The sequence below is a fragment of the Triticum urartu genome, chromosome 5A, assembly GCF_056163025.1.
Source record: "Triticum urartu cultivar PI428250 chromosome 5A, HENAU_Tu73, whole genome shotgun sequence".
Taxonomy (NCBI): domain Eukaryota; kingdom Viridiplantae; phylum Streptophyta; class Magnoliopsida; order Poales; family Poaceae; genus Triticum; species Triticum urartu.
Window position 1 is genome coordinate 497,078,210 of NC_141877.1, and position 144,179 is coordinate 497,222,388.

The 144,179-nt window shown below is 44.1% G+C and overlaps 4 protein-coding genes and 2 pseudogenes across 4 annotated transcripts; 3 read left to right on the forward strand and 3 right to left on the reverse strand.

Annotated features, from left to right (window-relative positions):
• Positions 1-7,791: 7,791 nt before the first annotated feature.
• On the forward strand, positions 7,792-10,188 carry LOC147972247 (putative ribosome-binding factor A, chloroplastic; annotated as a pseudogene).
• A 46,410-nt stretch (positions 10,189-56,598) lies between these two features.
• Positions 56,599-57,302, reverse strand: LOC125507207 (zinc finger protein CONSTANS-LIKE 6-like; annotated as a pseudogene).
• A 1,952-nt stretch (positions 57,303-59,254) lies between these two features.
• LOC147972248 (uncharacterized) lies at positions 59,255-60,880 on the reverse strand. Its single transcript, XM_087523005.1, has 4 exons — positions 60,758-60,880; positions 60,392-60,561; positions 59,701-59,814; positions 59,255-59,297 (listed from the first exon to the last, which is right to left on the reverse strand). Exons 1-4 carry the CDS (start codon positions 60,878-60,880, stop codon positions 59,255-59,257), a joined length of 450 nt encoding a protein of 149 aa, XP_087379131.1.
• Positions 60,881-75,741: 14,861 nt separating this feature from the next.
• LOC125556403 (putrescine hydroxycinnamoyltransferase 3) lies at positions 75,742-77,425 on the forward strand. Its single transcript, XM_048719145.2, has one exon. It carries the CDS (start codon positions 75,851-75,853, stop codon positions 77,150-77,152), a length of 1,302 nt encoding a protein of 433 aa, XP_048575102.1. The 5' UTR covers positions 75,742-75,850; the 3' UTR covers positions 77,153-77,425.
• A 2,898-nt stretch (positions 77,426-80,323) lies between these two features.
• On the reverse strand, positions 80,324-87,092 carry LOC125510034 (BAG-associated GRAM protein 1). The gene is made up of 18 exons (XM_048675123.2): positions 86,780-87,092; positions 86,598-86,630; positions 86,401-86,498; positions 85,433-85,508; positions 85,141-85,269; positions 85,010-85,056; positions 84,686-84,809; positions 84,465-84,581; positions 83,442-83,471; positions 83,250-83,349; positions 82,483-82,589; positions 82,111-82,254; positions 81,929-82,033; positions 81,711-81,857; positions 81,461-81,514; positions 81,285-81,348; positions 81,061-81,122; positions 80,324-80,699 (listed from the first exon to the last, which is right to left on the reverse strand). Exons 1-18 carry the CDS (start codon positions 86,963-86,965, stop codon positions 80,565-80,567), a joined length of 1,758 nt encoding a protein of 585 aa, XP_048531080.1. The 5' UTR covers positions 86,966-87,092; the 3' UTR covers positions 80,324-80,564.
• Positions 87,093-131,955: 44,863 nt separating this feature from the next.
• On the forward strand, positions 131,956-139,281 carry LOC125556404 (uncharacterized). The gene is made up of 15 exons (XM_048719146.2): positions 131,956-132,002; positions 132,113-132,172; positions 134,142-134,238; positions 134,332-134,377; positions 134,825-134,894; positions 134,967-135,008; positions 135,155-135,283; positions 135,364-135,459; positions 136,033-136,129; positions 136,222-136,290; positions 136,403-136,495; positions 136,608-136,731; positions 137,230-137,299; positions 137,570-137,674; positions 137,795-139,281. The coding sequence occupies exons 2-15, from the start codon at positions 132,119-132,121 to the stop codon at positions 138,611-138,613; spliced, it is 1,911 nt and encodes a 636-aa protein (XP_048575103.2). The 5' UTR covers positions 131,956-132,002; positions 132,113-132,118; the 3' UTR covers positions 138,614-139,281.
• The last annotated feature ends 4,898 nt before the right edge of the window (positions 139,282-144,179 follow it).

Here is a 144,179-nt window from a genome sequence, read left to right on the forward strand (position 1 = left end):
TCTAAACTATGACATCATGATTATATGAGGGGCCCCAGGTTATTACAGTAGTTAACTTCACTGCCTTCCATCAACTGAGATATGACTTCTCTTTGTTAATTTGGAATTGATATGAGGGGCGCCAGGTTATTACAGTTGTTTAGCCAAGTCATATCTCAGTTGATGCTTATTCCAAAGCTCTATTAGTTTGATTCACTGGAAATTGTGCTTATAAATCTGCTTGTTTCGCGAATTATAAAGCCATATTTCCTTAACTTCCACCTAGAGGCAATGATGTTACAAATAGGTTATGTTAGATACTACTGAAGTTTTTATATTATCACAGTTGGTTCAATTGCTCCTCAAATTTTTCAGTCTTGTGACCGAACCTTTTGCATGTGCTTCTTCTTAGTATTCATTCTATCAGATGTTCAGAACACAAGCTAAGCTATCAACCTTCTTATATTGCACCACTCCAAGAGATTAGTTGCTTGATGGTTCAAATATGTTGTGGTTCCTATTATTTGATTGAGCACATATTGATTCGATATGCTGCACATTAACCATACAGTGTTGTCAACCTGAATAGTCACCGCATTTTCTGATAACAAGTTGGCTAGAATTTGTTGCACATGTGCCTAGTGTTTTGCATATGGGACTTAGCAACAAACTTATTTAGCCACGTAAATTTCCGTAGCAACAGACTTAGTGTCACAGTTTACATGCCATCAGCACATGGATTTCCTAATTGGTAGTTATATTCAAACCTAAAACACCATGCTGCTTATTTGTTCAGCGAAGCTCTATTAATTTAGTTCACTGAAAATTGTGCTGATAAAGTCTACACGCCTTTCCCTTTGGTGTGTTCATTGTGTCACTGGGATTATTTAGCCACGCATTTTAGCCTAAGCTTGGGTCACGAACTTACATTTGTAGATCATACAGCTGAACATATTGTTACTGGATAATTACACGATCCTGTGTGCAGTACAATCAATGTTGCTGACATAGTGACATATAGCTGCCATACATATGCTCTTGATCTTGCTGCGGGTTTTAGTAACGTGTCAGTTTCATTGTTGTCCCCTCTGTAATTGTAAGCACCCTATATGTAACTTTGCTGATAATTCTTTTCTTATGATCCAGGGTGGCGGCTATTGACCGGTGACTTTGAGGGCACACTTTTCTGTTCAAAATCAGCTTGCAGGAAGCTTCTACATCCGTTCTTATGATACATTAGGCAATGAAAATAGAGTCTCTTCTGTCTGCTACGTTATGTAGGTGTAATTTTGGCAAACATGGATGGAGCCCTTAAGACAGCTTGTTGGGTGGTGATCCGATTCTCTTGTTGGTTTCACATGGATGATACTGTCACAAATTCATGGTACCCTGAGATTTGGTGAACCGTGGAGTAGAGGAACGCCGGCTTAGGCTTATTGTCCAGTGAGTAGCAAATATCCCATGAATGAAACTCTGATGTTGCTTCTTTCCTGGCATGGCAGCATGTTAATGTTTGTTCTTTGCGGTGGCGCATTTTGTTTGGGTTGGTATCCGGCGTCGTAGTTATGCACTGGATGGTTTGTTTGTTTAGGAGTCACGCAATACATCATGTTTCTGCTGTCATTTCTGTAGTGTGAAGCACAACACAAAGGGAACGAGATCCTCTGACGTACTTCGATCTACTGCTGAGGGACGTCGTTCGCTAGCCATCCGAGGGCAGCAGGTGGAAACCAGGGAAACAATTTTACTTAATTTACAGGGACCACAATCACAGATGATGTTTTTACTGGGTCTTGGTGATGTACTTTTGTTCTTGGAATTGGAAGTCATGTGCTCTAACTTGAGTGATCCTAAAAAAGCAAGCAACTGGAACAATTTCCATTATGGAATGTCAAGTATTTAGTTTGGGTCATAGTTCACTTCAGTCAAGTTTAGTTGATCTCTTGTCTGATTCACCATTTACAATGATTTTTAATTTAGTGTCATGGATCAGTTCACTATAGTTAATTTATTTAATTACTTTTCCCTCCTGCATTATATTACAATGGTCTTATTAATCTGCTGTCAAAATTCAATTTAGTCAGTTCAGTTTGATAGTTTAATTGATCTCCTTTGCCACATGCTTACAATGATTTCCAATTCACCAATATGCTCGCAAATGCACAACATCAATGATATGCTCTCAAATTTTTTTATCCATTTTTTCCAAAATATTGACAGGAGCAGTGCTCTTTCTGATAGTAGAAAAGAGAGTCTAAATACAAGTTCAGTACAGGGGCCAACCCCTAGCGGTAGACAACCCAGATCATCAACGAGCGTTGTGCTCACATTTTGACAAGCATCAGTGATCTGCTCTTAATTGAGAACATTACTATACAATCTCAGATCAACTTCAGTTGCAGATTCCTCACAAAATAAAAAATTAAATCAGTGACTAAAACTGAAACTCCACTTCAGGCTCTTGCTGCACAACTACTGCCTTGCAAATTCAGTTTCTAAAACTGAAACTTGGCTTCAGACTCTGGCTGGCTCCTGCTGCAGCAGTGCAGCTACTGCATGCCTACTCCGGCGCTGCACTGGAGGCCGCGTCGCACTCCAGGCTTGTGTTGGTCGGCCTTCATCTGCGGCTGCTTGCGCCACCCGCAGCGGCCGCAAGCTCGACGGCGTGGTGCAGCCATGAGGTGGTGGCGGCCATGGCATTGCCAGCCGCTCTCCCTGTTGCGGTGATGCGGACGGCGGCGGCGGCCGTGCTCCCGCATTGGTGCGGCAATGGCAGCGGCGGTCGCTCAGTCACCCGCAGCGGCGCTAGGGTTGGGAAGTCATGGCGATGGCGAGCGAACGACGGGGAGTAAATGGATGGCTGTTTTTTCTTTAACTGGGCCGCATCCCTTCTGGGCTGATGGTTGTTCGCTGCTTCTCGGCTCTCTATCCCTGGTTTCCACCTACTGTCGTCTGTGCTGCCGTACAACCTCTCCCCTCTCATTAGGGTTCTGACTCCTCTCGGCGGCGGCGATTCCATCACCCCATCGTTGAGATCCACCTCCCCCCCCCCCTAACCCTTCCCGCCGGCGTCAAACGGCGGCCCTAGGGGTCTCCACGTTCGACGTAGGGACAAGGGGGGCTGGGATCCAAACGCCTGCGGATCGAAGAAACCTCAGGCAAGAGAATTATGGGTGACACAACTTCTGGATCGGGCGGCTTCACATCGGACCTAGAGGCAATGATGGAGGAGCTTGGGTTGAAGGAGGCCGATCTCCAGGATGTAGTGATCGAGGATGAAGAGCTTTCGGAGGAGGCGACTCGTTGGATGGCGATAGCTAGGGTTCACACGGACCGAACTTACAGCCAATACTGGTTCTTCAGAAACATGCGGGCGGCCTGGGATCTGGCCAAGGAAGTGAAAATCAGGCCGCTTGAGGACAACATGTATATGCTGCAGTTTGCATGCTTGGGTGATTGGGAACGAGTGATGCAGGATGGGCCATGGTCGTTTAAGGGCAAGGCGGTGGTGCTGGAACCCTACGACGGCTCCACAAAACCATCGTCGATAGAGCTCAACAAGATAGATATCTGGATACAAATCCATGATTTCCTGAACGGTTTTTTCACAAAAATCAAGGCTCTTGCGTCTACTGTGGGAGAGTTCATATACGCCGAGCCAATGGCCCAGTATTTTGAAGGAAACTTTGCTAGGGTTCGGGTGATGATCGATGTAACCAAACCGCTCGAGAATGCCGTGTCTCTGGTGGTCAGAAAGAAAGACACAGTCCAGAGAGAGATCTTCAGGGTGAAGTATGAAAGACTCCCGGATTAGTGTGCTGTATGTGGATACCTTGGACACTTATACAAGGAGTGCGGAGATGGAGTTCATGCTCCAAAGGATCTAGTTTTCAAAGACCTGAAGGTATCTTGGTTCAAGGGTCCGGGCAAAGGTCCAGGAGATGGACGAGGCTCGAATGATGGCAACGGCTCACGGGGTGGACGAGGCACTGGCCGCTCGGGGAGAGGACGTGGATCAACACAAAATACCAATGCTTCACGAGAGCTCAGCAACGATATTAACCAAGGTCTGGATGTCACCATGGGGGAGGCAGAGAATAATAGAAAAAGGGGAGCCGTTGTGACAGACCCTTCAACTTTCGCTATCAAGCCGGCAACAACAGATTCGTCAGGAAAGCTGTTGATGTTGCCAGCCCCAGAGACACCAGTCAGCCCATCGACCAAGAAGGAAACAAAGAGGAACAAGACCGGCTTGATGATCAGCGACAAAAACAATGGGAAGAACACGACAATGCCCAAAAACTCCGATGCGCGTTCTGGCGGGCCCCCATAAGGGTCGCGCCAAGCGCAATGAGTCTACTATTGGGGAACGTAGTAATTTCAAAAAAAATCCTACGCACACGCAAGATTATGGTGATGCATAGCAACGAGAGGGGAGTGTGTGCACGTACCCTCGTAGACCGAAAGCGGAAGCGTGAGCACAACGCGGTTGATATAGTCGTACGTCTTCACTTTTTTTTCCGACCGATCAAATACCGAACGCACGGCACCTCCGAGTTTAGCACACGTTCAACTCGACAACGTCCCTCGAACTCCGATCCAGCCAAGTTTTGAGGGAGAGTTTCATCAGCACGATGGCGTGGTGACGATGTTGATGTTCTACTGTCGCATGGCTTCGCCTAAGCACCGCTACCACCACAAAAAATATATCAACTAGTGACCTTCTGTCAGTGACCCTGAGAGAATTGGTCATAGATCTATGACCATTTCAGACCAATTGGTCAAAAGCTGTTCGGGGGGCTCCAAACCCTAAACTATAACGATCATTTTGGTCAGAAAGGTCGTAATTTCCTTACACAAAATGGTCATAAAGCAGATAGCACTGGTCCGCTGCCTTATTTCTAGCTGATCACGACCAATATAGATGGTCATAACCTTGTAAATTATGGTGGGTTGCTATGACTAGGCGCCACCTTATCAGTTTTGCCTATGTGTCATGTTCATGTGGCAATTTTTGCCCCAGGTTGTGAAGCAACCTATATTTCTGTCATTCCTAAAATTCCCAAAAAAATCTCATAAATTCTTTGGGTCATATCTTCGTCAAATATGTAGAAAACCTTCCTTGCCTAGTTCAAAAATAATTCAAAAATATTCATTTTCCTATTATGTTCAAAAAAAACACTTTGTGAAGGAAGTATCACTTTGGCATGTCCAAATGGTATCCATTTTCCACAGTGCTTTCCTATGCCCAAATAACCATTCTCCACCAAATGCGAGCTCAATCCATTCATGATTTTGAGCCCAGCTTCAACATTCGTATTTATGTCCAGTGTGGTACGTTGCAAAGCAAGTACCACCTAGGCTCCTCCTTTTGAGCTGAAAATTTGTGAAAACGGTCTTCTTAGTAACTGATCATCCTCAGCGAAAACTCACACCCATTAGCCATGTGCATTTCCCGTACCGCTAATCAAACACTTGGCTGCTTATTCATGTTTGAGCATCGATCGGTCTCGTCGTGAGAATCTTATGTTGCGATTTTCTTCCTAGCACCTACCTGGGGAGTGCCCAACCCACTAGACATGCCTAGGCCGCCAGAACACATGGCAACGCCACGGTCACACGGTGACCACGCGGCGGGCATGCGAGTTTACGCGCTCTAGAGTTGGGGCCCTCGGCCACTGTCCAAACCTCGATGTATCGCCACTAAACCATGTATTTATGATTAAATAGGTACTTATGTAACTAGAAATGATTTTTGGAAAAAATAAAGAGCAAACTATGAGGCACCTACAGTTCAAATTTGACCTGCTTCCTACTGAATCGGTGGGAATTTGTCTTTTTCACCAGAGGTGGATAAAAACTTTTGACACCCAACCATTTTGTCAAATGTGCATTAAATATGGCCTAGTATTTTAGAAAATTGATTTGGTCCAATTTTGCAACAAATATATGGTAGGTCTTTCACACAAAGAACTCATTTCGGGCACTCAAAAAAATGGAAAATGAATTTTCCATGCAAAGAAAATGAAAACTCCCTTAGGCAACATTGTTTGGAATTCCAAGATGCACCCTTGTGCACAATATGAGATCATTTGAACACCGTATGCCATGAATGTGGCCGTAATATTGATCATTTGGCTTGAAAACCATGAATCTTCACGCATGATAGCTCATTTTTGAGAACACTTTTTTAAAATAATTGTCGTATTACAAGTTTATTATTTTTTCTGGAAACTTGGTCACATATGATGACACAATGCGAAGGTTTTCCAATTTTTTGATTTGTTTTTGATTTTTTATACCCGTTTCAAAATGCGGTCAAAACGGCGGGCTTGACCGTTCCTAGCTAGTGGTTAAATCTTGGAAATTTTTTGAAGTTTCTCTGATGAAATAGATACTTATGTACCTAGAAATAATTTTTAGAAAAAATAAAGAGCAAACTATGAGGCAGCTGCAGTTCAAATTTGACCCGCTTCCTACTGAATCGGCGGAAATTTGTGTTTTTCACCAGAGATGGATCAAAACTTTTGACACCTAACCATTTTGTCAATTTTGCATTAAATATGGCCTAATATTTTAGAAAATTGATTTGGTCCAATTTTGCAACAAATATATGGTAGGTCCATCACAAAAAAAACTCATTTCGGGCATTCGGAAAATGGAAAATAAATTTTCCGTGCAAAGAAAATGAAAACTCCCTTAGGAAACATTGTTTGGAATTTCAAGATTCACCCTTGTGCACAATATGAGATCATTTGAACAAAGTATGCCATGAATGTGGCCATAAGATTGATCATTTGGCTTGAAAGCCATGAATCTTCACGCATGATAGCTCATTTCTGAGAACATTTTTTTAAAATAATTGTCGTATTACAAGTTTATTATTTTTACTGGAAACTTGGTCACATATGATGAAACAATGCAAAGGTTTTCCAATTTTTTATTTTTTTTAATTTTTTATGCCCGTTTCAAAATACGGTCAAAACGGCGGGCTTGACCGTTCCTAACTAGTGATTGAATCTTGGAAAACTTTTGACATTTCTCTAATTAAATAGATACTTATGTATCTAGAATTGATTTTTGGAAAAATTAAAGAGAAAACTATGAGGCAGCTGCAGTTTAAATTTGACCCGCTTCCTACTAAATCGGCGGGAATTTGTCTTTTTCACCAGAGGTGGATCAAAACTTTTGACACCCAACTATTTTGTCAATTGTGCATTAAATATGGTCTAGTATTTTATAAAATTGATTTGGTCCAATTTTACAAAAATATATTTGGTAGGTTCTTCACAAAAAACCTTCTTTTGGGCACTCGAAAAATGGAAAATGGCTATTTTGTGGAATGAAAATGAAAACTTCCCAGATCAACATTGTTTGTCATCACAAGATACACACATGTGCACAATATTATTTCTTTTTAACAAACTATAAGTGGTTAATATGTTGAGTGTTTGCCCTAAATAAAAGGATAAAAACTACAAGAGAAACATAAGATGAATTCTGATGGTGGAATCCGTTGTGGCATGGATCGATGACGTGGCAAACATCCATCCACCCGTCCACCCATACATCCATCCATCCGTCCATCCAACCCACTGCAGCCTATCTCTCTCTCTCACACGCACGTGAACCCTAGCCGATCCAGATCCCTCCCCGCCCCCACTCCTCTCCCCTAATCCACACCCCTCCGGCGGAGCTCGTCACCATTCCCCACGCCCTCCTCCTCTCGCCCCTCCCCTTCCCACTCCCCACAGCGACGGCCGACGGCCTCACCGCGGCGCAAAATCCCCCACCACCACGAAGCCAGCAAGGATGTTCCCATGCCGGCCGTTGGTGTCCCCGCTGCTGCCGTGGGCCCACACCGCCGCGGCGCACGTCTCCATGCGGCGGCTGTTGTGGCCGTCGACGTCGCTGCGCGTGGTGCGGTGCATGGCCAAGGAGCGGCGGGTGCGGATGGTGGCGAAGCAGATCCAGCGGGAGCTGGCGGACAAGTTGACCCGCGACCCCGTCATGTAGCGCGCCGTCCTCCCCGAGGCCACCTTCGGCGCCGACCGCTACCTCTCCTCCGTCACCACCGTCGCCGACGTCGAGCTCTCCAACGACCTTCAGGTCATGCCCGGGCCCTCCCTCGAAACGATGTGGGTGCGCTGCAATCTGGGATGCTGAGTTGTCTCTGCTCCGGTCTGTGTCTGCAGGTGTGCAAGGTGTATGTGTCCGTGTTCGGGGACGAGAGGGGGAAGAAGGTGGCCATGGCCGGGCTCAAGGACAAGACCAAGTACGTCAGGAGCCATATTGGCAAGCGGATGAAGCTGCGCCTCACGCCCGAGATACGGTTCATCAGATACGGTTCATCGATGACGAGTCCATGCAGCGCGGAAGCAGGGTATGCTTGATTCTGTTTTTGTCAGACATTGGCGTGTTACGAAGTGCAATGTTTGTTCCTCTGTTGCCAAAAACATACTCATCTAGCTGCACCATCACCACGAGCTTTCACCCCTTTTTCATTTTTCACTAGTTCGTGGTCAGACCTTATTCAGTACTGCCTGCTAGTATTTGTTACTAGTACCATCGTTGCTGCTGCAGAGCAGAGTTATCGACACCATGTTTCTTTAAATTCATTTGCCTGGACATATATTTGATACATGATCCATAATACTGTCTTCTGCGCTTGTTGTAAAATACTTATCTTAACTGATCTTTTCTCTTCCCTTGCAATTCGCATGCTGTACTTGGCAGACACCTGCTTCTCTGTTTACATTTTGTACTGTATTTGCAGTTAACTATAATGTGAAAACTAGAATCATCATTTCCTTGTTATATGGATAAGAATCGATGTATATGTTTAGTCGATAATATATTACATCTGTACTTCTCTGTAGAATGGAAAGTAGCTCAAAAGCTGGAAATGCTTCAGGTTTCGTATAGCTCAGAGTCTGTAGAATGGACATTTTAATCTGCTGTAGGATCTATATTATTACCACAAAGAATCATCACATAGAACATTTTTCACAGTTTTCTCATATGTACCAGGAAGATCTTTGTCTAACCGATTCACCTCTGCAGATTCTTACTATACTGGACAAACTAAAGGAGCAAAGGGAGCAGAGAGAAGGATGTTCCCGTGCCGGCCGCTCGTGTCCCCGCCGCTGCCGCGCGCCCTCGCCGCCGCGGCACCCGTCTCCGTGCGGCGGCTGCCGTGGCCGTCGACGTCGCTGCGCGTGGTGCGGTGCATGGCCAAGGAGCGGCGGGTGCGGATGGTGGTGAAGCAGATCCAGTGGCGGGTGCGGGTGAGGACATGATTCAAATTCGGAAGCCTCTCGAGAATGCATGAAGAAGAGCAACGGCCAGATCCTCGCCTTCAACGAGGTGAGCTCTTCTTCCACGATCATTTGAGTTTACTCAGTGGTTGAATCGTAGTATTGAACAGTCGTTCGTTACTGCAGTCGATATTAAGAAGTGTAGTGCTCGTGTCATGGATAGCATAACCCCTCTGTGTCACACCAGATTGATTTCGATGGTTTAACATAACAAGTATAACAAGGAGATAGTTTTGTTTTCACTGTGCTAGTCCTAAACCTGACTGCAAAGCACTGTACGTAGGCACTGAAAGGCAGCTGGAAGTCTTTTATGGGAGTATATACTTCTTTTATCTATTATGGGAGTATATACTTAATAGACAGAATAAAGAGAAGAGAGTGTACTTAAACAACACTTCTTTTATGGGAGTATATACTTGTATCATACAATAGCATCAGCTCATGCATTTTCAATTCCTTGTCTAGGCGACACCGAATTGTTCTGTTCATATTTGTGGTGATTCTCGTACAGAGATGTATTTCTCTTGGATTTATGTCTACAGAAGCTGCATGTAGAATTGTGGTCTCTTACCTTTTTCATAGAAAGTAAAAGGGAAAAGGTTAATTTTATCTATTAATATGGCCATACTAGAAGGTTAATTTTTTTAAAATAGATATCAAGGGTAATTTGAGTTATTCGTCATCTCCAAAAGTTAAACTGCTGTAGTTCTGCTGACCAACCCGCGTGTTTCACTTCAGGTGTGAGGAGGAGCATGTGGCTGAGACTGCATCAGGACAGATGCTGCAACCCATCACAGCGAGTTCCTCGGCCTCTGTTAGGGCCGATGCAGCTGTTACTGAGGACACCATTCATGCCTCGCTTCCACTTCTACGTTTTCTTTCTTTGTTCTAGTTACTTATGTGATTTATTCATGTAGAATCTCTACTTTACGCCAATAGCTGCATGTACCATTGTTCTATTATCTGTGTGATGCTGAACAACATGCTCTTAATCTGTTGCTAAATTCTGTGTACTTATGACGTAGCTGACATGTAGAATCTCTACTTAATATGCCAATAGCTGACATGTATTATGTGCCAATATGCCAATTGTTGCTGCTGTATTCTGTGTACTTGTGATGTACTCCGTAGCTGACATGTGGAATCTCTACTTAATATGCCAATAGCTGACATGTAGAATCTCTACTTAATATGTTCTACCAGTATTATGTGCTTTCTATCCTGCAATGCTGTCGGGGTACTGCAATTGTTGCTGTTCTGATTACTTGTTGTGACTCGTATTGAGAGATTTTGGTGGGTGCTTTGAGTATATTTAACTTGGAGTTCTCCAGTACTCCTAGATTTGCTACTCAAACAAATTTTGAGTACTTTCACTGGAAAGGAGTGAAATACTCCTGGTACTTGCATAGGTTTAAAAATTACTTGCGTAGGTTTAAAAATACTCCTGGTACTTGTGATGTAACCAACAAGCAACTTGCTAACCTCTTTCAGTGTTCAATCATCTTTTCATTCTTAAATTTTAGTGTTCAATTTCATATTATACAAACTAGAAGTGTCTGTTGTTCTTTTTCTTTTTTTGAACTAAACTAGAAGTAGGAATTCATTTTATCGGGTTAGTGTTGTAAATTGTGGACGCTTCCTTTTTGTTATTGGTTTATTGCTTGCTTGATTTGGGACATCTACAACTGAAATTATTATGATGCCATATTTTTTATATTACTCCATGCTCACCAAGTTATTGAGTTGAAGTTGTCGTCGTTTGCTGTCAAGATTTGCTTAGCCTGAATACATGGTTATGTTTTGTGTACTGTTGTCCTGATGTTGAGCTATTCAATTTCATTGTTGTACTGTGCTACGTCTCGAGCTAGCGTTGGTTTTCCCCGAAGAGGAGGGGATGATGCAGCACAGTAACGTAAGTATTTCTCTCAGTTTTTGAGAACCAAGGTATCAATCCAGTAGGAGGTCACGCGCAAGTCCCTCGTACCTGCACAAAACGGTAGCAACTCGCAACCAACGCTTAGGGGTTGTCAATCCCTTCACGGTCACTTACGAGAGTGAGATCTGATAGAGATAATATTTTTGGTATTTTTGGTATCAAGATGCAAAGTAAAAAGTAAAAGCAAAACAAGTAAAATAAACTAATGGTGATTGATATGATGAGAATAGACCCGGGGGCCATAGGTTTCACTAGTGGCTTCTCTTAAGAGCATAGATATTCTACGGTGGGTGAACAAATTACTGTTGAGCAATTGATAGAATTTAGCATAGTTATGAGGTTATCTACGTATGATCATGTATATAGGCATCACGTCCGTGAAAAGTAGACCGACTCCTGCCTGCATCTACTACTATTACTCCACTCATCGACCGCTATCCAGCATGCATCTAGAGTATTAAGTTAAAAACAGAGTAACGCCTTAAGCAAGATGACATGATGTAGAGGAATAAATTCATGCAATATGATAAATACCCCATCTTGTTATCCTCGATGGCAACAATACAATACGTGCCTTGCAACTCTTTCTGTCACTGAGTAAGGACACCGCAAGATTGAACCCAAAGCTAAGCACTTCTCCCATTGCAAGAACTACCAATCTAGTTGGCCAAACCAAACGGATAATTCGAAGAGACTTGCAAAGATAACTCAATCATACATAAAAGAATTCAGAGAAGATTCAAATATTATTCATAGATAAGTTGGATCATAAACCCACAATTCATCGGTCTCAACAAACACACCGCAAAAAGAAGATTGCATCGAATAGATCTCCACGAGAGAGGGGGAGAACATTGTATTGAGATCCAAAAAGAGAGAAGAAGACATCTAGCTACTAGCTATGAACCTGAAGGTCTGAAGTAAACTACTCACACTTCATCGGAAAGGCTATGGTGTTGATGTAGAAGCCCTCCGTGATGGATGCCCTCTCCGGCGGAGCTCCGGAACAGGCCCCAAGATGGGATCTCGTGGATACAGGAAGTTGCGGCGGTGGAATTAGGTTTTTTTTGGCTCCCCCTTTGGTCTAATGGGGGTACGTAGGTATATATAGGAGGAAGGAGCACGTCGGTGGAGCTCCAAGGGGCCCACGAGGCAGGGGGCGCGCCCAGGGGGGCGCCCTCCACCCTAGTGACCTCCCCGGAAACTTCTTGGAGTAGGGTCCAAGTCTCCTGGATCACGTTCGGTGAGAAGATCACGTTCCTGAAGGTTTCATTCCGTTTGGACTCCGTTTGATATTCTGTTTCCTCGAAATACTAAAATAGGCAAAAAAACAGCAATTCTGGGTTGGGCCTCCGGTTAATAGGTTAGTCCCAAAAATAATATAAAAGTGGAAAATAAAGCCCAATATAGTCCAAAATAGTAGATAAAGTAGCATGGAGCAATCAAAAATTATAGATACGTTGGAGACGTATCAGGCATCCCCAAGCTTAATTTCTGCTCGTCCTCGAGTAGGTAAATGATAAAAAGAGAATTTTTGATGCGGAGTGATACTTTGGCATAATTTCAATGTAAATCTTCTTAATCATGGTATGAATATTCAGATCCGAAAGGTTCAAGACAAAAGTTCATATTGACATAAAAATGATAATACTTCAAGCATACTAATTAAACAATTATGTCATCTCAAAATAACATGGCCAAAGGAAGTTCATCCCTACAAAATCATATAGTTAGGCTATGCTTCATTTTCGTCACACAAAGATGTTCCCAACTTCTATACCCCCGATGACAAGCCAAGCAATTGTTTCATACTCAAATAATCTCAAACTTTTTCAACCTTCACGCAATACATGAGCGCGAGCCATGGACATAGCACTATGGGTGGTATAGAATATGATGATGGGGATTGTGTGGAGAAGACAAAAAAGGAGAAAGTCTCACATCAACGAGGCTAATCAATGAGCTATGGAGATGCCCATCAATTGATGTTAATGCAAGGAGTAGGGATTGCCATGCAACGGATGCACTAGAGCTAAGAATGCTCAACAAAAGAAAACTAGTGGGTGTGCATCCAACTTGCTTGCTCATGAAGACCTAGGGCATTTTGAGGAAGCCCATCGTTGGAATATACAAGCCAAGTTCTATAATGAAAAATTCCCACTAGTATGAACAAGACAACTTATGAGACTCACTATATGAAATCATGGTGCTACTTTGAAGCACAATATATGAGACTCACTACATGAAGAACAAGGTGCTACTTTGAAGCACAAGTGTGGAAAAAGAGATAGTAGCATTGCCCTTTTATTTTCTCTTTTTTTGGGCCTTTCTTTTTTTCTTTTTGGCCTTTCTCTCTCTTTTTTTGATTGGGAAATGCTCTAATAATGATGATCATCACACTTCTCTTGATTACAACATAATGATTACAACTCGATACTAGAACAAGATATGACTCTATATGAATGCCTCCGGCGGTGTACCGGGATGGTGCAATGAATCAAGAGTGACATGTATGAAAAATAATGCATGGTGGCTTTGCCACAAATACGATGTCAACTACAAGATCATGCAATGGCAATATGACAAAAGTAAAGCATGTCATGATGATGATGATGATTATGGTGGAAGTTGCATGGCAATATATCTCGGAATGGCTATGGAAATGCCATGATAGGTAGGTATGGTGGCTGTTTTGAGGAAGATATAGGGAGGTTTATGTGTGAAAGAGCGTATCATATCACGGGGTTTGGATGCACCGGCGAAGTTTGCACCAACTCTCAATGTGAGAAAGGGCAATGCATGGTACCGAAGAGGCTAGCAAATGGCGGAAAGGTAAAAGTGCGTATAATCCATGGACTCAACATTAGTCAAAAGAACTCATATACTTATTGCAAAAATTTAGAAGTCATCAAAAATCAAGTACTACGCGCATGCTCCTAGGGGGATAGATTGGTAGGAAAAGACCATCGCTCGTCCCCGACCGCCACTCATAAGGATGCACAAGCCAGGTACACTTCATGTTTCAAATTTGTTACACAACTTTAACCATACGTGCATGCTACGGGACTTGCTAACTTCAACACAAGTATTTCTCAAATTCACAACTACTCAACTAGCACAACTATGATATTATCACCTCCATATCTCAAAACAATTATCAATCATCAAACTTATCTTCGTATTCAACCCACTAAAAAGAAAGTTTCACATATCTTGAATACCAAGTATATTAACATTAAGCAAATTACCATGCTATTAACGACTCTCAAAATAATCTAAGTGAAGCATGAGAGATCAAGTTTCTTTAAAACAATCCACCACCGCGCTCTAAAAGATCTAAGTGAAGCACTAGAGCAAAAATTATCACGCTCAAAAAGATATAAGTGAAGCACATAGAGTAAACTATCAAGCTCAAAAGATATAAGTGAAGCACATAGAGTATTCTAACAAATTTCAATTCATGCATGGCTCTCTCAAAAGGTGTGTACAGCAAGGATGATTGTGGTAGACTAACAAGCAAAGACACAAATAATACAAGACGCTCCAAGCAAAACACATATCATGTGGTGAATAAAAATATAGCTCCAAGTAAATTACCGATGGAAGTGGACGAAAGAGGGGATGCCTTCCGGGGAATCCCCAAGCTTTGACTTTTTGGTGTCCTTGGATTATCTTGGGGGTGCCATGGGCATCCCCAAGCTTAGGCTCTTGCCACTCCTTGTTCCATAATCCATCAAAAGAATTCACCCAAAACTTGAAAACTTCACAACACAAAACTCAATAGAAATCTCGTGAGCTCCGTTAGAGAAAGAAAACAAAAGACTACTTTAAGGTAATGTAGTGAACTTGTTCTTTATTTGTATTGGTGTTAAACCTACTGTATTCCAACTTCTCTATGGTTTATAAACTATTTTACTAGCCATAGATTCATCAAAATAAGCAAACAACACACGCAAAACAGAATCTGTCAAAAACAGAACAGTCTGTAGTAATCTGTTACTAACGCAAACTTCTGGAACCCAAAAAATTCTACCAAAATTAGACGACCTAGGAAATTTGTTTATTGATCATCAGAAATTGGAATCACTATTTTATCACGTTCTGGTGATTTTTGACAATTCGGGCACTGAGCGCAAAGATTCTGGAAATTACAGCAAGATCAAATAACTATCTTCCAAGAAGATCTAATAGGTTTAACTTGGCACAAACACTAATTAAAAGATAAAATCACATCTAAACAGAATCTAGATGGATTATTTATTCCTAAACAGAACCAAAAACAAAAAAACACAAAATAAAATTGGGTTGCCTCCCAACAAGCGCTATCGTTTAACGCCCGTAGCTAGGCATAAAAGCAAGGATAGATATAGGTATTGCCATATTTAGTAGGCAATCCATAAGTGGCTCTCATGATAGATTCATATGGTAATTTTATTTTCTTTCTAGGAAAGTGTTCCATGCCCTTCTTTAAGGGAAATTGGAATTTAATATTCCCTTCCTTCATATCAATAATTGCACCAATCATTCTAAGGAAAGGTCTACCAAGAATAATAGGACATGAAGGATTGCAATCTATATCAAGAACGATAAAATCTACGGGCACATAATTCCTATTTGCAACAATAAGAACATCATTAATTCTTCCCATAGGCTTTTTAATAGTGGAATCCGCAAGATGCAAGTTTAGAGAGCAATCATCAAAGTCACGGAAATCTAGCAAATCACACAAAGCTTTGGGGATAGTAGAGACACTAGCACCCAAATCACACAAAGCATAAAACTCGTAATTTTTAATTTTAATCTTAATTGTAGGTTCCCACTCATCATGGAGTTTTCTAGGGATAGAAACTTTCAACTCAAGCTTTTCTTCATAAGATTGCATTAAGGCGTCAACAATGTGTTCGGTAAAGGCCTTATTTCGACTATAAGCATGAGGAGAATTTAACACGGATTGCAACAAGGAAATACAATCAATTAAAGAGCAATTTTCATAGTTAAATTCCTTGAGATCCAAAATAGTGGGTTTAGCAATATCTAGATTTTTATTTCTTTCAATCCCTTTTTTATCAATTTCATCATCAGGATCTAAAAACTCAGAATTCTTAGAACGCCTTCTAGGTAAGGGAAGATCATAATCAGATTCATCAAGATTCACATTGCAAAACAACGATTTAATAGGGGACACATCAATAACTTTCAGATCTTCATCTTGATTTTCATAGTTATTCGGTTTAGCGGCCATCTTATTGACTAAGGTGGCTTGCATATCCGAAATTTCAGCGGTCATTTTTTCAAGATGAGCAATTTGGGCTCTTACACCATCAAATTCTTTGGACATATCATCGAGCTCTTTATTCATATAACTCATAAAACTCTTTTTTTCCTTAAGCTCGTTTCTAAAGAAATTATTATGCTCAACTTGCAAGACCATAAACTTCCTGACATTGTTTTCGATATCTTCTAGCCTTTTAAGGTGAAGATCACCAAAATTAGGTAAGGCCATCGTGACGAACAAGCAAGCAAACTAACACACGAGCAAACAAAAGGCAAAGGGAAAGAGAGGGCGAATAAAACGACAAGGGTGAAGTGGGGGAGAGGAAAACGAGAGGCAAATGGCAAATAATGTAATGCGAGAGATAGAGATTGTGATGGGTACTTGGTATGTTGACTTTTGCGTAGGCTTCCCCGGCAACGGCGCCAGAAATGGCTCATTAATGGGAGAGTAAATCTTGACTTGACTTGGCGTAGGCCTCCCCGGCAACGGCGCCAGAAATGGCTCGTTGACGAGAGAGTAAATCTTGACTTGACTTGGCGTAGGCCTCCCCGGCAACGGCGCCAGAAATCCTTCTTGCTACGTCTCGAGCTAGCGTTGATTTTCCCCAAAGAGGAGGGGATGATGCAGCACAGTAGCGTAAGTATTTCCCTCAATTTTTGAGAACCAAGGTATCAATCCAGTAGGAGGTCACGCGCAAGTCCCTCGTACCCGCACAAAACGGTAGCAACTCGCAACCAACACTTAGGGGTTGTCAATCCCTTCACGGTAACTTACGAGAGTGAGATCTGATAGAGATAATATTTTTGGTATTTTTGGTATAAAGATGCAAAGTAAAAAGTAAAAGCAAAACAAGTAAAATAAAGTAATGGAGATTGATATGATGAGAATAGACCCGAGGGCCATAGGTTTCACTAGTGGCTTCTCTCAAGAGCATAGATATTCTACGGTGGGTGAACAAATTACTGTTGAGCAATTGATAGAATTTAGCATAGTTATGAGGTTATCTAGGTATGATCATGTATATAGGCATCATGTCCATGAAAAGTAGACCGACTCCTGCCTGCATCTACTACTATTACTCCACTCATCGACCGCTATCTAGCATGCATCTAGAGTATTAAGTTAAAAACAGAGTAACGCCTTAAGCAAGATGACATGATGTAGAGGAATAAATTCATGCAATATGATAAATACCCCATCTTGTTATCCTCGATGGCAACAATACAATACGTGCCTTGCAACTCTTTCTGTCACTGAGTAAGGACACCGCAAGATTGAACCCAAAGCTAAGCACTTCTCCCATTGCAAGAACTACCAATCTAGTTGGCCAAACCAAACGGATAATTCGAAGAGACTTGCAAAGATAACTCAATCATACATAAAAGAATTCGGAGAAGATTCAAATATTATTCATAGATAAGTTGGATCATAAACCCACAATTCATCGATCTCAACAAACACACCGCAAAAAGAAGATTACATCGAATAGATCTCCATGAGAGAGGGGGAGAACATTGTATTGAGATTCAAAAAGAGAGAAGAAGCCATCTAGCTACTAGCTATGGACCCGAAGGTCTGAAGTAAACTACTCACACTTCATCGGAAGGGCTATGGTGTTGATGTAGAAGCCCTCCGTGATGGATGCCCTCTCCGGCGGAGCTCCGGAACAGGCCCCAAGATGGGATCTCGTGGATACAGGAAGTTGCGGCGATGGAATTAGGTTTTTTTGGCTCCCCCTTTGGTCTAATGGGGGTACGTAGGTATATATAGGAGGAAGGAGCACGTCGGTGGAGCTCCAAGGGGCCCACGAGGCAGGGGGCGCCCTCCACCCTCGTGACCTCCCCGGAAACTTCTTGGAGTAGGGTTCAAGTCTCCTGGATCACGTTCGGTGAGAAGATCACGTTCCCGAAGGTTTCATTCCGTTTGGACTCCGTTTGATATTCTGTTTCCTCGAAATACTGAAATAGGCAAAAAAACAGCAATTTTGGGCTGGGCCTCCGGTTAATAGGTTAGTCCTAAAAAATAATATAAAAGTGAAAAATAAAGCCTAATATAGTCCAAAACAGTAGATAAAGTAGCATGGAGCAATCAAAAATTATAGATACGTTGGAGACGTATCATACTGCTGTCAAGATCCTGCTGTACTGCTGTTCAGTTTAAGTTAAATTTCAGTATTGTTGGAGTAAATTTCACTGATCGATGATTGTACTCCAGTGTTCAATGTTGCTGTTCAATGATTGTACTCCAGTGTTCAATGTCCTGATTGAGTAAATTTCAATGTTCGATTTCAGTGAAAACAGTACATGTACCAGCGGCAGCAGCTCTTGTGGCAGCGGCGGTAGCACCTGGGCAGGCGTGGAACAGCCTGGGCTTGGAATGGCCTGAGCGACGGCCAGGAGGAGCCCCTGCGTGTGGGCGGCAGCAGAGCACGCCTGGGCGGAGGCAGCGCCTACTCTACTTGCTTGGCTACTACAGTGATGCATGCACCTGTGAAACACGCACACATGCTTGCCTGGCCGCATGTATCTTCATTGCTGCGAACATGATCTAGATGTACGACAAATGTCCCACCTCTGTGTGTCGTTTTGTTCCTCTTCTTCTTGCATCCGAGAAAATTGGTGCTTAATATGCTATTGATTTACAATATATGTTCGTTATCACCAAGTCTAAACTGTGGCTTTGATTTTTCCTGATACTTAGGACAAGCTACAAGCTCCCAGCGCGTCTGATCCAGGGTGCGTTAGGGCCAACCTGTCACGGAAGATGGCCATGCTCACGAGCCCCTCTGGATCAAAATAGGTATTCCTTTCTGCCTCTTTGGATTCACTCATATTTTGCCTCCTGGATTGATGGATTTGTCCTATGGTACTGTAATTGTAAAGTCTGGTCGTAATTTACTTTCTATAATTTCGAGGCTTTATTAAGCCCTTGGTGTTGATTGAGTGTTTTCTCCTCTAATGTTCATGAAGTCCATTGTTATATACCTCTCATTGTAGGATGGCAAATTGTGGCAGCTGGAGCATGTTTCATACGAGAGAGCAATTAAATCCATTGTATTGTTCCGTCAAAAGAAAAGTACATTGTACTATTATGATAGTAGCAGATGTTTCATCATTTTCTTATTGTATATTCCCTTCGTTCCTGCTATATTCCTGTGTAAGGAAATGTATTCCTGAGATGATTTTTTGTGTTATGTAAACCTGGGAGATGTGTTATGTGATGTGATATGATGGTTGACTTGAATTTGACCTGGAGTTTTCCTAATTTGAATGAAATAATGTTGGGTGTATGTGTGTGATTGGGCTAAAGTCTGCTTGGGCCAAATTGGGCCAAAAAAGGCGACATCCCAACAAGCATCGAACAATTTCAAAAATGAAATCATAAGTCTTACAAGAAAAAGAAATGGACTGCAAAAAGGTCGAGCGCCAAAAAAATGCATGAATACCCAAAACTAAAAAGGCCAAATTATTGGGCTAGGCCCATGTAGCTAGCAAAAATTAACAGAAAAAATATATATTAAAAAGGCTGAATCAATGGGCTCGGCCCATCTAAAGCACCGAAATGGACCGGGCTGATTCTAAGTAACGACCTTTTCAATTGGTTGCAATTTTGCCACGTCGGATCTGACGTGGCCTGGGCAGACAGCCAGTGACCAAAACAAAAGGTCATGGGTTCAACGACCTTCTGTTTTGGTCGTAAACGTCTACGACCTTCTCACAGAGAAGGTCGCTAATTTCAGTTTACGACCGCCAGCTTTTGACCTTCTGTTTTTTGTCACAAAAAGGTCACAAATAAAAAACTATGACCTTCCAGCGGCCAATAGTGAGGGTCACAAGTTGACATATTTCTTGTAGTGTACAATACTATCGAGGTGGACTATGGTGGAGAGGGGCACCGCACACGGCTAAAAGATCCAAGAGATCAATTGTTGTGTCTATGGGGTGCCCCTCTCCTCCATATATAAAGGAGGGGACGAGAGGACCGGCCAAGGGGAGGAAGCGCGCCCAAGGGGGGAGTCCTACTCCCACAGGGAGTAGGACTCCTCCTTTTCCTCGGAGAGGGAGAGGGAAGGAAGAGGAAGGAGGGAGGAAGGAAAGGGGGGCGGCCCCCCTCCCAATTTGGATTGGGCTTGGGGGGCGCCCCCTCCCTTGCTCCTTTCCCCTCCTTTCCACTAAAGCCCATTAGGGCCCATATACCTCTCGGGGGGTTCCGATAACCTCCCGGTGCTTCGGTATTATTCCGATCTCACCCGGAACCATTTTGGTATCCAAATATAGTCGTCCAATATATCTATCTTTACGTCTTAAACATTTCAAGACTCCTCATCATGTCCATGATCACATCTAGGACTCCAAACTACCTTCGGTACATCAAAAACTATAAACTCATAATATAACCATCATCGAACTTTAAGCGTGCGGACCCTACGGGTTCGAGAACTATGCAGACATGACCGAGACATGTCTCCGGTCAATAACCAATAGCGGAACCTGGATGCTCATATTGGCTCCTACATATTCTACGAAGATCTTTATCGGTCAAACCGCATAACAACATACGTTTGTTCCCTTTGTCATCGGTATGTTACTTGCCCGAGATTCGATCATCGGTATCTCAATACCTAGTTCAATCTCGTTACTGGCAAGTCTCTTTACTCGTTTTGTAACACATCATCCCGCAACTAACTCATTAGTTGCAATTCTTGCAAGGCTTAAGTGATGTGTATTACCGAGTGGGCCCAGAGATACCTCTCCAACGATCAGAGTGACAAATCCTAATCTCGAAATACGCCAACCCTACAAGTACCTTTGGAGACACCTGTAGAGCACCTTTATAATCACCCAGTTACGTTGTGACGTTTGGTAGCACACAAAGTGTTCCTCCGGTAAACGGGAGTTGCATAATCTCATAGTCATAGGAACATGTATAAGTCATGAAGAAAGCAATAGCAACAAACTAAACGATCAAGTGCTAAGCTAATGGAATGGGTCAAGTCAATCACATCATTCTCCTAATGATGTGATCCCATTAATCAAATGACAACTCTTTGTCTATTTCTAGGAAACATAACCATCTTTGATCAACGAGCTAGTCAAGTAGAGGCATGCTAGTGACACTCTGTTTGTCTATGTATTCACACATGTATTATGTTTCCGGTTAATACAATTCTAGCATGAATAATAAACATTTATCATGATATAAAGAAATAAATAATAACTTTATTATTGCCTCTAGGGCATATTTCCTTCAGTCTCCCACTTGCACTAGAGTCAATAATCTAGATTACACAATAATGATTCTAACACCCATGGAGCCTTGGTGTTGATCATGTTTTGCTCGTGGAAGAGGCTTAGTCAACGGGTCTGCAACATTCAAATCTGTATGTATCTTGCAAATCTCTATGTCTCCCACCTAGACTTGATCCCGGATGGAGTTGAAGCGTCTCTTGATGTGCTTGGTTCTCTTGTGAAATCTGGATTCCTTTGCCAAAGCAATTGCACCAGTATTGTCACAAAAGATTTTCATTGGACCCGATGCACTAGGTATGACACCTAGATCGGATATGAACTCCTTCATCCAGACTCCTTCATTTGCTGCTTCCGAAGCAGCTATGTACTCCTCTTCACATGTAGATCCCGCTATGATGCTTTGTTTAGAACTGCACCAACTGGCAACTCCACCGTTTAATAAAAACACGTATCTAGTTTGTGATTTAGAATTGTCCGGATCAGTGTCAAAGCTTGCATCGACGTAACCATTTACTACGAGCTCTTTGTCACCTCCATAAACAAGAAACATATCCTTCATCCTTTTCAGGTATTTCAGGATGTTCTTGACCGTTGTCCAGTTATCCACTCATGGATTACTTTGGTACCTCCCTGCTAAACTAATAGCAAGGCACACATCAGGTCTGGTACACAGCATTGCATACATGATAGAGCCTATGGCTGAAGCATAGGGAACATCTTTCATTTTCTCTCTGTCTTCTGAAGTGGTCGGGCATTGAGTCTTACTCAACTTCACACCTTGTAACATAGGTAAGAACCCTTTCTTTGCTTGATCCATTTTGAACTTCTTCAAAACTTTGTCAAGGTATGTGCTTTGTGAAAGTCCAATTAAGCGTCTCGATCTATCTCTATAGATCTTGATGCCCAATATATAAGCAGCTTCACCGAGGTCTTTCATTAAAGAACTCTCATTCAAATATCCTTTTATGCTATTCTGAAATTATATATCATTTCCAATCAACAATATGTCATCCACATATAATATCAGAAATGCTACAGAGCTCCCACTCACTTTCTTGTAAATACAGGCTTCTCCAAAATTCTGTATAAAACCATATGCTTTTATCACACTTTCAAAACATTTATTCCAACTCCGAGAGGCTTGCACCAGTCCATAAATGGATCGCTGGAGCTTGCACACTTTGTTAGCTCCCTTTGGATCGACAAAACCTTCCGGTTGCATCATATACAACTCTTCTTCCAGAAATCCATTCAGGAATGCAGTTTTGACATCCATTTGCCAAATTTCACAATCATAAAATGCGGCAATTGCTAACATGATTCGGACAGACTTAAGCATCGCTACAGGTGAGAAGGTCTCATCGTAGTCAATCCCTTGAACTTGTCGAAAACCTTTTGCAACAAGTCGAGCTTTATAGACAGTAATATTACCATCAGCGTCAGCCTTCTTCTTGAAGATCCATTTATTCTCGATGGCTTGCCGTTCATCGGGCAAGTCAACCAAAGTCCACACTTTGTTCTCATACATGGATCTTACCTCAGATTTCATGGCTTCGAGCCATTTTGCGGAATCTGGGCTCATCACCGCTTCCTCATAGTTATGGTCTAGTAACATAACCTCCAAAACAGGATTACCGTACCACTCTGGTGCGGATCTTACTCTGGTTGACCTATGAGGTTCGGTAGTAACTTGATCTAAAGTTTCATGATCATCATCATTAGCTTCCTCACTAATTGGTGTAGATGTCACAGGAACCGGTTTCTGTGATGAACTACTTTCCAATAAGGGAGCAGGTACTGTTACCTCATCAAGTTCTACTTTCCTCCCACTCACTTTTTTCGAGAGAAACTCCTTCTCTAGAAAGGATCCATTCTTAGCAACGAATGTCTTGCCCTCGGATCTATGATAGAAGGTGTACCCAACAGTTTCCTTTGGGCATCCTATGAAGACACATTTCTCAGATTTGGGTTTGAGATTATCAGGTTGAAGCTTTTTCACATAAGCATCGCAGCCCCAAACTTTAAGAAACGACAACTTTGGTTTCTTGCCAAACCATAGTTCATAAGGTGTCGTCTCAACGGATTTCGATGGTGCCCTATTTAACGTGAATGCGGCTGTCTCTAAAGCATATCCCCAAAATGATAGCGGTAAATCAGTAAGAGACATCATAGATCGCACCATATCTAGCAAAGTATGATTACGACGTTTGGACACACCATTACGCTGTGGTGTTCCGGGTGGCGTGAGTTGCGAAACTATTCCGGATTGTTTCAAATGTAGACCAAATTCGTAACTCAAATATTCTCCTCCACAATCAGATCGCAGAAACTTTATTTTCTTGTTACGATGATTTTCAACTTCACTCTGAAATTCTTTGAACTTTTCAAATGTTTCAGACTTATGTTTCATTAAGTAGATATACCCATATCTTCTTAAATCATATGTGAAGGTGAGAAAATAATGATACCCGCCGCGAGCTTCAACATTCATTGGACCACATACATCAGTATGTATGATTTCCAACAAATCAGTTGCTCGCTCCATAGTTCTGGAGAATGGCGTTTTAGTCATCTTGCCCATGAGGCATGGTTCGCAAGTACCAAGTGATTCATAATCAAGTGATTCCAAAAGTACATCAGTATGGAGTTTCTTCATGCGCTTTATACCAATATGACCCAAACGACAGTGCCACAAATTAATTGCACTATCATTATCAAATCTGCATCTTTTGGCTTCAACATTATGAATATGTGTATCACTACTATCGAGATTCATAAAAAATAGACCACTCTTCAAGGGTGCATGACCATAAAAGATATTACTCATATAAATAGAACAACCATTATTCTCAGATTTAAATGAATAACCGTCTCACATTAAACAAGATCCAGATATAATGTTCATGCTCAGTGCTGGCACCAAATAACAATTATTTAGGTCTAAAAACTAATCCCGAAGGTAGATGTAGAGGTAGCGTGCCGACGACAATCACATCAACTTTGGAACCATTTCCCACGTGCATCGTCACCTCATCCTTAGCCAGTGTTCGCTTAATCCGTAGTCCCTGTTTCGAGTTGCAAATATTGGCAACAGAACCAGTATCAATAACATGTATATCACATATACCTTTGTTCACCTTGCCATCCTTCTTACCCGCCAAATACTTGGGGCAATTCCGCTTCCAGTGACCAGTCTGTTTGCAGTAGAAGCACTCAGTCTCAGGCTTAGGTACAGATTTAGGTTTCTTCTCCTGAGCAGCAACTTGTTTGTTGTTCTTCTTGAAGTTCTCCTTCTTCTTCCCTTTGCCCATTTTCTTGAAACTGTCGGTCTTATTGACCATCAACACTTGATGCTCCTTTTTGATTTCTACCTCCGCAGCCTTTAGCATTGCGAAGAGCTCGGGAATTGTCTTATTCATCCCTTGCATATTATAGTTCATCACGAAGCTCTTCTAGCTTGGTGGCGGGGATTGAAGAACTCTGTCAATGACACTATCAACAGGAAGATTAACTCCCAATTGAGTCAAGTGATTATGATACCCAGACATTTTGAGTATATGCTCACTGACAGAACTATTCTCCTCCATCTTGCAGCTATAGAACTTATTGGAGACTTCATATCTCTCAATCCGGGCATTTTCTTGAAATATTAACTTCAACTCCTGAAACATCTCATATGCTCCATGACGTTCAAAACGTCGTTGAAGTCCCGGTTCTAAGCCGTAAAGCATGGCACACTAAACTATCGAGTAGTCATCAGCTTTGCTCTGCCAGGTGTTCATAACATCTGGTGTTGCTCCTGCAGCAGGTTTGGCACTCAGCGGTGCTTCCAGGACGTAATTCTTCTGTGCAACAATGAGGATAATCCTCAAGTAACGGACCCAGTACGTGTAATTGCTACCATCATCTTTCAACTTTGCTTTCTCAAGGAGCACATTAAAATTGAACGGAACAACAACACGAGCCATCTATCTACAACAAACATAGACATGCAAAATACTATCAGGTACTAAGTTCATGATAAATTTAAGTTCAATTAATCATATTACTTAAGAACTCCCACTTAGATAGACATCTCTCTAATCATCTAAGTGATCACGTGGTCTAAATCAACTAAACCATAACCGATCATCACGTGAAATGGAGTAGTTTTCAATGGTGAACATCATTATGGTGATAATATCTACTATATGATTCACGCTCGACCTTTCGGTATCAATGTTCCGACGCCATATCTACATATGCTAGGCTCGTCAAGTTTAACCTGAGTATTCTACGTGTGCAAAATTGGCTTGCACCCGTTGTAGATGGACATAGAGCTTATCACACCCGATCATCACGTGGTGTCTGGGCACGACGAAGTTTGGCAACAGTGCATACTCAGGGAGAACACTTTTATCTTGAAATTTAGTGAGAGATCATCTTATAATGCTACCGTCAATCAAAGCAAAATAAGATGCTTAAAAGATAAACATCACATGCAATCAATATAAGTGATATGATATGGCCATCATCATCTTGTGCTTGTGATCTCCATCGTAGCATCGTTGTCGTCTCTCCAACTATTGCTTCTACGACTATCGCTACCGCTTAGTGATAAAGTAAAGCAATTACAGGGCGATTGCATTGCATACAATAAAGCGACAACCATATGGCTCCTGCCAGTTGCCGATAACTCGGTTACAAAACATGATCATCTCATACAATAAAATATGGCATCATGTCTTGACCATATCACATCACAACATGCCCTACAAAAACAAGTTAGACGTCCTCTACTTTGTTGTTGCAAGTTTTACGTGGCTGCTACGGGCTGAGCAAGAACCGTTCTTACCTACGCATCAAAACCACAACGATAGTTCGTCAAGTTAGTGATGTTTTAACCTTCTCAAGGACCGGGCGAAGCCACACTCGGTTCAACTAAAGTTGGAGAAACTGACACCCGCCAGCCACCTGTGTGCAAAGCACGTCGGTAGAACCAGTCTCGCGTAAGCGTACGCGTAATGTCGGTCCGGGCCGCTTCATCCAACAATACCGCCGAACCAAAGTATGACATGCTGGTAAGCAATATGACTTGTATCGCCCACAACTCACTTGTGTTCTACTCGTGCATATAACATCTACGCATAAAACCTGGCTCAGATGCCACTGTGGGGGAACATAGTAATTTCAAAAAAATTCCTACGCACACGCAAGATCATGGTGATGCATAGCAACGAGAGGGGAGAGTGTGTCCACGTACCCTCGTAGACCGAAAGTGGAAGCGTTAGCACAACGCTGTTGATGTAGTCGTACATCTTCATAATCCGACCGATGAAGTATCGACCGCACGGCACCTCCGAGTTCAGCACACGTTCAACTCGATGACGTCCCTCGAATTCTGATCCAGCCGAGCTTTGAGGGAGAGCTCCGTCAGCTGATGACCCACAAGTATAGGGGATCTATCGTAGTCCTTTCGATAAGTAAGAGTGTCAAACCCAATGAGGAGCAGAAGGAATTGATAAGCGGTTTTCAGCAAGGTATTCTCTGCAAGTACTGAAATAAGTGGTAACAGATAGTTTTGTAATAGGATAAATTGTAACGAGCAACAAGTAACAAAAGTAAATAAAGTGCAGCAAGGTGTCCCAATCCTTTTGTAGCAAAGGACAAGCCGAAACAAACTCTTATAATAGGAAAAGCGCTCCCGAGGACACATGGGAATATCGTCAAGCTAGTTTTCATCACGTTCATATGATTCGCGTTCGATACTTTGATAATTTGATATGTGGGTGGACCGGTGCTTGGGTGCTATTCTTACTTGAACAAGCATCCCACTTATGATTAACCTCTATTGCAAGCATCCGCAACTACAACAAAAGTATTAAGGTAAACCTAACCATAGCATGAAACATATGGATCCAAATCAGCCCCTTACGAAGCAACGCATAAACTAGGGTTTAAGCTTCTGTCACTCTAGCAACCCATCATCTACTTATTACTTCCCAATGCCTTCCTCTAGGCCCAAATAATGGTGAAGTGTTATGTAGTCGACGTTCACATAACACCACTAGAGGCTAGACAACATACATCTTATCAAAATATCAAACGAATACCAAATTCACATGACTACTCATATCAAGACTTATCCCTTGTCCTCAGGAACGAACGTAATTACTCACAAAGCATATTCATGTTCATAATCAGAGGGGTAATAATATGCATATAGGATCTGAACATATGATCTTCCACCAATTAAACCAACTAGCATCAACTACAAGGAGTAATCAACACTACTAGCACCCTACTAGCACCAATCCCGGACTTTGAGACAAGAATTGGATACAAGAGATGAACTAGGGTTTGGAGATGAGATGGTGCTGGTGAAGATGTTGATGGAGATTGCCCTCTCCCGATGAGAGGAGCATTGGTGATGACGATGGTGATGATTTCCCCCTCCCGGAGGGAAGTTTCCCCAGCAGAACAGCTCTGCCGGAGCTCTAGATTGGACCCGCCAAGGTTCCGCCTCGTGGCGGCGGATTCTCGTCCCGAAAAATTCCTTCTTATTTTTTTCTCATCGAAAGATCACATATAGGAGAAGATGGGCATCGGAGAGCCACCAGGGGGCCCACGAGGTAGGGGGCGCGCCCTAGGGGGCGCCCCCCACCATCGTGAGAAGGGTGTGGGCCCCCTGGCCTTCATCTTTGGCGTGGATTTTTCTTTATTTCTTTTAAGACGTTCCGTGGAGTTTCAGGACTTTTAGAGTTGCGCTGAATAGGTCTCTAATATTTGCTCCTTTTCCAGACTAGAATTCCAGCTGTCGGCATTCTCCCTCTTTATGTAAACCTTGTAAAATAAGAGAAAATAGCCATAAGTATTGTGACATAAAGTGAGACAACAGTCCATAATGCGATAAATGTCGATATAAAAGCATGATGCAAAATGGACGTATCAACTCCCCCAAGCTTAGACCTCACTTGTCCTCAAGAGAAAAGCCGATAACAATAAATATGTCCTCATGTTTAGAGGTAGAGGCATCGATAAAAATAAAATACGGACATGAAGGCATCATGATTATTCTCATAACAGCAACATATATAGATTTTGTCATATGATTACTTATGTTCAAGTGATGATCTATTCACAATGCAAAAGTATAAATCATAAACCTTATTGGGCTCCGACAAACTATAATATCAGTCATTGAAGCAATTGCAATTTATCATAACATCGGAAAGAGTCTATGTCAGAGCTAAAAAGCAAGTCCACATACTCAACTATCATTTAGTCCTCCATAATTGCTAACACTCATGCGATACTTGTGGTTACAGAGTTTTAATCAGACACAGAGAAAGATAGGGGCTTATAGTTTTGCCCCACAACCTTTTACCTCAAGGGTAATGTCAACAATAATGGTTCATGCTCCCCTACATCCAATTAGATATATATATCATGTTCTTTCCAACATGCTGAGCTTGCCAAAGGATAAAATGAAAAAGAAAAGGTGAAGATCACCATGACTCTTGCATAAGGTAGAAGATAATAACAAAGGATAGGCCCTTCGCAGAGGGAAGCAGAGGTTGCCATGCGCTTTTATGGTTGGATATATAAAATCTCAATGCGAAAGAACATCATTTTATATTGCCCCTTGTGATATGAACCTTTATTATGCAGTCCGTCGCTTTTATTACTTTCACATCATAAGATCGTATAAAGCTTATTTATCCCACACCAATCAATCATACATATTTAGAGCATTTTTTATTGCTTTGCACCGATGACAACTTACTTGAAGGATCTTACTCAATCCATAGGTAGATATGGTGGACTCTCATGGCAAAACTGGTTTAAGGGTATTTGGAAGCACAAGTAGTATTTCTACTTGGTGCTGAGAATTTGGCTAGCATGAGGGGGAAAGGCAAGCTCAACAAGTTAGAGGATCCATGACAACATACTTTATCTCAGATATAAGAAATACATAACTCATTATGTTGTCTTCCTTGTCCAACATCAACTCTTTAGCATGTCATATTTTAATGAGTGCTCCCAATCATAAAAGATGCCAATGATAATATATCTATATGTGAAAACCTCTCTTTCCTTATTACTTCCTATTAATTGCAACAATGACCAAAGCTATGTCTGCCAACTCCCAACAACTTTTAATCATCATACTCTTTCTATGTGAAGTCGTTACTCTCAATAAGATCAATATGAACTTTTTGTTTCTTTTTATTCTTTTCTCTTTTCTTTTATTCACCCAAGATCATGGAAAAATAATCAAGCCCTTGACTCAACACTAATCTTTATTATATATAGCTCACGGACTCGATTACATAGAAAGATCATAAAGCAAAACTCAAAACTAGATCATGCCGTAAACTTTATTCTACTGGATCAAGATACTATCAAAAGGATCAAACTAAGAAAAACGGTAAAGGTAAAAGTGATGGTGATACGATACCGGGGCACCTCCCCCAAGCTTGGCAGTTGCCAATGGGAGTGCCCATACCCAGATACTCAATTCTTCTTTGTTGGAGGAGACGGAGGAGGTGTTGTTGATGATGCGGGCTTGTCATCCATCTTCCAAGGCATAGGTTCACCATCATAGAAAGATGACCGAGTCTCCAGAATCCTCAAATCTGCAGCCAAACTCATTCTTTTGAATCTATATTCATACTCACAGTTTTGGTTTTGAACGTCATAGACTTGGGCTTGGAGGTGCTTGATCTTCTCATATAGCTTGAAGATGGCTTCCTCGGTGTTCTTGGCATCCGGCTTGTAATTGTTAGTGAACTCCGTGAGCATCGTGTGGCTAGTGTTGATTCCACGCTCCACCATCCCCTGGCACTTGAAAACTTGTTGCTCCAATGCTTCGAGCCTCGTCTCTATGCTTCCGGTCCCCTTTGGTCCCTCTTCATCTCGGATGTGCAGCAACCCATCACGGAACTCAATGGTTTGAGGGTGTCGCAGCACCTCCGCGAGGTAAGGGTTGATGACCTTCTCGAAGAACTTGTCCTTGGAGGCGCTTGGGGCCGTCATGATAACCTAGATCTGTAAGAAAAACAGCTCGAAACAAAAATAGGAGATTTTTGTGTGATACGGGAGTCAAAACCTCCGGGAGATTATATAATGAATTTTTACCGACCAAAATATGTAACGTGCAAGAAAACGGAGTCCGGAGGGCACACGAGGTGCTCACGAGGTAGGGGGGCGCGCCCACCACTCTCATGGGGCCCTCGTATCCTTCTCAGACTGCTACTTATTTTTCTACTTTTCTAAATATTCCAAAACGGAGAAGTATTGCCCTAAAAATTGTTTTGGAGTCGGTTTACTTACCGTACCACATACCTATTCCTTTTCAGAGTCTGAAACGTTCCGGAAAGTGTCCCATATGTATTCCTCCGGCGTTACGGTTTCAATAATATTGGTGTCAGCATTTATGGGATTACCTGAGATATAATGTTTGATTCTTTGGCCGTTTACCACCTTCGGATTTGTGCCTTCGAAGTTGTTGATTTTTATGGCACCGGAACGATAGACCTCTTCGATAACATAGGGGCCTTCCCATTTAGAGAGAAGTTTTCCTGCAAAAAATCTTAAACGAGAGTTGTATAGCAATACATAATCACCTACATTAAACTCACGCTTTTGTATCCTTTTGTCATGCCATCTTTTAACTTTTTCTTTAAACAACTTGGCATTTTCATAAGCTTGGGTTCTCCATTCATCAAGTGAGCTAATATCAAATAACCTCTTTTCACCGGCAAGTTTAAAATCATAGTTAAGCTCTTTAATAGCCCAATATGCCTTATGTTCTAGTTCGAGAGGTAAGTGACATGCTTTTCCATAGACCATTTTATACAGAGATATACCCATAGGATTTTTGTATGCAGTTCTATAAGCCCATAACGCATCATCAAGTTTCTTAGACCAATTCTTTCTAGACCTATTAACAGTATTTTGCAAAATTAATTTGAGCTCTCTATTGCTCAACTCTACTTGACCACTAGATTGTGGGTGATAAGGAGATGCAATTCTATGATTAACATCATATTTAGCAAGCATTTTACGGAAAGCACCATGAATAAAGTGTGAACCACCATCAGTCATTAAATATCTAGGGACTCCAAACCTCGGGAAAATAACTTCCTTAAGCATTTTAATAGAAGTGCTATGATCAGCACTACTAGTTGGAATAGCTTCTACCACTTAGTAACGTAATCAACAGCAACTAGAATATGTGTGTATCCATTAGAGGCAGGAAAAGGTCCCATATAATCAAAACCCCAAACATCAAATGGTTCAATAACAAGTGAATAATTCATAGGCATTTCTTGACGTCTACTAATATTACCAATTCTTTGACATTCATCACAAGACAAGACAAACTAACGGGCATCCTTGAAGAGAGTAGGCCAATAAAAACTAGACTGCAATACCTTATTTGCAGTTCTATCTCCAGCATGGTGTCCTCCATAAGATTCAGAATGACACTTGCGTAGGATCTGTTCCTGTTCATGCTCAGGTACACAACGTCTAATAACACCATCTACTCCTTCTTTATAAAGATGTGGGTCATCCCAAAAGTAATGTCTTAAATCATAGAAGAACTTTTTCTTTTGTTGGTATGTGAAGCTAGGTGGTATAAATTTAGCAACAATATAATTAGCATAATCAGCATACCATGGAGTACTACGAGAAGTACTTATAACATTTAATTGTTCATCAGGAAAGCTATCATTAATAGGTAGTGGGTCATCAAGAATATTTTCTAACCTAGACAAGTTGTCTGCAACGGGGTTCTCAGCTCCCTTTCTATCAACAATATGCAAATCAAATTCTTGTAGCAAGAGAACCCATCTAATAAGTCTAGGTTTAGCATCTTTCTTTTCCATAAGATATTTAATAGCAGCATGATCGGTTTGAATAGTTACTTTAGAATCAACAATATAAGATCTAAACTTATCACAAGCAAATACAACTGCTAAGAGTTCTTTTTCAGTAGTAGCATAATTTCTTTGAGCATTGTCTAGAGTCTTACTAGCATAATGAATAACATTTAATTTCTTATCAGATATTTGCCCTAGAATAGCACCTACAGCATAATCACTAGCATCACGCATAATTTCAAAGGGTAGGTTCCAATCAGGTGGCTGAACAACAGGTGCAGAGACTAATGCTTTCTTAAGTATTTCAAATGCTTCTACACAATCATCATCAAAGACAAATGGTATATCTTTTTGCAATAAATTAATCAGAGGCCGACAAATTTTTGAGAAGTCCTTAATGAACCTCCTATAAAATCCAGCGTGACCAAGGGAACTTCTTATACCTTTGATGTCCTTGGGACATGGCATCTTTTCAATAGCATCAACCTTGGCTTTATCAACTTCAATACCTCTTTCAGAAACTTTGTGCCCCAAGACAATACCTTCATTAACTATAAAGTGGCATTTTTCCCAATTCAAGACAAGATTAGTTTCTTCACATCTCTGCAAAACTCGATCAAGATTTCTGAAGCAATCATCAAAAGAGGAACCATAGACGGAAAAGTCGTCCATGAAAACCTCACAAATCTTTTCACAAAAGTCAGAGAATATAGCCATCATGCATCTTTGAAAGGTAGCAGGTGCATTACATAAACCAAAAGGCATACGTCTATAAGCAAAAGTACCAAAAGGGCATGTAAAAGTAGTCTTTGATTGATCTCTAGCCGACACAGGTATTTGAGAGAAACCAGGATAACCATCTAGAAAGCAATAGTGTGTATGTTTGCATAATCTTTCTAGCATTTGATCAATAAAAGGTAAGGGGTAATGATCTTTCTTAGTAGCTTTATTTAATTTGCGGAAATCAATTACCATCCTATAACCTGTGATAATTCTTTGTGGAATCAATTCATCTTTATCATTAGGAACAACAGTAATACCTCCCTTCTTAGGGACACAATGGACAGGACTTACCCACTCACTATCAGCAACGGGATAGATTATACCTGCCTCCAGAAGCTTGAGTATTTCTTTTCTTACCACTTCTTTCATTTTAGGATTCAGACGTCGTTGAGGATCACGAACTGGTTTGGCATCTGCTTCCAAATTTATTTTATGTTGACATAGAGTGGGACTAATGCCCTTAAGATCATCAAGAGTATATCCAATAGCAGCACGATGCTTTCTCAGAGTTTTCAATAATCTTTCTTCTTCATGCTCTGAAAGGTTAGCACTAATAATAACAGGATATATCTTATTTTCATCAAGATAAGCATATTTAATATTACCAGGCAAAGGTTTAAGCTCAAACACGGGATCACCCTTGGGTGGAGGAGGATCCCCTAAAATTTCAATAGGCAAGTTGTGATGCAGAATAGGTTCCTGTTTAAAGAATACTTCATCTATTTCCCTTCTTTCATTCATGAACATATCATTTTCATGGTCTAGCAAATAATGTTCTAAAGGATCACTAGGAGGTACGTCAATAGAAGCAAGACCAATAATTTCATCCTTACTAGGTAATTCTTCCTCACGATGTTGTTTACTAAATTTAGAGAAATTAAACTCATGAACCATATCATCCAAGCCAACAGTAACAATATTCTTAGTGCAGTCTATGGTAGCATTGACAGTATTTAAGAAGGGTCTACCAAATATAATTGGACAAAAGCTATCTTGCGGAGAAGTAAGAACAAGAAAATCAGCAAGATATTTAGTTTTCCCACACAAGACTTCAACATCTCTAACAATTCCAATTGGTGCAATTGTATCTCTATTAGCAAGTTTAATAGTAACATCAATATCTTCTAACTCAACAGGTGCAATTTCATTCTTAATTTCTTTGTATAAGTCATGAGGTATAACACTAGCACTAGCACCCATATCACATAAGCCATGATAACAATGATCTCCTATTTTAACAGAAATAACAGGCACGCCTACCACAGGTCTATGTTTATCTTTAGCACAAGGTTTAGCAATTCTAGCAGTTTCACCTTCGAAATGAATAACATGCCCATCAATATTATCAGACAAGATATCTTTAACAATAGCAATATTATGTTCTACATTAACTTGCTCAGGAGGTGTATAAGTTCTAACATTGCTTTTACGAACAACAGTTGAATCTTTAACATGATCCTTTATTCTAACAGGGAAAGGTGGTTTCTCAATATAAGAAGTAGGAACAATAGGATCATTATAAGTGACAGTCTTTTCTTCAACTTTAATAGGTGCAGCTACTTTTACTTCTATGGGAGGATGATATTTAAACCACTTCTCCTTAGGGAGATCAACATAAGTAGCAAAAGATTCACAGAAAGAAGCTACTATCTCAGAGTCAAGTCCATATTTAGTGCTAAACTTACGGAAAATATCGGTATCCATAAAAGATTTAACACAATCAAACTTAGGTGTCATACCTGACTCCTTACCTTCGTCGAGGTCCCAATCTTTAGAGTTGCGTTTAATTCTACCCAATAAATTCCATCTGAATTCAATAGTCTTCATCATAAAAGAGCCAGCACAAGAAGTATCAAGCATGGTGCGATTGTTTTCAGAAAGCCGAGCATAAAAACTTTGCATAATTATTTCTCTTGAGAGCTCATGATTGGGGCATGAATATAACATTGATTTAACCCTCCCCCAAGCTTGAGCGATGCTTTCTCCTTCGCGAGGCCAAAAATTATATATATAATTGCGATCACGATGAACAAGATGCATAGGGTAATACTTTTGATGAAATTCCAGCTTCAATCTTTTATAGTCCCACGATCTCATATCATCACATAGCATATACCATATCAATGCGTCTCCCTTCAAAGATAAAGGGAAGACCTTCTTCTTAGCAACATCATCGGGTATACCTGCAAGCTTAAATAATCCACAAAGTTCATCCACATATATTAAGTGCTCATCAGGATGCTTTGTTCCATCTCCTGTAAAAGGATTGGCTAGCAGTTTTCCTATCATACTCGAAGGATACTCATAAGGAATTTCATTTTCAATAGGTTCAGTAGGTTGAGGAGCAACTCTTTGCTCTACTATACAGGGTGAAGATACCCCGAACAAGCCCCTCAGAGAATTACTTTCCATAGTAACAAGTGACAGTAAATTTCAGCACACTATATAAATTTTTTCTTACCAAATTCCACCTACCAAAGGCGCTACACTCCCCGGCAACGGCGCCAGAAAAGAGTCTTGATGACCCACAAGTATAGGGGATCTATCATAGTCCTTTCGATAAGTAAGAGTGTCGAACCCAACGAGGAGCAGAAGGAAATGATAAGCGGTTTTCAGCAAGGTATTCTCTGCAAGTACTGAAATAAGTGGTAACAGATAGTTTTGTAATAGGATAAATTGTAACGAGAAACAAGTAACAAAAGTAAATAAAGTGCAGCAAGGTGGCCCAATCCTTTTGTAGCAAAGGACAAGCCGGAACAAACTCTTATAATAGGAAAAGCGCTCCTGAGGACACATGGGAATATCGTCAAGCTAGTTTGCATCACGTTCATATGATTCGCATTCGATACTTTGATAATTTGATATGTGGGTGGACCGGTGCTTGGGTGCTGTTCTTACTTGAACAAGCATCCCACTTATGATTAACCTCTATTGCAAGCATCCGCAACTACAACAAAAGTATTAAGGTAAACCTAACCATAGCATGAAACATATGGATCCAAATCAGCCCCTTACGAAGCAACGCATAAACTAGGGTTTAAGCTTCTGTCACTCTAACAACCCATCATCTACTTATTACTTCCCAATGCCTTCCTCTAGGCCCAAATAATGGTGAAGTGTTATGTAGTCGACGTTCACATAACACCACTAGAGGTTAGACAACATACATCTTATCAAAATATCAAATGAATACCAAATTCACATGACTACTCATAGCAAGACTTCTCCCTTGTCCTCACAAACGAACGTAATTACTCACAAAGCATATTCATGTTCATAATCAGAGGGGTAATAATATGCATATAGGATCTGAACATATGATCTTCCACCAATTAAACCAACTAGCATCAACTACAAGGAGTAATCAACACTACTAGCAACCTACTAGCACCAATCCCGGACTTTGAGACAAGAATTGGATACAAGAGATGAACTAGGGTTTGGAGATGAGATGGTGCTGGTGAAGATGTTGATGGAGATTGCCCTCTCCTGATGAGAGGAGCGTTGGTGATGACGATGGTGATGATTTCCCCCTCCCGGAGGGAAGTTTCCCCGACAGAACAGCTCTGCCGGAGCTCTAGATTGGATCCGCCAAGGTTCCGCCTCGTGGCGGCGGAGTCTCGTCTCGAAAAGTTCCTTCTTATATTTTCTCATCAAAAGACCCCATATAGGAGAAGATGGGCATCGGAGAGCCACCAGGGGGCCCACGAGGTAGGGGGCGCCCCCCACCCTCGTGAGAAGGGTGTGGGGCCCCTGGCCTTCATCTTTGGCATGGATTTTTCTTTATTTCTTTTAAGACATTCCGTGGAGTTTTAGGACTTTTGGAGTTGAGCAGAATAGGTCTCTAATATTTGCTCCTTTTCCACACCAGAATTCCAGCTGCCGGCATTCTCCCTCTTTATGTAAACCTTGTAAAATAAGAGAAAATAGCCATAAGTATTGTGACATAAAGTGAAACAACAGTCCATAATGCGACAAATATCGATATAAAAGCATGATGCAAAATGGATGTATCATCAGCACGATGGCGTGGTGACGATGTTGATGTTCTACTATCGCAGGGCTTCGCCTAAGCACCGCTACAATATTATCGAGGTGGACTATGGTGAAGAGGGGCACCGCACACGGCTAAAAGATCCAAGAGATCAATTGTTGTGTCTATGGGGTGCCCCTATCATTTGTATATAAAGGAGGGGAGGAGAGGGCCGACCAAGGGGAGGAGGCGCGCCCAAGGGGGGAGTCCTACTCCCACCGGGAGTAGGACTCCTCCTTTTCCTATTTGGAGAGGGAGAGGGAAGGAAGAGGAAGGAGGGAGGAAAGAAAGGGGGCCGGGCCCCCTCCCAATTCGGATTGGGCTTGGGGGGGGGGGCGCCCCCTCCCTTGCTCCTTTCCCCTCCTTTCCACTAAAGCCCATTAAGGCCCATATACCTCCCGGGGGGTTCCGATAACCTCCCGGTGCTCCGGTATTATTCCGATCTCACCCGGAACCATTCCGGTATCCAAATATAGTCGTCCAATATATCGATCTTTACGTCTCAAACATTTTGAGACACCTCGTCATGTCCATGATCACATCCGGGACTCCGAACTACCTTTGGTACATCAAAAACTATAAACTCATAATATAACCGTCATCGGACTTTATGTGTGCGGACCCTACGGGTTCGAGAACTATGTAGACATGAGCGAGACACGTCTCCGATCAATAACCAATAGCGGAACCTAGATGCTCATATTGGCTCCTACATTTTCTACGAAGATCTTTATCGGTCAAACCGCATAACAACATACGTTTGTTCCCTTTGTCATCGATATGTTACTTGCCCAAGATTCGATCGTCGATATCTCAATACCTAGTTAAATCTCGTTACTGGAAAGTCTCTTTACTCGTTCCGTAACACATCATCCCACAACTAACTCATTAGTTGCAATGCTTGCAAGGCTTAAGTGATATGTATTACCGAGTGGGCCCAGAGATACCTCTCCGACAATCGGAGTGACAAATCCTAATATCGAAATACGCCAACCCAACAAGTGCCTTCGGAGACACCTGTAGAGCACCTTTATAACCACCCAGTTACGTTGTGACGTTTGGTAGCACACAAAGTGTTCCTCCGGTAAACAGGAGTTGCATAATCTCATAGTCATAGGAACATGTATAAGTCATGAAGAAAGCAATAGCAACAAACTAAATGATCAAGTGCTAAGCTAACGGAATGGGTCAAGTCAATCACATCATTCTCCTAATGATGTGATCCCGTTAATCAAATGACAACTCTTTGTCTATGGCTAGGAAACATAACCTTCTTTGATCAACGAGCTAGTCAAGTAGAGGCATACTAGTGACACTCTGTTTGTCTATGTATTCACACATGTATTATGTTTCCGGTTAATACAATTTTAGCATGAATAATAAACATTTATCATGATATAAGGAAATAAATAATAACTTTATTATTGCCTCTAGGGCATATTTCCTTCATCTACTGTGCTGGAACTGTCACGGGGCTGGCAAACCCATGACAGTTAGAGAGCTTCATGATATGATGTAGCAATTTGCCCCCCTGTACTTTGCATTCTTGAGACACAAATAGAGGGATCGAAGGTCGAGAATATGATGGGTTCTTTGGGATTTAATAAAAGTTTTGCAGTTAGTAGCTCAGGTAGAAGTGGTTGTCTTGGTATCTTTTGGAATGATGAAATAGAGCTCAAAATTGTTGGTTACTCGAAGTATCATATTGATGTAGTAATTGATGAAATGGTCGATGTCAAAACAAGGGTTACTTTTGTTTATGGTGAAGCTCAAGTGACCGAGAGGTATGGGACATGGGATACACTCCGGGGAATAGTTGGCACAAACGACGTACCTTGGCTAGTCTTGGGAGATTTCAATGAAGTTCTCCACGCACATGAACATGATGGTGTGGGAAGTAGAAGTCAGGCCCAAATGGACGCCTTCAGAGATGCTTTAGACACATGTGGCTTGACAGACATAGGATATAAAGGAAATGACTGGACCTTCGAGAAGAAAGTGGCAGGTGGCACGTACACAAGAGTCAGGCTGGACAGAGGCGTTGCTAACCTGGCGTGGTCAATCGCTTTTCCCTCAGCGTGGCTGGAACATGCAACTGCAGCGGGTAGCGACCACTGACCCCTATACATAAACTACATGCATGAGGCTGCATGCAGGAGGGGCCAATGTTCTTTTAAGTATGAACTTACATGGGAGCGGGACCCAGCCTTGGAACCAGTAGTTCAGACGGCATGGGCGCAACGACAGGGAGACTCGGTCCAGGAGCTAAGCGACAAGCTGACGTCGTTCTCGTCGGATCTTTGCCAGTGGGACAGAGCGCACTTTGGTCACATCAGACGCGACATCCAGCGACTTAAAGCTGAGCTACAGGAGTTGCGCGCGATCCAAGGCAGATTTGGCCCATCTCATGCAGAATTAAAAATTGTGGAAAAGTTAACAGAACTATATCATAGAGAAGAAATCCTTTGGAGACAACGGGCCAGGTTGGAGTGGCTTATTCATGGCGACAAGAACACTTACTTTTTTCATCTTAGGGCCAGTAGGAGAAGGAGGAAGAATCGGATCAAATCGTTACAGAGACCGGATGGACATATTACTGATAACTTGGTGGAGATGGAAACTATGGCAACCAACTTCTACCAGAACCTGTACACATCCGAGGGAGTCCACGATATGGATCAGGTGCTTGATAGAGTCCCTGTCAAAGTAACAGAAGCGATGAACGAAAGGCTTAATGCACCATACAGCCAACAAGAAGTGAAGGACGCTTTGTTCCAGATGTTCCTGATAAAGTCACCGGGCCCTGATGGCTTCCCGGCGCACTTTTTTCAACATCATTGGGATACCTATGGGGGAGACGTGACAACGGCCATCCTGAGAATTGTCGAGGGGACTGAATCGGCCGAGTGTATAAATGACACCATATTAGTACTCATCCCCAAGGTAAAAAAAACCAACCCTCCTGACTCAATTCCGTCCCATCAGCTTGTGTAATGTTTTATACAAGATAGCTTCAAAGGTGATCTCTAATAGATTGAAACAAGTGCTCCCTGATATAGTCTCAGAAGAACAGTCAGCCTTCGTCCCTGGCAGGCTGATCACAGATAACATCATCACAACATATGAGTGCTTGCATTTCATGAAGAGGAATAAAGCAAAGAAAAATCAGTCATGTGCTCTCAAGCTTGATATGATGAAAGCTTATGATAGGGTAGAGTGGCCTTATTTAAAAGCAATAATGTTGAAGCTGGGCTTCACTGAGAGGTGGGTGAATATAGTCATGAGTATGGTCACCACAGTAAAATTTTCTGTTTTGTTCAATGGGAAGAAGTTGCAACAGTTTATCCCTTCAAGAGGTATCAGACAAGGGGACCTGATATCTCCATACTTGTTCTTGCTAGCAGCAGAGGGCCTTTCGTGCCTCTTAAAACCAAGAAGTGAGTCATCCAACTTGCATGGTCTACAGGTAGCTCCCACGGCACCACCAGTGAACCATCTCTTATTTGCTAATGACAGCCTGCTGTTTTTCAAGGCAAATGGTGTGGGGGGCAACGAGGTCTACCAGGTCTTGGATACTTACTGTCAAGCAACTGGGCAATGCATCAACTACTCAAAATCATTGATGTATTTCAGTAAAGGTGTACCGGATGCTGTCAGACAAGAAATAAAGGACACACTCAACATCCCTAATGAAACTCTCAACGAGAAGTATTTGGGGATGCCCTCAGACATTGGCAATTCAAAAAATGATGCTTTCAAGTATCTTAAAGACCGTTTGTGGAGCAAGGTACAGGATTGGATTGAGCAGACTATGTCCATGGCAGGGAAGGAGGTTCTGGTTAAGGCTGTGGCCCAGGCAATCCCCGTCTTCTCTATGTCGTGTTTCAAGTTACCAAGAGGGTTGTGTCAACACCTCAACATGAAAATCAGGAAATTTTGGTGGGGGAGCAAAGAGGGAAAAAGAAAACCTCATTGGGTTTCTTGGAAATCTATAACCCAGCCCAAAAGCATGGGGGGCTTGGGATTTAAAGATTTTGAGTTATTTAACCGAGCCATGTTTGCCCGCCAGGCATGGCGCCTGTTGCAGAATCCTGAGTCCCTAAGTGCGAGAATTTTGAAGAGCGTCTATTACCCAAACAAAGACTTCTTGGATGCCGATCTTGGGGGCCACCCAAGTCAAGTTTGGAGAGCGGTTTTAGAAGGAAGAGATACTTTAAGGCTTGGTCTAATCAAGCGAATTGGTAATCGAGCCACTACGAACATTTGGACATAAAACTGGTTACCCAGGGAAGAGCAGAAACAGCCTTAAGGATGTCTGACAGTGAACCCACCAACGCTGGTGTCTGAGCTGATATTGAGCAATACAGCGTCATGGAACAAACAATTGGTACAAGCGACCTTCCTGCCTATGGATGCTCAAGTGATCTTGGGGATTCCATTGTGTACCCGCAACCTCCCTGACTTTTGGGCATGGCATCACGAAAAACATGGCAATTTCTCGGTGAAGTCTGCTTACAACATGCTAGTCGCAACGAGAGCTCGCAGAGAAGCAAGGCTTGAAGAGGGACCGGGACCGTCTAGCTCAAGGGCATAGGAAGGAGCATGGAAAACTCTATGGAAAACTGAGGTCCCTGGCAAAGTGAGCATGTTCTTATGGCGACTGGCCAAACATTCACTCCCGATGAATGACGTCCGTGCTCACCGCCACATGACAGACTCTCCCCAGTGCGGTCTATGTGGTGCTCGGGATTCATGGCGTCACTCTCTGGTAGAATGCACCTCGTCAAGAAGTGTATGGGCGCTCACGAGCGAGGAGATCACACATAAAATCATAACCACTACTGAGCCTAAGGCGAAGCAGTGGCTATTCACACTGTTGGATTCTCTCTCTCACGATGAGTTTTTCCTCGTGGCGGTAACACTATGGTCAATATGGCATGCAAGACGCAAGGCCATCCACGAGTCAATTTTTTAGAGCCCCCATGAAACACACGGTTTCATTGCAAGCTTTATTAATGAGCTGGGAGCCCTCAGATACAATCAGGAGCAAACAAGGACGGACCGGACGATTCCGGTGCAAAGAACCATGCATCCAAAGAAGCCACCCGCAGGGAACTGCAAAATACATGTTGACGCTAGAGTTCGGGGGAGAACAGGAGGTTCTGCCGTGGCAATATGCAGGGATGTGTTGGGGAACGTAGCAGAAATTCAAAATTTTCCTACGTGTCACCAAGATCTATCTATGGAGAAACCAGCAACGAGGGGAAGGAGAGTGCATCTACATACCCTTGTAGATCGCTAAGCGGAAGCGTTCAAGAGAACGGGGTTGAAGGAGTCGTACTCGTCGTGATCCAAATCACCGGAGATCCTAGTGCCGAACGGACGGCACCTCCGCGTTCAACACACGTACAGCCCGGTGACGTCTCCCATGCCTTGATCCAGCAAGGAGAGAGGGAGAGGTTGAGGAAGACTCCATCCAGCAGCAGCACAACGGCGTGGTGGTGGTGGAGGAGCGTGGTACTCCAGCAGGGCTTCGCCAAGCACCGCAAGAGACGAGGAGGGAGAGGGGTAGGGCTGCGCCAAGAAGGAGAGGAACTCGTGTGTATTGGGCAGCCCAAACCTCAAGTATATATATAGGGGGAGGGGAGGGGCTGCACCCCCACCTAGGGTTCCCTCCCTAGGGGTGGCGGCAGCCCCCAGATCCCATCTGGCTGGCGGCCAGGTGGAGGGGAGAGGGAGGCGCACCAGGCATGGGCCCTAAGGCCCATCTGCCCTTAGGGTTTGCCCCCCCCCCCTCCTCCCCTTAGGCGCCTTGGGCCCTTGTGGGGGGGGGGGGCGCACCAGCCCACCTGGGGCTGGTCCCCTCCCACACTTGGCCCATGCAGCCCTCCGGGGCTTGTGGCCCCACTTGGTGGACCCCCGGGACCCTCCCGGTGGTCCCGGTACGTTACCGATAAACCCCAAAACTTTTCCGGTGACCAAAACAGGACTTCCCATATATAAATCTTTACCTCCGGACCATTCTGGAACTCCTCGTGATGTCCGGGATCTCATCCGGGACTCCGAACAACATTCGGTAACCACGTATATCTATTCCTTATAACCCTAGCATCATCGAACCTTAAGTGTGTAGACCCTACGGGTTCGGGAACCATGCAGACATGACCGAGATAACTCTCCGGTCAATAACCAACAGCGGGATCTGGATACCCATGTTGGCTCCCACATGTTCCACGATGATCTCATCGGATGAACCACGAGGTCAAGGACTTAATCAATCCCGTATACAATTCCCTTTGTCTAGCGGTACGATACTTGCCCGAGATTCGATCGTCGGTATCCCGATACCTTGTTCAATCTCGTTACCGGCAAGTCTCCTTACTCGTTCCGTAACACATCATCCCGTGATCAACTCCTTGATCACATTGTGCACATTATGATGATGTCCTACCGAGTGGGCCCAGAGATACCTCTCCGTTTACACGGAGTGACAAATCCCAGTCTCGATTCGTGCCAACCCAACAGACACTTTCAGAGATACCTTTAGTGTACCTTTATAGCCACCCAGTTACGTTGTGACGTTTGGCACACCCAAAGCACTCCTACGGTATCCGGGAGTTGCACAATCTCATGGTCTAAGGAAATGATACTTGACATTAGAAAAGCTTTAGCATACGAACTACATGATCTTGTGCTAGGCTTAGGATTGGGTCTTGTCCATCACATCATTCTCCTAATGATGTGATCCCGTTATCAACGACATCCAATGTCCATGGTCAGGAAACCGTAACCATCTATTGATCAACGAGCTAGTCAACTAGAGGCTTACTAGGGACATGGTGTTGTCTATGTATCCACACATGTATCTGAGTTTCCTATCAATACAAATCTAGCATGGATAATAAACGATTATCATGAACAAGGAAATATAATAATAATTAATTTATTATTGCCTCTAGGGTATATTTCCAACAGTCTCCCACTTGCACTAGAGTCAATAATCCAGTTCACATCACTATGTGATTAACACTCAAGGTCACATCCCCATATGACTAACACTCAAGGTCACATCCCCATGTGACTAACACCCAAAGAGTTTACTAGAGTCAATAATCTAGTTCACATTACCATGTGATTAACACTCGATGAGTTCTGGGTTTGATCATGTTATGCTTGTGAGAGATGTTATAGTCAACGGGTCTGAATCTTTCAGATCCGTGTGTGCTTTACAAATCTCTATGTAATCTCCCAGATGCAGCTACCACGTTCTATTTGGAGCTATTCCAAATAACTGTTCTACTATACGAATCCAGTTTACTACTCAAAATAATCTGGATTAGTGTCAAAGTTTGCATCGGTGTAACCCTTTACGACGAACTCTTTTACCACCTCCATAATCGAGAAAATTCCTTAGTCCACTAGTTACTAAGGATAACTTTGACCGCTGTCCTGTGATCCATTCTTGGATCACTCTTGTACCCCTTGACTGACTCATGGCAAGGCACACTTCAGGTGCGGTACACAGCATAGCATACTGTAGAGCCTACGTCTAAAGCATAGGGGACGACCTTCGTCCTTTCTCTCTATTCTGCCGCGGTCAGGTTTCGAGTCTTACTCAATTTTCACACCTTATAACACAGCCAAGAACTCCTTCTTTGCCGATCCATTTTGAACTCCTTCAAAATCTTGTCACGGTATGTATTCATTTGAAAGTACTATTAAGCGTTTTGATCTATCCTTATAGATCTTAATGCTCAATACTCAAGTAGCCTAATCCAGGTTTTCCATTGAAAAACACTTTTCAAATAACTCTGCATGCTTTCTAGAAATTCTACATCATTTCCGATCAACAATATGTTAACAACATATACTCATCGGAAATTCTATAGTGCTCCCACTCACTTCTTTGGAAATACAAGTTTCTCATAAACTTTGTATAAACCCAAAATCATCAAAGCGTATATTCCAACTCCGAGATGCTTACTCCAGTCCTTAGAAGGATTGCTAGAGCTTTGCATACTTGTTAGCATCTTTCAGGATTGTTAAAACCTTCTAGTTGTATCACATACAACCTTTCCTCAAGAAAATCGTGAGGAAACAATGGTTTTTGACATCCTATTTGCAAGATTTCATAAACAATGCAGTGACTGCTAATATAATTCCAACAGACTCTTAGCATCGCTACGAGTGAGAAAGTCTCACCGTAGTCAACTCCTTGAACTTGTCGGGAAACATCTTAACGACAAGTCGAGCTTTCTTAATGGTGACATTTACCATCATTGTCCGTCTTCCTTTTAAAATCCATCTGTACTCAACAGCCTTACGACCATCGAGCCGTTCTGCCAAAGTCTACACTTTGTTTTCATACATGGATCCTCTCTCGGATTTTATGGCCTCGAGCCATTTATCGGAATCCGGGCCCACCATCGCTTCTCCATAGCTCGTAGGTTCATTGTTTGCTAGCAACATGACTTCCAAGACAGGATTACGTACCACTCTGAAGTAGTAGGCATCCTTGTCGTCCTACGAGGTTTGGGAGTGACTTGATCCAAAGTCTCATGATCAATATCATAAGCTTCCACTTCAATTGGTGTAGGTGCCACAGGAACAACTCTTTGTGCCCTGCTATACACTAGTTGAAGTGACGGTTCAATAACCTCATCAAGTCTCCACCATCCTCCCACTCAATTCTTTCGAGAGAAACCTTTCCTCGAGAAAGGACCCGATTCCAGAAACAATCCCTATTGCTTTCGGATCTGAATTAGGAGGTATACCCAACTGTTTTGGGTGTCCTATGAAGATGCATTTTATCCGCTTTGGGTTCGAGCTTATCAACCTGAAACTTTTTCACATAAGCATCGCAGCCCCAAACTTTTAGGAAATGACAACTCAGGTTTCTCCAAACCATAGTTCAAACGGTTTCGTCTCAACGGAATTACGTGGTGCCCTATTAAAGTGAATGTGGTTGTCTCTAATGCCTAACCCATAAACTATCGTGGTAATTCGATAAGAGACATCATGGTATGCATCATATCCAATAGGGTGCAGTTATGATGTTCGGACACACCATCACACTATGGTGTTCCAGGCTGTATTAGTTGTGAAACAATTTCCACAATGTCTTAATTCTGTGCCAAACTCGTAATTCAGATATTCATCTCTATGATCATATCATAGATATTTTATCCTCTTGTCACGACGATCTTTCAACTTCTCCCTGAAATTACTTGAACCTTTCAATAATTCAGACTCGTGATTCATCAAGTAAATGTACTCAACATCTACTCAAATCATCTGTGAAGTAAGAACATAACGATATCCACTACACGCCTCAGCACTCATTGGACTGCACACATCAAAATGTATTACTTCCAACAAGTTGCTTTATAGTTCCATTTTACTAAAAACGAGGCTTTCAGTCATCTTGCCCATGTGGTATGATTTGCATGTCTCAAGTGATTCAAAATCAAGTGAGTCCAAACGGTCCATTTGCATGGAGTTTCTTCATGCATATACACCAATAGACATGGTTCGCATGTCTCAAACTTTTCAAAACAAGTGAGCCCAAAGATCCATCAACATGGAGCTTCTTCATGCGTTTTATACCGATATGACTTACGTGGCAGTGCCACAAGTAGGTGGTACTATCATTACTATCTTATATCTTTTGGCATGAACATGTGTATCACTACGATCGAGATTCAAAAAAAACATTCATTTTAGGTGCAAGACCATTGAAGGTATTATTCAAATAAACAGAGTAACCATTATTCTCCTTAATGAATAACCGTATTGCGATAGACATAATCCAATCATGTCTCTGCTCAACGCAAACACCAATCTCGATGGTAGAGGGAGCGTGCGATGCTTGATCACATCAAGCTTGGAAAAACTTCCAACACATATTGCCAGCTCACCTTTAGCTAGTCTCCGTTTACTCCGCAGCCTTTTATTTCGAGTTTACTAACATTTAGCAACCGAACCGGTATCTAATACCATGGTGCTACTAGGAGTACTAGTAAAGTACACATTAACACAATGTATATCCAATATACTTCTATCGACCTTGCCAGCCTTCTCATCTACCAAGTATCTAGGGTAATTCTGCTCCAGTGTCTGTTCCCCTTATTACAGAGGCACTTAGTCTCGGGTTTGGGTTCAACCTTGGGTTTCTTCACTAGAGCAGCAGCTGATTTGCCGTTTCATGAAGTATCCCTTTTTGCCCTTGCCCTTCTTAAAACTAGTGGTTTCACCAACCATCAACAATTGATGCTCCTTCTTGATTTCTACTTTTGTGGTGTCAAACATCGCGAATATCTCAAGGATCATCATATATGTCCCTGATATATTATAGTTCATCACAAAGCTCTAGCAGCTTGGTGGTAATGACTTCGGAGAAACATCACTATCTCATCTGGAAGATCAACTCCCACTCGATTCAAATGATTGTTGTACTCAGACAATCTGAGCACAAGCTCAACAATTGAGCTTTTCTCCCTTAGTTTGCGGGCTAAGAAAATCGTCGGAGGTCTTATACCTCTTGATGTGGGCACGAGCCTGAAATCCCAATTTCAGTCCTTGGAACATCTCATATGTTCTGCGATGTTTCAAAAACGTCTTTGGTGCCTCAATTTTAAACCATTTAGCATTACGCACTGAACTATCATGTAGTCATCAAAATGTGTATGTCAGATGTTCGCAACATCCACAGACGACGTTCGAGGTTCAGCACACTGAGCGGTGCATTAAGGACATAAGCCTTCTACTGTCTGCATAATTGCTACTATCAACTTTCAACTAATTTTTTCTCTAGGAAAATATCTAAACAGTAGAACTAAAGCGCGAGCTATGACATAATTTGCAAAATCCTTTTGACTATGTTCAGGATAAACAAGTTCATCTTATGAACTCCCACTCAGATAGACATCCCTCTAGTCATCTAAGTGATTACATGATCCGAGTCAACTAAGCCGTGTCCGATCATCACGTGAGATGGACTAGTTATCATCGGTGAACATCTTCATGTTGATCATATCTACCATACGACTCATGCTCGACCTTTCGGTCTCTTGTGTTCCGAGGCCATGTCTGTACATGCTAGGCTCGTCAAGTTAACCTAAGTGTTTCGCATGTGTTCCGAGGCCATGTTTGTACATGCTAGGCTCGTCAACACCCGTTGTATTCGAACTTAAGGATGTATCACACCCGATCATCACGTGGTGCTTCGAAACGACGAAATTTCGCAACGGTGCACAGTTAGGGGGAACACTTTCTTGAAATTTTAATGAGGGGTCATCTTATTTACTACCGTCGTTCTAAGCAAATAAGATGTATAAACATGATAAACATCACATGCAATCAAATAGTGACATGATATGGCCAATATCATATTGCTCCTTTTGATCTCCATCTTCGGGGCTCCATGATCATCATCGTCACCGGCATGACACCATGATCTCCATCATCATGATCTCCATCATTGTGTCTCCATGAAGTTGTCTCGCCAACTTATTACTTCTACTACTATGGCTACCGGTTAGCAATAAAGTAAAGTAATTACATGGCGTTGTTCAATGACACGCAGGTCATACAATAAATAAAGACAACTCCTATGGCTCCTGCCGGTTGTCATACTCATCGACATGCAAGTCGTGATTCCTATTACAAGAACATGATCAATCTCACACATCACATAGCATTCATCACATTCTTCTTGGCCATATCACATCACATAGCATACCCTGCAAAAACAAGTTAGACGTCCTCTAATTGTTGTTTGCATGTTTTACGTGGCTGCTATGGGTTTCTAGCAAGAACGTTTCTTACCTACGCAAAAACCACAACATGATATGCCAATTGCTATTTACCCTTCATAAGGACCCTTTTCATCGAATCCGATCCGACTAAAGTGGGAGAGATAGACACCCGCTAGCCACCTTATGCAACTAGTGCATGTCAGTCGGTGGAACCAGTCTCACGTAAGAGTACGTGTAAGGTCGGTCCGGGCCGCTTCATCCCACAATGCCGCCGAATCAAGATTGGACTAGTAACGGTAAGCATATTGAACAAAATCAACGCCCACAACTACTTTGTGTTCTACTCGTGCATAGAAACTACGCATAGACCTAGCTCATGATGCCACTGTTGGGGAACGTAGCAGAAATTCAAAATTTTCCTATGTGTCACCAAGATCTATCTATGGAGAAACCAGCAACGAGGGGAAGGAGAGTGCATCTACATACCCTTTTAGATCGCTAAGCGGAAGCATTCAAGAGAACGGGGTTGAAGGAGTCGTACTCGTCGTGATCCAAATCACCAGAGATCCTAGTGCCGAACGGACGGCACCTCCGCGTTCAACACACGTATAGCCCGGTGACGTCTCCCATGCCTTGATCCAGCAAGGAGAGAGGGAGAGGTTGAGGAAGACTCCATCCAGCAGCAGCACAACGGCGTGGTGGTGGTGGAGGAGCGTGGTACTCCAGCAGGGCTTCGCCAAGCACCGCAAGAGACGAGGAGGGAGAGGGGTAGGGTTGCGCCAAGAAGGAGAGGAACTCGTGTGTATTGGGCAGCCCAAACCTCAAGTATATATATAGGGGGGGGAGGGGCTGCGCCCCCACCTAGGGTTCCCTCCCTAGGGGTGGCGGCAGCCCCCATATCCCGTCTGGGTGGCGGCCAGGTGGAGGGGAGAGGGAGGCGCACCAGGCATGGGCCCTAAGGCCCATCTGCCCTTGGGGTTTGCCCCCCTCCTCCCCTTAGGCGCCTTGGGCCCTTGTGGGGGGCGCACCAGCCCACCTGGGGCTGGTCCCCTCCCACACTTGGCCCATGCAGCTCTCCGGGGCTTGTAGCCCCACTTGGTGGACCCCCGGGACCCTCCCGGTGGTCCCGGTACGTTACCGATAAACCCCGAAACTTTTTCGGTGACCAAAACAGGACTTCCCATATATAAATCTTTACCTCCGGACCATTCCGGAACTCCTTGTGACGTCCGGGATCTCATCCGGGACTCCGAACAACATTCGGTAACCACGTATATCTATTCCTTATAACCCTAGCATCATCGAACCTTAAGTGTGTAGACCCTACGGGTTCGGGAACCATGCAGACATGACCGAGATAACTCTCCAGTCAATAACCAACAGCGGGATCTGGATACCCATGTTGGCTCCCACATGTTCCACGATGATCTCATCGGATGAACCACGATGTCAAGGACTTAATCAATCACGTATATAATTCCCTTTGTCTAGCGGTACGATACTTGCCCGAGATTCGATCGTCGGTATCCCGATACCTTGTTCAATCTCGTTACCGGCAAGTCTCTTTACTCGTTCCGTAACACATCATCCCGTGATCAACTCCTTGATCACATTGTGCACATTATGATGATGTCCTACCGAGTGGGCCCAGAGATACCTCTCCGTTTACACGGAGTGACAAATCCCAGTCTCGATTCGTGCCAACCCAACAGACACTTTCGGAGATACCTGTAGTGTACCTTTATAGCCACCCAGTTACGTTGTGACGTTTGGCACACCCAAAGCACTCCTACGGTATCCGGGAGTTGCACAATCTCATGGTCTAAGGAAATGATACTTGACATTAGAAAAGCTTTAGCATACGAAGTACATGATTTTGTGCTAGGCTTAGGATTGTGTCTTGTCCATCACATCATTCTCCTAATGATGTGATCCCGTTATCAACGACATCCAATGTCCATGGTCAGGAAACCGTAACCATCTATTGATCAACGAGCTAGTCAACTAGAGGCTTACTAGGGACATGGTGTTGTCTATGTATCCACACATGTATCTGAGTTTCCTATCAATACAAATCTAGCATGGATAATAAACGATTATAATGAACAAGGAAATATAATAATAACTAATTTATTATTGCCTCTAGGGCATATTTCCAACAGGATGAAGGGGGAAAATTTCTCGGTAGCTCGGCGTTGGTGATCGAAGGAGTCACTGATCCGGCAACCTTGGAAGCAGTAGCATGTTAGGAGGCACTAGCCCTCGCCGAAGATTTGGGAATCCACCAGTTTGTAGTGGCTTCTGACTGTCAACACGTGGTTCCTAACATTAGAAGGAGAGCCCGGGGACAATATGGAGCAATCATTAGCGAGATAAATCTGAAAGCTACCTTTTTTTAATGTTCTTTTACTTTTGAGAGTCGTGCTGTTAATTATGAAGCACATAGATTAGCTAAGTTTTGTTTGAACGGGGGCCCAGGACGTCATGTCTGGTTTGGCGCTCCCCACGACCTCAGATGTATCCCACTTCACGTGGAATTCCATGAATAAAGTTGATTTTCCTCCCTCAAAAAAAAACCTACTGTCGTCTGTCTCAAAAAAAATCTACTGTCATCGGGTGGTGACATAATTGTATCTATAGTTAGTCCTGGTAGTCGCGGGTGATGTCTAACTTGGTCCTGAAAGTTGCAAAGTGCTCCAATATGATCTCAATACATAAAAAAGTATGTGATCAATACGGTGTCTCGGGTTGAAACACCAGTCCTGACTTTACATGTTGCATACGTACTGTGTATTCTGCCACATATGCCATGTCAGCCTGGCCCCGCTCGTCAAATTGTACCCACCTGCCAGCTCAAGGCCCATCTGTGGGAGTGGATAAGGCACTGCACCGTTTCGTCTTGGGGAAAAAATTCCCCAATTCCCCCACCGCAATCCCCAGCTTCTGATGGGCGGCGTAAGCGTGACCTCCACCACCATGTCCCTTGGTGCAGAGAGCGGAGATGGATGCGTTCGAGGCTCACTACCGCCGGTTGGTCCTTCTGGCCACTGCGGTAGGAGACAGCGAGGAGGTTGTGACACTGGCCGCTCTGCTGGCCACCATCGAGCTTGGAAAAAGGTATTCTTCCAAAGACCACTTTCAGGCTATCCCAACCTTTAGGATGAACCGGTTTCTTCTTACAAAAAAAAGATACGCAAGCAAATCACTTTCTGAATGGCCAAGTACCGGTGGGGGAGTTCGATAGATAAGAGATCTCTTCAATAGCTCTCCTGGGAGAAACTTTGTACACCCAAGAGTAAGGGTGGCATGGATTTTTGAAACCTACACCTTTTCAATTTGGCAATCATTGGAAATCAAGGCTGGTGGCTGATGATCCCTCTGGAATCCCTTTGTTCTAGAGTTCTTAAAGGGAAATATTCTCCTAACTCTGATTTTCTTCAAGCAATAGTTCATGAGACCTTTTACGATACATCAAGTTTATTTGAGCCATTCATTTTATGTGGTTGGATGGCTGAGATGAGCCAATACTACAATAGTTTTTTAGTAATATATTGAGTAGTTAGGGGTACTTTGGGTAGTTTACTGTTTATCAATCGGACAAGTAGGTTTACGCAGGCAGGTCACTTAATGGCCACCTATTAGGGCATCTCCAGCCGTTGGCCCCCCAGGAAGGGCAAAAAATCGCCCCCTGGGGGTGCACCGGCGCTAAACCGCGCACTGGGGGTGTGATGCCCCCTAGTCGCGGCCCCCCACGGGATTTTAAAAAAGTCAAATACGGCGCAAACACGACTCAAATTTAACGCAAACATCGGCGAGTTCGTTCAAATTTAAACATACTTTACAAAAAAAGGGAAAAACTACCGCGAGCTACCCCCGCCGTCTCCCTCGCCGCCCGCCTCGCCGCCCGCCCACGCGGTTCTACATGCCGAGGAGGCGGTAGAACCGTGTGTAGTCACCGCCGTCGTCGTCGTCGTCGTCGCCCCCGCCGACGCCTCCGCCGTCCCTGCTGCATCCCTCCCCCGGTTGGCACGGCGGGTTGGACGGTCCGGGGGCGTCGTCGTCGTCGCTGAGGACCACGACGCCGTGCTCGTCCTTGCGCCCACGCTTGCGGGCGGCGATCTCCTCCAGGGCCCGGCGCTGCCGGACCATCTCGTCGCGGAGGTAGTCGTCCCGCGCCCACCGCAGGGCGTCCTCGTCGGAGAAGCCACGCCGGGCTATCTCCTCGTACTCCATGGGGAGGCCGGGCTCCGGCTTGGGCTCGACGAGGACGAAGCGGCCGATGGGGGAGGCGTTGTCACCGATGCGGACGCCGGAGCTGCGGGTGCGCGCGCTGACAGGCGCGCCCTGGGGCTCCGGCTTGACGGGACGGAGGTGGAGGCAGGGAGAGCCGCCGGACGAGGAGGAGGACCCCCCGGTCTCCATGCGCCTCGGGGTCCAGGAGCTTCCCCGGCGGTGCGTGAAGGACGGGGGAGAGGGGTACTCGTGGCGCGGCGTGTAGCCGCCCTCGATGTACTCGAGGACGGCCTCCAACGTGCGCCCGGGCACGCCCCACCACCGACGCCGGCCGACGGCGTTGAGCCTGCCGGAGGGCTCGACGCCATTGGTGGCCTCGAGCTGCTCGGCGTGACGGCGGCGGAAGTAGGGCTCCCAGAGCGGCCTGTCGGGGACGTACCGTGGCCCCTCCCTCGCCGCACGCGGCATGGACGAGCGGATGCGTGCGATCTCCGCACGCCGCGCTGCGCCGGTGGGTATCGGGGGCACCGGCACGCCGCCGGCGCTGATCCTCCATGCCCCGGGTACCCGCATGTCCGGCGGGATCGGGTACTCGGCCTCGAAAAGGAGGCGAGCCTTGCTCTCGTGAAGATGGTGGTGGCCGAATTCGCCGCCGCGCCGTCGCCTGGGAAGCGCTCGGCCATGGGTGCTGGAGACGGCGAGAGAGAGGAGAGGGAGGAACGACGACGGGAAACGAGGCGATGAGGACGATAAAGGGCCGAGAAGAGGGTAGAGTCGCTGACGCGGCGGGCCCGCGACTGTTTCGCGCCAAAACAGTTCGCCCCGGCGCCCCCGGGCGCCCCCCAGCGCGCCGGGTTCGGTCTGGGTCCGCCGGCGCTATTTTCGGCCCAAGCCGGTGAAAATCGGGCTCCTGGGGGCGCGACTGGGCCGATTTTTCGGCGCCGGCGCAAAAAAAACGCCTGGGGAGGCCTTCCTGGGGGGCGCGGCTGGAGATGCCCGTAGATTGAGCGTGAGGCTCCTTGGAGGAACTGAACGTCGGCACTTGCACGGCTGCTTGCCGCGTTGTAGTCCGGTGTTGTCGAGTGAATTGCAAAAAACATCGACACTTAAGGAAAGGTTTGCAGGAACCATACATTTACGAAATTGTGCCAAAAAGTACTAATTATTTTCATAATTTTTTAAAAAAACACTAGTTGGCAGCTTTGGTCGTTTTGATGACGATTGTGACAGATGGGTCCCGAAAATGATGACGTGGCGTAACGGTTCACATGTGACGCCGTTAAACTGGGCATTTTACACCGACGCTTTTCTTCAAAAACTTGAAAAGCAATCAGCCCCCTCCTCCTCGCGTCTTCTCTCCAGCCAACATGCCATGGCCTGCCCTTAGCGTTGCCCCCTTCCCCACCGGAGCAGCAGCTGCCGCGGGCGCCGGAGCACCGGCAGTACCAGCTTTTGAGGGCTAGCAGCAGCAGCTTTTGCGGGGGCGAAGCTGCTGGGGGAGCGTGACACCGGAGCAGCAGCCGCGGTGGCCGCGCACAAGCGTGAGCATCAGCCACGGTGGCCGCGGATGGGCGCGAGCAGCAGCGCTGGCGGCCGCGAGCTGCAGCCGTGCCGGCCGCGGCCAGTCGGCCATGCTGCAGGGCGGGGGCGATGGAGGTCGATCCGCTGGCGGCCAGCTGGGGCAAGGGCGGCGGCGGGCAGCGCGCCCACGAGCTCGGACCCGGGCTTCCGGTGCCCGTGCGTGCTGGCACCTTGAGGGGCTCGGCGTCGGCCTCCTGCTGCAGACGCCGGGACGTGCTTGAAGGCTGCAGCGCTACGGGTCGCTAGCGGACCAGAGAAGACGCACCACGAGCCCGTGTGCGTGCTCGGACAAGGCGAGGTAGCATGGAACAACGAGTTGAGAAACAACGACGACCACCGGGGCTCGGAGCTTGTCGGCGATGGCGCAGGAGGAGGCGGAGCTTGACGCTGGGATGTCCAGTAGGTCGGCGTTGACTCTGCGGACCAGACGGTGTCTAGGATAAGGACCGAAGGAGTCTGCCGGTGGCTAATTTGATGGTGGTGCGCCATGACCAAGGTTGGAGAACAAGGTCGCTGCCGACGGCTATGGCGTGTCCCTGGCTCAGTTAATGGAGCAGGAGTGAGAGGGAGACAGGGCGAGGCGGATGCACATGATGCTGAAGCTCGTGGTTGTCTCCAGCCACGTCAACGACAAGCGACGGCCATGGCGGTGCTCGGTTTGGTCCGATGTTCCTGATCCAGAGGTGCACGGCCCGAGGCCGGCAGCGGAGGCTGTTAGGAATGATCTTGACATGCAGGATGGAGGCTGGTCGTCCGGCCGCGTGAGTGGGCTGCCGGGACTTGCGTCGTGCCTTTGGTCAGTTGGCGCAATGTTGATGTGCTGGCCGAGAGCAGCGGCTGGGCCATGCATGTGCGAGTTGCATGGATCAGTTAGTTGGCGTCCTCATAGAGGGATCCAAGGAGTTAGTTGCAGGTGGTTAGTGCCAACATAGTGGCCGGGTCATGTGGTAGTGGCCGGTGTGGTACGTGTGTACGTGAGTTAGTGGTGTGTGTGGCCACTGGCCTGGTGTGAGTCCAGCTATATAAGCCATGTATTGGTGTTGTGTAGTGTGAGGAGGAGCTAGGAGAGATGTAGTCTCTGGTAGTCTTTCGTGTGCGTGTGGCCCGAGTTGTTGCTCGAGGAAAAGGCCGTCGTTGCGGCAGGCGTATGTGCATGGGAAAAACACCACCGTGTCATGTGTCTCCTCTTTCTTCTACCTTCGTTCGTGCGAGAGAGAAAGAGAGCGAGAAGGAGCTGGGCACCGGCACAAAGAGCAAGCTAGGGCTCGGCGCCAACAGAGGCAAGGTCCAGCCGTCCTATGTGCAGGGGTGTTATTTTTAGTTTGACCACGGGTGTTTTTTCTTTTTTTTGAAGAAGTGAGGGAGTTTTTGGTAAAAAAAATATCTCTAACAACCTCTAGCATCATCAGTTACGCTACGTCATCATTTCCGAGACCCACCTATCATAATCGTCGTCAAAACAACCAAAGCCGCCAGCTAGTGTTTCTTGCAAAAAAATTAGTGATTTTTGACACAATTTCGCAAATGTGTGGTTCCTGCAAACCTTACCTGAAGTGTCGATGTTTTTTTGCAATTCACTCGTTGTTGCCTAAGGTCGAAATCGATCTCGAGCATATATCGCGGGAAACCTTGAGCTCTGCTGGAGGCCGCACGCTCGCATGGCATCGATCTCCAGCTTAACTCGCCCGCCGTCTTCTACGTCCAACGGCTCGATGACACCCAATGCCTCCATGCAAAACGGTTCCTCCTCGTTGCCGTCGTCCATGCCCGGCCGGTAGAGAAGGGCCTACATGTCGGTGGCGAACTCCATGAGCTCAGCATCTGTCGGACCAAAGCTTCCAAGGCTGAACGAGCGCCGAAGACGGCATTGCACTTGGCTTGGTGTTGGGTTCTCGACGATGTCGTCGTCCTCATCACGGCACGACGCGACGGACGTCATCGCTTCCTCCAGAGACCACGGCGAGCAGATCTCCACAAGGACGGGATCAAGATGGGAACGCGGTACAATGGGTCCTCCATGTCGGTCTCCTTGCACACTTCTGATTCTTCGGTGACGCTCTTGCCTGCGAGCCCCTTCGACAGGAGGAGTCTGACGCTCTTGCCTGCGAGCCCGGGGCCGCGCCTGGTACTCGAACCACGCCGCCACGACCTCATCGCCGCGGCCCACAACCCGAGGGAACCACGGTGAAGTGTGCTGCAGACCCGCTCGTGCCTCCACGCGAGGGGGTTCGCAGAGTGCACCGATGTCTTTGTGCCGGCGAACTGCGCGGAGATTTTGGGTTCGCGTGGCATCGATAATGGCGGAAGACTCGGTAGCATGGATAGGATGCAATTAAGAAAGAACTAATATAATCCTAACATAGAATTACCAATATATCCTAAAGCGAAAATTTGATCGATCCATATTGACCATTGAATTAACTAAATACAACCCACTATATTGGGTAGTATGATGCATCGTGAAAAATCTCTAGTTCATGCCCGTGCTTCTACGACATGGCGAGCAATTGTAGCTGGTATAAAAGCTCTTGAGGTTGGGCTAATCCATCGAATTGGGGATGGGACTTCCATTGCAACATGGACCGACTACTGGATTCCCAACACAACTAGTACAATGCTCGTGCGTTGCTATGGGTCTTTTATTATTAATCTAATCTTATGTAAATTTATGGTGCGGAGGAGACGTATCAGACAACGTCCATCACATTCAAAAACAAAGCGCCAAGGTAAATTTACATTGCACATTTACGTCAATTGGTCAACATGCTTGCCTTGACTCCAGGAATGCCTCCGGCTGATGGAGGTCGCCAGGTAGGGTTACGCTAATAGAAATATTTTGATTAGAAATCGATAGAAACTTTATGAAAAATAACGTCTAACTTGGAGCCTTGGACTTGCAAAGCCAGGGACGTGGTCCACGTCCATGGGCGAGTAAGGGAATCGTAGGAAAAATTGGATACACTTATATTGGTATTTCAGGTCTGCCCAATACATAGTGTTCCTGATATTTTGGATATTTTATGCCAAGTTTCTTACTAAACACAACAGGCCTCTCGCAATCTATCTTTAGTTTTGGGTGGTTTAACAAGAGGTATTGCTTCAACACGTTGTTTCCCAGTCGAAGCTCTCTTCTTCCGACTGTCCTAGATAGGGGCAAGAATATGTTGAGAGATAAGAATAAAAATGCTAGTAGTAAATAGGACAAAACCGTAGTTAATCCAACAAGTTTCTTGGCAAAATTTCTGATCACAAAAACGGAAAATTCATGTTGTGTGATTACATCGTTAGTAAACATAGGAGTGACTCCATTCTGAAGCATCTGCCAAATACGGGGGCAAGATATGAAGTTACATCAATATACTTGCAAACATAAGACAGAGCACAGACTTCATATCTTTGCTATCGGCTAGAGCTTTAGCTCCGATCCCTAAGTTAATATTCATATCTTCTCAGTAACAATGCAGTTATGCCCAACTTCTGGTCACACAAGGATCATGGACTGATTACAGGTCACGATTACAACATGAGCACAAGAGCAAGCATACACATGCCAAAAGACAGAATATGGGTTGACTGAATAACCTGCACGGAAGGCATTAGCACTACATTAATGTCCCTAAAATCTACACCAAAAATGTAGCAAAAATCCTGACAATTAGAATATATTGCAAAACAGAATGCCAAAGACAGTTCAGTATATATTACCAATGCAACTCAGTTATCAACAAAATGAGCTAACTAATTTAACTGGGCAAAAATGGATTTGATTGTGGTAACCAGTTAGAACACAAAGTAACAGTGTCTCGTGTGCTTGAGGCTGGTGTGGGGTAGGTTGGACCTAGCGAAGGACTGGATCCATCGGTGCGACTTATGCGACCATATCTATCTGCAAGGGCGAACGGCGAGATGGTCATCGAAGAAGCATTAGAGCAACAAAAGTCCTCGTGAACCTTTGGTTCTGTGGAGGGCGGGTAAAAGTAAGATTTTGTTCCAAAATTATTTGATAACAAGTTAAGTTTGAATGTGAAATTTGAGATTACAACAGTAGAAAAAATAACTATGAAATGCTGAGGATCATCTCCCTTCAGAAATGTCATCAATTAAGAATGCTAAAAAGATCATCACAAATTACCTGAAGGCCTTATCTCTGCTGTAAAGAGATGATTGTAGGGGCACTTATACAAAGACAATGTCTTCTCCTCAAAGTGCACGGCCAACGCGGAATTTGCTGCCTTCAGTCTGTCCTAATTTTGCCATGAACCCCATGTCTGATTATCCACAAGAGCTCTGACAAACAACGAATCAGCTGGACCATGAAACAGAAGGACAATAAATTTACGAGGAAGGTAATTTTCTGTTATTGGCAAAACATTTGATAATTGATTAAACCCAACACTAACCACTACTTTGTCGCGCATCTATTGTCAAAATTGCAGCTTCTCTTATAGATCATAAGTGTGTAAGTGTGTGTGTGTAAGTGTGTGCACGCGCATACGCGCGCGTGTGGGTGCGTGTGTGCGCGTGCGTGCGTGCGTGCGCGTGCGTGCGCGTGCGTGTGTGTGGGTGGGGGTGTGTGTGTGATATCTCTAAATCGAATAAACCTCCAAGTATGCAATTCATGAGCACAAAACAGAAATTATAGTTCAGTATCTCTAAAAAATGAAGCGGGAGGAGAGAAATCATGACTCACCTCACCCAACAACAAGGTGGAAACTGCAACCCAAGAAAAAGATGCCCTTCCCTCTCTCGGTGGAGAGCATGCATGCCTTCAGGAGGTGCCGACCTCAATCTCCTTCCTTCCTTCCTTGGAGGTGCTATCTAAGTACAAATTCCAGAAAAAAAAATACAAATCATCCAAAGGAGATTACTTTCCGGTAGTCAGGGGCCGCAAAATGCAGCCATGACAGATGACACACCTATTATACACATGCATTCACCTTTAAGAGTGACTAATCAGTAATCACTAAAAGGGAGTAGGAAATAAACAAAATACTCGTATTACTGTTAAGAGGTGAATAAAACATATCATTTTTTAGGCTTTTGCAACCAGTGGCAAGAAACAAATACATGTGCATCCTACTGCTGATTCCTCACAATAATAACCTACTTGATCAACACTGGTACAAAAATAAATATTATTTAAACGAACTAATCTTGAAAAATGGTAGTTGGATTAAGAAGCAATTAATTTGAAGAGACCAAGAATATTTGTGGAGATGGAAAAATGACTCCTCGTTGGCGTTCCAGCAAATAGGCTGTGAGCAACTCAGTCTGCTACAGAATAAAAGAAATTACGGAGCTAACCAATGTGCAAGATTGATTTCTATAAAACAAATTCACTTATATGCAATGGCATATGAGTGGTGGCAGGGTTATCTCACCCTGGAAAAGGATTCTGAATCCTATCTCGCCGCAGAGTCCACACACCACAGCTCGCTGCAAAGGCTATCTCAGCGCCTGCCTCGAAGACACGAAGCAGGGGCGCTTGGAGTGGCCGGCATGGAGTTGACGAGCACGTGCTTGGAGGCTTGTTCTCCTCTCCGGGATCAGTCTGGACAAGGAGTAGCGTGAACCTCAGAGGAAGATCCCATTGTTGGTCGGGCTCAGGGAGCTTTTCGAGGAGCGGAAGTAATGGAGCAGCAGCTATAATGATTGGTCCTCACCATCCACCACCTCTTCATCCGACTTTCCGGGTGGGCCGAGATCGTGGTACGATGGTGGCCGAGGCTGAACGCCATGAAGCCTACTTTCCAACCACCATGTGGTGGCGCCCACCCGTCGCCGCTCACTGGTCTGCCGTGAACAACTGCCTTCCACACGTACAAGCCAGCAGCAGCCAGCCAGTCGCCGTCGAAACAGCCGCTCACCATGCGTGATTAGAATATGAACGAAGAGACCTAGGAGTGGGCTAAAAGAAAAGGAAAATTACATCAGTGCGAAAAGAAAAATTACCTCGCTGCCTTTGCCATGGAGCAACAATGTGGTGTGCTGGTGCGATCGGTATAATCCCACACAAAATTTTACTTGAAAACAACATCTCTGGTAAAATCTCCACATCATTGACCTCATCGGGTTTCAAGTATATCTTTCTCTCCTGGCATATACTCTGTATTAAATTAAGATGAATGAGCATCAACCACTCTAGTCTCAAGTAAAAGAATGAAACATTACTTCTGCAAGAACTACAAAAGAATGGTGTGCAGGAGCTTACTTCAAAACAACATCTCTGGTATAATCTCCACTGAAATAGCCATCTATTGAGTTTCCTTGATGACCCCTAGCAAGAATCAGTGCAAGATTGTTGGCCACTAAAAAATTAGGTACGCAACATTCAAGTAGAGACCGAAAAGTATCAAAACACCTAGCAGAAGTCATGCAACCTTCAACCATGATAAAGGAACACCCTTTCACTAAGACCACATTTAATGGACTAAAATTATTGATAATAGCTAGGTCTTACCATAAGCGATCTGCTGTCAAATATTTTGCACTCTTATGTTGTCAATTATCAAGATAAAACGTCTCTAGACAGTCATTTCTACAAAACCCACCAAGTGACATTACAAAGAGCACCGCAAGTGATGCTCCAACGGGTAGTCAATGGATAAACCTACACCTGCCAGGGCACCTTGGGTGCTAGCTAGTCTTGCTTCAGAAAAGGTAATGGTTTCAAGAATCGAGTGAATGGATCGTCCAAGGCTGAGAGCATTTTCTTTGCTGCGGCATCTGAAAAAAAATGTGGGATAAGAAAATTCAATCAACAGCGTAAGAACTGTAAAAACACAACATCTCTCAGTTCTGCACAGATCAATGCTTTATATATCTAAGTGGTTCATTATGTTTCTGACAAAATTTCAGATTCAACCAAAGCAAGTACAAGACATATAACTGCATTTGATCCAATTATCAAATTCACTCGTATTTTCTAAAATATGAAGACTTGCAAAAGTGTGAGCCGTTGAGGCAGCTGATAAATTATATGATTCGTTATATGATAAATTAAGTGAATTTTTGTATGAATCACCGTGATTCTACCTACCATTCTATTAGTAATGTGATTTCCTTTATCCGTTGAACTCACATCTCATGTAGACATTAGGGTCGAGGAACGTGAGAAACGAAATCCCAGAACAACAGTACAATCATGTGCCTTTTAATTCCTACAACAATTATCCGATTTGCATGAGAATAGTTTCTCCTCAGATCACACAACTCCTGCATAATAACAGAACCATATTTATCAATCTTCAAGTCGATGACCTGAAGCAAATTAGTGGTAGCAGTGTCAATGAGTTTTGATCAAGGAATATATGTCTATATACTTGAAGCAAACAAAACACAAATATATCCAGTTTAAGGAGTTTAGCTATCACCTCATTAATTTGACCTCAACTTCTTTGGTGCTATAGCACATGTTTTCGCCAACAAGTGTTGTGAGGTGAATGTATTGAGATCAAGTAGTTTTAGTGCCATGGATAACCGTTAATGGCCAACAATCTGGTGCAAAAACAACTCAACAAAATGTTTAGATCATACTTTTATATAGGAATTATTAAGAGGGCTATTACTATGTACTACCTGTGTATTGTGGAAAAAAAATGGTCAGATCATTTTACCTTTAAGGCTGCTGTAATCTGCTCTAATCTGCTATACACTCTGATAGTTTCGAATATAGTTCAGTAGGCATAAGCCCGCCGTAGTTCCCTGTCAAGAAAAAAAGTGTGTTGGCAATGGAATCTTATCAAAACTGTAAAGTAAAACACACACCACTGAAGAAATCAATCTTTAAGAAAGAAAAAATAGTACCTTAGTCAATACAGCTATCACTGAAAAGTAGTTCCCAAGTATAAGTGATGGCCAGGCCTCATTTATTTACAACGGGCCATCATATTGACAAGTAGCGGAAAATATAAATCAAGTAGCTGCCGACTCTGTATGAAGAAAATATCAGATATATCCTACTCTTATGGATTTGGAGTATCCCATATTAAGTGTAAGCATCGTTTGCTGAAGGACTATTTGCAGAACAGAAGATTTCAATACTATGGAAATATTATATTGCATAGCTAACCATCTAATTATTCGGAAATCTATAACTCTAGAAGCACGATAAATTCAAGAATATTAACACCGTGCCGAATGCTGAAAACTTTTGTTGACCAATGACCACCAACATGTTTTCAGAAAATTGTGCCACAAGCAGTATATGCAAATACAATGGTAGTTTTTCAACCTGCTATGTGTATGGCACACAAGTTCATACCATTTTACTAAGCTAACAATGTTCACATAGTTCAGGCAGCAAGACCGAATGGTAAAGTAACTGAAACAAAGACAAACTGAAAGGCTTCACAAAATTCCGTTGTCAGTTTTGAACAGGAAATGATAGACAAAGAAGCTTGGAGCCTTTTGAGCCGACTAAAATTACTTAAATACTTTACCATAAGGTCCATAAGAACTTGAAATTAGGTAAATGTGGATTTGTTTTTTTCAGATGGCAGATGTGAAATTTAGTGAGAAAGAGAGCACTTAATGATAAACCAAATCATGTACATGTGAGGCCAGGCACAGCACTTTCTGTAACATATCCCCACTATCTAGATTATCATACTACAAGCATTTCACAAATTGTTAAACAACCATACAAAGGAACAGAGATATGCCCCCGCACACGGTACACTCCCCTTGAGAAAACTATAAAAGGGTCTTTCCGTCCTATGTGTTGACTCGGCTAAACTAATCAGTATTAGATGAGAATTAGATGGACTGTAGGTAATCAAGCTAATTGCTTCGGAATTCAACTATGCGACATGTGGTTGGATCACACATACTGTACCTTGTGAATATGTCAAGCGAATCATCAACTGAACATACAACAAACAGAACAGCACAATTCATCTACCCACCAAAGTGACAGACATTTATCACCGAGATTGAAAAATCATCAGAGATACACACTAAAAGGGACAACAAAAACAAGCACCAATTGGCATACATATTTGACGCACCTCTGCCTTTGAACTGCATGTATGTGGCGCACACGACGCCCACCCGAAGTTTGGCGAAGTTCCTATAGACAGAGGAGAAGTAAAGAGTAAGCCCAATTTGAGCGATCATCGTTTATTACTTTTTCTGATGGAGCGAGATTCAAAATAACAAAATCTTGCACTCACTGTGTCACGAGGTCGTGCGTGGATGCCATCCGCGGCGACCAACGCATCCACCTCCCGAAGCGCCGCGCCTGGAGCGCGCCCATGTAGGCGGCCGCATCGTAGCCCGCGTCCCCGCTGGCGTCGAGCGCGAGGGAGACGGCGAGCTCGCCCCCGCCCTCCTCCGCCAGAGAGCGCTCGCCGGCGGCGGAGGCAAGGAGCTGCTGGTCCTGGGCGGACTTGCCGGAGAGCAGGAGGAACGTGGTGGCGGCTGGGGCTCCGCCGCTGCTGCTATGCTCGGCTGCGGGAGCGGGAGCGGCGACCCGGCGCGCACATCGGTGGGGAGGCTGGCCAGCGCCGGCGGCGGCTCCAATCGGTCCTCGGCGGTGGCGAATCGTCTCGGATCTCGACGGCGGCTCGTATTGGAGTAGAGATGGGATCGAGAGGAGTCGGCAATGAAGGATGGGATCGATGGAGCGTTTTTTCTGCCGGGTGTGGGGTTTTTTTTTGGCCTGCGTGGGGTGGGGTGGGGGTGAGGACGAAAAAAAACCAGCGAAAAAAAACCGGACGAAAATGATGGGACGAAAATGATGGGACGAAAATAAAACCCGAAACGCGGACTACCAACTGAGACATTAGGAGTAGAGATATCTCATAAGCCGATGGGACGAAATGGTGTTGCTCCGTTGAACACAGTTTAGGAGCTAATTGATGAGTACACGGGCGACTGGAATGTTCAAATTATTTGTGAATTTTTTTCTCCAACCATGCTGAAGCAATCCTTAACATCCCTTTAAATCCGGCAGGTGGCGAGGATTCACTTGCATGGGCTTTGGAAAAGTTTGGCATCTATACTGTAAAATTGGTGTATCGCTCTTTAATGACTCGAAACGAGCATATTACTCTATAAAAAGGAAAGACTACAGAAACTTCTTCAGCGAATAAACAGTTGTGAAGTACCCTTTGGAAGTTTTATGTGTTTCCTAAGGTGCGAGTCTTTTGGTGGAGAGTGTTGCGCGACATCCTACTAGACCCTCTCAGGCTCAAGTTCCGACAAATAAAGCCAATTGGCAGGTGTGATGTGTGCCAGGCCATGGAAGAGAACTTGATGTATGCATTGATAAGTTGCTCTCACGTGAAGAGCTTTTTGGTTGCAGCAAGGGAACGGTTTGACCTTCGCTTGCCTTGCCTACACCCAGACACTCAAGATATCTTGCTTGATCAAATGCTCAATGATGACGAGAGATGCAAGATTATCACCATTATATATTTAATTTGGTCATCTCGAAGCCGATGGACACATGATCAACACGGCTATAACCCGTTATAGGCAATCAAATGAGTACATAAATTTTTGTCCATTCTGGACATGCCTGTTAACCGAACCAAGAATTTGGTACATCAAAACTGGCGGCTACCTGATCCTAGTTGGGTCACTATCAGTACTGATAGTTTGGTTAACTCTGATGCTTGGAAGGGGGAAGCAGGTGGTGTCGCCCGGTCTCACCTGGCTTTCATTGTTGGTTGGAGCAAACCACTGCCTGGATCGAAGTTTTTTTTAACATCAACACAGACACAAGCATCCATATACACGCGCATACATTCACTCCTATGAACACGCTTACGCACACCTTACCCTTATGAGCACCTCCGAAAGACTGAGCTGGTATATCATCTTGAAATTTACAAAGTCACTGTAGGCACCTCGTCGTCAACGGGAACGTCTCCTCTTACTGAATGCGCATCGCCGGAAATTCTGAAATAAATCCAGAAATAAATGCGAGCACCATGATTTAAATCCTAGTGGGCTGACTTGGTAGCTCTTCGAGAAGGTGTTATTTTTCCCCAGCTTCAAAGCTATTCACATATGATCGTGGAGGTCGACTGCATGGAGTTAGTCAACCTATAGAATTCGCGCAGCAATTCGCTTAGTTGCTGCACCTATCTTGAAGGAGTTAGATGAGCTTGTCCCTAGTTTTGCTTCCTTTTAGGTTACCCATGTTGGACGTACTTTAGATGTTCTCGCTCAGCAGTGTGCTAAGCTTGATAGTACATTAGATGGGACGGAAAGTAGTCCTGATCGAAGCCCAAATTTTCTTATCAGTAGCCTTTGGGCGGATTGTTACCGATTTTTGATTAATATACTAGGGTTCCTCTACCTCTCATCGACGTTGCCTTCAGTCCGCCTCGTCTCCAGTGGCCTTAGGGCCATGGCGGCGTGATGGACCCCGACCCTTGCCGATGGGAGGGCTTCTCTTTTAGATATTTCTTCGAGTTTTATTAGAGTTTGTGTCCTACTTGGGAAGAAGAGATTGTGGCTGATCCCTGAAGATGGAACAAACGATGTAAGTTTATTATGAGTTAATAAAGCAGCCATGAAGGTCTTTCCCTAAAAAAAGATTAAAGATGAATAGATTGAAAGTTTTCCTGCAGAAAAAGATTGTTGATTAATAAATAAAGCTCTTTGATTCATTGAAAAAAAAAGTTTAGAGTAGAATTAGGAATTATAATGCCTTGTTTAAATTAGATAGAGATATATTCTCGACGCGCAAGTCAATCTCGTTGGAACGTGCAACATGTAATCTCTACACCTATATATAGAAGAAACCACGCGGCCTTCCCAGGGCGTGGTACAATCGCTTACCAAATTCGTACAATCATATGGTCACGGAACCAACCCGGAATCAGCCAAAGCACTGCAATTGCAAATTTGCAATGCCTCGGAGCGGCTCCATCAAGAAGCAGGCGATGGTCGGCGATGCCAACGATGCCCTCCCGCGAGATGTCCTGGCCAGCGTCCTGCTCCGCTTTCCGGCGAGCGACCTCCGGCGCTTCCGCCTCGTCTGCAAGGAGTGGTGCGAGGTCATCTCCGACCCTACCTTCATTGATGCGCACATGGTCCACGGACCGCGGCCCCTGACCCACACCATTGTTTTTTTTCGTGGACGTCGGGGAGGCGGAGCTGACGGGGCCATAGAGCCGCGAAGCAGCGACGGCTACCTCTTCGACGAGCAGTGGCGACTGGTGGCCAGGTTCACGGCTGGCGAGTCAGAAGACATGGTGGGCACGTGCAATGGCCTGCTCTGCTTCCTCGACCTCCGCCAGGGGGGCATCAGGGTGGTAGAGCCATTCACCGGCGAATCTTTTGTCCTGCCGTCGCCGCAGAGGCGGTTGTGGCACGCTCGTGGCGCCTACAGCTTTGGCTTCGACCCCGGCTCGGGGAGATACAAGATTTTGCACCACGAGAAGGATGCTTACATGTACACGATCGGAGGAGGCGAGAACTGGAGGAGAGCGCATGGGGCCACCGTGTCTTACGGCTGCGTATTCGCTGACGGAGCAGTGTGGTCCGTTGCTATGAATCGGCGTCGGCTGAGAAAGGTCGTGCGCTTCGATCTGGCGACGGAGAAGATCACGTCGGAGCCCATGGAATGGGCTGGCTTGCGTACAGCTCTGTCAACGGTGTCAGACGCGCGAGTGTTCTTGATGGGCTTAGGGGTCGGGGAGCTGGAGGTGTTCTCCATGGGAGACGGCGGCCGGTGGGTGCGATATAGCATCGCCGTGAGGGCGCCTCACATGCGGTATCCCGCGGTGCCGTATCCCCTGCAACGGGGGCACCTGCTGATGCTGGACCGTAACAGGGATTCGCGCGCTGGCGTGTACGCTCATCCGATTGCGCCGGCGAGCAATGATCTGGGCTCGGGGAAGCTGCTGCTTCAGATGCCAAAGGACTGGCCGGGAGCTGACGGGACACCTGCATGCGATAATAAGACGCGATGGCTGTTTGTACCGGTCCCGCGTGAGGAGGAGACGGCGGCCAGAGTAAGACGAGTCCCACAAGAACTGCACCCTCCAAGGGTGTTCTCTTATGCCCCACCAGTGTCTATTTTCAAGAAAGCAAAAAATGCCCCACCGGTGTCTCCTCCTCCCTTGGCACGCTACTTTGGAGGCCTGCCCAAATTATAAAGCCACAAATCGGTGGTTACTTGTATCGGCTTCTACAATTTGATTATCTAACGCTATTTTTATTTCTATACATAATCTCGCAATAATGTACTATCTTGTGTATTTCGCTGAAGAGCTGGCCATTTTTCGACTTTTCTTCCATTGGCCACATTCTTTCCACTTCGTGACCGTGTTTAAAATATAGTGTATCACTGTTGGAGTACCGACTTCACATTGTAACTATGGATCACATTTAAATTGTAACGCGTGAGAACCCCAAGGAGACTTTGAATACGCTCCCGGCCCACTCCCGCGAGCCGGGGGGCGGGGGGGGGGGGGGGGGGGGGCGACGTAGGCGGCGGGGCATGGCGCTTGGCGGGGCGCGGTGGCTGATGGAGGCATCGTGGACGGCTGGTGGGTCCTGGAGGCGTTGTGGACGACTAGTGGGTCCTGCGGGGCCACGGTTCTTGGCGGCGGGCGTGTGCAACGGGCATCATTTTGCTCTCGGTCTTGTGCAGATGGGCGGGCTTGGCGGCGCGCGCTTGTAGTGTGGTGGTGTAGCGGCGGGGATGGCCGATGGCGTGGCGACGGGGATGGCTGGTGGCGGCGCAGCGGCTGCATGTGCCTGTGCCGTGGATCTGGAGCAGGCGGCGGCCATGGTGGCTGGTGGCGCGGGTGCGTGCCCGGCGGCTCCGACGCTTGGAGCTGGCGGGACAACGCGGGTTGGGCAGTGACCCAGTGTGGCTGCTGCTCCGGCCGTGGGTGGCTCCATGGCAGCTTGGCAGGGCGGTTGCGGCGGCGGTTGGCATTTTCGGCGTCAGCTCGTCCATAGGCGGCTTGTGTCGGCCTTCGTTTCCTCTCCTCGTTGTCCGGACGCTACTTTCGTCGTGGGGTTGGCCCTCTCCCAGCTGTTGTCCATCGCTTGTCTCGCACTCGGTGTTGCAGGACCAAGCTCGTCTCGCGCCCAGGGGTCTAAAAGGCGGGGCCTTTTCAATCATCTCTTTGGTTGGGGCAGTGGCGGATCTCGAGTGAGGTGGTGTCAAGATCTTGGATGCCGGGGCGACGGCTCTGGTGATGGTAGTGCGTTGCTTATGGGTAGAGCCCGTGAGTCGGTGCTGCCCGGTGGCCATAACCATGTGGGCGGCCATGACTGATGCTTATCACTTTTCGACAAAGCGGCTATTTAAGCCGGTCGCCACGATCCTCGCGCGGCGAGGTGGGACTAAACCCACAACCCTGCAGAGCCAACACGGGAGTCATCTACACTAGAAATCTAAGTAAGGACAACCCCGAAGGGCCAACAGGGAAGTCATCTACACTAGAAATCTAAGTAAGAGCAACCCCGCCCGCTTAACACGGACCATCAATTGGGGTCATTTACATTGGAATTGACATCCAAATCTGAAATGATCGACGTGCATGTGTTTGCATGTGTTTGGTGTTTTGAAAATAGGGTACATGATTATAAATGACAAAATTTGAGGTCCACCCGATCATTATCCGTAGGCGCGTCGTTTTAGGACCAGATTAGTTTTGTGTGTGCCTGTAGATGCTCTAGGAAAGAATTGACGAAACTAAAATACTCCTGACCAGTTCAGGGAAACAAACTATTCTTAACAATTTTCTTGACCATTTTAAGAAAATAAAAAGTAAACTACTTTCTCATTCCGGAATGGAGCAAAGAAAAGCTCGTGCCTGCTAGCCAGCCAGGTTCATCGTACCGACTAATCTGAACATGCATGACACCATGAACGAACATGCGTGCGGGAATGCCAGTAAGTAAAAGCTAGATAAAAGTCCTGTTTGGATCATGGGGTTAGAGCTAGTTTGGATTAGTTGGAGGCTTAAATAATTCAAAAGTATCCAAACATGAAGGATTAGAATGGGTTAGTTTCATCTAACCCAATTATCCTGATAAAAAGGTGCTTATTTGGGTTAGAATGTATTAGAAAATAACTCTAACTCTAACTATGTTAAAGTATCCAACAGGGCCAAAGAGACTAGACTAGCACAAGTTGCTCCCAGTGAAGTAAGCACGATCGATAATCGAACTACCAACTACCAAGAGGTCCTCACAGGAGGTTTCGTTGGCATTGGACGATTTTACCTAGTGTGTAGTGACAGACGACAGATGCATGCATGCATGGCCATCATTACCTAGCTTCCTCGTTTAACTCGCCATGCATGCACCAGCATATGCACGCTTGTGTATTTCTTTAGCATCAACTTTGCCTTTTCCTGCACTTTTGCCAGATTCGCCGCCTCTAAGGTTGGTCACAATGAGCAAGAACATAAACTAGTAACTTACACATTTCCCTAGACTATGTTACTACCTCTATAGTGGGTAGGAACATCTATGTAGTGTCATGCAACAATGTATTTATTAGGTTATAGACTCATTGTTTCTTGAAGTGTGTGATGTTCCGGTAACTTAGCTAGTTACCACAAGCACCTCTCTCTTTATTAAATATGTGCCACATAAGTAAAGTTGTATTGGAGTGTGTGATGTTACTCCTAAGTTCCTCCCCATTGTGACCAGCCTAATGGATCATGTTTATGCAATGCCAAAACTCCAGTGACCATTATATGAGTGCCCTACTGCAAAAGTGCTCCAACATTAGTGTAGTGGGGCTTTTAATTAAAACAAACATTAGTTGTGGCAAGGACGTAGCACGTGAGGAAAAAGAGATCGGGGTAACTTCAGCTTCTAACCAGATTCTTACGAGTTTGGACTTGGCTAAGTAGTTTATAGTTAGCGATGCGGTGAACAAGATTGAAGTACTTCGTCTGATTCAAATTAATTGTCATTACTTTGGTACAACTTTGTAATAAGTACCAAAATTTCAGTGTAATCGACACGATCAACCTCCATACCGGCTGATAGGTTGGCCCTCCACGTCATACTCAGTGGCATCCGTTGATTGACTATTAATGTTGAAGTTTCTCCATGCAGCTCTCACTTGCGTAGGTTATGGTACTGCTTTTGAAATTTGTGTGGGTAATATATAAATTACGACCCAAAACAATTTCTTCTTGCAATTTGACCAAAAATGTGTCAACCCAAAAGACACGAGATCGGTCGGTCAAACATGGTTTACTAGAGTAATTAGCACGCAGGATAATCCTAGCTTATGCACCCAAGAGACCTAGCAGACTGCTTACGTACAAATGTATGACCGGCCAAGGTTTACTAGAGGACTGCTGTCCTTTTTTCGCGTAGAATGTATGACCGGCTGACTGGTTGTACGTGTCTCCACCTGTCGAGTTAAGAACATTATTATATGATTCGGGCAAATCGTCAAGTCAAGACGTCAAGTATGACACACAATCTCGTGCCGGGCGCTGATCGAAAACGTTGAGGCTCTTTATACTCTACCTAACGGCAACGAGCGGCGAGAGGAGAAGTTTTAGCGTGCTTTCGCGCCGAAAATGTGCAGATTCTCGTTTGAAGGCACGCTTTACCAAACATTGACCCGAACATTTATACAACTTGCAAAGCCTTATGTATTCCTCTGGTTCTTTTTACTCTGCATATAAAAACTGTCTAAAGTCAAACTTCATAAAGTTTGATCATATTTATGTGAGAAAATATCAATATTTACCATGCTAAAGTTATACAATATGGAAATTTACCGTCCTCATTTCCCGATGATACTACACCTACGTAACTTGTATGAAGCTTTAAGTAATCCTTCCAACCAATTAATCTCCCCCCCCCCCCCCCCCCCCCCCCTCCCCTCCTCCCCCATCCGATTTTCAGGGGGGTGGGCGAATCCCTCTCCCAACACCCAATAATAATCCCCTAAGTTGGACAGCCCGTTTGCTTATGTATCTTTTTAAGGTATGTCTAGCATTGCCCCTTACTTTCTAGCTTCCTTGTTTAACTTACCATGCATGCACCAGCATATGCAGGCCTGTATATTTCTTTAGCATAAACTTTTCTTTCCTGCACTTTTGCCAAATTCGCCGCCTCTAATGAATCATGTTTATGCAATGCCAAAACACCAGTGACCATTATACATACGAGTGCCCTAATGCGAAAGTACTCCAAAATTAGTGTGGTGGGGCTTTTAATAAAACAAATATTACTTGTGGGGCTTATCTGGCATTTGGCGTCGTGGACGTAGCACGTGAGGAAAAAGAGACCGAGGTAACTTTGGCTTTTAACCTTTTTTTCTTGCGCGCGTTTGGACTTGGTTAAGTGGGTTAATTAGCGATGGGGTGTAAGTTCAAAAAAAAAAAAGATAGCGATGGGGTGAACAAAGCTTGATGTACCAAAATTCCAGTTTGAGCGACCCCTATACCGGCTGATATGTGTCAACCCAAAGACACGAGATCGGTCCGTCAAACATGGTTTACTAGAGTGATTAGCAGGATAATCCTAGCTTATATGCATGCATCCAAGAGACCTACTATACTAGTAGACTACTTACGTACAGACCCGAAATGTCGCATAGCTAGGTTTGGTTGTTGGCATGTCGCAAACAGACAAAAAGAATTTGGAATTGGACGACTGCTGTCTCTTTTTTCACGCAGAATGTGTGACCAACTGACTGTACGCGCGTGTCCCCACCTGTCTAATTAAGTACATTATTATATGATTATTATCCGCTCGGGCAAATTGTCAAGTCAAGACGTCAAATATGACACACGAACGCTGACCAAAAACGTTGACGATCTTACTCTACCGAACGAGGAGTGTGTTGAAGTCACGCTTTCCAAACATTGACCCGAGCATACGACATGCAAAGCTCTATGTACTTACTCCTTTAGGGCGTCTTTAAAGCGGACTCTCAGACCGCCCGCAACTGTACAAAGCGCATGGTCAGAACGCGATTTACTATCCAACGCAGGCCTATAACGGTACATCGAGATATCCGGACATACTTTTTTGGCAAACCAGAGAGAAACGTGAAGCTTTGCGAGAGTCCAGACAGCAGCCACGTAGGCCTCCAACGCCTTCGGCCCATCCAAAACCCTTTTCGGACCCTGCGCCTCCATCCTTCCTTTTTCTTCTCTTGCCTTCGTCGTCGCTCCGCCACCCCGGCCGCCATGCCACACCCCTACCAGAACTCTATGTCTCTGTCACCTCCGGCGTTCCACCCGGGCCCCATCCCGCTTCTCCTCCGTCGTTGTTTCACCCCTCTCCTCCGACTGCCCCGCCAGATACCATCCGCTACTACTATACTCACCATGCCCGACAACTGTTCGATGAATTGCGGGAGCTAAAAAAGTTGTCCATGCTTCTTCCAAGCAATGGATTTGGATTTGGAGTACATACACGAGCACTATGTCGAGTCATCTGATGACTCGTCCGATGAAGAGGACTATACGGATGAGACGGTGATGATGCAGGCAATCCTTGAAGACGCAAAGCGTGTGGAGGAGCGTGTTCTCAATTTCAAGGGTTCCACCAAGAATCATCAAGTGCTCAACCGCAACAGGGCGGCGGCCATTTGACACTGATGAACGACTACTTTGCCCCCGTTGCACTATTCGTTGACTATTTTCACCAGCGTTTTTGGATGCGCAAGACTGTCTTCAATCGTTTGTACTCTGGCGTCTGGTCCTATGATGACTACTTCATCTTGAAGAAGGACGTCGTGGGAAGTTTTGGGTTCTCTGGCTATCAGAAGTGCACAGACGCACTGCGAATGCTTGCATATGGCATGGTCGCTGATTTGTAGAACGTGTACCTACGGATGTCTAAGAGCACATGCGGAGATGCCATTGGTAGGTTTGCAACTGCTGTGGTCGAGGTGTTTGGACCTCAGTACATGAGAGAACCAACGGTGGCAGACGCTGAGAGGCTCTTGGAAATCTCAGAACCAAGAGGGTGGCCATGCTTGCTGGGTCTCTTGACTGCATGCATTAGAAGTGGAAGAACTGCCCGCAGCTTTACAAGGGCAATGCCAAGGTCATGTTAAGAAGCTCACCATCATTTTTAAAACAGTTGCATCACGTGAGCTTTGGATTTCGCACTCTTTTTTTGGCATGCTCGGGTCTCACAATGGCATCAATGTGCTGTAGCGATCATCATTCTCGAGGCTGGCTGAAGGAAAAGCTCCTCCCTGCCACCATACTGTCAATGGACATGAGTATAACTTGGGCTACTATCTAGTTGATTGCATCTATCCTCTGTGGGTTATCTTTGTCAACACCATCTCTAACCTAGTTGGCTAGAAAAAGTCTCACTTTGCCCAAAGACAAGAAGCGGTTAGAAAGGATGTCGAGAGGGCATTTGAAGTTCTACAGGCATGTTTTGCAATTGTTCGTGGATCTGCTAAACAATGGGATCCGGAGACCTTGTGGGAGGTGATGACATGTTGTGTGATCAGTCACAACATGATCGTCGAGGATGAGGGTGAGGATGCTGCGACAGCTCTAGAATTTGAGAACATGGGTGATCCTATCGAACTTCCAGGCCAGAATCGGCCACATTTGAAGAGTTTACTCAAATGCATCAAAAATTCAGCATCGGGCAACTCACAAATAGCTGAAGGAAGATCTGATTGAGCATCTGTGGACGGTTAAAAGGGGACAACAATGTTGGAATATAATATTTAAACATTTTTGAATTTGAACTAGTGTTGCACACAACTATTTGAACATCGGTAGTCTATGTTGCGGCTATTTAAACGTGCAAGACTTTCAAAACAAACAGGGAAGCCGGATGTATGCAAGCAGCGTTGGATGGCCGGCTCTCGCGTTCGTGTCCATAGACTAGTGCCCCCAATCCGCGGACGGATGCGGGAGGAAATTTACGTATCGGCATTGGAGATGCCCTAAAAAACATGTGGTTGTTGCATGTCAAACTTGGAATTGGACGACTGATGTCTCTTTTTTCACGCAGAATGTGTGACCAATTGGCAACTGGCTGTACGTCCTGTCTAATTAAGTACATTATTAAATGATTATATCCTCGGTCAAATTGTCAACTGAAGGCGTCAAATAGTTTTTTTATACAATACAAACGCTAACGCTCATATATACGTGCATACTCTTACCCCTATGAACACACACACCGTACCCCTATGAACACCTTCGAGAGACTGAGCTGGCATATCATCTTCAGATTTTACGAAGTCACCGTAGGCATCTCGTAGTTGACGGGAACGTCTCCTATTCTCCTCTCACTGAACACGCATTGCTGAAAATATTGAAATAAATCCAGGATAAATACGAGCATCAAGATATAAATTCTGATGGGTTGAGATACCACTGTCCATCTAGTCATTCAACTACAGGTTGGTTTGCAAGGTGTCAAATAGTTTATGGACGACAGAGTCAGCTAAGCATTTGATCAGATCTTATGCTTGAATTTGCACGTTTAGATCATCGGCCGTGCAAGGAGTGTCTCTTGAATAAAGTAGTTTCGCGCGCCTAAAAAACGTGCAGATTTTTCTTGTGTGAAAAGTCACGCTGTCCAAACAATACAACATGCAAAGCTCTATGTACTTACTGCTTTACCACGTACTGGACCGGCCACGGCCAGAGAGTTGAGACTTGAGAGCTGTGACCTTTGATCGAACACCTTTGCGGCAGCCCAGTCAAACGTGCGCATGTATGAGCCAGGGGCGGCCGGGTCAAAAGTCTCAGCCATGCGGCCCCTATATATGTCGCCACTGGCACCATCGAACGAGCAAACCGTACAGGCAGCACAAGCACTGCGGCAGCCACCTAGCTAGCAAACTCCTCGTCGCCGGTCCGACTTCAGTGCACGGAGCTCGAGCTCGCTAGCCAGCAATGGAGGTGAAGGTGCTGAGCTCCAGGCTCGTCAAGCCGGCCTACAAGGCCGGCGCTCCGGCCACGGAGTACATCCCTCTGTCCGTCTTCGACACGGTCACGTACCAGATCCAGATGGCCATCATCTACGCCTTCGCGCCGCCCGCGCCGTCCACCGCCGCCATCGAGAAGGGCCTCGCGGCCGTGCTCTCCCAGTACCGCGCGTTCGCGGGCAAGGTCGGCGAGTCCCCCGACGGCGCGCCGGCCGTGGTCCTGAACGACCGCGGCGCGCGCCTCGTGGAGGCGTCCGTGGACGCCGACCTCGTCGACATGGCCCCGGCCAAGCCCACGCCGGCGCTGCTCAAGCTGCACCCGGACCTGGACGCGGAGCACCAGGAGGTGGTGCTGCTGCAGCTCACGCGGTTCCGCTGCGGCTCCCTCGCCGTCGGGTTCACGTCCAAGCACGTCGTCGCCGACGGCCACGCCACCAGCAACTTCCTCGTCGCCTGGGGCCGCGCCACCAGGGGGCTGCCCATGGGCCTCCCGCCCGTGCACCACCAGAAGGACCTCTTCAAGCCGCGCTCCTCGCCGGCTCGCCCGGAGCACGACCACCGCAGCAGGGAGTACCACCGGCCGTCGCCCGCCGCCGGCCATCACCACGGGGACGACGGCGCCGAGAGCAACATCGTCATCCACAAGGCGCACTTCACCAAGGACTTCATCGCGGGGCTCCGCGCCAGGGCGTCGGAGGGGCGCGGGCGGCCGTTCAGCCGGTTCGAGACCATCCTGGCCCACCTCTGGCGCACCATGACGCGGGCGCGGGACCTGAGCCCCGGCGAGGCGACGTCGATCCGGATATCCGTGGACGGGCGGCACCGGCTGGGGAAGCCGGCGGAGTACTTCGGCAACCTGGTGCTGTGGGCGTTCCCGCGGGCCACGGTGGGCGACCTGCTGGGCCGGCCGCTGAAGCACGCGGCGCAGGCGATCCACGAGGAGGTGGCGAGGGTGGACGGCGGCTACTTCCAGTCGTTCGTGGACTTCGCGGCCTCCGGCGCGGCGGAGAAGGAGGGGCTGGCGCCGAGCGCGGTGCTCAAGGACGTGGTGTGCCCGGACGTGGAGGTGGACAGCTGGCTGACGTTCCCGTTCTACGAGCTGGACTTCGGGACGGGGAGCCCCAGCTACTTCATGCCGTCCTACTTCCCCACGGAGGGGATGCTGTTCCTGGCGCCGTCCTACCTCGGCGACGGCAGCGTCGACGCCTTCGTCCCCGTGTTCCGGCACAACCTCCAGGCCTTCAAGGAATGCTGCTACTCCATGGAGTAGGTGTGTGGCCATGCATGCATGGTCTAGCTAGCCAAGAATAGAATCCACCGGTGCAAGGAAGAAGAAAGAATGTTACTACTACGTGCGAGAGAGATGGAACTGCATGCCAAAGCGGCGCGGTTGTTGGATGTGTTGGGGTCGGGTTGGTGAGGGGTGGTCGATTTTTTTTAGTTGTGAGTGACGACGCACTTTATGGTGGTGTCCTCCGATTGATCGATTGGTTTATTTGTATGCCCTGCTTGAAGTTAATAAAATGTTGATGAATTTTCTTAATCTTCCTTTTGGCTGGCTCCAGTGCATCTTTGAGTGAGTAGGAACTAGGGAGCATCTCGCGCGATCGGACCAGCACATGCACATTCTTCGTCAAGCTTTGATCGTAGTACTACTACTAGTGATCCCGTGCAAGCCAGTGTCTGAAGTCTGAACCACGCATGCATGCAGTCAATGTGTGCAGTGTAGACATGATAGTATATCTGTCCACTGGACGTAGCGTACCGCATGTTACGTGACCATGCACGACCCAAGACTAGCTGTGGACGCATGTCGCGCCACTCAGAAGATCCAACCAACCCCAACCATATCATACTCTAAACCATCAACTCCAGCAGCCAGGAATCTGGCGCTGACCCGTCCCAACGCCGGACGCCACATGCACTGATGCACATGCACGTCGGCCAACTGCTGCGTGCATGCCTCCAGAGCAGAGCCTCCGGGCCTGACGGTTCACCAACCGCCTTCATCCAGCGAAGGACAGCACCGGCCTTGCCAATCCGTCTGTTTTGTGTAGCGCCGCCGTGGTTTGCCCCGCGTCCAGCCCCGCCGATCGAGCTGGACGGACGAGGTGATCGACAGGCGGCGTGCTTCACCACGGGCGTACGTACGTACGTGCGGGCTAGCTCTAGCATGGACACGGACGGCAACCGGTTGGGAGCGCTAGCTGTAGACCTGTCCGGTTGTCCTCGGTCGGGCTCGGTGATGAGTTGTTTTTGCGACATGCTTCGTCTTTTTCGGGACAAGCTGGTGACTTGTTTTGGCTGCTCAATACAAGTATAGAATGCTTGCCTTTTAGGGCTGACAGGTATGCCATCACAACAACTCAAGAACGTACATAACCACACATGCATGCAATGATGCAAAGGCTCCTCGTCCGTGAACCGATTGTTTTGAAAAAAATCGTGAGAATATACTCTACTCCCTACGTCCCATAATGTAAGATGTTTTTGCAAGCTATAGGGAGTACGTTGCACTCTTTGTATAGAGACATATGTGACCACTAGGGATAAAAGGGCTTGCCCGACCTTTCTCTTCGAAAAAATTATGCGAGTTTTTCCACAAATAAATAAATAAATTACTTACATGAGGCCAAAAAAACTAAATTCGGCAATGAATGGTGACAAAAGGTGAAACATGAGAGATTGGATTTAAATTTTTATTTTTATTTTTATTTTTTTGTACAACTTTATCCCTCCGACGTTACCTTTTTTTTAGAATTTTTAGAACCCTTTTCACTTGGTTTTCACCAGATATTTTTATCTCTTCCCACTCTCCACGTGTGAGCGATGTGAACAACCCGTGTCCCCCGCCTCATGCAGGACTCTTCGCCGTAGGCACCTCGTTGTACGCCAGCCTTGGTCCGAGCTAGCGACCATCAGCCTCCGTGTATTTGAGCGACATGACCGCGGAGATAGTGTGGGGATGAGCCGTCCGTAGATTGTTAGATCCACAAGACCACAACCGACTCCCTCACTTTTCTCTCCTTATTACAACTGTATTTCACACACATCGCCTTCAGCCCTTAACTAGAGGGTCGTCTCATCTTCATTTTCATCTTGCGGTTGTTCACTAAGTAGGTTATACGAATTTTAGAAAATTAGAGACAAAGAATTTCAGAATTTTTGGTGGTTACTGCAATTATCTTTTACCTCAAAATTCTGGATTAGATCCAAACAAAATCCACACTCTGTAAAGATACTTCAATAAGATCTGAAATATTTTTTCTACCGAATTATAAACCCACATGAACCTCGGCGGCTTTCGTAAGATGCACGCCAAATGTGATGTGATATTTTCAGAGGAGTCGCAAATAGATCCGCCGATTCACCAATCATTGATGGTTCGAGAACCGCTAAACTAGTCCATACTACATTACATGCAATTGTAACCTACAATTACTATCGGAAAATAAAGCTCCAAGGCGTTCAGTGCATAACTCTTGCGATATTAGTTAAATATATCTCCCAACTCAAAAAAAACTCATTATCTCCGTATGATCTTATTTATCTTGCCAAACACACTAGCTGGAATATTTGTCATTTTTTCTTCTAAGGGTAAAGGGTCATTTTTCTTTTGTCTTCAGGTTACATATATAGAGGTACACAGTAGTACATTGCTGCCAAGAAAAAAGGACACAGTATATTGGAGAAAAGCGGCCTATCATAAAGAGCAAATGTAGCAGTACTCCCACCATTCACTATTATAAGATGTTTTGAATATCTGATTATGAAGTACGTACGAACTGAAATGAGTAAACAAACACGCGAGTGAAAAGTGTCTACATACATTCAATTTATAAAAAATAAAAACATCTTATAATAGTGAGCGGATGGAGTAACTTTTAGCATAGCATGTGCGTTGCTCAGTGTTCATACTGTGCACATGCATTGTGGAATTCCTAACCGTTTGTATGTATGTACTCAGCAAGCATCATGAATGACACCGGAGGTTCTCGGTTTCTCACCATCTTAAACCGCAACTTGTCCTAGACACATGTCAGCGGTCACCAACCTCTGTCTTATGAAGCTCGAAAAAAAAGTGCCTGCTTGTGTGAGCGCGCGCGTGTTTTTCTTTCTTGCAAAAGTCTGCTCGCCTGTGTTTGAATGGCCACAAGGCTGGTTGCGTGGAGTGGATTAGTGCTTTTTTGCATCGCGATCCGTGGAAATGTTATTTTCTTTCTGTTGGGAGATTGATCTTATGCTTTTAGCCAGTCTAAACATGTGCAAGAGCCCACCACCTATCAGGGTATCTTGCACAGACAGGGTTTTGACCTATGGGCCCCTGCAGGCCCATCAGACTGTGCTGTACAAGAACACGTTGAGGTTGCATCTTTCCTTTTCCCATAAAACGGAACTGAAAATGATCTTTCCCCCTCTCGATGCTGACATGCTGTTCAACTTGAGAAACAGTAACTGACATGCTCATAGGTGCCCTATATTGGCCAATTCACAGATATACATACAGAAGCCAAGAGAGTATACACCACAAGGTATCTTAGCCATCCTTCTTTGAGGCAGCCAATCATCATATCAGATTTGGACTAAGTTACTTACAGTTACAGGTCAGGTCCACCGGGCCTTCTTCTGGGTATAAATAACATTATAAACTATCACTGGACTGGACGGTAGGTCAAATATAGTTACTGATCATCAGGTATGTCATCGGTGTCTGGTGCCGTATCCCGGCCAAGATCTTTGTCTTGTTGGTTAGGAGAGCTAACCTCTTGCATATACGACTCCGCAAATTCTAGCATTTCTCGAACTTCCTTCTTTAACTGCAATATTTTAAAACACAATTACCTTAATCACGACATGCAGAGACTAAAGATTGAATTATGAGGGATTTGTATTTGCATCTCGACATGCAAAGACCTTTTGCATCTAAAGTTCTGAACCCATGCTCCTATGTGCTACAACAAGCAAGCAAGCAAAAGCTACATAACCAGCCAGTCAATCTCTGTATTTTTAATGTCAAAATCAATCTGATCATATCCAGATTGCAGTGTATCTGGAGCCAAGAGTTGCTGTCTTATCTATTTCACTAGCATATTACTACTAAGTTTGTGGACAAATTAGATTAAATTCCAACTGGCAGATTATCATCAAAACAGAGGTCAATACTAGATAAACCCATACCTCGTCCACAGCACCACTCTTTATTTTAGACTGCATTATGCACCATTTCTTGAAATGTGCACCTGAAAAAGGCAGAGTAACCACCATATCCATCAAGCAGAGTAACCACCATATCCATCAAATTACAAATTTTCATTTGCGGTTTAAACTGAGAACAGACATCGTAACATAAAGTACAATAAGAGAACACAAGTTACACATGGAGATCAGAAGAAAACACTAACCAGCACTTATGTTAACACTGCACGAACTAGAATCGATAGTTTTCACAGACCATCTACAGTGTACCTGAAAAGTAGAACATCGGTTAATCATATTACCACATCATAGTTGTGATTTCATTGCAATGAAAAGAACATATAAATGTATCTGTCACAGAGACTAACTGAACATGAAGTACCTCAAAAAAGGAACCAAATGGAACATCATGTACTTGTTGCACAGTCTCAAATACCTAACAAGTATCCAGTGAGAAATTAGTATTATTATGATCTAAAGTACTCCCTCTGTCCCATAATATAAGAGTACATTGGTTGTAATGACATCTTATATTACGGGGCGGATGGAGTAGTATATAACATAATGTAATACTATGATTCAAGAAAGATTTCCCATCATATTGGGATGTTCACTTTAGCACTTAGACATACCAGATCGGTTTTGTTAGCTGAAAGAACCATATGCTGCCACTCTGTCATTGCTGAATATGGAGGGCACATCGGACTATGGCATATGGATTTACAGTTAAGTTCTCTCACCTGACCATCATACTCGTCGGCAACATGCCACTGGCCCAGCTGCGAAAAGAGACATTTCTAGTCAGCAATAATTCATGACTGAAAGAGCTGGTACTCTGCTGGATACTTACGTTGATATCTTTATCCTGACGAGCTGTCCTATATTCTGTTATGTAACTTGAGTCATCACTTAATAGATTATTAAAAAACTCTTCTGCAGTGCACGGGAATGTTCCCTGCAATGAGATTGAATTAAATAATTAGTTCTGTTATCAACTGCAAAATCATGGAAGATACAGTTAGCCATCATTACATTAAATACAGAGACTAGAACTTCTTCTTTGACAAAAGGTTGTAGTTGCCCTGTTAAGTCAGCACAATCTTCTGGAACATTTATCTCCTTGCTGCTATTTTTTCTTGAGCTACTGAGTGCGCGCAATGCAGATTGAGCACGTTCCTATAATCCAAAAACCAAATATATTAAAAACTATCATCAATTCAGACAAGCAGTTTATGGAGATCACAATCATGTAAACCAAAGCCTACCATGAACAGCAAAACAAGCAGAAAGCACGCTTCAAAACTAGTGCACCAACAGTAAGATTGCCGATACACAACAGCAACATGCATCCTATATTTAAATTCTTACTTGAAAATATGTACAAAAAGGGCAGTTTGTCACTACCTGCTTCTCAGCCTCTATCATTGCATGGAAGTTCTTCACAGCTCGTTGCAATGCTCTAAATGTGTGGTTTCTGTTCCAAAACGATGCAAATTTGTACCTAACCCTTCCTGCAAAAATAATATAAGGTGACATAAAGCAAATGACAAAACATCCCATCTTATCTAGATTACCATTTCCAGTCCTTTTGCCAGCCTCCAGAAATTGTGTGAATATTGTAATTTTGGTTATCAGTGCCCTCTTATTCTGTTTTCTAGCATAAATGCATAATCAATAGCTCCATCCACACTTCTTAAGTTTGCAACTAATTTTGCATCAAGATAAATCTACAGCCCAATTCATGGTGGAATCTTGCAATCTGCACTCACAAAACTAAAATCTACATCAAGTCATGGACTAATAAGTAGTAATACCAAACATGTTGATGCTGCTGAGAAACAGAAGCAGGCATCAAGATCCAAAAGGTGGAACTGGAAGTTCAAGTTTGGATGGGAGCAGAAAACTACGTGTCAAACTGAAAAATAGAGAAAACCACATTATGTATGTAGTATATACCTAGTTTAGCTGGATAGCCATAATGAAATTAGAAGGCGTCATGATTTATAGTGCCAGACAATAGGATGAGATTTGACAACTGAGCATTGCAAAGCAGTGAAAGGGCTTTAAGTTTGCAGCATTATCCATGTTTAGTGCCAGCGGAAGAATCAAGAAAGATGCAAAAGGTTTGTGTGACTAACTGACTATGCAAGATTGTGAGTGTTAAATCCTACCATCAGGGCATCCTAAGGGAGGAACTCCATGTCCTCCAGCTCCCGTTCGAAGAAATATCGTAATTGCTGGATTAATAACTGCATGCTGGCTTCTTCTTATCTGCTTGTAAAAAAAAGGGACAGAAGTGATCATTACATTTTTAGCAAGAAAATGGTGCAGTATATTACAAAAAGGAGTAGGGCAAGGCTCACCTCATCAATATCTCTCAAAGGGAGCATAACCTTCATACATAAGAAAAACATGTTATCAGTCACACGATGTACCACAGCCAATGTAAGAAAATGGATACGTTTCTAAGACAAGCTTTCTAGCTTAACAAAGCTAAACTTTCTGCAGCTCGTAGGATCGTAAACTTATCCAACCCAATCTAGATGGCATCGGAATACATACAGAAAATGCTATTGTTGACCAGGATTGGTAGCTTCAGTGATTCAGACTTATGAGGCAAACTGGCGTATAGCAGCCAGTGGGGAAATTACATTTCTATCAAGCTGGAATTCAACAGATTTTTTTCTACTGATCGTGGTACTGGCAGCTGTAACAGTCAAATATGGTACTGGATTCCTGCTAGTGTGGCCAGAAATACCACTGAGAACAAGAGACATAAATCTTGTTCAGCAAGTACACTGGAATCAATTGTTTCTAGAATGATTACTGACAAGTATAACAACAAATTTAGCACCTCAACTATGGAAATACTGGAACAACAAAAGTCATTCAGGTCTTATATCCGAATCACGATTAATTATTAGACAGCATAGCCTATCTTGCGATGGCATTTTATCGGATCATAATCAACAGGACAAGGTCATATAAGTAGTACTCCCTCTGTAAACAAATATAAGACGTTTTAGATCACTATAGTACTCCCTCCGATCCATATTACTAAAGCTGCGACAAGCAATATGGATCGGAGGGAGTACTTTAGTGATCTAAAACGTCTTGTATTTGTTTACAGAGGGATTACCATTTAAGAACCACAGGACAAAAGGATACGATCATCAACATTAGAAGAAAACGACAAGATCAGTATTTCTACATTAACTCTGTTATCCTATTGTTTCCTCATTTACAATGCTACCCAACAAATAATCAACACAGCACTAGAAAATGAATCTTTTCTGAGAAGCATGGAAAACATTAAGTGAACATAACGAACCAAGTAAATCCCCCAATCAAAGGATGCAATTGAAAAATACTGAATGTGAGCGTACCTTAATCTGCTTAGAGAAGACGTTTGAATGGAAGCAAATGTGCCATGAAGAAACATACATGCGACCGTGGTATAGAAATGATCTCTCAAGTGCACATGAATAGCTGTGTTCAACAACCTGAATGACAAAGAAAGCAAGAAACAGTTAGCTCTTGCAAGTTGGAAACACTGCTAGCAGACCTATGCATTATTTAATTAGCAGTAGCAGCCGTAGGTACTTACCTCATCTGGAGGGAGCCCAAAAATTGTCTGCAAATGACCTGGCTTTTGGTGAACTACAGTAGGGCCTTGTTTGTCTAAGGAAATCCTTCTACGAGCATCAGCCTCGGCAGTGTTGTTTAGAGCCCTAAAACACACCAAAAATGAAATGTCAGAAAATTGCTTACAAGACCACGTTATAGTTTTCTTGTGTTGTCCAAAGGGACAAAGTAAAAATAGTGAAGCAAGTGACTGCGACATGCCAAAGCTGTTGAAATATGCAAATTTTCACATCTAAAATAATTTAAAAAAACTTCAGAGCAAATTAATAATAGATGAGATATTTACCTGGAGGAACTCTCATGAACCTTGATTGCCTTAATATGGAGACAAACCTAACAAAACAAAACAAAAATGATATGATAACTGGAAGAAATAATCATTCTGATAAACCAAGTTGCTCCATAGAAACCAATTACCTGACCTGAAGAGCTGTCAAGTGTATACCAAACTGGTCCGCTCTGCCCCTCAGACTCGACTGGAACAGTAACAGAACCAAGTGTTGTGCTCTTCCATACAATGTCCCAATCATATATTTTCACCTGTATCTGCGATAGTGTACAGAACAAATGTGTGAGTGTATCTTTGACGAACTACCATCGATAACACCAATCGAAAAGACTTCTTGTGATCGATATGACTGTTCTTAAGGAGGGTCTCCAAGAAAATATTGCAAGAAATGGATTTCTTAAGGAAAGGGCTGGTAATAACCTTTACAGGAAGAGAGTCAACAACAAAATTGAATTCCTCTCCCCACATTGGGTTTCTTGAGCCAGGAACCATGGAGCTGTAAGGTGTTAAGAGATGAAACCAAGGGGATAAGTAGAGCACTACAAAATTACCTACTTGACTCCAAAATTCTATTAAGCAGAATAAAATTATCTAATATTAGGAGTGTTTATTTGAAATTGTTTCCGTCAACCCCCTTCCACCATTGCTTTTCCTACAGAAATATTTTTAGGGTCGATGAGTTACATCAGTCTACTTAAGACCCCAACCCCTTTCTCTCCTTCAACGGATTTCCGGCAATCCTGAGAGCAAACACATTCATTCATCTCCAAATTATGTCATCTGCAATTTAGATCTATGAACTGAACTTCTCCTGCGCCGAATCACTCCTATACACCGATTGGTAGTTGTCTAAACTGAGCCACCTCCCATCTCTCGTCTAATGATCTAGTGAGTAGCAATAATTCATCATTTAACTTGGTTTTACTGTGACCTTAAAAGGACAGCATTAGCCGCCAGCAGAACCTTTTGGGCAACGCGTTCGATTGGTTGTTGGATGAAGCTTGAACCTAGTTTACTCACACATATAGTTATCTGTACAGGTCATCAAATGAAATGCTCCTTCTCTAAAAAAAATCAAATGAAATGCTGTTACAATCCTCTCTTCCGTACTTCAATTCAATCAGTAAATGTTTTTCCCTAAAAAAGTGGTTTATTGAGTATTGTGCAGCCTAAATTCCAGGAGACAAGGTCATTTTCCAATGAAAAACCTTTGATGAGTCATATGACCGTGTGATGGCCATTGCTAAGTTTTTAGTCAGGAATGTATCAGGAACAGAGTTCTTCCTAAACCTAGTCTGATAATGCTGTAACCATAAGTCAAATCATCCAAACTAACTAGAATCGACAGCATTGCAGAAGAGAATGTACATATAAATACTGAACCGAACCTGAAACGCTTCTCTTCGCCGCAGGTGATGAGCGCATAAGGGTCCGAGGTCCCATTCAAGTTCGCCGCGATCAAATTCTTCGCGGCTAGCAGCTCCAGCTGTTACAGGCACGCACCCAAGTCACACGACCGCTCACAGAGTCAATCACAATCAGGGGGGCGCAACAAAATCAGAGACAAGGGGCTGATCAGCCTCACCTTCACCACGTACGCCGACGGCCCCGTGGAGTACTGAGCAGCAATCCCCGCGCGCGGAACAGACAAAGCCAAACGAAAAACGCTAGCAACGTTAGCACGGGTGATCGTTCGTCGGCGCATGCCGTAACCGCCCAAAAATTTCCCCACTGACGGACCCCAGGCAACCGCCGGTGCTTGCTTACCTTGTCGGCGCCGTCGAGGTCCCGCGCGAGGGCGAGGTCGTCGGCGCCCGCGGGCGGGGCGCGCGGGCCGAGGAGCTCGTAGGCGGCGTAGAGCGCGACGATGAGCATGGCCGCGGCGCAGGTGACCTCGATCTCCCAGCAGGTGGGCAGGAGGAACCCGAGCGCCGCCGCCGCCTGCGGCGACATGCCGCCGACCCTCCGCGAGGCCGACGCCGAGGGAGGGGGTCTAGGGTTTCTCGGGGGTGGGAGAGGGTGAGGGGAGGGACAAGCACGCGATGGCCATGGGAGGGGAAGGGGGCAAAGGGGGGAGGTGGTGGTTACGGAACGGGAGGGGGCGCGACGTGGCGGAGAAGGTGGAACCGGTCGGGACAGCATGGCCCCCCAGTGAGATCCGACGGTTGGGGCCGCTTGCGCGTGAGGTGGCGCGGATCTCGATGCGTCGGGGAAATGCAGGATGGGACGCTCGCAAAATCCCATTAAGATCCGTTTTATCTCTTAAATGAAAAATCCGATTGAAGATCCGTTTTCACTATTAAATCCTTCGTGACGAGATTTTCAAAACTAGATCTCATATCAATATATTTTGATGAATTTTTTTTGTTTAAAAGTTGCCATGTCTATTACATATGAATTGCCATGATGTTTACACTGAAGTTGCCATCATATGTTTCAACTATTTTGTTCTACATTTAAAAGTAAATTTTGACATCTTATAAAACGGAGAATTAAGAAACTAGACTTGTCATGTACCATAAACTAAAATTGTCATAATACATGCACTTAAAATTGCCATGGTTCATACAAAAAAATATTTTCATGGTCAAAGTACTGGAATTGCCATCATAAAAAAACTAAAATTGTCATGCTCTACAAACTAAAATTGTCACATGGCAACTTTAGTTTAAGCACTATGGCCACTACAGTATAAACATCATGGCAACTTCTGGGCAAAAAAAAAATTCGTCGAAACATATCAACATGGGGTCTAGTTTTAAAGATCTCGTCGAGACGGGTTTAATGGTGAAAACGGATTTTTAATTTGATTTTTTAATTAGGAGATAAAACATTTTTAAGTCGAAAACCAAAAAGATTTCTGCTGATGTCATCTATTCATACGTGGCAAAATAAATGGTGATGAAGGCGTGTGGGCGATGTGCAAACGCCCACACGTGTGGGCGTTAGTTTTTTCAAAAAACAATAGGATCAGATTTTTAGTCACTTGTATCGAAAACATTTGTCGTCGTCGGATCTAGCGCACTAATCTTGGCACACAGATGATAGCCATGCCATCACCTGGATTTGTTCGCTCCAATGATAGAGCGAGCGAACATCGTGAGCCCACGACCCACCACTCCCTCTCACCTCACCTACGAAGCGGTCGAAGGTATCACTCACTTCCTCTCTCCCGTAAATCCCCAGATCAACTCGACCAGGCCAACTCTCGGGCGACTTGTGCGGGTAACACACAGATCCTGACCAAATCCCCAGGCCGGTCCATGAGTAGCGCGCAAGGGGAGCCGCCGCAGAGGAGCTGCACATCGAACAGATGGGTAAGGGCGCCCGGGGAGAGAGAGAGAGAGAGGGAGGGAGGGAGGGAGGGAGAGAGAGAGATGGCTTACGACCGAGTGACGAGAAGGCTTTACAGTCCAACAGGCGGTCGCGCCACCGCTCCCTTCTACGGGGACGCCCAGTGAACTCTTCAAGCCATGATGGATGGCCAACTAAAATATGTCGCAACACGCACAGTCGCTTCGCCAATGGGCAAACTCATCCACAATGTTCTGATGCCCCTCACCTTGGCTAGGGTGTTTGTCTGTAAGGTCTTAGATGATTTTGAAGATGTAGACCAATTTGAACAACCTCGAGGTGCAGACGAGGGAACACACTATAAGTTCAAAGAGTGTCCGAATTGACCCCTAGGTGGTCCAAGGAGCATATCCTTTTGGGGACAAACAAACGTGCCCTCGACACCCAATACGAGTGTCCCTTCACTCGGAGCATCTCCTTTTGGTACTACCAGTAGCGAAAGGTCTGAAGGAAGTCGTACCTAATATGAAAAGACGAGGCTACTGAAAAGATCAGTATCGTCGACTAGAGGGGTGGGCGAATAGACAACTAACAATTTTTAAATTCCATTCCAAATTTTAGGCTCAATAAGAAAGTAGTTTGTCTACATATTGCTCGCGGGAAATGATGCCAGAAAAGAGGTTGGTAATCCCTGGGTGCAAGGAATTGTCATAGCACTTTCCAAATATAGAGGTGGTAGGAGTTAAAGATAAGATTCGTATTTTCTTAGGTCCTATATGTCACTGATACAATCATATGTACACCAAGTGTTTGCTTTACCTAGGAAGTAAAACTAGAAGTACTTGGTATCAAAGAATAGTTTTGCAAGATAATTAAAACCCGTAAATAAAAGTTAGGTGTTGTTTTGTAAAAGAACAATACATAGCGAACGTGAAAAAGTGGTGGTCGTATGTGGTGCAGAATTGTCCCCAGGCAATTGGCTAAGTTACTAGACCGGTCGTCATCATTGCAGTTTTATATGTAGGAGAGGCCTTTGCTAACATACTATCCATACTTGGAATCATACGTAATTATTATTGAAACTATTAGAAAACATCCACAAATACTAACAAGTTCATTAAGATAAATTGAACCATAACTTTAAGATATACTGGTCACCGTTTATCCCATATGCATCAATTTCTATGGTGTGGCAAGGTATACAGTCCTATCAACATACTACTAACCATAAGATGTGATCCACGTGTGCGCTCATATGATGAGAACCAAAGGACAACGGCATAACAACATGCAACTAAAACCAACCATAGCAATTCACCAATTAACCACAAGACAATCATAATCTACTCACTCATAATAGAGATGCAATAGATCATTGTTAAATAATATATAACATCGGACAACATGTTCAAGCAATGGATTACAAAGGTTTGTGGGAGAGTGAACCATTGTATAGAGAAGGAGGAAGGTGATGAAGATGTTGATGAAGACGGCGAAATTGATGAAGACGATGGCGGTGATGATAGTTCCTCCGGCGGCACACCGGCGCCATCGGAAGAGAGGGGTAGAAAGGCCCACACATCCTTCTTCTTTCTTGAAATTCTCCCTAGATGGGAGAAGGTTCCCTCTCTGGTCCATGGTGTTCTTGGCCTCCGGGAGACGACAGCCACCCCCAAGATTGGATCTTGGAACTTTTTGTCTCTCTTTTTCGTGTTGAAATTTGTGAGGTTTCATGGTTTTATTGACCCCCGGAGATCCGTAAGTAGGAAAAAAATGAAATTTTTATGGTGGTTCCTCGACTTTTGAGGGAAGCTACCCTCCAAAGGGCAACCCCGACCGACCTCCATAGCTCCCAGACGGGCTCACCACGCCCCTAGGGGTGACCATGTGGGGAAAAAGTCTGGAGCTCCTCTCAAGGTGTATCCAGGTCTATTGGGTCTCTTATTTTCCAAAAGAAATCTTCCCCGTGTATTTTTGAGCTCCCCAAATAAAGATTCTCTTAAAAGCTAAAAACATGCAGAAAGCAACAATTGGCTCTGTGCACTAGTTAATAAGTTAGTCCAATAAAAATAATATAAAATTGTGCCAAAACTATATATAATCATTGTAATATAGCATGAACACTTCAAAAGTTATAGATACGTTAGATATGTATCAATGCCCTTTGATATACGGTTTGGATAGCGAAGGTTTCCCTGCATTTTTCATAAGGACTGAGCCTGAGTTATCGAACCCACGAGAGCATTTGCACTACGACAGTGGCTCTAACAAGTTCTTGCGAGTGAATAAAAATCCAGTTTTTGTAAATCGGACCTTAACAAACTTAAGGGTGTAAACACTAGAATTAAAATAGGCATGGATATGATGTCTTGATTCTTACGTTATTTGTGCTCGGGACCATCATGATATTAATTTATGCTCTAAAATTATTCCAATTGACGTTTCAACAAACTATATTAATTTGTGAACAAAAAATATCATAACATATATACTTTTCTTGCGGGTATCATACATATAAATTATGTCCTCTATTGATGAACACACATTGAAACAATATAAAAACTAAAAAATCCAAATTAAAAATAGTGATGATAAAAGTAGAAAGAAGCAAGAAAAAATAGAAATGATGAATGAAAAAGAAAAAGATCGGAAAGGAAAAGGAAAAAACATGAAGAAGAAAAACAGCACCAGGCCATTTAATGACCCGGCCCGGGTGGTGGAGAGGTTCACGGAACGCGTCGGCCGGCAAACGGCCTGCTCGCAGGTCGCAGTGAAGAAGATCATCCCGAAGTCACACATTTCTGGCCTCCGTTTCTTAATCGTGTCGGCCTCGTTGTTGGCCCATAGGTTCTCCAACTGGCGCGGCAGACCGTACCCACCAGGCGTAGCATCTCAGTTCCCGCCAATTTGGCTGTTCTGGCGCGAAGACTAGTCGACGCATTTTCCCGTGGAAAGTAGTAGTACCAGCCTGGACGCGTCTTCCCTGCTCAAGACATTTTCTAGCTCACCTAAAAAAAACTAGCGGACGCGGCAAGCATCAGACGGTTCTTCTGTTTTTCTCCTTCCGTGCATTATTTTTTCCACATAAAAAAATGCAAATACGAGTTGACAATCTATACTCTCTTTTCCCTTTATCATAAGGCGAGTGATAGGCGCCGGTGCGCCGGCTCAAATTTGGGCCGGTCGCTGCGCTACTGCACGATACGTTACTTTTGAACCGTACGATCTGTCGTTCATCTAAACAAAAAAGAAAAAAAGAAAAGGGGACAGAGCCTAGCGCAATCGCTCATCCTCATCCGGTTGCGCTCCTCCTCATCCATGCTCGCCGTCGGTTTGCTTGTGCCGGCGCGCCAGAGGTCGCTGTCGCCGCGCTGACCGCCCCATGGTTGCAGCACGGGGGCACACCGTCCCATCTCCACCACCAGCCGCTGTTGCAGCTCCGCTACCACCACCGTCCCTCGCCCGAGCAAATCGACTCCATGGTCATACCTTTTTCATCTCGCCATCGCTGCTTATAGCTCCCGCCATTGAAGGTTGTAGCATCTACTGATGAAGGTTGTAGCATCGCCTTCATCGTCCAACTCTGGTTTGACGCATCATCAGCTCCCACCACCATGTTCCAGCAAAAAAAAACAAAATTCATCAGCAAAAAAGCCACTGTCACCGGTAGTAGCAAAAATCAAATACAGTTCCAACAAAATACATCACCGCCGTCGCCGCTGACTGTCGCAATGAAACACCTCGCTGAAGCAGCAAAAACTTTGTCGGTTGTAGCAAAACAAAAGGCCGGTTCCAGCAAAACGACTTGCCTGCTCGTCTGATTCCAGAACTGGTCGGTGTGGATGCAACTTATTCGCCGGCTGATTCCGTTGAAGCAAAAACATTAGCAGGTTCCAGCAAAAAAAGAAATCGGTTCCAACAAAAAAAACAATGAAGAAAATCTGGTGGTTGATTTGTAGCAAAAAGGATTGCTATTTCCAACAAAAATAAAGAATGCTTCCAGCAAATAAATAACTCAGCAGGGAGACTCCAAGTGGTTCGATTGTAGGCTTGTAGCAAAACATAAAAGGTTGTAGCAAAAAGGATTGCTAATTCCAGCTGAAAAAAACATTGGTTCCAGCAAATAAAATCAACAGGGGATCCCAGTGGTTCAATTGTAGCAAACAAAAAAGCTAGTTCCAGCAAAACAGAACACTGGTTCCACCAAAATGCAACAAAAAGGCGCAGCTAAAATCACCACCTGCACGGTTGGTAGCTCTGAAGTTCGCCGGTTCCAGCTCCGGTTGCAACACCTCGCGGTGCTGGTTCAGCTCCGGATCAGGCGGTAGCCAGCGCACCGACGACTCGGCACGAGCCGTAGGTGGTTCCAGCTCCCGTGCTTGGCTCGCAACAAAAACAGAGTGAAGGTCATGCGGCTTGGAACAAGAGAGAGAGGATGGGATGTGGGACGCGGAGGTCGCCGGCGTCACTGGAATTTGCGGCAACGGCGGTCGTTGAGATTTGGGGCTAGTGCGCGTTGGATCTGGGGTTGATTTTTCATAGAGCTGAGAGAAATGGATCGAGGGAACTGAATGGATAAGGTCCAGCGCTAGTAAGAGATATGCCAGGGGAAAGGAGGGCGACGCGTGGAGCAGTGCGTGGGCCCAGCGCCAGGTAACGTGTCTCGTATACAATCTGCAATCGAACGCACGTGGCTCGACCGGCCGAACGCTCGGCCGGTCCGCCATATAGAAACGTTTCCCTCATCATAACTGAAGTCTGGCTCCGTTTCGAAAATAATAATAACTGAAGTCCAGCACGCTCGATTGTCCAGTTGCCGCTGCTGGTCCCTTCCTCCTACCGCCACCACCATGCCTTACCTTCTCATCCGCCGTATACTCTACCGCGACCGTCCTTTACTTATCCCGTAGTCTGTGTCTCCTCCTTTTTAAGTCGGTATATATGCATCGTTAACTAAGATCTGTCGACGACAACCTCCAGTTCTGGTGTCGCATGCCAACCCTATCACAATCGACTAGCTATTGAGGCAGCCCTGCGACAAACATGGACTACCTGTTGAGGTTGCGAACGGGGAATGAGCGTTTTTTTAGTGAAATGGAGAGAAGTATGGGGTCTTGCATAAGAAAATAGTTGCCCAATTAATTAGGAAAAATAAGGCAAAAACTAGATACAAAGGGCATGAAGCCCTCACCGGTGGTTAAAATGTCAGAGGTTGTAAACAGATGAGTAACACCATGGGCCAACACGTCAAGCAAATGCCTACAAAGGGTAGATCGCACGAAGGAACTCCTCACCGACCTCCACCGAGCAAGCTATCCAGCATGGCACATCCAAGGAGGAGCGTGGAGACCACTAACAAGCTTCAGGAGGAGCACGAAAGACGCCTTGCCTAGCACTGCACCACCTCACCCGAAGGGAGAGAACAAAGCCGTGGAGATGAGCAGGCGTGAGCCGTCCAACAAAGGTGATAATAAGACCACGCCTTGAGAATCGTGCGCCGAACACAACATCTTGAGGCCACCGTCATTGCATCAATCAAGCCTCCGTACATTGCATGGTTCTCCTTCACCATCTTCTGTTGAGAATTAGCACACAAATGCACTTGTGGTTAACTAAAAACTGCAGCAAAAACAAAGTAATCTCAACACCACATCAATGTACTAACTCAAGGATCATTGCTTAGCACGGAAGGAACCATATGGAGCAGCATATTTGGAGGTAAAATATGTTACTCAGCACACAAGACGCTCCTCAGACTATATCTGATGGTAGAAGTAACTTTTGACAACAACAAACATCAATTACAGAGACACCAGATTTACGTGGAAAGCCCCCAACTTGAGGGGAAAAACCACGGGCTGAAGCCACTCAAATCCTCTTCCACTATTATCCAATGTGGGATACAACAAGTTCTTCTCTAGATAACACTAGAGGATCTCATACATCAAGATTTCCGAATCTTAGATGAACACAACAAGTTTTGGTGCTCAAGAGCTAAAGATTGAAACAATCTCACCAAAGATGGTAGAATTGCAGCTTGAAGAAGAAAAGGTAGTGGATTTGGATCATCACAACCTTGGGGAGGAGCTCCCTTTGCTTCTTCCTTCAATCTTTCTCTCTTGGTTTTTTCTCTTCCTCTCCAATGGAGGCGAACTGATTTTCGTCATCCTTGGTGGTGGTTGCTGGATGGAGGGTAAAGCATCCCCATCCTCTCATGTACAAAGTAATTGACCCTAGGTCATAACCCTAATGGGTAGTGTGCTTTTGCACCTCTTTGGGCTGCCTAAAAGTCTTCAAATGGTCGTCTCCTCACAGCCCACATGAGGAGGATATCCCAACAAATCTCCTCCTCCGACTCATGAGGGGGGGGGGTGATACTTCCATTTTGCATCATGCTTTTATATTGATATCTATTGCATTATGGGATGTTATTACACATTATATCACAATACTTATGCCTTTTCTCTCTTATTTTACAAGGTTTACATGAAGATGGAGAATGCCGATAGCTGGAATTCTGGACTAGAAAAGGAGCAAATCTGAGAGACCTATTCTGCACAACTCCAAAAGTCCCGAAACTTCATGGAGAACTGCTTTGGAATATATAAAAAATATTGAGCGAAGAAAGCACCAGAGGGGGCCACCAGCCATCCACAAGGGTGGAGGGTGCGCCCTAACCCCCTGGGCGTGCCCCTGCCTTGTGGGCCAGCTGGCAGGCCCCCGATGCCCATCTTCTGCTATAGGGTGTGTTTTGACCTGGAAAAATTGAAGAGGAAGCTTTCGGGACGAAGCACCGCCGTCTCGAGGCAGAACTTGGGCAGAACCAATCTATGGCTCCGGCGGAGCTGTTCTACCGAGGAAACATCCCTCCCGGAGGGGGAAATCGAAGCCATCGTCATCACCAATGATCCTCTCATCGAGAGGGGGTCAATCTCCATCAACATCTTCACCAGCACCATCTCCTCTCAAACCCTAGTTCATCTCTTGTATCCGATCTTTGTCTCAAAACCTCAGATTGGTACCTGTGGGTTGCTAGTAGTGTTGATTACTCCTTGTAGTTGATGCTAGTTGGTTTATTCGGTGGAAGATCATATGTTCATATCCTTAATGATAATTAATACTCCTCTGATTATGAACATGAATATGCTTTGTGAGTAGTTACGCTTGTTTCTGATGACATGGGTTCTTGTTATAAGTAATCATGTGAAATTGGTATTCATTCGATATTTTGATGAGATGTATGTTGTCTTTCTTCTAGTGGTGTTATGTGAATGTCGGCTACATGACACTTCACCATGATTTGGGCCTAGGGGAAGGCATTGGGAAGTAATAAGTAGATGACGGGTTGCTAGAGGGATAGAAACTTAAACCCTAGTTTATGCGTTGCTTCATAAGGGGCTGATTTGGATCCATATGTTTCATGCTATGGTTAGATTTATCTTAATTCTTCTTTCGTAGTTGCAAATGCTTGCAAGAGGGGTTAATCATAAGTGGGAGGCTTGTCCAAGGAAGGGCAGCACCCGAGCACCGGTCCACCCATGTATCAAATTATCAAAGTAACGAACGCAAATCATATAAGCATGATGAAAACTAGCTTGGCAGTAATTCCCATGTGTCCTCGGGAGTGCTTTGCTTTATATAAAAGTTCGTCCAGGCTTGTCCTTTGCTACAAAAAGGATTGGGCCACCTTGCTGCACCTTAGTTACTTTTGTTACTTGATACTCGTTACGAATTATCTTATCACAAAACTATCTGTTACCGACAATTTTAGTGCTTGCAGAGAATACCTTGCTGAAAAGCGCTTGTCATTTCCTTCTGCTCCTCGTTGGGTTTGACACTCTTACTTATCGAAAGGACTACGATAGATCCCCTATACTTGTGGGTCATTAGGGGGAACCACTATGCCCGCTACCTTGCAACATGCTTGTAGCTTCTCATTTGGCAATATCTTGGTCATCATATTCGAACCATTGTCGTCGGTATTGATCTTCTTAAGTTTCAGCAACTTGGAACTCATGATACGTCCATTTTGCATCATGCTTTCATATCGATATTTATTGCATTATGGGTTGTTATTACACATTATGTCACAATACTTATGCCTTTTCTCTCTTATTTTACAAGGTTTAAACAAAGAGGGAGAATGCCGGCAGCTGGAATTCTGGGCTGGAAAAGGAGCAAATATTAGAGACCTATTCTGCACAACTCCAAAATTCCTGAAACTCCAAGGAAGTCAGTTTTCGAATTTATAAAAAATAATGAGCGAAGAAAGTACCAGAGGGGGGCCACCCACCATCCACGAGGGTGGGGGGCGCGCCCCCTGCCTCATGGCCTCCCTGGCAGACCTCCGGTGTCCATCTTCTGCTATATGAAGTCTTTTACCCTGAAAAAAAATCAGAAGCAAGCTTTCAGGACGAAACTCCACCGCCACGAGGCGGAACCTTGGCGGAACCAATCTAGGGCTCTGGCGGAGCTGTTCTGCCGAGGAAACATCCCTCCGGGAGGGGGAAATCATCACCATCGTCATCACCATCGATCCTCTCATCGGGAGGGGGTCAATATCCATCAACATCTTCACCAGCACCATCTCCTCTCAAACCCTAGTTCATCTCTTGTATCCAATCTTTGTCCCAAAGCCTCAGATTGGTACCTGTGGGTTGCTAGTAGTGTTGATTACTCCTTGTAGTTGATGCTAGTTGGTTTATTCGGTGGAAGATTATATGTTCAGATCCTTAATGCATATTAATACCCCTCTGATTATGAACATGAATATGATTTGTGAGTAGTTATGTTTGTTCCTGAGGACATGGGAGAAGTCTTGCTATAAGTAGTCATGTGAATTTGGTATTCGTTCGATATTTTGATGAGATGTATGTTGTCTCTCCTCTAGTGGTGTTATGTGAACATCGACTACATGACACTTCACCATTGTTTGGGCCTAGAGGAAGGCATTGGGAAGTAATAAGTAGATGATGGGTTGCTAGAGTGACAGGAGCTTAAACCCTAGTTTATGCGTTGCTTCGTAAGGGGCCGATTTGGATCCATATGTTTCATGCTATGGTTAGGTTTACCTTAATACTTCTTTTGTAGTTGCGGATGCTTGCAATAGGAGTTAATCATAAGTGGGAGGCTTGTCCAAGTAAGGGCAGTGCCCAAGCACCGGTCCACCCACATATCAAATTATCAAAGTACCGAACGTGAATCATATGAGCGTGATGAAAACTAGCTTTGACGATAATTCCTATGTGTCATCGGGAGCGTTTTCCTTCATATAAGAGTTTATCCAGGCTTGTCCATTGCTACAAAAAGGATTGGGCCACCTTGCTGCACCTTATTTACTTTTGTTACTTGTTGCTCGTTACCAATTACCTTATCACAAAACTACCTGTTACCGATAATTTCAGTGCTTGCAGAGAATACCTTACTGAAAATTGCCTATCATTTCCTTCTGCTCCTCGTTGGGTTCGACACTCTTACTTATCGAAAGGACTACGATAGATCCCCTACACTCGTGGGTCATCAAGACTCTTTTCTGGCGCCGTTGCCAGGGAGTGAAGTGCCTTTGGTAAGGAAAAATTTATATAGTGTGCTGAAATTTACTGTCACTTGTTACTATGGAAAGTAATCCTTTGAGGGGCTTGTTCGGGGTATCTTCACCCCGACCAGTAGAGCAAAGAGTTGCTCCTCAACCTACTGAACCTACTGAAAATGTTTACTTTGAAATTCCTTCGGGTATGATAGAGAAACTTCTAGCTAATCCCTTTACAGGAGATGGAACATTGCATTCCGATTTGCACCTAATCTATGTGGATGAAGTTTGTGGATTATTTAAGCTTGTAGGTATGCCCGAGGATGTTATCAAGAAGAAGGTCTTCCCTTTATCTTTGAAGGGAGAGGCATTGACATGGTATAGGCTATGTGATGATATGGGATCATGGAACTACAAATGATTGAAATTGGAATTTCATCAGAAGTTTTATCCTATGCATTTTGTTCATCGTGATCGTAACTATATATATAATTTTTGGCCTCACGAAGGAGAAAGCATCGCTCAAGCTTGGGGGAGGCTTAAGTCAATGTTATATTCACCCAATCATGAGCTCTCAAGAGAAATAATTATTCAAAAAATTTATGCTCGGCTTTCTGACAACAATCACTCTAGGCTCGATACTTCTTGTACTGGTTCTTTTATGATGAAGACTATTGAATTTAGATGGGATTTATTGTAGAGAATTAAACGCAACTCTGAAGATTGGGATCTCGGCGAAGGTAAGGAGCCAGGTATAACACCTAAGTTTGATTGTGTTAAATCTTTTATGGATACCGATGTTTTCTGTAAGTTTAGCACTAAATATGGATTTGACTCTGAGATAGTAGCTTCTTTCTGTGAATCATTTGCTACTCATGTTGATCTCCCTAAGGAGAAGTGGTTTAAATATCATCCTCCCATAGAAGTAAAATTAGTTGAACCTATTAAAGTTGAAGAAAAGACTATCACTTATAATGATCCTATTGTTCATACTACTTATGTTGAGAAACCACCTTTTCCTGTTAGAATAAAGGATAATGCTAAAGCTTCAACTGTTGTCAACAAAAGTAATATTAGGACACCTAAACCCCCTGAGCAAATTAAAGTTGAACCTAATATTGTTATGGTTAAAGATCTCTTGGTTGATAATATTGATGGGCATGTTATTTACTTCTATGATGAAGCTGTTAGAATTGCTAAACCTGGTGCTAAAGAAAAACATAAACCTGTTGTAGGCATGCCTGTTATTTCTGTTAAAATAGAGATCACTGTTATCATGGCTTATGTGATATGGGTGCTAGTGCTAGTGCAATACCTCATTCTTTATATGAAGAAATTATGCATGATATTGCACCCACTGAGTTAGAAGGTATTGATGTTACAATTATGCTTGCCAATAGAGATACTATATCACCGATTGGGATTGTTAGAGATGTTGAAGTCTTGTGTGGAAAGGTTAAATATCCTACTGATTTTCTTGTTCTCGGTTCTCCACAAGATAGCTTTTGTCCCATTATATTTGGTAGACCCTTCTTGAATACTGTTAATGCTAGGATAGATTGCAACAAGGATGTTGTTACTATCGGTTTAGGGGCTATGTCTCATGAGTTTAATTTTGCTAAATTTCATAGACAACCCCATGATAAAGAATTACCTAGCAAGGATGAAATTATTGGCCTTGCTTCTAATTGCCGTGCCTCCTAATGATCCTTTAGAACAATATTTGCTAGACCATGAAAATGATATGTTTATGAATGAAAGAAGGGAAATAGATGAGGTATTCTTTAAATAGGGCCCTATTTTGAAGCACAACTTGCCTGTTGAAATCCTAGGGGATCCTCCTCCACCCAAGGGTGATCCCGTGTTTGAGCTTAAACCATTACCTGATACTCTCAAATATGCTTATCTTGATGAAAAGAAGATATATCCTGTTATTATTAGTGCTAACCTTTCAAAGAAGGAGGAAGAGAAATTATTGAAAACTCTGAAGAAGCACCGTGCTGCTATTGGATATACTCTTGATGATCTTATGGGCATTAGTCCCACCCTATGTCAACACAAAATAATTTTGGAGAAAGATGCCAAACCAGTTATTGATCACCAACGTCGGCTAAATCCTAAGATGAAAGAAGTGGTAAGAAAGGAAATATTAAAGCTCCTTGAGGCAGGTATAATTTATCCCGTTGCTGATAGTCAGTGGGTAAGTCCTGTCCATTGTATCCCGAAGAAGGGAGGTATTACTGTCGTTCCTAATGATAAAGATGAATTGACCCCGCAAAGAATTATTACATGTTATAGGATGGTAATTGATTTCCGCAAATTAAATAAAACTACTAAAAAAGATCATTACCCTTTGCCTTTTATTGATCAAATGCTAGAAAGATTATCCAAACATACCCATTTTTGCTTTCTAGATGGTTACTCTGGTTTCTCTCAAATACATGTGTTAGCTGAGGATCAAGAAAATACCACTTTTACTTGCCCTTTCGGTACTTTTGCTTATAGACGTATGCCTTTTGGTTTATGTAATGCCCTGCTACCTTTCAAAGATGCATGATGGCTATATTCTCTAATTTTTATGAAAATATTTGTGAGGTTTTCATGGATGATTTCTCCGTTTATGGATCCTCTTTAGATGATTGCTTGAGCAACCTTGATCAAGTTTTGCAGAGATGTGAAGAAACTAATCTTGTCTTGAATTGGGAGAAGTGCCACTTTATGGTTAATGAAGGTATTGTCTTGGGGCATAAAATTTCTGAAAGAGGTATTGAAGTTGATAAAGCTAAGGTTGATGCTATTGAAAAGATGCCGTGTCCCAAGGACATTAAAGGTATACGAAGTTTCCTTGGTCATGCCTGCTTTTATAGGAGGTTCATTAAGGACTTCTCAAAAATCTCTAGGCCTCTCACTAATCTCTTACAAAAAGATATTCCTTTCGTCTTTAATGATGATTGTGTAGAAGCATTTGAAATACTTAAGAAAGCTTTGATTTCTGCACCTATTGTTCAGCCTCCTGATTGGAATTTACCCTTTGAAATTATGTGTGATGCTAGTGATTATGCTGTAGGTGTTGTTTTAGGGCAAAGAGTCGATAAGAAATTAAATGTCATTCAATATGCTAGTAAAACTCTAGACAGTGCCCAGAGAAATTATGCTACTACTGAAAAATAATTTTTAGCAGTTGTATTTGCTTGTGATAAGTTCAGACCTTATATTGTTGATTCCAAAGTAACTGTCACACTGATCATGCTGCTATTAAATATTTTATGGAAAAGAAAGATGCTAAACCTAGACTTATTAGATGGGTTCTCTTGCTACAAGAATTTGATTTGCACATTATTGATAGAAAGGGAGCTGAGAACCCCGTTGCAGACAACTTGTCTAGGTTAGAGAATGTTATTGATGACCCACTACCTATTGATGATAGCTTTCCTGATGAACAATTAGCTGTCATAAATGCTTCTCGCACTGCTCCATGGTATGCTGATTATACTAATTATATTGTTGCTAAATATACCACCTAGTTTCACATACCAGCAAAAGAAAAAGTTTTCTATGATTTAAGACATTACTTTTGGGATGGCCCACACCTTTATAAAGAAGGAGTAGATGGTGTTATTAGACGTTGTGTACCTGAGCATGAACAGGAATAGATCCTACGCAAGTGTCACTCCGAGGCTTATGGAGGACACCACGCTGGAGATAGAACTGCACATAAGGTATTGCAATCCGGTTTTTATTGGCCTACTCTCTTCAAGGATGCCCGTAAGTTTGTCTTGTATTGTGATGAATGTCAAAGAATTGGTAATATCAGTAGATGTAAAGAAATGCCTATGAATTATTCACTTGTTATTGAACCATTTGATGTTTGGGGCTTTGATTATATGGGACCGTTTCCTTCCTCTAATGGATATACACATATTTTAGTTGTTGTTGATTACGTTACTAAGTGGGTAGAAGCTATTCCAACTAGTAGTGTTGATCATAACACTTCTATTAAGATGCTTAAAGAAGTTATTTTTCCGAGGTTTGGAGTCCCTAGATACTTAATGACTGATGGTGGTTCGCATTTTATTCATGGTGCTTTTCGTAAAATGCTTGCTAAGTATGACGTTTAATCATAGAATTGCATCTCCATACCATCCACAGTCTAGTGGTCAAGTAGAACTTAGTAATAGAGAGCTCAAATTAATTTTGCAAAAGACCGTTAATAGATCTAGAAAAAATTGGTCCAAAAAACTTGATGATGCATTGTGGGCCTATAGAACTGCATATAAAAATCCTATGGGTATGTCTCCGTATAAAATGGTTTACGGAAAGGCATGTCACTTACGTGTCGAACTTGAACATAAGGCATATTGGGCTATTAAAGAGCTCAATTATGATTTCAAATTCGCCGGTGAGAAGAGGCTATTTGACATTAGTTCACTTGATGGATGGAGAACCCAAGCCTATGAGAATGCCAAACTGTTTAAAGAAAAGGTTAAAAGATGGCATGACAAAAGGATTCAAAAGCGTGAGTTTAATGTAGGTGATTATGTGTTGCTATTTAACTCCCATTTAAGATTTTTTTGCAGGAAAACTTCTCTCCAAATGGGAAGGCCCTTACGTTATTGAGGAGGTCTATCGTTCCGGTGCCATAAAAATCAACAACTTCGAAGGCACAAACCTGAAGGTGGTGAACGGTCAAAGAATTAAACATTATATCTCAGGTAATCCCATAAATGTTGAAACCAATGTTATTGAAACCGTAACCCTAGAGGAATACATAAGGGACACTTTCCAGAATGTTTCAGACTCCGAAAAGGAATAGGTATGTGGTACGGTAAGTAAACCGACTCCAAAACAGTTCTAATGGAAATTTTTCTCCGTTTTGGAATATTTAAGAAAATAGGAAAATAAGAAGTAGTCCGGGAAGGACACGAGGCGTCCACAAGGGTGGAGGGCGCGCCCCTGCCTCGTGGGCACCTCGTGTGCTCTCCGGACTCCGTTTTCTTGCACGATACTTCTTTTGGTCGGTAAAAATTCATTATATAATCTCCCGAAGGTTTTGACCATCGTATTATGCAAATATCCTCTATTTTCTCTTCGAGCTGTTTTCTGTCAGAATCGTTAAGGCCAGGCATCATGTCGTCCCCCTCCTCCAATGATCAGGGCAATGATGCTTGGCTAATGAAGATAGAGTTGAAGAGAGAAGGACCCGGGGAGATCAACAAGGATGATGGGATCAAGAAGGCCATGGAGGATCAAGCTCCGGCGGCAGAAGAAGAAGACATCCTCCCACCTCTCTTTACCCCGACTGAGATTGAAGCTTTCAACATGATTGAGTTAGCTCATATACAAAACAAGTATCTCACACGTGAAAATGTTTTGTTGAAGGAGCATATCGTCGCACTCAAGGGCATCATTCGCAAGTTGTAGGATCTCTTACGCTCGATGTGCGACTATCCATCATCAAAAACTCCTTCATCACCTCCAAGGACATAATCACATGGGTATGGGCACTCCCCTTGGCAACTACCAAGCTTGGGGGAGGTTCCCCGGTATCGTATCACCATCACACTCCTATCTTTACCGTTTTACTTAGTTCGATCCTTTTGGCAATATCTTGATTTAGTAGAATAAAGTTTTAGTACGATCTAGTTTTGAGTTTTGCTTTATGATCCTTCTATGTAATCGAGTTCGTGAGCTATATATAATAAAAATTAGTGTTGAGTCAAGGGCTTGATTATCTTGCTATGATCTTGAGTGAATAAAATAAAGAGAAAGAAATAGAAATAAATAAAGAGATCATATTTATCTTATGGAGAGTAATGACTTCACATATAAAGAGTATGATGATTAAAACTTGTTGAGAGTTGACAAACATAGTTTTGGTCATCGTTGCAATTAATAGGAAGTAATAAAGAAAGAGAGGTTTCACATATAAATATACTATCTTGGACATCTTTTATAATTGTGAGCACTCATTAAAATATGACATGCTAAGGAGTTGATGTTGGACAAGGAAGACAACGTAATGGGTTATGTTCTCTTATATCTGAAATAAAGTATATTGTCATGGATCATCCAACATGTTGAGCTTGCCTTTCCCCCTCATGCTAGCCAATTCTTTGCACCAAGTAGAGATACTACTTGTGCTTCCAAACACCCTTAAACCCAGTTTTACCATGAGAGTCCACCATATCTACCTATGGATTGAGTAAGATACTTCAAGTAAGTTGTCATTGTTGCATGCAATAAATATTGCTCTCTAAATATGTACGATTTATTAGTGTGGAGAAAATAAGCTTTATACGATCTTGTGATGTGGAAGAAATAAAAGCGACGGACTGCATAATAAAGGTCCATATCACAAGTGGCAATATAAAGTGACGTTCTTTCACATTAAGATTTTGTGCATCCAACATAAAAGCACATGACAACCTCTGCTTCCCTCTGCGAAGGGCCTATCTTTTACTTTTATCTTCTACCTTATGCAAGAGTCATGGTGATCTTCACCTTTCCTTTTTACATTTTATCCTTTGGCAAGCACATTGTGTTGGAAAGATCCTGATAGATATATCTAATTGGATGTAACTCAGCATGAGTTATTATTGTTGACATTACCCTTGAGGTAAAAGGTTGGGAGGCGAAACTATAAGCCCCTATCTTTCTCTGTGTCCGATTAAAACTCCATAACCATAAGTATTGCGTGAGTGTTAGCAATTGTGAAAGACTAAATTATAGTTGAGTATGTGGACTTCCTGAAAAGCTCTTATATTGACTCTTTCCTATGTTATTGTAAATTGCAATTGTTTCGATGACCGAGATTATAGTTTGTTAGTTTTCAATGAAGTTTCTGATTCATACTTGACATTGTGAATAGATTGTTACTTGAGCATAAGAAATCATATGACAATATTTATATATGTTGCTGTTATAAGAATGATCATGATGCCCTCATGTCCGTATTTTATTTTATCGACACCTCTATCTCTAAACATGTGGACATATTTTTTGATATCGACTTCCGCTTGAGGGCAGGCGAGGTCTAAGCTTGGGGGAGTTGATACGTCCATTTTGCATCATGCTTTCATATCGATATTTATTGCATTATGGGTTGTTATTACACATTATGTCACAATACTTATGCCTTTTATCTCTTATTTTACAAGGTTTACATGAGGAGGGAGAATTCCGGTAGCTGGAATTCTGGGCTGGAAAAGGAGCAAATATTAGAGACCTATTCTGCACAACTCCAAAAGTCCTGAAACTCCAGGGAAGTCAGTTTTGGAATTTATAAAAAATACTGAGCGAAGAAAGTACCAGAGGGGGGCCACCCACCATCCACGAGGGTGGGGGCGCGCCTTACCCCCTGGGCGCACCCCCTACCTCGTGGGCCCCCTGGCAGGCCTCCGGTGTCCATCTTCTGCTATATGAAGTCTTCTACCCTGGAAAAAAAATCAGAAGCAAGCTTTCGGGACGAAACTCCGCCGCCACGAGGCGGAACCTTGGCGGAACCAATCTAGGGCTCCGGCGGAGCTGTTTTGCCGGGGAAACATCCCTCCGGGAGGGGGAAATCATCACCATCGTCATCACCATCGATCCTCTCATTGGGAGGGGGTGAATCTCCATCAACATCTTCACCAGCACCATCTCTCAAACCCTAGTTCATCTCTTGTATCCAATCTTTGTCCCAAAGCCTCAGATTGGTACATGTGGGTTGCTAGTAGTGTTAATTACTCCTTGTAGTTGATGCTAGTTGGTTTATTCGGTGGAAGATTATATGTTCAGATCCTTAATTCATATTAATACCCTTTGATTATGAACATGAATATGATTTGTGAGTAGTTACGTTTGTTCCTGAGGACATGGGAGAAGTCTTGCTATAAGTAGTCATGTGAATTTGGTATTCGTTCGATATTTTGATGAGATGTATGTTGTCTCTCCTCTAGTGGTGTTATGTGAACGTCGACTACATGACACTTCACCATTGTTTGGGCCTAGAGGAAGGCATTGGGAAGTAATAAGTAGATGATGGGTTGCTAGAGTGACAGAAGCTTAAACCCTAGTTTATGTGTTGCTTCGTAAGGGGCTGATTTGGATCCATATGTTTCATGCTATGTTTAGGTTTACCTTAATACTTCTTTTGTAGTTGCGGATGCTTGCAATAGGAGTTAATCATAAGTGGGATGCTTGTCCAAGTAAGGGCAGCGCCCAAGCACCGGTCCACCCACATATCAAATTATCAAAGTACCGAACGCGAATCATATGAGCATGATGAAAACTAGCTTGACGATAATTCCCATGTGTCCTCGGGAGCATTTTCCTTCATATAAGAGTTTGTCCAGGCTTGTCCTTTGCTACAAAAAGGATTGGGTGACCTTGCTGCACATTATTTACTTTTGTTACTTGTTGCTCGTTACCAATTACCTTATCACAAAACTACATGTTACCGATAATTTCAGTGCTTGCAGAGAATACCTCACTGAAAATTGCCTATCATTTCCTTCTACTCCTCGTTGAGTTCGACACTCTTACTTATCGAAAGGACTAAGATAGATCCCCTACACTTGTGGGTCATCAACTCACAACACCTTAAATTCAATGATCCCTCACATCAATGTGCTTGGTTCGACAGTGATAGCTTGAATTCTTGGTAAGGTAAATAGCACATTGACTGTCACAAAGTAGAACATACTTCTCTTGGTTCATGCCGAGCTCTTGCAAGAAGTTCTTTATCCACAAAACTTCCTTGCCAACATCAACTGCTGCAATGTACTCAACTTCTGTAGTTGATGTAGAAACACATTTCTACAATCTTGATTGCAATGACATTACCCCCTACATAAGTCATCGGGTATCCAGATGTGGACTTCCCATGATCCTTGTCACCAGCATAATCTGCATCTGTATAGCCCTGCAATACAGGCTCATCGCTTTCAAAACATAAACAAGATGTACAAGTTCCCTTGAGATACACGAGAATCCACTTCACTGCTTCCTAGTGAGATTTTCCTGGATTTGTCATGAACCGGCTAACAACTCCAACTGATAGGCAATATCAGACCTGGTGCATACCATGTCATACATCAAACTGTCCACAATAGATTGGTATGATACTTTCCTCATTTTGTTTGTTTCCTTTTTATTTGTAGGATATTGTTTAGAATTCAGTTTGTGATGGCCTGCTAACGGGGACATAACAGATTTGACATATTTCATATTGAACCTTTCAAGTACCTTCTCAATGTATCTTTCATGTGAGAGCCAAAGCAGCTTATTTGATCTATCACGGGAGATCTTCATGCCAAGTATTTGCTTAGCTGGTCCTAAATCCTTCATGGCAAATGATTTACTCAATGCCTTCTTGAGGAGAGCAAACCTCTTTGTGCCATTTCCAACAATCAGCATATCATCAATATACAACAAGGGAATAATGAAGTCACCCTTGGGGTAAATCTTCATAAAGACACACTGATTAGGTTGTGCTTTATGGGAACCAAGCCTAGTCATAAAAAGACTCAAAATTCTTGTACCAATGCCGAGGAGTTTGCTTCAAGCCATCAAGTTCTTCCTCAATTTGCAAACTAAGTGCTCCTTGCTTGCAACCATGAATCCCTCCGGCTGCTCCATGTATATCTCCTCCTCTAGGTCACCATGAAAGAATGCAGTCTTCACATCAACTTGTTCAACTTCCAAGTTCATGGTGGTAGCTATGCCAAGCCCAATTCGGACCGAAGACATCTTGACCACCTAAGAGAATATCTCATCATAATCCATGCCCTTTTTCCGACTAAAACCTTTCACAATCAATCTGGCCTTGTACCTTGGATGTGAGGTGTTTTCTTCAGTCTTCACTCTGTACACCCACTTGTTCTTGAGTGCTTTCTTACCCTTTGGCAGATTCACCAACTCAAAAGTATCATTCTCATACAGGGATTTCACCTCACCCTGCATGGCTTTTGACCATTCATTCTTGTTCTCATCAGACATTGCCTCTTCATATCATGAGGGCTCACCTGCATTAGTCATCAACACATACTGATGTGATGGATACTTAGAAGAAGGAATATGACCTCTTTCACTTCTTTTTGTTGTTGAACTGGTGGTGAATCGGGTGGATTATTGTTGGCATTATCATAACCAACATCATCATCATCACTTGATGGTTGCTCATCACTTTGACTTGTACTGCCTTGATTAGTTGCATCTCCACTGTCTTTAGTGTCATCATCGCCCCCATGATTGTCATGCACAAGAGGACGACATATTGGGTTCATGTAAACCTGAGGTGTGTTGGTCATTGCCTTCTCTGGTTTTCTAATATTTGTTTCATCTTCAATGAACACCACATCTCGGCTTCTCACAATCTTTCTATTGGCTGGATCCCGCAACCTGTATTAGAACTCTTCACTTGGTTAGCTAAGGTCGATGCACTACTTTGTCTTGCTATCAAGTGTGGATCTCTCGTCCCTTGGAACATGTACAAATGACCTACAACCAAAGACCATCAAGTGCTTGTATGATACCTCCTTCCCTAACCAAAATCTCTAAGAATGTCACCTACAAGAGGAACTAAGGGAGATAGGTTAACCACATACATAGCATTCATTAATGCTTCAGCCCAAAATGAATTAGGTAAATGAGCATGAGAGAGCATAGCCATGGCCCTCTTTGTGAGTGTCCTGTTCATTCTCTCTGCAAGACCATTGAGTTGAGGTGTCTTTGGTGGACTCTACTCAAGCTTGATGTCAAACTTCTTGCAATACCTTTCAAAAGGACCTCCGTATTCACCACCATTGCCTGATCTCACGCACTTCAATTTCCTTCCAGTTTCTCTCTCAACTTTGGCATGGAAATCCTTGGAGGCTTCGAGCGTTTGGTATTTGTGTTTTGGCACATACGCAAAAACCATTCTGGAATAGTCATCAATAGAAGTCATAGAATGTACTGCTCCACCATGGGATTTTTCAGCCATGGAGCAAACATCAGTGTGCACAATATCAAGAACATTTTCTGCACGATGTGAAGGAATTGTACGAAATGCAACCCTATGTTATTTACTAGCAAACTAATGTACACAGGGTTTAAAAGATATACCTTTCAACTAAGGGAGGTACTCCATGAGAGCAAGAGCATGCATGCCCTTCTCACTCATATGCCCAAGACTCATGTGCCACAATTCAACGAAGTGTCTTTTCAACAATGTTCAACACCTCATTGCACAACTTGGTTTTGGTCACATAGAGATTACCTTGCCTACTTCCTCGAGCCATAATCAAAGAGCCTTTGGTGAGCAAAAAATGACATAAATATAGCAAACGAGACCTGAAATGCGCCATAAAATTAAACCTAGGGTATAGTGGTGATTGCGTACCGTGGAAAATTATTAGAGACAAAACGATGAACTCACGTCTTCATTTCATAATTAGCACTTCTTCATTTCAAACAAAATTATTCTATTTGTGCACACGGGCGCCTAGAGACAACCGTTTGCATAGGCCTTTCCGCGCGGCGAACGACGATATTTTTTCATCGAAGCCGCCAACATCCCCTCACCGCTCGCCCTAGTTTTACTCAGTCGTCCGCATATTCCACCCAATCTCCATCGCCAGCTCCCCTGATGAACCACAAGTATAGGGGATCAATCATAGTCCTTTCGATAAGTAAGAGTGTCGAACCCAACGAGGAGCAAAGGAAATGACAAGCAGTTTTCAGCAAGGTATTGTCTGCAAGCACTGGAATTATCGGTAATGAGTAGTTTGATAGCAAGATAATTTGTAACGGGCAACAAGTAGCAATAGTAACAAAGGTGCAGCAAGGTAGCCCAATCCTTTTTGTAGCAAAGGATAGACCGGAACTTTCTCTTATAGCAAGTAAAATGCTCTTGAGGACACACGGGAATTTCATCTAGTCACTTTTATCATGTTTGTTTGATTCGCGTTCGCTACTTGATAATTTGATATGTGGGTGGATCGGTGCTTGGATGCTGTTCTTACTTGAACAAGCCTCCCACTTATGATTACCCCCTCTCGTAAGCATCGGCAACTACGAAATAAGAATTAAGATAAATCTAAACATAGCATGAAACATATGGATCCAAATCAGCCCCTTACGGAATAGCACACAAACTAGGGTTTAAACTTCTGTCACTCTAGCAACCCATCATCTAGTACCTACTCCACAATGCCTTCCCTTGGGCCCAAAGATGGTGAAGTGTCATGTAGTCGACGTTCACATAACACCACTAAGAGAATCACAATATACATATCATCAAAATATCGAACGAATACCAAATTCACATGATTACTTATGACAAGACTTCTCCCATGTCCTCAAGTACAAAATTAACTACACCACAATGCCTTCCCTTAGACCCAAAGATGGTGAAGTGTCATGTAGTCGACGTTCACATAACACCACTAAGGGAATCACAAATATACATATCAACAAAAATATCAAACGAATACCAAATTCATTTTATTACTTATGACAAGACTTCTCCCATGTCCTCAAAAACAAAAGCAACTACTCACAAATAATATTCATGTTCAAGATCAGAGGGGGATTGAATATCATCAAGGATCTGAACATATAATCTTCCACCAAATAAACCAACTAGCATCAACTACAAACTGTAATCAACACTACTAGCAACCCACATGTACCAATCTGAGGTTTTAAGACAAAGATTGAATACAAGATGAACTAGGGTTTGAGATGAGATGCTCCTGGTGAAGATGTTGATGAAGGTTGCTTCTCCCACAATGACAGGGTTGTTGGTGATGACGATGGTTTTGATTTCCCCTCTTGGAGGGAAGTGTTGATACGTCCATTTTGCATCATGCTTTTATATCGATATTTATTGCATTATGGGATGTTATTTCACATTATGTCACAATACTTATGGCTATTCTCTCTTATTTTACAAGGTTTACATAAGGAGGGAGAATGCCGGCAGCTGGAGTTCTGGGCTGGAAAAGGAGCAAATATTAGAGACCTATTATGCGTAACTCCAAAAGTCCTGAAACTCCACGGAATATCTTAAAAGAAATAAAGAAAAATCCCCGCCAAAGATGAAGGCAGGGGGCCCACACCCTGCTCACGAGGGTGGGGGCGTGCCCCCCTCCCTAGGGCACGCCCCTACCTCGTGGGCCCCCTGGTGGCTCTCCGACGCCCATCTTCTCCTATATGAAGTCTTTCGATGAGAAAAAAATAAGGAGGAACTTTTCGGGACGAGACTCCGCCGCCACGAGGCGGAACCTTGGCGGAACCAATCTAGGGCTCCGGCAGAGCTGTTCTGCCGGAGACACTTCCCTCCGGAAGGGGGAAATCATCACCATCGTCATCACCAACGCTCCTCTCATCGGGAGAGGGAAATCTCCATCAACATCTTCACCAGCACCATCTCATCTCCAAACCCTAGTTCATCTCTTGTATCCAATTCTTGTCTCCAAGTCCGGGATTGGTGCTAGTAGGTTGCTAGTAGTGTTGATTACTCCTTGTAGTTGATGCTAGTTGGTTTATTTGGTGGAAGATCATATGTTCAGATCCTATATGCATATTATTACCCCTCTGATTATGAACATGAATATGCTTTGTGAGTAGTTACGTTTGTTCCTGAGGACAAGGGAGAAGTTTTGCTATTAGTAGTCATGTGAATTTGGTATTCGTTCGATATTTTGATGAGATGTATGTTGTCTATCCTCTAGTGGTGTTAGTGAACGTCGACTACATAACACTTCACCATTATTTGGGCCTAGAGGAAGGCATTGGGAAGTAATAAGTAGATGATGGGTTGCTAGAGTGACAGAAGCTTAAACCCTAGTTTATGCGTTGCTTCGTAAGGGGCTGATTTGGATCCACTTGTTTCATGCTATGGTTAGGTTTACCTTAATACTTTTGTTGTAGTTGCGAATGCTTGCAATAGAGGTTAATCATAAGTGGGATGCTTGTTCAAGTAAGAACAACACCCAAGCACCGGTCCACCCACATATCAAATTATCAAAGTACCGAACGCGAATCATATGAACGTGATGAAAACTAGCTTGGTGATATTCCCATGTGTCCTTGGGAGCGCTTTTCCTATTATAAGAGTTTGTTCCGGCTTGTCCTTTGCTACAAAAAGGATTGGGCCACCTTGCTGCACCTTATTTACTTTTGTTACTTGTTGCTCGTTACAATTTACCTTATCACCAAACTATCTGTTACCACTTATTTCAGTACTTGCAGAGAATACCTTGCTGAAAGCAGCTTATCATTTCCTTCTGATCCTCGTTGGGTTCGACACTCTTACTTATCGAAAGGACTACGATAGATCCCCTATACTTTTGGGTCATCAAGACTCTTTTCTGGCGCCGTTGCCGGGGAGTGTAGCGCCTTTGGTAGGTGGAATTTGGTAAGGAAAAATTTATATAGTGTGCTGAAATTTACTGTCACTTGTTACTATGGAAAGTAATTCTCTGAGAGGCTTGTTCGGGGTATCTTCACCCCGTCCAGTAGAGCAAAGAGTTGCTCCTCAACCTACTGAACCTATTGAAAATGAAACTCCTTTTGAATTTCCTTCGGGTATGATGGAAAAACTGCTAGCTAATCCTTTTACAGGAGATGGAACGAAACATCCTGATGAGCACTTAATATATGTGGATGAAGTTTGTGGATTATTTAAGCTTGCAGGTATACCCGATGATGTTGCTAAGAAGAAGGTCTTCCCTTTATCTTTGAAGGGAGACGCATTGACATGGTATAGGCTATGTGATGATACGAGATCATGGAACTATAAAAGATTGAAATTGAAATTCCATCAAAAGTATTACCCTATGCATCTTGTTCATCGTGATCGCAATTATATATATAATTTTTGGCCTCGTGAAGGAGAAAGCATCGCTCAAGCTTCGGGGAGGCTTAAATCAATGTTGTACTCATGCCCCAATCATGAGCTCTCGAGAGAAATAATTATGCAAAGTTTTTATGCTCGGCTTTCTCATAATAATCAAACCATGCTCGATACTTCTTGTGCTGGCTCTTTTATGATGAAGACTATTGAATTTAGATGGGATTTATTGGATAGAATTAAACGCAACTCTTAAGATTGGGATCTCGACGAAGGTAAGGAGTCAGGTATGACACCTAAGTTTGATTGTGTTAAATCTTTTATGGATACCGATATTTTCCGTAAGTTTAGCACTAAATATGGACTTGACTCTGAGATAGTAGCTTCTTTCTATGAGTCTTTTGCTACTTATGTTGATCTCCCTAAGGAGAAGTGGTTTAAATATCATCCTCCCATAGAAGTAAAAGTAGCTGCACCTATTAAAGTTGAAGAAAAGACTGTCACTTATAACGATCCTATTGTTCCTACTTCTTATGTTGAGAAACCACCTTTCCCTGTTAGAATAAAGGATCATGCTAAAGTTTCAACTGTTGTTCGTAAAAGCAATATTAGAACTTATACACCTCCTGAGCAAGTTAAAGTAGAACCTAATATTGCTATTGTTAAAGATCTCTTGTCTGATAATATTGATGGGCATGTTATTCAGTTCAACGGTGAAACTTCTAGAATTGCTAAACCTTGTGCTAAAGATAAACATAGACCTGTGGTAGGCGTGCCTGTTATTTCTGTTAAAATAGGAGATCATTGTTATCATGGCTTATGTGATATGGGTGCTAGTGCTAGTGTTATACCTTATAACTTGTATAAAGAAATCAAGCATAAAATTGCACCTGCTGAGTTAGAAGAAATTGATGTCACAATTAAACTTGCCAATAGAGATACTATTTCACCAGTGGGATTTGTTAGAGATGTTGAAGTCTTGTGTGGGAAAACTAAATATCCTGCTGATTTTCTTGTTCTCAGTTCTCCACAAGATAGCTTCTGTCCCATTATATTTGGTAGACCCTTCTTGAACACTGTTAATGCTAAGATAGACTGCGAAAAGAATGTTGTTACTATTGGCTTGGATGATATGGTTCATGAGTTTAATTTCTCTAAATTTAGTAAACAACATCGTGAGGAAGAATTGCCTAGTAAGGATGAAATTATTGGTCTTGCTTCTATTGCCGTACCTCCTAGTGATCCTTTAGAACACTATTTGTTAGACCATGAAAATGATATGTTCATTGAGGGAGTCCTGGATTAGGGGGTGTCCGGATAGATGGACTATAACCTTTGGCCGAACTCCTGGACTATGAAGATACAAGATTGAAGACTTCGTCCCGTGTCAGGATAAGACTTTCCTTGGCGTGGAAGGCAAGCTTGGAGATACGGATATGATCTCCTCCCATTGTAACCGACTCTGTGTAACCCTACCCTTCTCCGGTGTCTATATAAACCGGAGGGTTTTAGTCCATAGGACACAACAAAAACGACAATCACACCATAGGCTAGCTTCTAGGGTTTAGCCTCCTTGATCTCGTGGTAGATCTACTCTTGTACTACCAATATCATCAATATTAATCAAGCAGGAGTAGGGTTTTACCTCCATCGAGAGGGCCCGAACCTGGGTAAAAACATCGTGTCCCTTGTCTCCTGTTACCATCCGCCTAGACGCACAGTTCGGGACCCCCTACCCGAGATCCGCCAGTTTTGACACCGACATTGGTGCTTTCATTGAGAGTTCCTCTGTGTCGTCACTTTTAGGCCCGATGGCTCCTCCAATCATCAACAGTGATACGGTCCAGGGTGAGACTTTTCTCCCTGGACAGATCTTCGTATTCGGCGGCTTTGTACTGCGGGCCAATTTGCTTGGCCATCTGGAGCAGATTGAAAGCTACGCCCCTGGCCATTAGGTGATTTGGAAGTTTAAACTACACGACGGACGACCACGGAAACTTGATCTTTGACGGATCTGAGCCACAGCCGAGCGCGCCGCACTGTCACGATGGGCATGATCTAGCTCTGCCGCCGAACAGTGCCCTGGAGGCCGCACCTGTGTCCGCTCCGACCCTTAGCTCGGAGCCGACCACACCAATCGAGGATGGGTGGTTAGACACCGCCTCGGGGGCTGCAATCTCTATGGCGATCAAGCCGAACACCAGCCTTGTCCTCTGCGAAGCCCGTGACTCCAAGGTGCCGGACTCCTCTCCGGACTCCGAGCCCTCCGCGCCCCTACCGATCGAATCCGATTGGGCGCCGATCATGGAATTCACCGCCGCAGACATCTTTCAGTACTCGCCCTTCGGCGACATTCTGAATTCACTCAGGTCTCTCTCTTTGTCAGGAGAGTCCTGGCCGGACTATGACCGGCAGGATTGGGATGTGGATGATGAAGAAATTCAAATCCCACCCACCATCCACTTTGTAGCCACTGTCGATGATTTAACCGACATGCTCGACTTCGACTCTGAAGACATCGACAGTATGGATGCCGATGCAGGAGACGATCAGGAACCAGCGCCTATAGGGCACTGGAAAGCCACCTCGTCATATGACATATACATTGTGGACACCCCAAAAGAACGCGATGGCAATGGAACAGCGGAGGATGACCCCTCCAAGAAACAGCCTAAGCGTCGGCGTCAGCGGCGCCGCTCTAAATCCCGCCAAAGCAAAAACGGTGATTCCGGCACAGGAGATAATAACACTCCGGATAGTGCCGAAGAAAACCCCCTCGAGCAAGATTCAGCACAGGAGGATGGTGAAGCCAGCCCTCATGAGAGAGCGGCAGATAAAGAGGTCGAGGACGATAAATACATGCCTCCCTCTGAAGACGAGGCAAGCCTTGACGACGACGAATTTGTCGTGCCTAAGGATCCCGTCGAGCAGGAGCGCTTCAAGTGCAGGCTTATGGCCACTGCGAGTAGCCTCAAGAAAAAACAGCAACAACTTAGAGCTGATCAACACTTGCTAGCTGACAGATGGACTGAAGTCCTTACGGCCGAAGAGTATGAACTCGAACGCCCCTCCAAGAGCTACCCAAAGCGTAGGTTGCTACCTCGATTGGAGGAGGAAGCACCTACATCACTAGCGCATGACGCGGCCGACCGGCCACCTCATGGCCGCGACAGAGAGGCCTCTCGGCCCTCCACCCAAGCCGCACCCCGGCGCCACCCAAAACATACCAAGGCATGGGAAAATGCGCCAGACCTGCGAGATATATTGGAGGACAAGGCAAGGCAAACAAGATCGATCTACGGATCGCGTGGGCGCCCCACAACACGAAGTGATAATCGTCACGCCGGATACAGTAAATCCGGCTGGGCCGAACACAATAGACAAAGCTCATTAGAGCTACGTCACGATATAGCTCAGTACAGATTCGCCTCACACCCACTATGCTTCACAGATGAAGTAATGGATCATCAAATCCCCAAGGGTTTCAAACCCGTAAACATTGAGTCATACGATGGCACAACAGATCTTGCGGTATGGATCGAGGATTATCTCCTTCATATCCACATGGCCCGCGGCGACGATCTACACGCCATCAAATACCTCCCACTCAAACTCAAAGGACCAACTCGGCATTGGCTTAATAGCTTGCCAGCAGAGTCAATTGGTTGTTGGGAGGACCTGGAAGCCGCATTCCTCGACAATTTCCAGGGCACCTATGTGCGACCACCAGATGCCGATGACCTAAGCCACATAATTCAGCAGCCAGAGGAATCGGCCAGGCAATTCTGGACACGGTTCCTAACCAAGAAAAATCAAATCGTCGACTGTCCGGACGCAGAGGCCCTAGCGGCCTTCAAGCATAATATCCGTGACGAGTGGCTTGCCCGGCACCTTGGACAGGAAAAGCCGAAATCTATGGCAGCACTCACGACACTCATGACCCGCTTTTGCGCGGGAGAAGACAGCTGGCTGGCTCGTAGCAATAACATGACCAAGAGCCCTGGTAATTCGGATACCAAGGACAACAGTGGCAGGTCGCGTCGCAACAAGCAAAAGCGCCGCATTAACAGCGACAACGCCGAGGATACGACAGTTAATGCCGGATTCAGAGGCTCTAAATCCGGTCAGCGGAAAAAGCCATTCAAAAGAAATACTCCGGGCCCGTCCAGTTTGGACCGAATACTCAACCGCTCATGCCAGATACATGGCACCCCCGAAAAGCCAGCCAACCACACCAACAGGGATTTTTGGGTGTTCAAGCAGGCCGGCAAATTAAATGCCGAAAACAGAGACAAGGGGCTACATAGCGACGACGAGGAGGAGCCCCGACCGCCGAACAGTAGTGGACAGAAGGGATTCCCCCTACAAGTGTGGACGGTGAACATGATATACGCAACCCACATCCCCAAGAGGGAGCGGAAGCATGGTTTAAGGGACATATACGCGATGGAGCCAGTCGCCCCGAAGTTCAACCCATGGTCCTCCTGCCCGATCACTTTTGATCGAAGGGACCACCCCACTAGCATCCGTCATGGCAGATTCGCCGCATTGGTTCTAGACCCAATTATTGACGGATTTCACCTTAATAGAGTCCTTATGGACGGCGGCAGCAGCCTGAACCTACTTTATCAGGATACAATGCGGAAAATGGGCATCGATCCCTCGAGGATTAAACCCACTAAAATGACCTTTAAAGGCGTCATACCAGGTGTAGAGGCCAACTGTACAGGCTCAGTCACACTTGAAGTGGTCTTCGGATCTCCGGATAATTTCCGAAGTGAGGAGTTAATCTTCGACATAGTCCCGTTTCGTAGTGGCTATCACACACTGCTCGGGCAAACCGCATTTGCCAAGTTCAATGTGGTACCGCACTACGCATACCTTAAGCTCAAGATGCCAGGCCCTCGAGGAGTCATTACGGTCAATGGAAACACCGAACGCTCTCTCCGAATGGAGGAGCATACGGTGACTCTCGCAGCGGAAGTACAAAGTAGCCTCTCAAGGCAATTCTCCAGTCCGGCCATTAAACGTCCGGACACCGTCAAGCGTGCCCGGAGTAACCTACAACAAGACCGCCTGGCATGTTCCGAGCAGGCGTAGCAATGCGGCCCCAACCCCAGCCCTCGTGAAATTGCGAAACCAGTGCTGGGCGTACATAACTACGCTCTGGAAATACCATGGGCACAGGGGGAGGGGCACCATCACGACACGCCCGAAACACGGCTTAAACTGCACTAGGGGCTGCCGATTTCTTAATTTTCTCTTACTTTTAGGACTCCATTCTTCGGAAGGCCTAAACGGCAGTACAATTGCCGCACAAACGATGCAAGAACCAGGGAAGCAGAAAGCTACTCCGCATTATGGAACTCCCAGGTGGTCTCTATAACGAGCAGTATACCTGTTTCGCATACCATTCCGCAGCCTGCCCCTGGAAAGGACATGTTAAATAGTCCCACCTTTTGCTTATCGCACTATTTGTATCGTTCTGCTTTGATCGCAACTTTTTCAAATAAACCAATGCATAGCTTTTGTCTATTATTGCATTAATCTCTTTTATGAATATATGTTCATTAATGACATGTTGCACCCGTACACTTTGGTACGGCCAATACGCCAGGGGCTTAAATACCCCACAATATGGTGTGAGAAGTCTGAACATTTTCACAAGTGCGGCACCCCGAACTTATAGCATTATATGCATCGGCTCCGAATCATGTCTTGGGTCAATAGTTGGGTTTGCCCGGCTCCTATGTTTTGGTACCTTACGTTCCGTTATATCGGCTAAGGTAGCACTAGGAGAACTACTGCGATTGTGCCCCAGTTGAGCTGGGCTAAGCACCTCAGTAGAGAAAGCTAAAACTGATCGTCATGATGAGGTGCGAGCTGGTTGCTGTTCGAGAGGTTTTTGAGTCCCTAAAGACTTATGCCGCTTAGAGCGAGGAGTCGGCTTTGTCCGGCCCAGGCGTGGATAGCGCCCCGAACTCGGTCTTCCGAATACTACGTGCTTCGCCGAAATTTAAAATTATAGAATTCTATGGCTAAGTGAGAGTGTTCAAGCATTATAGTCCGATTGCCTTGTTCGTTGTGCTGAGCGCCTCCCTCGAAGGACCCAAAAATGGGAAAAGAGCGCTCAGGTTTATCCCGAACACCCCAGCACTAGAGGCATGGGGGCAGAAGCCGACGACTCGCCATCTCTCAAACTTGATAAACGGCTGCACAGAAGGTAATATTTTAAATTCAAAAAAGCATTGCTTAGCGCACATGAACAAGTTTTTAGTGCACAGGACAAAACGAGCGAGTTTACTCAAAAATTACATCCTTGGAACATTCATCCGCCATAAGGCGGGCACCCTTCAGAACGCCCTCATAATACATCTCGGGCTTACGACGCTCCTTGCCCAGCGGTGGCCTGTCCTTCACAAGCTTCTCAGCATCCAGTTTGCCCCAGTGCACTTTAGCACGGGCAAGCGTCCTACAGGCACTTTCAATGCAGACGGAGCGCTTGATGACTTCGAGCCTTGGACAGGCCTCCACCAGCCGCCTCACCAGCCCGAAGTAGCTCCCAGGCAGAGCCTCTCCAGGCCACAGTCGAACTATGAGGCCCTTCATGGCCTGTTCGGCCACCTTGTGGAGCTCGACCAGTTGCTTCAGCTGGTCGCTCAAGGGCACAGGGTGTCCGGCCTCAGCATACTGAGACCAGAACACCTTCTCCGTCGAGCTCCCCTCCTCGGCTCGGTAGAAGGCGGCGGCATCTAACACGCTACGGGGCAAATCTACGAATGCTCCTGGAGAGCTCCGGATTCGGGTAAGTAACAAGTAACTCACTTTCACGTGCTTGCTTTGCATAAAGAATGCCTTACCCGCCGCTATCTTCTTCATTGCCTCCACCTCCTGGAGGGCCTTCTGGGCTTCAGCCTTGGCAGACTTGGCATTCTCAATGGCCGCCACGAGCTCGGACTCTCGCGTCTTTGAGTCAAGCTCCAAACTCTCATGTTTTTTCATGAGAGCCTGGAGCTCTTGCTGCACCTCGCCAACCTGCGCCTCATGCTTCTCCCGCTTGGTGCACTCCGTGGCCGCTCTCTTTTCGGCCTGGGACAGCGCTTGCTTAAGGGTCGCCACCTCAGTTGTGGCCCCTACAATAGCCACGTTGATCCTGTCATTTTTTTGCAATTGCACCTTTTATATATTTAAATAAGGTATTTCTTACTTTCCTTGTCCTCGAGCTGCTTCTTGGCAAGTCCGAGCTCTTGCTCGGACCGCTCGAGGTTTTGTTTCAACGTGTCCACCTCCGCAGTCAGTGCGGCGGACGCCAGCAGCGAAGCCTACATACACATATTGACTTAATTTTGTTAGACTCCTGCGAATGTTATTAGATCCTCTATTTGGCTTTTCTCTCCGAACGCCAAACAGAGCATCAGGGGCTACTGTCTATGCGGTAATATTTTTACATATTTTTTACATACCTCAAAGCCTGTTAAAAGGCTGGCACAGGCTTCGGTCAGTCAGCTCTTGGCGGACTGAACCTTCTGGATCACTGTACTCATTACAGTACGGTGCTCCTCGTCGATGGAGGCGCCGTTAAGCACCTCCAGCAAATTATCCGATGCCTCCGGTTGGGCGGAGGTCACCGGAGTCGTAGGCTTGCCCTTCTTACTAGGGGGCCGCCTGCCGGATTCCGGAACCTTTGAAGGTTCCGGTGCGGTGTCCGGCCTAGGGCCGGACTTGGAGCCCTTAGGGGTTTTGTCCCCTTGGCGCCCGGAGTCCGGGAGGTCGCCTTGCGGTGCCTCCAGGACCACCTCCTCCTGGCTTGGAACCTCCTGGGACAACACTTCAGCGTCGTCCGTAGGGTGAGGAGAGGAGGCGGCCGGAAGTGAAGTACTGTTCACATCCGACGAATCCAGGGATCCGCTCATCGACACGTCGAGCCGGTCTTTCGGCGGACTGCATAATTATATGCAGCGTCAGGAAAAGCTATTCAATAAAGGAATGCCACGAGTCATTCTGGTATCCGAACACTTATGATTTTGCCAGGGGCTTGGCCCTGTGCGGCCACTCCTCTTCGCCGTCGTCGGTGTTGGTGGAGTAGTCCGGAGGAAGGGTCCTTCCTCTCTTGGACCCTCCGGCCTCCCCAGTTGGGGCGGCCTTCCTTTTCTTCTCTCCCCCCGCTGGGGGAGAGACCTCTCTTTCCTCCTCCTCGTCTTCACGGGAGGGGTCCGCCTCGGAGTCATCGGACGATGAGTCCGACTCCACCGGGCGCCGAGCACTCTTTTGAGTCCCCGTGGCCTTCTTCTCCGGCACCACATAGGGTGCCGGAACCAGCAGCCCCGTCAAGCGGGCGCCCGCTGGGTCTTCGGGCAAAGGAGCCGGATAGTTGATATGTCCGGACGTCTCCTGCCAATCCTGTCAAAGGTAAGGGAGCTTAGATCCCGCATAGAGTCAAACTATGAAAGACAAATAACCTGTAAGAGGTAAAAACAGCTTACCGCGCCGGCTTGACGCTGCGTGCTGAATCCGCGATCCTCGGTAGCGGATGCGGGAGCCTCGGCGCCCTTGAACAGCACCTTCCAGGCATCTTCGCACGTAGTGTCGAAGAGCCTGCTCAGGGTTCGGTGCTGTGCCGGATTGAACTCCCACAAGCTGAAAGCCCGTTGTTGGCACGGGAGGATCTGGCGGATGAGCATGACCTGGACTACGTTGACGAGGTTGAGCTTCTTGCTCACCAGGCTTTGGACGCATGTCTGGAGTCCGGTCAGCTCTCCTTTTTTGCCCCACGGCAGGCCCGTCTCCTTCAGGAGGTGAGCCGCGTAGGGGCTCCGGATCGGAACTCGGGGGCTGCGACCCATTCAGGGTCGCGCGGCTCGGTGATGTAGAACCACCCCGATTGCCACCCCTTTAGGGTCTCCACAAAAGAACCCTCGAGCCATAGGACGTTGGGCATCTTGCCCACCATGGCACCTCCGCACTCCGCCTGGCAGCCGCGCACTACCTTCGGCTTGACGTTAAAGGTCTTCAGCCATAAACCGAAGTGGGGTGGGATGCAAAGAAAGGCCTCGCACACGATGATAAACGCCGAGATGTTGAGGATGAAGTTCGGGGCCAGATCGTGGAAATCCAGGCCGTAGTAGAACATGAGCCCCCAGACAAAGGGGTGGAGAGGAAAGCCCAGTCCGCGGAGGAAATGGGTGAGGAACACTACCCTCTCATGGGGCCTGGGGGTGGGGGTGAGCTGCCCCTCTTCTGGAAGCCGGTGCGCGATGTCGTCAAACAAGTATCCGGCCTTCCTCAGCTTTTTGATGTGTCCCTCCGTGACGGAGGAGACCATCCACTTGCCTCCCGCTCCGGACATGGCTGGAGAAGGTTGAGGTGGGGTGTGCGGACTTGGGCGCTAGAGCTCGAGTGCGCGGAAATGGATAGGCAAAGGAGGAAGAAGGCGTAGGTGAAAAGGTGGATCCTTATCCCCTTATATGGGCGGACGAAAACTACGTGTCCCCACCCGCCTGGTAAAACTCGCTTATCTCCCAAGCGCCGTAATCAATGGCACGGTTGGGTTACCCACGCCCGTATTGATGAGAATCCCGGAATAAGGAGACACGATCTCTGCTTCGACAAGACGTGCCAAGGAAACCGCCTCGCTAAACGCGCTAAGGTGGGATAGTAAAATGATTCGAATAAAGACTTGGCCGTGGTGTGATGTCACGCTGCGGAATACGTCAGCAGATTAGATTTTTGCAAATATTATTCTCTTTACGGTGGTATGTGGAACTTGTTTTGCAGAGCCGGACACTATCCTTGTGTTCAAGATCTTCTATGAAGTATTCGGAGGAGGAACCCGCCTTGCAATGCCGAAGACAATTTGCATGCCAGACTCGTTGTCATTGAAGCCTGGTTCAGGGGCTACTGAGGGAGTCCTGGATTAGGGGGTGTCCGGATAGCCGAACTATAACCTTTGGCCGGACTCCTGGACTATGAAGATACAAGATTGAAGACTTCGTCCCGTGTCCGGATAAGACTTTCCTTGGCGTGGAAGGCAAGCTTGGTGATATGGATATGATCTCCTCCCATTGTAACCGACTCTGTGTAACCCTAACCTTCTCCGGTGTCTATATAAACCGGAGGGTTTTAGTCCATAGGACACAACAAAAACGACAATCATACCATAGGCTAGCTTCTAGGGTTTAGCCTCCTTGATCTCGTGGTAGATCTACTCTTGTACTACCCATATCATCAATATTAATCAAGCAGGAGTAGGGTTTTACCTCCATCGAGAGGGCCCGAACCTGGGTAAAAACATCGTGTCCCTTGTCTCCTGTTACCATCCGCCTAGACGCACAGTTCGGGACCCCCTACCCGAGATCCGTCGGTTTTGACACCGACATTCATGAATGAAAGAAGGAAATAGATGAAGTATTCTTTAAACAGGAACCTATTCTGCAACACAATTTGCCTGCTGAAATTTTAGGGGATCCTCCTCCACCCAAGGGTGATCCCGTGTTTGAGCTTAAACCGTTGCCTGGTAATCTTAAATATGCTTATCTTGATGAAAGGAAGATATATCCTGTTATTATTAGTGCTAACCTATCAGAGAATGAAGAAGAAAGATTATTGAAAACTCTGAAGAAGCATCGTGCCTCTATTGGATATACTCTTGATGATCTTAAGGGCATTAGTCCCACTCTATGTCAACATAAAATAAATTTGGAAGCAGATGCCAAACCAGTTCGTGATCCTCAATGATGTCTGAATCCTAAAATGAAAGAAGTGGTAAGAAAAGAAATACTAAAGCTTCTGGAGGCAGGTATAATTTATCTCATTGCTGATAGTCAGTGGGTAAGCCCTGTCCATTGTGTCCCTAAGAAGGGAGGTATTACTGTTGTTCCTAATGATAAAGATGAATTGATCCCACAAACAATCATCACAGGTTATAGGATGGTAATCGATTTCCGCAAATTAAATAAGGCTACTAAGAAAGATCATTACCCCTTGCCTTTTATAGATCAAATGCTAGAAAGATTATGCAAACATACACATTATTGCTTCCTAGATGGTTATTCTGGTTTCTCTGAAATACATGTGTTGACTAAAGATCAATCAAAGACTACTTTTACATGCCCGTTTGGTACTTTTGCTTATAGACGTATGCCTTTTGGTTTATGTAATGCACCTGCTACCTTTCAAAGATGCATGATGGCTATATTCTCTGACTTCTGTGAAAAGATTTGTGAGGTCTTCATGGACGATTTTTCCGTCTATGGTTCCTCTTTTGATGATTGCTTGAGCAATCTTGATCGAGTTTTGCAGAGATGCGAAGAAACTAATCTTGTCTTGAATTGGGAAAAGTGCCACTTTATGGTTAATGAAGGTATTGTCTTGGGGCACAAAGTTTCTGAAAGAGGTATTGAAGTTGATAAAGCCAAGGTTGATGCTATTGAAAAGATGCCATGTCCCAAGGACATGAAAGGTATACGAAGTTTCCTTGGTCATGCCGGGTTTTATAGGAGGTTCATTAAGGACTTCTCAAAAATCTCTCGGCCTCTGACTAATTTATTGCAAAAGATATACCATTTGTCTTTGATGATGATTGTGTAGAAGAATTTGAAATACTTAAGAAAGCATTAGTCTATGCACCTGTTGTTCAGCCACCTGATTGGAATTTACCCTTTGAAATTATGTGTGATGCTAGCGATTATGCTGTAGGTGCTGTTCTAGGGCAAAGAGTTGATAAGAAATTAAATGTTATCCATTATGCTAGTAAGACTCTAGACAATGCTCAAAGAAATTATGCTACTACTGAAAAAGAACTCTTAGCAGTTGTATTTGCTTGTGATAAATTCAGACCTTATATTGTTGATTCTAAAGTAACTATTCACACTGATCATGCTGCTATTAAATATCTTATGGAAAAGAAAGATGCTAAACCTAGACTTATTAGATGGGTTCTCTTGTTGCAAGAATTTGATTTGCATATCGTTGATGGAAAGGGAGCTGAGAACCCCGTTGCAGACAACTTGTCTAGGTTAGAAAATGTTCTTGATGACCCACTACCTATTGATGATAGCTTTCCTGATGAGCAATTAAATGTTATAAGTACTTCTCGTAGTACTCCATAGTATGCTGATTATGCTAATTATATTGTTGCTAAGTTTATACCACCTAGTTTCACATACCAACAAAAGAAAAAGTTCTTCTATGACTTGAGACATTACTTTTGGGATGACCCACATCTTTATAAAGAAGGAGTAGATGGTGTTATTAGACTTTGTGTACCTGAGCATGAACAGGAACAGATCCTATGCAAGTGTCACTCCGAAGCTTATGGAGGACACCACGCTGGAGACAGAACTGCACATAAGGTATTGCAATCCGGTTTTTATTGGCCTACTCTCTGCAAGGATGCCCGTAAGTTTGTCTTGTCTTGTGATGAATGTCAAAGAAGGTAATATTAGTAGACGTCAAGAAATGCCTATGAATTATTCACTTGCTATCGAACCATTTGATGTTTGGGGCTTTGATTATATGGGACCTTTTCCTGCCTCTAATGGATACACTCATATTTTAGTTGCTGTTGATTATGTTACTAAGTGGATAGAAGCTATTCCAACTAGTAGTGCTGATCATAACACTTCTATTAAGATGCTTAAAGAAGTTATTTTTCCGAGGTTTGGAGTCCCTAGATATTTAATGACCGATGGTGGTTCACATTTTATACATGGCGCTTTCCGTAAAATGCTTGCTAAATATGATGTTAATCATAGAATTGCATCTCCTTATCACCCACAGTCTAGTGGTCAAGTAGAATTGAGTAATAGAGAGATTAAATTAATTTTGCAAAAGACTGTCAATAGATCTAGAAAGAATTGGTCCAAGAAACTTGATGATGCATTATGGGCCTATAGAACTGCATATAAAAATCCTATCGGTATGTCTCCGTATAAAATGGTTTACGGAAAAGCATGTCACTTACCTCTCGAACTAGAACATAAGGCATATTGGGCTATTAAAGAGCTCAACTATGATTTCAAACTTGCCGGTGAGAAGAGGTTATTTGATATTAGCTCACTCGATGAATGGAGAACCCAAGCTTATGAGAATGCCAAGTTGTTTAAAGAAAAAGTTAAAAGATGGCATGACAAAAGGATACAAAAGCATGAGTTTAATGTAGGTGATTATGTATTGCTATACAACTCTCGTTTAAGATTTTTTGCAGGAAAACTTCTCTCTAAATCGGAAGGCCCCTATGTCATCGAGGAGGTCTATCGTTCCGGTGCCATAAAGATCAACAACTTCGAAGGCACAAATCCGAAGGTGGTAAACGGTCAAAGAATCAAACATTATATCTTAGGTAATCCCATAAATGTTGAAACCAATATCATTGAAACCGTAACCCCGGAGGAATACATAAGGGACACTTTCCAGACCGTTTCAGACTCCGAAAAGGAATAGGTATGTGTTACGGTAAGTAAACCGACTCCAAAACAATTTTTAAGGCAATATTTCTCCGTTTTGGAATATTTAGAAAAATAGAAAAATTAGAAGCAGTCCGGGAAGGACACGAGGGCCCCACGAGGGTGGTGGGCGCGCCCCCTACCTCGTGAGCACCTCGTGTGCCCTCCGGACTCCATTTTCTTGCACGATACGTATTTTGGTCGGTAAAAATTCATTATATATCCTCCCGAAGGTTTTGACTCCCGTATCACGCAATTATCCTCTGTTTTCGTTTCTAGCTGTTGCTGTTGCAGATTAGTTCAAGATGTCTTCTCAAGAGTCAGTCGGGGAGAGCCGGGTATCTAATCCGGCACCGGAACCAAGGGCAAACAGCAACGCTGACCACTTTGGGCCAGCAACGCAGGAAGAGATGGAGGCTGACTTGATGAGGGTAGATGCCATGGAGGATCAAGAAGTCACCTCTCGCTTCTGAGCTGGATTCACGATGGGGAAACTACAAAGCTCAGCTATTCCAAACTCGGTTATCCCTTCCAATGTTAGATTTCTTTCTTATGAAAATATGAAGAGGAGTGTCACTTGTTCTCCCGCAGCTATGCAACACCCTTGGGTGCAAGGAGCTTTAGCCGTCACAGGAAAGCTTCGTAAGGAAATAATGGACCTCAAGCAGCAAGTCAATAAGCTCGAGGAGGAGAACCGCATCCTGAGGGGAATCATCGCCAAGAATATTACACCAACAACAAAGAAGGAGACATAATCACATGGGTATGGGCACTCCCCTTGGCAACTGCCAAGCTTGGGGGAGTTGCCCCGGTATCGTATCACCATCACAATCTCCTACCTTTACCGTTTTTCTTAGTTCGATCCTTTTTAGTAGTATCTTGATCTAGTAGAATAAAATTATGGCACGGTCTAGTTTTGAGTTTTGCTTTATGATCTCTCTATGTAATCGAGTCCGTGAGCTATATATATAATAAAGATTAGTGTTGAGTCAAGGGCTTGATTATTTTGCCATGATCTTGGGTGAATTAAAGAAAAGAAGAAAAAGAATAAAAAGAAACAAAGAGTTCATATTGATCTTATTGAAAGTAATGACTTCACATAGAAAGAGTATGATGATTAAAAGTTGTTGGGAGTTGGCAGACATAGCTTTGGTCATCGTTGCAATTAATAGGAAGTAATAAGGAAAGAGGGGTTTCACATATAGATATATTATCATTGACATCTTTTATGATTGGGAGCACTCATTAAAATATGACATGCTAAAGAGTTGATGTTGGACAAGGAAGACAACATAATGAGTTATGTTTTCTTATATCTGAGATAAAGTATGTTGTCATGGATCCTCTAACGTGTTGAGCTTGCCTTTCCCCCTCATGCTAGCCAAATTCTCAGCACCAAGTAGAAATACTACTTGTGCTTCCAAATACCCTTAAACCAGTTTTGCCATGAGAGTCCACCATATCTACCTAGGGATTGAGTAAGATCCTTCAAGTAAGTTGTCATCGGTGCAAAGCAATAAAAATTTCTCTAAATATGTATGATTGATTGGTGTGGGAGAAATAAGCTTTATACGATCTTGTGATGTGGAAGTAATAAAAGCGACGGACTGCATAATAAGGGTTCATATCACAAGGGGCAATATAAAGTGACGTTCTTTCGCATTGAGAATTTTATGCATCCAACCATAAAAGCGCATGGCAACCTCTGCTTCCCTCTGCGAAGGGCCTATCCTTTATTATTATCTTCTACCTTATGCAAGAGTCATGGTGATCTTCACCTTTCCTTTTTCATTTTATCCTTTGGCAAGCCCAGCATGTTGGAAAGAACATGATATATATATCTAATTGGATGTAGGGGAGCATGAGTTATCATTGTTGACATTACCCTTGAGGTAAAAGGTTGTGGGGCAAAACTATAAGCCCCTATCTTTCTCTGTGTCCGATTAAAACTCCGTAACCACAAGTATTGCATGAGCGTTAGCAATTATGAAGGAATAGATGATAGTTGAGTATGTGGACTTGCTATTTAGCTCTGACATAGACTCTTTCCGATGTTATGATAAATTGCAATTGCTTCAATGACTGAGATTATAGTTGGTTGAAGCCCAATAAGGTTTCTGATTCATACTTTTGCATTGTGAATATATCATCACTTGAATATAAGTAATCATATGACAAAATCTATATATGTTGCTGTTTTGAGAATAACCATGATGCCTTCATGTCCGTATTTTATTTTTGTCGACGCCTCTACCTCTAAACATGAGGACATATTTATTGTTATCGGCTTTTCGCTTGAGGACAAGCGAAGTCTAAGCTTGGGGGAGTTGATACGTCCATTTTGCATCATGATTTTATATCGATATTTATTGCATTATGGGTTGTTATTTCACATTATGTCACAATACTTATGGCTATTCTCTCTTATTTTACAAGGTTTACATAAGGAGGGAGAATGCCGGCAGCTGGAATTCTGGGCTGGAAAAGGAGCAAATATTAGAGACCTATTCTGCGCAACTCCAAAAGTCCTGAAACTCCACGGAATATCTTAAAAGAAATAAAGTAAAATCCTCGCCAAAGATGAAGGCCAGGGGGCCCACACCCTGCTCACGAGGGTGGGGGGCGCGCCCCCCTCCCTAGGGCGCGCCCCCTACCTCGTGGGCCCCCTGGTGGCTCTCCGATGCCCATCTTCTCCTATATGAAGTCTTTCGATGAGAAAAAAATAAGGAGAAACTTTTCGGGACGAGACTCCGCCGCCACGAGGCGGAACCTTGGCGGAACCAATCTAGGGCTCCGGTAGAGCTGTTCTGCTGAAGGCACTTCCCTCCGGGAGGGGGAAATCATCACCATCGTCATCACCAACGCTCCTCTCATCGGGAGAGGGCAATCTCCATCAACATCTTCACCAGCACCATCTCATCTCCAAACCCTAGTTCATCTCTTGTATCCAATTCTTGTCTCCAAGTCCGGGATTGGTGCTAGTAGGTTGCTAGTAGTGTTGATTACTCCTTGTAGTTGATGCTAGTTGGTTTATTTGGTGGAAGATCATATGTTCAGATCCTATATGCATATTATTACCCCTCTGATTATGAACATGAATATGCTTTGTGAGTAGTTACGTTTGTTCCTGAGGACAAGGGAGAAGTTTTGCTATTAGTAGTCATGTGAATTTGGTATTCGTTCGATATTTTGATGAGATGTATGTTGTCTATCCTCTAGTGGTGTTATGTGAACGTCGACTACATAAAACTTCAACATTATTTGGGCCTAGAGGAAGGCATTGGAAAGTAATAAGTAGATGATGGGTTGCTAGAGTGACAGAAGCTTAAACCCTAGCTTATGCGTTGCTTCGTAAGGGGCTGATTTGGATCCACTTGTTTCATGCTATGGTTAGGTTTACTTTAATACTTTTGTTGTAGTTGCGGATGCTTGCAATAGAGGTTAATCATAAGTGGGATGCTTGTTCAAGTAAGAACAACACCCAAGCACCGGTCCACCCACATATCAAATTATCAAAGTACCGAACGCGAATCATATGAACGTGATGAAAACTAGCTTGACGATATTCCCATGTGTCCTCGGAAGCGCTTTTCCTATTATAAGAGTTTGTTCCGGCTTATCCTTTGCTACAAAAAGGATTGGGCCACCTTGCTGCACCTTATGCGTTAGATCCACACCAAAAAGTACCGAACGCGAATAATATCACTATGAGAACATGATGAAAAATTGACATATCGCCCCTCCCGCAGATCCACACCAGAACCCTCTCCGGCGCCGGCATGCTCAACCATGCATTGCAACAATCCAAAATAGACATGTACATAAACTTGAAAAAACCCCACCCTATTTTGGTATATATTTTTAACTAAAAACATGTTAGGTTTCACCCAAAGTATATTCCTCTTGTTTGTTTGGATGATGTGGGGAATGGATGAGGCTGGTTTGGAGAGACTAAGGGTTACTACAAACATGGAGGAGAGCGGCGATGGTCTTTTTTGCAATACAACAACCTACCTCTCATGCGTTAGATGTAGACCACATCGTCAGAAATGAGGGATGGCTGACACACCGTCATAATAAACAGAGACTTTTATAGGATTAGAGATATTGATTATTTTTGCCATTATGGTATACTAATTAAGGGGCCCTGAGTTTCGGTTTTGCCCCGTCCCCCCAAAATCTTAAGACCGGCCATGCTCCAAGCTCCTGCATGCCCCCCTCCGCCACCGCCGCATTGCCGGCGGTTCCTTCCTCTTCTTCGCCCGTCGGCGCCCTCCACGGCTAGCCGTTCACCACCAATGCAATGTAGCAGTCGGCTGCAATGTATGGTGGCGCAAGAGCCGCCGACTCGTCTCCGTCCCGACGCTTCTTACCGCCCGTTGATGTGGCTGCTCGCCTGGTGGGCTACACGGAGACGACGACTATGCACTCGACGACGACGTTGAGGAGCAGGAAAAGGACGGGCGACGGCTCCACGACGAGGCCATCACCGACAGTCTCCGTGTTGCAATTGCAATGACGAAGTTGCAAACGACGACGGCGAACGACGACAGTCCTACTGTGACATGCGTTGGCAACAACGACAATGCTTCTACAACATCATCTTCATTGCTATTTTTTCTGTGACATAGGTGATGTTGTGGAAAATTTTCTGCAACATCATCTATTTTGCAAAAGTTTCTTCCGCAAGATGAAGACAAAAAAAACTACAACATGACCTTCGTTGCAAAAGTTTTTTGCAATTTGTTGCAAAGATTAGTGCAACAAGATGTTTCTTGCAAACATTTATGGAACAACTCTGTTGCATTTGGAGCTTAATAATACTAATATTAATAAAAGCGAGAGTAGTGCTAATAACTAATAAATATTAATTATGCGAAACGCCACAGACTTTGGAGCCCGGTCCACTAGCCATCTATGGTTAGGAGCCGCTGGATCGAGTTCAAAAGGAATCTGGAGTGGTCAAATGCACTGGATCTGGTCCAAATCATACCAAAAAGAAAGTCCCCAATCTGAAATACATAACCCTAACCCTAGGCTATCAGACAGAGTACATCGACGGCGACATTACCTCCCCAATGAAGTTCAACATGTCGTCATCGTCGTTGCTCTCCTCCCCGTCTTTCCAAGAAGGCATTGTGTGGTTGAGCGGCGGCAGCGAGGTTGAGTGGCGATGGAGTAGAGGGGATCGACTGAGCAAGGGAGAGTAAGGGAGACCGAGCGAGAGTGAGGGAGAGGAACGTGCCATTGTTGCCTTTTTGGGAATCTTTAGTCGGTGGGGCTGTTAACAGCCGTTATTGCTTGCGCCGGCCACCAATAGCCATGCGGCCGCTTTGCCGCGTCAAAACGAGATCAGTGTTTTGCTCAATATCTTTTGCCATTGCCAGATTTTTGGTTTGATGCAAAATATCACGTTTTGTAAAGTGATGATTTTCCACAAGCCGTGTTACAAAAGTGGTGGTTCTGTGCATTTAACTCGCTAGAAAATTACCATAAGGTTGACCATTAATAAGCACAATAAAAATAGGCGAGATGATACAAATATTAACAAGATGGACTTGTGGCCTCTTCACTATAACTCTATAAACTTGCAATAAAACTCCCTTTTACCCAAAAAAAGAGAAGCCAAAGTTATGAAGCATAATAATTAACAAACAGTATTAATTGACCAGAACTTAAGTTTTATAGTTATACCACTCATAAAAGCGAAAGTATATACTAACTAAATAAAGACGTGACAAGTCATAATAAAACCAACGGGACTGCCGTTCCCCCACGCTTCGGGCTTCGGGCCTCTGGCCACTGCCCTCCTACAAGTACCCCGAATCTCTCTCTAGTCACCTCACCACGCTCTCGTCTCTCTCTCCACCCTCCCTCCCCCAACACGGCACCGCCGTGAAGGCAAAGGTGAGCCGCCGCCCCCCCGCTCCCCTCCCCTCCCCCGCTTCGTGGTCGCGCCACCGCGTCCACGCAGGTGCTAACAGAAGCTCTCGGTTGCTTTCCGTCGGTGTGTGCAGGGGCCGATGGCCGAGAAGACGAAGGAAGCGAAGGTCCCGGAGCGGGAGTCGCCGCTGCTAGTAAGCTTCCCACCTCCCCTTCCCTCCCACGCCCTGGTTCGATTCCGCGCGCGATTCGAGTTGATTCTGTCGGTGGTCGGGATTCCTGCGATTTCTGGGAAGCGCTTGGCTAGGATTTGGTCGCTCCGCTGGGTCGTAGGCCTTGCGTGCCACGGGTTCGATTCATACTCCCGGGGGCGTCGGGATCGTTTCGTTCTGATCAGGTTTTTTGGGGTTGGATTTTGGTGCCGCTGCTCTGGAGGATTTTCACCAAATTCGCGTGCGAGTTTGGGGCTTTGGGCGTGCAAGAGAGGTTAGCCATGGGGTTTTGTGGGGGTTTCTGCTCCAATTAATGTTGCTGATGGAGAGGCGGCTAGAAGCGTCAGTAGATTCCGTATCGGCTATCGCTCAAATGGATTCTGTTCCTAGTTTCCTCTGCGAACTCTCGGGTGCGTTCGGTCTGCTCAAACGGGCCGTCTCGCTGTTACCCCACTGATTTGATGGTTTTTCCTTCATCCTGCTTGCTTGCTCGGTTTCATTTGCGGATTTGAAGCGTGGAATCTGCTTTTCGGGAGGCTTGCCTCGTCGTTTTCCTCGATTTCGCGGGAGATTAGCGCGGAAACCCTCCTGGTTTGCGCTGCGATTCTGAACCAGCAGTCTTCTGAACATTTGGGGGAGCTGTTGAACTAATTTCGTTTGGTCGTTTTGGGTTTCCCCGTCTCGATTTGGTTTGGTCGTCGAAGTATGCTTGTGGAAATTTTGCTTGCGCATGTAGTTAGCATTAAATCCGCTGGAAATGTAGATTCACACGTTCGACGTCGATCATATTGGTTGGTTTACTAGTTTCCTGCACGATCCTAATTGTTTTCTCTGGCAATTTCCTAAGTACATCGATTCTGGTGCGTTCTGGTAGAAGCGTCTAGGGATTTTCAGTGCTCGAGCTCTTCCTGTACGTGTGGAATTAGTTTAGTCACGTTTCCTATTTAATTGCTGAAGTTGTGGTAGCAGCCGATGTTCAATTCGTAACTTCAAGTCCCTATTAAAATGCTTTGTCTATGTAGAACAGTGGAAGGGGGAGCACAGAGATACATTATTTACTGGCTTGCACATTTCCAAATTATCATGGAACAGCAGCATGAACTTCTGTCATCTTAGTTCGAATTGGGCTTTACTAGTTCCTGTTGTTCTAGGAGTAAGATTTTGTGCTGTTCAAATGCTTCCAGTGGAGTAGTAAGCGTCTCTATGATTGTGTTTTTACTGTTTGATCCAAACATGACATACTTTTGGCCAGTTTAAATCAGAAAATCTTCTCTGTAGTTTATAAGTATGTTTTTTCTTGTGCTATGCTGTGAGATTTTCAATGTATGTTCTGCATTTAGGAATTATCTGAGGTTAGTAAATTTCTCTTGCAATGTTTGGGAACCAACTCTCAAACTGCAGTCTCCTCATTTGATATTACTGCTTTTAGTAGTTGGGAGTGGTTGGCAAATACATTGCAGGATTATTGGTTGGTCATCAGGTTTTGATAGCTTTCACTTTGAAAAGCTGGGTGGTTCATTTCCTATATGACATGATATGTCTTTGTTACATTTCTCTTGTACATGTGTGCCCTGAATTGCAATGTTTTGATCTCTGTTCACTTAACAGATTTGATTATCTGTAACAATATATGTACCTGTATTTGCTGCATAGCTAACTGTTATTGTTGTATAATCGAAGAAATGTATTACACGATCTTTATTGTATATGTATGTGTTTGAACAAAACATTATTGAAAAATATAAATGTGTTTTGTCGTGAATTATGTGCTTCACTCTGAGCTTGTTTATCAGTAATACAGTTTGATGATGTTGATAGGTTTTCTATTGCTGAAGCACTTTGCTATTTCAATAAGTATCTATATGATCTGGTGAAAATCATAGCATAGTGCGTAGTTTTAAGTTATTCATACAGCTGTTTGGATAACATTGGTGTTCTGTTGACCAAACAGACAAGGAATTTGCTCCGGATTGCTATATACAACATCAGCTACATCAGAGGCCTATTCCCTGAGAAGTACTTCAATGATAAGTCTGTTCCGGCACTAGGTCAGGATTGGTACCCAGTATATATATGTGACATCTACATTCTGCATGGCATTTATTAGCTCAAAGTGTCAAACAACCTTATATTTGTTGCAGAGATGAAGATTAAGAAGCTGATGCTCAGGGATGCTGAATCCAGGAGGTTGATTGATTGGATGTTTTTATGAAGATTGTGAACGGTGTTTTTATGTGTATACTGTAGTCGTCATAGTACAATAATACTGCATGCAGACTGGTATAATTTGAAAGATGTGGCCTCATAAGGTGAAGAGGCATAGGAGTTCAGTGTTCTGTTTTTCTCTATGATAATGTGTGAAAACTTAAGTTACAGATGAGCTACTCGTTGATGATTAGTACTAGTTGAATTTATGAGTTGCTGTTAGTTTTCTGTTTGACTTGCAAAGTTCTAGTACTGAAGGTATGAGATAGTTGAGGTTTCAGTGTGGTTTTGTCATATACATCCTGCAGATCAGTTTGTGAATTGCTATTCATTGGGTTCATATATGCATGTCATTGTCAGCATAAACATTTTCAGCTGTAACCAGTGGTAAAATGGTAATATCCTGACGTGGCAATGGTTTCTTTTTAGGAGCTCTGCTTGTAAGATGATCAGAACGCTGGTTTCACTTGTGAGGACTTTGGACCAAATGCCAGAGGAGGTAATTTTGGCATTCTGTATTTTGGTTACATTGGATTGTGCTGTTCTGATTCTGTCGCTTGTTTGTGTTCAGCGAACCATTCTAATGAAGCTGCTATACTATGATGATGCCACAGTGAGTGCCTTTGTTTCTAGTTATCGAAACCTTCAGCTCCCATCTTAGATAATCTGATTCTATTGTTCTGTAGAAATAAGGATTTATCTTTTCTTCTTCTATATAATTTTGTTGGTGGAAGCTTACAGACTTTATTATGTTGCCAGCCTGAGGATTACGAGCCTCCCTTCTTTAAGGGTTGTGTTGAGAATGAGGCCGTAAATATATGGAACAAGAACCCCTTGAAGATGGAAGTGGGGAATGTCAATAGCAAGCATCTTGTGCTAGCTTTGAAGGTAGTGGAAATTACAGCATCTGTCCAGAACTCTTTTGGGGTCTTTTTGATCTAGTTCTCATGTTTGCTTTGTTTATGCAGGTTAAGAGTGTCCTTGATCCATGTGATGCTAACAGTGATGATGACAAGATGAGCATGGGTCATGTGTCGGACCAAGAAGACTTTACGGACACCGAGGTAACGGCCCAAAGAAATTAGATAACTGATAGTTTCAATAACAATATCTTTTGTTTGCTCTTTTTTTGGTTACGGACATGTGGTACCTCCTTTTTGCATGAAAATGTTCATGCTTAGACATAGTGTATTTCGTTTTTTTGTAATCTAAAGTATTTCCTGACATACATAATGGTAACATTTACCCATGATGCTCTTATACCTGTTTGCCCTGAATTGCAATGTTTTGATCTCTGTTCACTTAACATGTTTAATTATCAGTACCAATATATGTTCCTGTATTTGCATGGGTAAACTGTTCTTGGTGTTTAATCGAAGAAATATATTGCATGATCTAAATTGTATATGTATGTGTTTGACAAAACATTATAGGAAAATATAAATGTATTTTTTCGTGAATTCTGTGCTTCACTCCGTGCTCCAATTTGATATGACGTTGATAGGTTTTCTATTGCTGAAGCATTGGGCTATTTCACGATGTATCTATATGATCTGGTGAAAATCATAGCATAGTGCATAGTTTTAAGTTATTCATACAGCTATTTGGATAACGTTGGTGATCTGTTGACCAAACAGACAACGAATTTGCTCCGGATTGCTATATACAACATCAGCTACATCAGAGGCCTATTCCCTGAGAAGTACTTCAATGATAAGTCTGTTCCGGCACTAGGTCAGGACAGGTGCCCAGTATATATATGTAACATCTACATTCTCGTGACATTTATTAGCTCAAAGTCTCATACAACCTTATATTTGTTGCAGAGATGAAGATTAAGAAGCTGATGCCCATGGATGCTGAATCCAGGAGGTTGATTGATTGGATGGAGAAAGGTAATATATGTCTTAGACAACTTGAGTTCATTCAATTAGTTTACTGTTTTATGATTATATACTTTAGATGTGATTTTCTTATGTGCTTATCTGATTAACTTTCCGATTCTAGGTGTCTATGATGCCTTACAAAAGAAATATCTCAATACCCTTCTCTTCTGTATATGTGAGAAGGAGGAAGGCCCAATGATTGAAGAGTATGCCTGTGAGTATCACCGGCTGGAGTTTGCTAGCGTGTAGCGTATTAAGTTGGACTGACATGAATGATGGATTATATGCCCTACATTTGCTTATCATGTGTCATAATTATCATGCAGTCTCATTTAGCTACCCCAACACAAACGGGGAGGAAGTTGCAATGAACATGAGTCACACAGGGAGCAAAAAGAATACTGCCACATTCAAGTCAAATGCAGCAGAAGTCACTCCTGATCAGATGAGGTGCAATCTTGCATACCCCCTTTTGGATGCTAGGATTTGTTTTTCTTGTTAGTCTTTTGTGCTCCAAAGAGTGAATCTGTGAAGGGTGTTTTTATGTGCACCGTAGTCATCATAGTAAAGTAGAACTGCATGCAGACTGGTTTGATTTCAAAGACGTGGCCTCATAAAGTGAAGAGGCATAGGAGTTCAGTGTTCTGTTTTTGTCTATGACAGTGTGTGAAAACTTAAGTTAAAGAGGATCCACTTACTAATTCACAATTAGTACTAGTTGAATTTATGAGTTGCTGTTAGTTTTCCTGCCTGACTTGCAAAATTCTAGTACTGAAGGTATAAAATAGTTGAGGTTTCAATGTGGTTTTGTCATATACATCCTGCAGATCAGTTTGTGAATTGCTATTCATTGGGTTCATATGTGCATGTTATTGTTAACATAAACATTGTCAGCTGTAACCAGTGGTAAAATGGTAATATCCTGATGTGGCAATGGTTTCCTTTTAGGAGCTCTGCTTGTAAGATGACCAGAACGCTGGCTTCAGTTATGAGGGCCTTGGACCAATTGCCCGAGGAGGTAATTTTGGAATTCTGTATTTTTTGGTTACATGGATTGTGTCGTGCTGATTTTGTCGCTTGTTAACCAATCTAATGAAGCTGCTATACTATGATGATGTCACAGTGAGGGCCTTTGTTTCTAGTTATTGAAATATGCAGCTGCCATCATACATAACATGATTCTTGTGTTTTGTAGAAATAAGGATTTAGTTTTCTTCTTCTATATAACTTTGTTAGCCTTACAGATTTTATTATGTTGCCAGCCTGAGGATTATGAGTGTCATTGCAGGCACTATGCTTTGTTAATGAAATTGGCATGGGGAAGCCAACCAATGCACTCCCAGTGGATAATAGTGCCTGCATTACATTCTCCTTACCACTGAAACAAAAAGCAGTGAGTAATCTTCTTCATGTACTTTTGCTTGTCACTGAAGTTCTTCCTCATGTTTTTCTGCTTTGTCATTGAGGAAGTGTTTGGACCATAGCACGTTAAGTATTTTCATTGACATCACAGGGGGCATCAGATTCCGCGCCTTCTAAGCCACTAAGCGAAGCAAGAAAAGGGAAAGAATCTTCTAACATTGGCTCTGCAACAGATGTTTCGCTAAGAAAGGCTGCTGCAAATAGCTCCGCTGGAGATGGAGATGATCCTAACAAAGGAAACACACCTGATATTTCCAATAACGATGCTGTTCCGTTCCGCACGCGGGTCATTGTAAGGACCATTGCTGACTTGGCCGGGTTAGATCCTGCTCAAGTAATACTTATCCTAGCTGACGCCGGTTCAATGGAAGAAATGATACAGTTATCAACAGTAGCAAATGAAAGAGGATTTATATTTGAAAGAACAGAGTCCTTGCAGCATGTGTCCTTGAGAGTATCAATGGATAGGTATGTACAGGCGCAAGCTGGTCTACAAGATGCAGTTGAGAACTTGGATCCAGATCATAACCAGCTTGATGAAGAGGAAGAACAAGATGATGATGAAGAAGAACCTGCTCTTGCTCAGCAAGTAAATGAAGATGAAGTGCAAGATGATGAAGAAGCAGATGATGATGATGATAAAATAAACTCTCAGGTTGCCGATCCAGATTACATACCCGAAGAGTCACAGGGTGAAGATGATGATGATTGGTATCTTGTTAATCTTGAGGAAGAAGAAGCTGCTCCTGCTCAGCATGGAGAACAAGCACATGAAGCAGCAGCTCATCAAGCAAATGAAGATGAAACACAAGATAATGAAGAAGCAGGGGAAGATGATGATGATGATGATGAACCAGATTCACAGCTTGCAGATCCGGATTATATGCCAGAAGAAGAAGAAGAAGAATAAGAGGAAGAAGAAGAAGAAGAACAAGATGATGATGAATAAAAAGCTGCTCCTGCTCAGCAAGTAAATGAAGATGAAGTGCAAAATGATGAATAAGCAGAGGAAGATGATGATGATGATCACGAAGAAGCTGCTCCTACTCAGCAAGTAAATGAAGATGAAGTGCAAGATGATGAAGAAACGTAGGAAGATGATGATGATGATGATGATGATGATGAAGAAGCTGCTCCTGCTCAGCAAGTAAATGAAGATGAAGTGCAAGATGATGAAGAAGCAGACGATGATGATGATGAAATAAACTCTCAGGTTGCCGATCCAGATTACATACCCGAAGAGTCACAGAGTGAAGATGATGATGATTAGTATCTTGTGGATCTTGAGGAAGAAGAAGCTCCTCCTGCTCAGCACGGAGAACAAGCACATGAAGTAGCAGCACATCAAGCAAATGAAGATGAAGCACAAGATAATGAAGAAGCAGAGGAAGATGATGATGATGATGATGAACCAGATTCACAGCTTCCAGATTCGGATTATATGCCTGAAGAAGAAGAAGAAGAAGAACAAGATGATGATGAAGAAGAAACTGCTCCTGCTCAGCAAGTAAATGAAGATGAAGTGCAAGATGATGAAGAAGCAGATAATGATGATGATGAAGAAATAAACTCCCAGGTTGCCGATCCAGATTACATACCCGAAGAGTCACAGGGTGAAGATGATGATGATTGGTATCTTGTGGATCTTGAGGAAGAAGAAGCTGCTCCTGCTCAGCACGGAGAACAAGCACATGAAGCAGCAGCTCATCAAGCAAATGAAGATGAAGTACAAGATAATGAAGAAGAGCGGAAGATGATGATGAACCAGATTCACAGCTTGCAGATCCGGATTATATGCCTGAAGAAGAAGAAGAAGAACAAGATGATGATGAAGAAGAAGCTGCTCCTGCTCAGCAAGTAAATGAAGATGAAGTGCAAGATGATGAAGAAGCAGAGGAAGATGATGATGATGATGACGAAGAAGCTGCTTCTGCTCAGCAAGTAAATGAAGATGAAGTGCAAGATGATGAAGAAGCGCAGGAAGATGATGATGATGATGAAGAAGCTGCTCCTGCTCAGCAAGTAAATGAAGATGAAGTGCAAGATGATGAAGAAGTAGATGATGATGATGATGATGATGATGATGAAATAAACTCCCAGGTTGCCGATCCAGATTACATACCCGAAGAGTCACAGGGTGAAGATGATGATGATTGGTATCTTGTGGATTTTGAGGAAGAAGCTGCTCTTGCTCAGCACGGAAAAGAAGCACATGAAGCAGCAGCTCATCAAGCAAATGAAGATGAAGCACAAGATAATGAAGAAGCAGAGGAAGATGACGATGATGATGAACCAGATTCACAGCTTGCAGATCCGGATTATATGCCTGAAGAAGAAGAAGAAGAAGAACAAGATGATGATGAAGAAGCTGCTCCTGCTCAGCACGTAAATGAAGATGAAGTGCAAGATGATGAAGAAGCAGAGGAAGATGATGATGATGATGACGAAGAATCTGCTCCTGCTCAGTAAGTAAATGAAGATGAAGTGCAAGATGATGAAGAAGCAGAGGAAGATGATGATGATGATGACGAAGAAGCTGCTCCTGCTCAGCAAGTAAATGAAGATGAAGTGCAAGATGATGAAGAAGCGCAGGAAGATGATGATGATGATGACGATGAAGAAGCTGCTCCTGCTCAGCAAGTAAATGAAAATGAAGTGCAAGATGGTGAAGAAGCAGATGATGATGATAATGATGATGAAATAAACTCGTAGGTTGCCGATCCAGATTACATACCCGAATAGACACAGGGTGAAGATGATGATGATTGGTATCTTGTGGATCTTGAGGAAGAAGAAGCTGCTCCTGCTCAGCACGGAGAACAAGCACATGAAGCAGCAGCTTATCAAGCAAATGAAGATGAAGTACATGATAATGAAGAAGCAGAGGAAGATGATGATGATGATGATGATGATGAAATAAACTCTCAGGTTGCTGATTCAGATTACATATCCGAAGAGTCACAGGGTGAAGATGATGATGATTGGTATCTTGTGGATCTTGAGAAAGAAGAAGCTGCTCCTGCTCAGCACGGAGAACAAGCACATGAAACAGCAGCTCATCAAGCAAATGAAGATGAAGTATAAGATAATGAATAAGCAGAGGAAGATGATGATGATGATGAACCAGATTCACAGCTTGCAGATCCGGATTATATGCCTGAAGAAGAAGAAGAAGAAGAAGAAGAAGAAGAAGAAGAAGAACAAGATGATGATGAAGAAGCTGCTCCTGCTCAGCAAGTAAATGAAGATGAAGTGCAAGATGATGAAGAAGCACAGGAAGATGATGATGATGATGACGAAGAAGCTGCTCCTGCTCAGTAAGTAAATGAAGATGAAGTGCAAGATGATGAAGAAGCGCAGGAAGATTATGATGATGATAATGAAGAAGCTGCTCCTGCTCAGCAAGTAAATGAAGATGAAGGGCAAGATAATGAAGAAGCAGATGATGATGATGATGATGATGATGATGAAATAAACTCCCAGGTTGCCGATCCAGATTACATACCCGAAGAGTCACATGATGAAGATGATGATGATTGGTATCTTATGGATCTTGAGGAAGAAGAAGCTGCTCTTGCTCAGCACGGAGAACAAGCACATGAAGCAGCAGCTCATCAAGCAAATGAAGATGAAGTACAAGATAATGAAGAAGCAGAGGAAGATGATGATGATGATGATGAACCAGATTCACAGCTTGCAGATCCGTATTAAATGCCTTAAGAAGAAAAAGAAGAAGAAGAACAACAACAACATGATGATGAAGAAGAAGCTGCTCTTCCTCAGCAAATAATGAAGATGAAGTGCAAGATGATGAAGAAGCGCAGGAAGATGATGATGATGATGACGATGAAGAAGCTGCTCCTGCTCAGCAAGTAAATGAAAATGAAGTGCAAGATGGTGAAGAAGCAGATGATGATGATGATGATGAAATAAATTCCAAGGCTGCCGAACCAGATTAAATACCCGAAGAGTCATAGGGTGAAGATGATGATGATTGGTATCTTGTGGATCTTGAGGAAGAAGAAGCTGCTCCTGCTCAGCACGGAGAACAAGCACATGAAGCAGCAGCTTATCAAGCAAATGAAGATGAAGTACATGATAATGAAGAAGCAGAGAAAGATGATGATGATGATGATGAAATAAACTCTCAGGTTGCTGATTCAGATTACATACCCGAAGAGTCACAGGGTGAAGATGATGATGATTGGTATCTTGTGGATCTTGAGAAAGAAGAAGCTGCTCCTGCTCAGCACGGAGAACAAGCACATGAAACAGCAGCTCATCAAGCAAATGAAGATGAAGTATAAGATAATGAATAAGCAGAGGAAGATGATGATGATGAACCAGATTCACAGCTTGCAGATCCGGATTATATGCCTGAAGAAGAAGAAGAAGAAGAACAAGATGATGATGAAGAAGCTGCTCCTGCTCAGCAAGTAAATGAAGATGAAGTGCAAGATGATGAAGAAGCACAGGAAGATGATGATGATGATGACGAAGAAGCTGCTCCTGCTCAGTAAGTAAATGAAGATGAAGTGCAAGATGATGAAGAAGCGCAGGAAGATTATGATGATGATAATGAAGAAGCTGCTCCTGCTCAGCAAGTAAATGAAGATGAAGTGCAAGATAATGAAGAAGCAGATGATGATGATGATGATGATGAAATAAACTCCCAGGTTGCCGATCCAGATTACATACCCGAAGAGTCACAGGATGAAGATGATGATGATTGGTATCTTATGGATCTTGAGGAAGAAGAAGCTGCTTTTGCTCAGCACGAAGAACAAGCACATGAAGCAGCAACTCATCAAGCAAATGAAGATGAAGTACAAGATAATGAAGAAGCAGAGGAAGATGATGATGATGATGAACCAGATTCACAGCTTGCAGATCCGGATTAAATGCCTTAAGAAGAAAAAGAAGAAGAAGAAGAACAACAACATGATGATGAAGAAGAAGCTGCTCTTCCTCAGCAAGTAAATGAAGATGAAGTGCAAGATGATGAAGAAGCAGAGGAAGATGATGATGATAATGACGAAGAAGCTGCTCCTGCTCAGCAAGTAAATGAAGATGAAGTGCAAGATGATGAAGAAGCGCAGGAAGATGATGATGATGATGAAGAAGCTGCTCCTGCTCAGCAAGTAAATGAAGATGATGTGCAAGATGATGAAGAAGCAGATGATGATGATGATGAAATAAACTCCCAGATTGCCGATCTAGATTACATACCCGAAGAGTCACATGGTGAAGATGATGATGATTGGTATCTTGTGGATCTTGAGGAAGAAGAAGCTGCTCCTGCTCAGCACGAAGAACAAGCACATAAAGCAGCAGCTCATCAAGCAAATGAAGATGAAGCACAAGATAATGACGAAGCAGAGGAAGAAGATGATGATGATGATGACGAAGAAGCAGAGGAAGATGATGATGATGACGAAGAAGCTGCTCCTGCTCAGCAAGTAAATAAAGATGAAGTGCAAGATGATGAAGAAGCGCAGGAAGATGATGATGATGATGATGATGATGATGATGATGATGATGATGAAGAAGCTGCTCCTGCTCAGCAAGTAAATGAAGATGAAGTGCAAGCTGATGAAGAAGCAGATGATGATGATGATGATGATGATGAAATAAACTCCAAGGCTGCCGAACCAGATTAAATACCCGAAGAGTCATAGGGTGAAGATGATGATGATTGGTATCTTGTGGATCTTAAGGAAGAAGAAGCTGCTCCTGCTCAGCACGGAGAACAAGCACATGAAGCAGCAGCTCATCAAGCAAATGAAGATGAAGCACAAGATAATGAAGAAGCAGAGGAAGATGATGATGATGATGATGAACCAGATTCACAGCTTGCAGATCCGGATTATATGCCTGAAGAAGAAGAAGAACAAGATGATGATGAAGAAGAAGCTGCTCTTGCTCAGCAAGTAAATGAAGATGAAGTGCAAGATGATGAAGAAGCAGAGGAAGATGATGATGATGATGACGAAGAAGCTGCTTCTGCTCAGCAAGTAAATGAAGATGAAGTGCAAGATGATGAAGAAGCGCAGGAAGATGATGATGATGATGATGAAGAAGCTGCTCCTGCTCAGCAAATAATGAAGATGAAGTGCAAGATGATGAAGAAGCAGATGATGATGATGATGATGAAATAAACTCCCAGGTTGCCGATCCAGATTACATACTCGAAGAGTCACAGGGTGAAGATGATGATTATTGGTGTCTTATGAATCTTGAGGAAGAAGAAGCTGCTCCTGCTCAGCACGGAAAAGAAGCACATGAAGCAACAGCTCATCAAGCAATTGAAGATGAAGCACAAGATAATGAAGAAGCAGAGGAAGATGATGATGATGAAACAGATTCACAGCTTGCAGATCCGGATTATATGCCTAAAGAAGAAGAAGAAGAAGAAGAAAAAGATGATGATGAAGAAGTTGCTCCTGCTCAGCAAGTAAATGAAGATGAAGTGCAAG

What these genes read in the sequence shown, in the direction of transcription:
- LOC147972248 (XM_087523005.1), bottom strand. Translation starts at nt 60,880, where the DNA reads ATGGTGAGCGGCTGTTTCGACGGCGACTGGCTGGCTGCTGCTGGCTTG. An exon ending in CACCACATGGTGGTTGGAAA is followed by an intron (nt 60,562 to 60,757) that starts GTAGGCTTCATG and finishes CTCCTTGTCCAG; the next exon opens with ACTGATCCCGGAGAGGAGAA. An exon ending in CCACCTTGTTGTTGGGTGAG is followed by an intron (nt 59,298 to 59,700) that starts GTGAGTCATGAT and finishes GTTGTTTGTCAG; the next exon opens with AGCTCTTGTGGATAATCAGA.
- LOC125556403 (XM_048719145.2), top strand. Translation starts at nt 75,851, where the DNA reads ATGGAGGTGAAGGTGCTGAGCTCCAGGCTCGTCAAGCCGGCCTACAAG.
- LOC125510034 (XM_048675123.2), bottom strand. Translation starts at nt 86,965, where the DNA reads ATGTCGCCGCAGGCGGCGGCGGCGCTCGGGTTCCTCCTGCCCACCTGC. An exon ending in GGCGAAGAGAAGCGTTTCAG is followed by an intron (nt 85,509 to 86,400) that starts GTTCGGTTCAGT and finishes AACACCTTACAG; the next exon opens with CTCCATGGTTCCTGGCTCAA. An exon ending in TCTTCTCTAAGCAGATTAAG is followed by an intron (nt 83,472 to 84,464) that starts GTACGCTCACAT and finishes TTATGTATGAAG; the next exon opens with GTTATGCTCCCTTTGAGAGA.
- LOC125556404 (XM_048719146.2), top strand. Translation starts at nt 132,119, where the DNA reads ATGGCCGAGAAGACGAAGGAAGCGAAGGTCCCGGAGCGGGAGTCGCCG. An exon ending in TAAGTCTGTTCCGGCACTAG is followed by an intron (nt 134,239 to 134,331) that starts GTCAGGATTGGT and finishes TATTTGTTGCAG; the next exon opens with AGATGAAGATTAAGAAGCTG. An exon ending in TATACTATGATGATGCCACA is followed by an intron (nt 135,009 to 135,154) that starts GTGAGTGCCTTT and finishes TTATGTTGCCAG; the next exon opens with CCTGAGGATTACGAGCCTCC.